The 144179-nt window shown below is 36.6% G+C and overlaps 6 protein-coding genes across 12 annotated transcripts in view; 2 read left to right on the top strand and 4 right to left on the bottom strand.

Annotated features, from left to right (window-relative positions):
• The window catches only part of clec16a (C-type lectin domain containing 16A), a 65509-nt gene extending 49901 nt beyond the window's left edge, over positions 1-15608 (bottom strand). For 3 of the 4 annotated variants that reach the window (XM_073841235.1, XM_073841252.1, XM_073841262.1), the window contains exons 1-9: positions 15428-15608; positions 14728-14856; positions 14492-14625; positions 14252-14400; positions 11183-11288; positions 6922-7045; positions 6581-6755; positions 2595-2645; positions 2368-2481 (exon numbers count right to left, since the gene is read on the bottom strand). In XM_073841235.1, the coding sequence (XP_073697336.1) occupies positions 2368-2481; positions 2595-2645; positions 6581-6755; positions 6922-7045; positions 11183-11288; positions 14252-14400; positions 14492-14625; positions 14728-14856; positions 15428-15501 (1056 nt within the window). In that variant the 5' untranslated portion in view covers positions 15502-15608. The remainder of the gene's footprint in view (positions 1-2367; positions 2482-2594; positions 2646-6580; positions 6756-6921; positions 7046-11182; positions 11289-14251; positions 14401-14491; positions 14626-14727; positions 14857-15427) is intronic. The other variant, XM_073841244.1, reaches the window with a different exon arrangement.
• Positions 15609-15768: 160 nt separating this feature from the next.
• Positions 15769-17124, top strand: dexi (Dexi homolog (mouse)). The gene is made up of 2 exons (XM_073833222.1): positions 15769-16572; positions 16661-17124. Exon 1 carries the CDS (start codon positions 16135-16137, stop codon positions 16402-16404), a length of 270 nt encoding a protein of 89 aa, XP_073689323.1. The 5' UTR covers positions 15769-16134; the 3' UTR covers positions 16405-16572; positions 16661-17124.
• Positions 17125-25240: 8116 nt separating this feature from the next.
• Positions 25241-37366, bottom strand: ciita (class II, major histocompatibility complex, transactivator). Of its 2 annotated transcripts, none has more exons than XM_073833220.1 (20): positions 37236-37366; positions 36843-36893; positions 36694-36747; positions 36574-36600; positions 36358-36435; positions 36232-36273; positions 35856-35993; positions 35676-35768; positions 35531-35581; positions 35332-35451; positions 33047-33094; positions 31291-32965; positions 27514-27693; positions 27361-27426; positions 27157-27237; positions 26978-27061; positions 26594-26677; positions 26423-26506; positions 26147-26230; positions 25241-25570 (listed from the first exon to the last, which is right to left on the bottom strand). In XM_073833220.1, the coding sequence occupies exons 1-20, from the start codon at positions 37255-37257 to the stop codon at positions 25495-25497; spliced, it is 3138 nt and encodes a 1045-aa protein (XP_073689321.1). In that variant the 5' UTR covers positions 37258-37366; the 3' UTR covers positions 25241-25494. The 2 variants fall into 2 exon arrangements, with proteins under 2 accessions (XP_073689321.1, XP_073689322.1); XM_073833221.1 differs by having other exon boundaries at positions 36232-36270.
• A 7422-nt stretch (positions 37367-44788) lies between these two features.
• nubp1 (nucleotide binding protein 1 (MinD homolog, E. coli)) lies at positions 44789-80958 on the bottom strand. Its single transcript, XM_073841225.1, has 11 exons — positions 80884-80958; positions 80293-80397; positions 79924-80057; positions 63921-63989; positions 63779-63811; positions 63600-63690; positions 54657-54811; positions 52923-53033; positions 50400-50502; positions 49990-50073; positions 44789-45369 (listed from the first exon to the last, which is right to left on the bottom strand). Exons 1-11 carry the CDS (start codon positions 80912-80914, stop codon positions 45320-45322), a joined length of 966 nt encoding a protein of 321 aa, XP_073697326.1. The 5' UTR covers positions 80915-80958; the 3' UTR covers positions 44789-45319.
• Positions 80959-106134: 25176 nt separating this feature from the next.
• Positions 106135-131909, top strand: emp2 (epithelial membrane protein 2). The gene is made up of 5 exons (XM_073833213.1): positions 106135-106272; positions 125430-125544; positions 126657-126753; positions 127012-127152; positions 130616-131909. Exons 2-5 carry the CDS (start codon positions 125467-125469, stop codon positions 130783-130785), a joined length of 486 nt encoding a protein of 161 aa, XP_073689314.1. The 5' UTR covers positions 106135-106272; positions 125430-125466; the 3' UTR covers positions 130786-131909.
• Positions 131910-135681: 3772 nt separating this feature from the next.
• atf7ip2 (activating transcription factor 7 interacting protein 2) overlaps positions 135682-144179 on the bottom strand; it is a 12736-nt gene continuing 4238 nt past the window's right edge. For 2 of the 3 annotated variants that reach the window (XM_073833211.1, XM_073833210.1), the window contains exons 6-12: positions 139573-139625; positions 139417-139472; positions 136993-137035; positions 136850-136896; positions 136708-136768; positions 136547-136602; positions 135682-136457 (exon numbers count right to left, since the gene is read on the bottom strand). In XM_073833211.1, coding sequence (XP_073689312.1) covers positions 136065-136457; positions 136547-136602; positions 136708-136768; positions 136850-136896; positions 136993-137035; positions 139417-139472; positions 139573-139625 — 709 coding nt within the window. In that variant the 3' untranslated portion in view covers positions 135682-136064. The remainder of the gene's footprint in view (positions 136458-136546; positions 136603-136707; positions 136769-136849; positions 136897-136992; positions 137036-139416; positions 139473-139572; positions 139626-144179) is intronic. The other variant, XM_073833212.1, reaches the window with a different exon arrangement.

The raw sequence follows: 144179 nt of genomic DNA, 5'->3' as shown, positions 1-144179 counted from the left end.
TTATCTTTTAGCTCAAGGTGCGCACCTAAACGGTCAAATACACGCAAACATATTTCAAAATGAGGGGCTTGGTGATTATTCATGTAAACTCTTGTCAGTTATGTCTTAAATGAACATAAACAGTTGAGAATGAAAATCCGTGCGTAACAGTATAATGGGTCCGTGTGGTTAAAGCGGCAACACATAATATTCCTTTTGGCGTCTCTGTGCCTAATATGAATAAAACGTAAAAATACGTTTTATACGAGAAACATCACTCACTGCTCTTGAATGAAGGACGTTTTTAGTTTTAATAAGAAACAAAGCATGTTTAACTATTAGAGTGAAGACATTTTATTTTACATTCAAATTCAATTTCTGTAGTATTGTTAGACTACTTTAGACTTCCATAAAAGTATTCAGTATTTTTAAAGCACTGTTTTTTTTTTTTATTTGTATGTTTCTCGCTGTATTGCTATCTTTAAATTAATCACTATGTAAAGTTTTGGAGCCTGTCATAATCGTTTAAATAATCGTGATTACAATATTGACCAAAATAATCGTGATTATGATTTTTGCCAAAATCGAGCATATTTGACTGAGATACATCTATTTGAAATCAGAAATCTGAGGATGCAAAAAAATCAAAAAGACTGAGAAAATCACCTTTAAAGTTGTCCAAATTAGGTTCTTAACAATGCATATTACAAATCAAAAATTACATTTTGATATGTTTACAGTAGGAATTTTACAAAAAATCTTCATGGAACATGAACTTTACTTAATTTCTTAATGATTTTTGGCATAAAAGAAAAATCAAAAATTTTGACCCATGCAATGTATTTTTGGCTATTGCTACAAATATACCCCAGCGACTTAAGACTGGTTTTGTGGTCCAGGGTCACATATATTATGTTGGGTTTTGATTTATTTTAACTCAAAAACTGTTGCTCCATAAATTCAGTACAAACATATATATTTTTCTGCAACCATACACTCTGGGCACAGTGAAAAGTAAAAAAAATTCTTAGGGTGTGCCTTTAGCCCCGTTGTACCCTATATATAATTTTTTAGTTTTTATATATTTTATTATTTTTTTAACTCTACATACCTGTGTGTGTGTATGTATATTTATATCTTTTTTTCAAGTTTTCATAACTAACTGAGTTGCCACTCACATGATAACAGTCTCAAAAAGTAAAAACCTACATTTTAAGCAAGCATGACATTCTCCTCTCTCAGAAACAAATCTGACATTTATGAGATTGTTTTTGCCAGGTGCAAGCTAACGCCTCAAACAGCCAAACATTCGGGACGCTTTCATTGCAAATATTTGCATATGTGCACATGCATGGCCTGGCCCGGATTCTGATATCCAGACAATAAGAAAAAAGCAAAAACAAGTTAAGCGCTACAGGCTGCGCTGCACTACACAATCAGTCTCACATCCACCTACATGCTGCAGTGATGTCTGCTGTGGAGAAGACATCAAAGCAGCCCATTAACACCACTGATATCACAGCGCTGTTATCTGTCTGCCTTACCTCAGTGTAAATACCCTCATGAAAATAACAAGGGCAGAGGCAAACCACAAAGAAGAATTCTCTTCTCCTCTTCAACCATCTCATCCACAGAGTGGAGCAGTGGCGTTTCGTAACTACCTGTTTTCTGAGAAGTTTATTTGTGGCCGATACGCATCTTATATTAAAAAAAGGGCACGGTGAGACTAGCACTCGACTGACATCTTTCAGGTGATCAACAGAAGCGATAACATTTAGCAAGCTAATTGCACATGTGCGTCACTGTAAAACTGACACATTGATTGAATTTTCCTTGAAGTAGAGGAAAGTTTGATGTAACAATTACTTATCTGACACTAAGTAAATATCAAATAGAGGCCGAAAAGCCTCAAACAGAAAGAGAAAGAGATCTACCAAGTGTGTGCAACTGTGGAACAGAAATAAATGCCCTTTAAACTAAATGTCTTTCACATGACTCTAAATGATCTTTCACATAAGGACATTTGACCTCGACATTAAAAGAGTGAAAGCCTGCACCCCGATGTGTATACTGTCCACCCTAAATGTGATAGTAGTAATGTGCAAAACCATTTAGGACAGATAGGGTGAATAGTGCACATTGGAAAGTGTTTTTACAAGCCTGCAAGTACAAAAGAAAACTGAAAGTGTGATAATTATTGGTAAAAATAGCAACTCCAATAGTGTGACGCCACTCAAGGTTATGTGAACGGGCTTTTAGAACCACATTTTTATTGACTAGTAGTCACTTAGCACATAAAGCCTACTTGGTGGGAACCAATCAAGCATCATTCTGGTTAGCTCTTGCATGCACACGCAAATGAAGATGCCAATTGGCAAATGTACTCACTGAAGTCTTGTGAGCGCTCTGCTCGGTCTGCATGGTGAACACTGACAGGTCTCCATTCAGAATGACATCAGCCAGGGAGTGGACAAGCGGCTGGTAGTGGATGATTAGGAACACCTAGAGAGAATGGGACATCATATGTTGTTGCTTGACCACATGCGTGCAGCTTACATTGTAACAACGGTTCTACTCATTGCAAGTCTTGACAAATGCAAAGTATGTTTCTGTACCTGTGACAGCAGGTAGAGAGACACCTGAGGGTTGATCTTGCGCTCTTCAGACTGGAAAAAAAACAGACTGTTATTATGTGGCATGAAAACTAGATAGTTACATGGGGTGAAAATGACATGATAATCATGCTTGGATCACTAGTATATACATTCACTACCATTAAAAGGTTTGTGGTCAGTAAGACTCTTTTAATATTATGAAATTATAATTTTACCAAGCAAAGGTGATCAGAAGTCACAGTAAAGAATTTACATTAATGAATCTTGAAAAAAAATGTTTCATGGTTTCCACAAAAAAAAAGCAAATCAGCATATTAGAATGACTTCTAAAAAATCATGTGACGCTTAAGACTGCTGTAATCTGTGTGCAGAAAGTTATATTACACATCAAGATCGTTTTTACCAACACTTTCGAATTAGAAAGAGAAAGTTTATTTTTCCATTCAACACACTTTGGAAGCCAATTAACTTGTGGTTTAAACAGAGTCATACATGCACAACAGAAGAAAGCAAAAAAATAACTTATATAGTGAATATAGTTTCGCAATAACATAGGGCCATAACATAACATAACATATGGGTTTTCTTTAGGGATGTTACTGTATCAAAAGCTTACAATATGATATTTATTACAATATAAAAAACAAAAAAACAAGACAAATTAAGAAATGTTGTACATTTTAAAGTTAAATTATTCTATCTAATGCACTTTGAGAGTTGAAAAGAGTTCCAAACCATGTTCTTAACTAAGAAAACTCAAGAAAAAAGTCAGTGAATTGACATGTACCTGAACTTTAAAAGGGGGCTCAATCTTATTTTTATTTGTGATATACTGTCTTAAATTACATTCACACTGGTGTTTTAGGAAGCCAAAGAAATTACATTATAATAACAACAATTTTATATTATTGTTATTCCCATGACAGTAATACCCTTATATTGTAAAACAACTACATTGCAAGCAAAATAAATGAAAATTAACATTTCATAGGTATATTATTGCTGCAGTAGGGAAATTACAATAATTCTTACCTAATTTCTACACTTGAAAGAGATATTTTGAATTTGGACTGCAGTAACGTTATCCATTTACACTGCTAGCTGTTAGCCATTCATACAGCACTTTTTAAAGCATTTATTTTGACGGAAAAAGCAGTAGAGCTTTTATTTTGATGGAGAACTTCAGCGAAAACAAATGTGTCTCACTACAAATCTAGTGAAATGCTGTAATCCGCTGCCACGAAAATAAAGCATAACTGATGGCTGTTGTGTACCTAAACGTGTGCCAAACTCACAGCACATGCAGTGCATTCACTGTGAAGTGAGCCAAGGCACGGAAAACACCAGACCATGAGCTGATCACCTGAACAAAGTGCGCACTTTGCTTTGAAAAGCACAGCAAAAACAGACTTGATGAATTTAATAATTTATTTAATTATCTATGTACTAAATTCCTTATTCGTTTTGTAAGGGTAGGCTAGTCTTGTTAATTGACGTGGTTCCAGTTTACTTTCAGTTTCATTCTCTGCTACCCACTATCTTCAATAAGTGGTTAATGTGCATCCATGAATTTAAGTTTTTTTTCTTTACCCGTCATATTGCGATAATGTTACCAATGCATATCTGATTGTTATCATCAGTCCATGTTGTAGTTCAGTTCATACAGAATGTGGAGAAGTGATGTGCGTGTAATTCACGTGCGTATGTTTAGCTTCACAGATGTTAGTGAGTTTATGCTTAGTACTATATACAGATAGATTCTATAGAATCGGCACAACCCTAGTGACCACAATGATATCAAGACAGTTTTTCTATCGCGATACCACGATACTGATAATACTGTTATATCCCTTCTCTGTTTTGTTAAAATGGTTCCTTATACACCTAGCCACATAAATGTGTCTCTGGATATAAATCATAATTCCCACACTATACGCAAATTTATCTGAGATAATGTCAACGAAAGCGACAGATATGCACTTTGTTTTACTCATCATAAGCTAATACTGTGCTAATTTTAATATTAAAGAGGATATACGCAGAGGATAACGTTACCTTCGTTTTTAAAAGGAAAGCGCCAATCCTGATCTACATATGCGTCTATGTTCTATGAATTGTTCCTAATGCAGCTTTACACACCAGGGTTGGGGTCAATTCAGGAATGAACTCAACAATTCCAATTCAAAGAAGGAAATGGAATTGGAATTGGAATTCAACAACAATTACAGGAAACAGAGTTGGAATTGAATTGGAATTACAGGAAGTGGAATTCAATTCAGGGAAATTATACTGAATTCCGTTTATTGCTGTTTCTGAGCATTTATTTGTGATTGCATTTAGAGACATACATTTGAACTTTATTTATGATGCTTTACAAATACCAAGTATTGTATGAAATAGAGTCGATCAAATGCAAGTAAATAAAAATTAGAACTGTACATTATGAATTAATAATTGAATGACAGTGGTGATAAGTTTCTGGATGTACTATACATTCAATATATGATTACCACATAATATGTCTCAACTCACAAAAAAATGAATCATGTTCATTCATGTATTTCATTCACTTGCATCGAATTATCATAATTTCCTGAAATTTGGCATGTGAAATAATCATGCTTAACATACTAAACATACAGTACTTTGTATTTCTTTTATATGTTTGTTGTTTATGTGATTTACAATATTTAATGTACTATAAACTATTAAGCAAATCAAGTCAAATTATTTTATTTAGCAACTCAAGTGGAAATTAGTGGAATTTATTTGATTTCAATTCTGTTTCCTGACATTCCAATTCAATTCCAATTCCATTTCCTGTCAGCTGCATGCAATTCCAATTCCAATTCCAGGAAGTGAACTGGAATTTACCATTCATTCTCAATTCAATTCATGAATGGCCCCAACCCTGTTACACACATCAGAAGTGAGTATAAGGGTTTTTTATGCGTCTTTCTTAATAATATGTTTGTTGGCGAGTTTCGCCACTAAACATGGCTAAATGCGGCTAAAGTAAACATTACGGCTCATAATCCCACACCAGAGAGGGGCAGGGCGAGCAGAGCTCATTTGCATTTAAAGGGACCATGCAATAAAATGAGTTGACCTTTGCAGCGCTGATTTAAACAAGGTAAAAGGGTGTTTTTTACACTACTATTGAGAATTTTTAACCAAAGTATATTATAGACTTTTCATTAAGACCCTAAAGAATTATATGAATTTGTGGAAAATGGGCATCCAATGACCCCTTTAAAATGGTTCCTACACAAATATGTCTCTGGATATAAATCGGACATATTTTCCACGCTATATGCAAATTTAAATGAGATCATGTCAATGAAAGCGACAGATATGTACAGCGTTTTACTCATAATAAGCTAATTTTAATAGCAAAGAGCGGAATAGGAGAGAGAAAGTGGCATCACCACTGTAAAGATAATTTAGTTTTACTATTTTTATTGAAGATAATTGTGTGTTAAGCATCTGCGACTTACTTTTAGTTTCATGTATGGCAGTTTGCATGTGGGTTTGCTGAAGAGATACTCAGCTCTAAGGCAATGCGTGTTGCATTATCGCTGTCGTATCTAACTATAACATGTCATATAGCCTATGAAACACTTGCACACGTTTATACTTTCAATACTTTGAAAGGAGTCAAATTTACATATGTGCTTTCAGCAACCAGACACATTTACTCTTGTCCAGTTTCGTCTGGAATGCGTCCCAGACCACCTCCTGAATTGCTGATTTAAATCTGTCTTGAAAGCATTTCGGAGGTCATTTACACCTGGTCTTTCACAATCAGATAGCTATCCGTTCAGAGAAAAGCACGAAGTCACCAGGTGTAAACAGGCCTATAGTGTAAAGATTTTATTATCTCACTTCCAGTGGTTATGTAGTTGTAGTCTGGTAGGGAATGTAGAGACATTCCCTACCAGACGTATGCTTGCTGTTTTTCCTGACATGTGTAGCTGTGTCCTCACCTGCTCTTGACTAACCAGAGAGAACACGTATAGTGGAAGGAAGAGCCGGTTGAGCAGGTGGTCGGTCAGCACGTCATTGAGAAACTCACAGTTGATGATGAGGATGTCGTTCAAATAGTGAATATGGTCCAGGTGCTCAGCTACCAGGTCACTGAGTTTTCCTCTGTTTTTATGTCTGATGAGAATGGGTGGAGATGGGAAAAAGTGCAAAATAATTAAATCATACACATTGATGAGCAGACTTGATTTCAGGTAAAATTTCACAGTGATCAACTGTGGTCTGCAGTGACACCTAGTGGTGTGGAGGTGAACTGCACATAAAGGTGTTACAAAAACCTTACTCCTCATCAGTCTGCACACACTTGTCCAGCTCGATGACATGGCTGCCTATGAACCAGACCAAATTGGAGAAGTACGGCACGGCCGTTTTGTCCCGGATGTAGTGTAGCATGTGCTGGTTGTCCACTGCAGGGCAGAACCAAAAGTAAACACGGTTACTCACAAACAGACAGAGAGACAGGAAGCAGCCACAGTGATGTGAGAAAGAAACTGGTAGGTTTATTATAACTAATTATTATTATAACAGCGCCAGACATACTGACGGTAAGTGGTCTTTAAAAAGCAACAGAGGTTAATTACAGAGCAATGTGCAATGTGACTGATCAGATGTTGGAGGGTTATATTAAATGACATTCCCTAAGCAGAGTCGCATTTGATCCTAAGCAATAAACATGTTCTGTACGAAGCATGCTGAGATTATTAGATGTTGTGAAATGTATCTAAGCTTTTACAAGCTAACTGTGCAATAAATAGTAACTAAAAGTGGTCAAAAGAGCTTCACATGCACCACTAAATATGAATAAAAAAGGGCCTGTTTATGTTTGTCTTTGTCAGGTAAGGAATGATTTGTGATCTGTATGTAGGATTATGGATGTCATTATGATTAGCCGCTCAATGAACCTCCGTCATCTTTTTAAAAATAGAAATTCAAATAAAACACATCCAACTGATACTGCCAAAAACACCATTGAAGCCAAACAATACTAATGTGTGACAGTGCAAAAAACTATTATCAGTATGTAAATTGTAAACCTGTGTATACACAGACAAAAGAAGCAACTGTTTAAAAAAATAGTAATTTCAAGAGAACATGCAATACAAGTGGCACAAGAAAGTTCTGAATTTGACCAACTTACATGACACTGGAATAAGGCACACAGGAGTCACCATAGAGGGAGAGGGGAAGAACAGACAAAGGGTTAAACAGGATGAAGGGACTGGGCTAGTGGAGCTCTGGGCCTTAGAAGCCAAAAAATGAAACCATCACACCACCTAGTGGCTGGTGCTAAACCTGCACAAGAGAGCATCTGGAACCAAGAACAGCCTAAAAACACCAAACATATCGACCAGATCCAAGAAGCTGCCAGGACATGCTAAAAAGCAAAGCATACCACCCAACTGCTTATTCTGATAATCAAGGATTGTAACTGCATTTTTGCAGTGAATATAGTAATTAGGCATGTGATCTGCCATAACGAGAAAGCCACACATAGTACTTGAACATTTAAGCAACACTTAAAAATGTATGAATGTTATTGCATTACATAAAATCTTAGTCACAAAGGTATCGGCAGACACATGGGAGTTGTTGATGTTATGGGTATTGATCCAATAAATAAATTGAGGCTAATGTTTAAAGGGATAGTTCAACCAAATTAAAATTGTCATTAAATTACTTGCCCTCATGTCGCTCCAAATCCATAAGATTTTCATTCATCTTCAGAACACGAGAAAATTAAGATATTTTTGATGAAATCCGAAAACTTTCTGACACTGTATAAACAGCAATGCAACTACAACGTTCAGTACTAATAGTTGTGTTGCTCTCTATGTAGTGTAAGAAAGCTTTCGGATTTTATCAAAAATATCTTAATTTGCCTTTTGAAGACGAACAAAGGTCTTCTGGGTTTTAAACGACATGAGGGTGAGTAATTAATGACAGAATTTTCATTTTTGGGTGAACTATCCCTTTAATAAAATAAATTACAGACGTGATCATGGATGAACCATGTTATTTCTTTTTGGCCTAAAGACTGTTAAAAATATATATAATATATAAATTAAAGTAAACTGTTTGGATGTTACTTTAAGATTTATTTATTTGTCGTTATTAATGGAACAGAGACATTTTTTATTTATTGTTCTCTTTTCTATTTTTTAATCTTAAATATTATTATTTATTTATCTTTATTGTAGAAGTTATATTTTCCTTTTAACGTAAAAAAAATTAAACGGGCAATAACTAAACACCATTTAATTGTGTTTCTGTGAATTTATGTAACTTTCTATTGGGCTGTGCGATAAAGCCAAAATTTTGTCGACAACTATAATTAGATATTTTGCTGAGCTTGGCAGGTTTGATGACTCCCAAAACTGATATTCCTAATATTCAGTGCAGTGGTTTGTTTGCAGCAGTAACAGAAATTAACTTTTCCAATATGTTTAATTAGATTTTTACATTTTATGGGCATTTAGACTTTATAAGGCCTGTTTTTCTAACCTAATTAAAAGTATGCATCATCTTTTGTGTAAAATTCTTAAATTGAATCAATAAATTGAAATATTAAGACACTATAGTGCTGTTACCAATCAAATGAAATCAGTATCAACAAAGTTTGTGTTTGCAATGCAGATGTTGCACAGAATCTGCATGTGAAGTGGCATTTAGATGTATTCACACAGGCTGTTAAACTGCAATTACATGTGCATAAAATGTTTTGATATTTAAAAAAAATGTTGAATATTGATATTTGAAATAATTTGGGTGGAAAAATGGAAAATATACTTTAAAAATAACCTAAAATTGCCAGTAGGTGGTGGCAAATCACTGCAAAGTGAGTCATTGAGTCATTTGTTCAACCGATTTATTTAAATGGCTGATTGATTCAGTGACGAAACACAGTTGTGTGTTTCGGAGACACAGAACAGTTCTGCTGTGGAATTGGTTAAAACTATTTTCGTTGTCAAAATACAGCAAAAACAAGAACTGTTGTGTCTAAAACGTAAGTCACTTAATATTAACCTTTTGTTTACTGAATTGTTCATTAGATCAATATCACATGCACTTCTACATATATTTGGAAAAAACATCACTCTTCATGTAATATTAATTATATCAGATGATATAAACTTCAAAGACATAAGTCATACAGAGTCACATTTGCCCAATTATCTTGAATTTTGGGGGGAATTCTGAATCTATTTTAATAGACTAAATCACTTAGTGAAAGTGTGAACTCTAAATGCGACACAGTAGTCTAATATACATTATGCAATGAGTGTGTGCACTCTCTTGGTGTGTTTTTTTATAATATACTCAATAATGTCAAATTCACTGCACATGGTTTTTGGTGTCATTTGAATCACACAAGAGATATGAACTTTCAAGTGTGTTTTTGTAATCAGTCTGATAAAATGAAGATGGATATCTAATAATAGCCAATATATTGGTTATCAGCTTAAAAACAAGATTATATTTTTATATTTAGACAATATCCATGTAGTACATCCCTCCCTATAAAATATCACACCAACTAGCTTTTATTTTTAATAAAGACTTGCAAAAGTTTGTTTATTCAATGCAATAACATTTTTACACTTTTAAGTGTTGTTTACATCTCCAAATATTATTCACGACCACTGCACATTAAAGCAACACTAAGTAACTTTTCCCTCAACGCTCCCTCTACAGGTTGGAAGCGGAATTGTCCATTACCGCTGTCGTAAATAATTTAGCCTACCGTCGCGTCACATGCACGTTATTTGTTTGGAGGCTATCAGGACCGGCTTTGGAAATAACCATGTCCAGTGACAAGGTAGAGTATGTTGTATGACTTTATAAAAGTATGAAAACCTTTTGTGAAGCCTGCCGTAAAGCAAGTCGCATTTGTAGTCTCATTTGAACTACAAAACCGCGACCCGACGACCCAAACTTACATAGTGCTGTTATGGCCGATCGAGGGTCGCAAAGCGAATACGAAAGTGCCGTTTCACCCTGTTATGAGTTGATGAACCACTGACACGAGTTCGGAAACATTATTTTAAGGTAAAAACAACTCTTTGGTGTTGACAATTCCGCTTCCAACCTGTAGAGGGAGCGTTGAGGGAAAAGTTACTTAGTGTTGCTTTAACGTCAGTAACATGCACCGATGGCAGTTTGACCTAAACTACAACAACCTCCATAGGGATCCATTGATTAGCTGTGAGACGAACCACAGTTCAAGGGGCGAGTGCCAAGCAGATAGTAAGAAAATGTTAAGTCAGTTATTCAAGAAGAGAAGAAAGATTTCTATACAAGCTCAAGCCAGAGAAACAGACCAGAGAAAGCCCTTTTGTCTTCAGCACGTGACCATACCTAAGTAAAACCCCAGTGTGCATGTGTGTAGAGTCAGCAGCGATCTCTAAATGTAAATGTGTGTTACTCACGCATGGCAGAGAGCAGCATCAGCATGCCCATGCATCAGAGGCATGACAGAGTGATTGACAGAAGAGAGGAGGATCAGGCGGCAACAGCAGCAGCAGCTGAGTCAGGGCTCTACTCACCTTTGTACACATTGAGTGTGATAGTCCTGACCGCGATCCTGACCATGCTCTCTGGGTGGTTGAAAAACTTAATGGCCTCCGTGTACAGGGCAAAATCATTAGTGTGCTAGAAGCATGGGAGACACAGAGTGAGGCCGTCAGCGAGGAGGATTAGCTCAGAGAGAGGAGAGCTGCAACTGGTGACGTTAAACAAAACCTCTACTTTTATTCGCTTATGTGAACCCAGGATGTCTAGAGAGCAGAAGAAATAGGCACATAACGTCACTGACACTGAAAAGATAATATCAATGTATTAAATTGGTTTTAAAATGTGTCTAATTAAAATTCTTGTGATATATAAGTCATACACATTCGCACCTCAATAAGGTTGCCCGACCTCTCCTCTTCATTTCTGTGCTGAAAGTTTTATGCATTTACATTTTACAGTATAGTACTGTTCAAAAGTTTGGAGTAGGTAAGGTTTTTTTTTTTTAATATTTAAAAAAAAAGTCTCTTTTGCTCACCAAGACTGTATTTGAGGCTGTATTTGATCAAAAAGACAGTAAAACAGTAATATTGTGAAATATTATTGTAATATATTTTAAAATGTAATTCATTCCTGTGACAGCTGCAAAGCTACATTTTTAACATCATTACTCTAGTCTTCAGTATCACATGATCCTTCAGAAATCATTCTCATATGTTGATTTGCTGCTCAATGAACATTTCTTACTATCATCAAGAAATATTTTTGTGGAAACGATGATCTTATTTCCCTCAGGATTCTTTGATGAATAGAAAGCTGTAATGGTAAAGTCTTCACTGTCACTTTTGATCAAGTTAATGCATTCTTAATTAACAAAAGATTTAATTTATTTAAAAAATTAACCACATATATTATATATTTTGTTACTAAACTGTGATAAACATATTTAAAAACATGAGTGTTATTTAACTATTTCATAACTATGGGCTCCTTGTGTTATTTAAACAGAAGAATGAAGAAGAAATATGGAGTAATCTGAAAATATAGACAAAATATAAACTACCCATAAAGCGGTATTATTATTATTATTATTATTATTTGTCCTTGAAAACCAATTTACGATGTATCTCATTGAATAAGAATTTGGAGTTGGAAATATTTGTATAATATTTAAATATTATTGTATAATGTTTACTGCTTTTAACTTAAGTGTTACATAATGTGTAGCTACACTGCTGTTCGAAAGCTTGAGATCTATAAGAAGCTTTTTAAAGACGTTTCTTATACTCATCAAGGCTGCATTTATTTGATAAATATAGAACAAATGTAATATTGTGAAACATTATTACAATGTAAAATTAAATTTTTCTATGTTAATATACATTAAAATCTAATTTATTCCTGTGATCAAAGCTGAATTTTCAAGATCATTACTCCATTATTCAGTGTCACATGATCCTTCAGAAATCATTCTAATATGCAGATGAGATTAATGCTGCTTAATATTTCTTTTCTGGAACCTGTGACTTCTTTTTGGATTTTTTAATAAATAAAATGTTAAAATAAACAGCATTTATTTAAAATATATTTTTCTAGCAATATACACTACTGTTCAAAAGTTTGGGGTCTGTAAATTTTTATTATTTCATTTTTTGAAAGAAATTAATACTTTTATTCAGCAAGGATGTGTTAAACTGATGAATAAAAGTGACAGCAAAAACATTGCACTGTTGCAAAGAATCCTAAAAAAAAGTATCACAGGTTCCAAAAACATATTTTGCAGCACAACTGCAAATATAATATAAATCAGCATCACAGGAATAAATTACATTTTAAAGTATATTAAAAAAGGAAAGTTTTATTATTTTATATTGTAATAACATTTCTGTATTTTGATCAAATAAAGGCAGCCTTGATGAGCATAACAGAATTCTTAAAAAAAAAAAAAATTACAAGTCTTACTGATACCAATCTTTACTGCAGTGTATTTTAACAATGATGTCAGACTTTTTATGCATTTCAACCTGTCATTTAGTGATGTAAAATTAATTTATGCTCTGTGAAGATTTAGATCATTCATTTACTAATTATATGTCTACATTTGCTAATATTAGCTTGGTTCACAATATTAGTTAAACGCCTACAGTGTTTTTTGTTTATCACAAGATGCCAAAAAGTTGCTATGGTTAACACTATAACTACCAAAATGAATTAACAGAGACTCGCGTGACTCCTCAAGCAATGCTGTTGTCACTCACAAAACATATTTGTAGCAATAGCCAAAAATACATTGTATGGGTCATGAATAATTTTCCATGAAGATATTTTGTCAATTTCCTACTGTAAATATATCACAACTTAATTTTTGATTAGTAATATGCTTTGCGAAGAACTTCATTTGGACAACTTTTTCTCAGTATTTTAATTTTTTGCACCCTCAGATTCCAAATACCGTCCTATCCTAACAAACCATACATCAATGGAAAGCTTATTTATTCACCTTTCAGATAATGTACAAATCTTAATTTTGAAAAATTGACACTTATGACTGGTTTTGTGGTCCAGGGTCACATATGTCTTTAACAGATTAAACATTAGTTTTAAGTATAATTCTTGTCTTAATATGCACTGGTTTCCATTTTACATTAAAACAACGTCAATCAGTGGAGCATCAGATCTCTCATAGAGCAAATCCTGCCATGCAGGCTCTCTCTATTCCTGACACCAATGATTAAAATCATCAAAGGTGCCACAGAATAAAGAACACATGACGGTTAAGCACAACCATTTACAGTACACCAATAACTTCCCCCTATACAAAGGAGCCCCCAAAAATTTCCATCACCTTCCAATCCACATAAAACAGTTGTAAACTTACAGCTGGGCTACACTTGTCTAAAATGAAAGAAAACTGTTCGAGTTGCATCAACACACAGGAAACACAGTTTTACAAAGTCACAGTGAGCTGTTAGCTCTTCCTGGAAGTGCACTATGATCTGTTACATGCCGAATGCATGCAAGCCCACAAATAAAAGCCCCCTTCTGCTTTCAGTCTATAACCTGTCATTTGAAAAATGACAGTTGCCCCAGCAAAAGCACCTTACCTCGTTGTAGAAGAAGTGCACTGTGTGGTTGTTGAGCTTCAGTGACAAAGTTTTCAAAAAGGAGATATAGTAGGCCATAATTTCCTCATCAGAGAAGTCAAATTTATGCACGATGATGGAATTAACATGATTATTGGACAGCAAGTAATCTAGAAAAGGAAAGAAACAACATATTATATGTTAAGGACATAAATATATAATAAAACATAACACTTGAACTCTGTCCAGGGATTTACTCACAGAGAGAAGTCTCATGACTGATGTTCTCGAAAAGGATGTTGAGCGTTTGCAGAAGCTGGACACACACATACCGTCCGGATTTCTGCCGTAGTATGTTGAGGAAGAATGCAAACATGTTCTTCTCCAAAAAGAAGCTACAAAGACAGAATGATGTTTTCAGACATTAAAAACATGGTTTGGCCACTTCATTGCACATCTAAGATGTGGAAACTGTCTAAATAGAAGGTGAAACTCACTCAAAGACGGAACTGTCATTCTGATCACCCCAGATGAGAATCTCAGTAATGGAGCGGATCGTTTCCACCAGCAGATTTCTGTTGTGATCAGTCACTGTTGTGTTCTTTGTTAGTACATGGTACATGTACCTAAATAAATATGCAATACATTTTACGTTATGAGCACAACGTATATATTTATATTTATTTGAGATCATAAAGATGCTTTCTGCATATTAAAAACTAATTAAGTGACATATTTAATAAGACAGACCATAACTGCTTTCTGCATATTAAAAATAAAGAATGTAATACATTTAATAAGACAGATACTTTTGCTGATTTTAAGATACTAACCGAGCATTTCTTACAACCGTATGGTAACGTTATGGTAATGGCTCAAAACATAGCGAGCTTCCTACCTAGGCGTCAATTTTGTACATCATATGTCTGAATGTCACAAAAATGCTGTCTGGGTAGGCAGCTTACTAAGTTTTGACACCCAGCCTAATCCTTCACATACAGCTCCGCTCTTATGTTCTCGGTTTTAAATCGCAAATAAATCCCGCCGTGAGTAATATAAATGTTTACATTTCTAAACTGCCTATTAGTGACTTTCCACATTAATGACAAACACAGACTGAATTTAAAAATCTTGAACTGCCCGAGCTGAGCTCGCTAGCGTATTAGCTGCAAAAGGTCTAACGTTGTAAAGGCTTACTTCAAATGGTCCAAAGAATGAATGTTTTTGGACTTCCCCTGCCCTCCGACCCAGCTCCTTGAACGGCCGAACATCTTGCAGGTGTTCTATGTCGCAATATGTATGTTTTAACACAATTTGCTAGGCGAATGAATCCATATCCGCCGCAGTGAAGGCCCAGAATCCTCACATGAAAACATACCTGTCGTCCTATCGCTCATGACAGCCCAAACCTCAGTTTTGAGCCACTGTGGGATTTGTAGTTTATTCTGGAAGTTCCTATAGTGAGTTCGAATGGTTCACCAGTCCATTACGGACTCGATTTCCCAGAGTTCCGTGCGAATGCAACGGTTTTGGTGAAGTCATGAGAACGCGCCGTTTGTTTTTGTTTTTCACGCGTTATAAAGCTCCGCCGAGCGTTTAGATGATTTTTATATATGCGTTTTCTACACTACCAGCATTTTAAGAGAGAACCGGGATAACCCTAATGTTAATGAGCAGCCGGTGGCTTTGGAACATTCAAACATGCTTTTCTTCACTTACTTCTTTGCTGTGTAGTGGAACGGATTGCAGGGGAAATACTGCTGAAACGGAGTTGCATCACTGCCTGTTTGACTGAAATGGATGGATTCACACTTTTAAACTGACCTGTTTGATATAAAGTGTGATTAAATGCTTTTAATTCGTTCGGTCTGCTCAATGAGACTGCAACATATGTTTTGGAGTCTATGACACACTCAATTTACTCTCGGTTAGATTCAGTGGAATCGCTAATCAACGAGCTTCCCTATATGTTTTATCTCGGCCTGTTTTTTGTCAATGTTTTAATTCTCTACTATGCATTTTTAATGGAATACATAGTCCTTAATGTAGGGATAGTATTCTTGCCGGAGGACATGGACCAGGCACTGGTGGATTTGGGTGTGCTTTCTGACCCAGCTTCTATTCCCTATGACACAGACACTGAGCTGGATGTTTTTGATGGATATCTGGAATAAACAAACCATGATTGGCACGTCCAGTCGAAGCTTTTCTGGGGAAGATGTCATTTGGCTGATTCATTTGTTTACTGGAGAACCGCTATCAAAGGGAACTACATATGATCTCTGCAGACATAAAAAGATGCTACAGTGGTCAGCTTATAAAAAAATGACTTTCATGCATAGGTAAGTAGTAGTATTTTTTTTTAAGTTATGATTCACACGCAAAGAAAAACTTAAAAATTAATGTGCATTAAGTGTCATGTCTTCACAGGCTGTCCAGGTTCAGAGGACTGACCTGCAAGCAAGCTATCATGCCACATGGAATATTTAACTGGAAGAGATAAGCCGAACAAACTGGTTTTCCATGGAACAGCCAGCCAGTGTCTCTTCAGAGATCAAATTCGGGCACTAACCACTACTGTGGATATAAATATTACATTAGCCTATTTATTTTTAGTTTGCCGTTCAGCACTCATGCAGGATTCTGTGTCAGCCCTGCAAGGGCTTGTTATTACTCTGTAGGCAGAGCCCTTCAGCCTCTGCATGTTTCTGTTCCCTTTAATACTATTTAAATGAGCAATACGTCATGAGACAAACAGGGTGTCTGAATCGTTGGTCTGAGTTTTTTTTGGTAAAGAATCTTAGGAACAGTATATTTGTGACAGCCTGAGAATGATATATTTGATTGAGGTTCATTTATCCACTCAATATATATTTAATAAATGATTACTTTCACTTTGTGTTGCTGTGGTGTCATATTTGACTTTCAAATATCTGGTGTCCTATTTCAGGAACTTCCTGTGTAACATCTGACTTCTCTGGTCTAAATGAAATCACACTTGTTTTCTAAAAAGATAAAGGTCATTGGTCTAGTTTAAAACCTGTGATTTTCTGTTCTATTTATGATTTTGTTAGTTTCATGTGGTTTTGAAAACCTTTATGCTATTTTTCCGAAAGGTTTTAGTTTAGTGAATCATGTGGCATGTTCTTCAAGTAAAAAATAGTAATGCACATACATTAACACATTACATTTAATTGCTTATTTTATGAATATTATTTGTTGGAGGGGAGTTGCTCCACATGAAATATATGTATATATAGAGTGAGAGAAAAAAATATTTGATCCCCTGCTGATTTTGTACGTTTGCCCACTGATAAAGAAATGTATTTTACAAAGCATTTTAGCGCTAATACTAGCTCCTAAATCTTTTGTTACAATCTCTTTTCCAAATCGCAACAAAATAAGGGAGTCACCACACACCACAGCCAGTTATTACTTGAATTTATTCTGATATAAAGTATATCAATATAAAAAGTGAGTATGAATAGTAATCAGCCTATCGGCTGGTAAACGTGTAACAATTATGACAACAGTCCAACCAAACACGGTCTGTAAAATCACCAGAAGCGACAGCCCCGGCAGAGGAAGCTGGCCCAACGGCGGCGGTGATCTCCCAAATTCCTCACATCTCGGTCGTTCTCCGGTAGCCTCGAGTACTCCAGAGCAGCCAACGACGACCAAAGCTCAGCTAACGCTCTCTCTTCGCCATCTCCGTCCCAGTCTTTTCAAAGTGCTCTGATTGGATTCAGGTGTGTACCCGCTCCCGTCAGCCAATCACCTGCAACTCCGAAATCACCAGTTATTCACTGGAACCGTCACACACCCCCCTTTGAAAGAGATCCGTTCCAAACCGGATCAAAAACAAAGCACAAAAAAAATACCTCCACCAACACTACATTAGAAATCATACATCTATACACGTCATTACACAACATCTGACTAGAGTACCACATGATGTTCACAATTCTCTCCATTCTGCCCACCTTGCCACCAGCAATCTGGATCCTGAAAGTAAATTAAGGTGACAAAAAAGAACAGAAAATAGAAAACAACTGTACAACCGTTGTACTTAGTTGGTCAGATCAGGAACACGAGACAACGCATCTGCCACTACGTTGTCTGACCCTTTAATGTGTTTAATAATCAAATTATAAGGCTGTAGAAAGAGAATCCAACGCATTAAGCGCTGACTTGGTGACTGTAAAGAATGCAAAAAAGTTAGAGGATTGTGATCAGAATACACCTCTACGTTCATTCCTCCCCCCACATACACATCAAAAAACTGAAGTGCCCAAATTAAAGATAGAGCCTCTTTCTCAATTACCAAATAATTTCTCTGGTAAGTATTGAACTTACGAGAAAAGAAACTTACTGGGTAGTCCAGTCCATCCTCCCCTGTCTGTAACAAAACAGCTCCAGCACCGACCTGGCTAGCATCCACTTGTAATTTAAATGGCATATCCAGTCTCGGTGCAGCTAGAACAGGAGCAGTCATCAACAACAGTTTAACATTTTCAAAGGCTCTCTGACAATTTTCACTCCAATAAAATTTTACTGAGCTCTTAAGCAAATCGGTCAACGGGGAAACCACAGTCGAGAAATTAGAGCAGAAACCCCGATAATAACCAACCATCCCCAGAAAGCGCATAAGTTCTTTCTTGGTAGATGGGGAAGGAAACTGCTGAATGGCTAATACTTTGGCCTGAACTGGACGCACTTTACCTTGGCCAACCACTTTTCCCAAATAGCTTACGGTAGCCTTAGCAAACTCGCACTTTGCCAAGTTAACAGTAAGACAGGCCTCTGCCAAGCGAGTTAATAGAGCTCGTAGACGAACTAAATGTTGTTCCCAGGTTTCACTAAAAACAATAACGTCATCCAAATACACTACACACCCCTCCAGCCCAAATACCACTCGGTTCATCAATCTCTGGAAGGTGGCAGGAGCGTTTCGTAAACCGAAACACATAACGGAGTACGAGTATAATCCAGATGATGTGATGAATGAGGTTACTTCTCTTGCTCCAGGCGTTAATGGCACTTGCCAATATCCCTTAAGAAGGTCTATCTTAGTCACAAAATTAGCCGTACCCACCTGATCTACACAGTCCTCCACTCGAGGAAGTGGAAAAGCATCGGGCTTAGTGATGGCGTTTAGCTTGCGATAGTCAGTGCAAAAATCTATAAGTTGAATCCGATTTCCTTACTAACAAGCAAGGTGAAGCCCAACTTGAGCACGACGGCACAGCGATTCCATTCTCAAGCATATATTGAATTTCAGATTCCAACACTTTCCTCTTACTGACTGGTGCCCTATAAAACCGTTGACGAATAGGTTGTGCATCTCCCACGTCAACATCATGCTGCATCAGGTGAGTATGTGTGGGTGCATCTGAAAACAAGCCCAGAAACTCCATTAACAAAGTCTTTGTTTTGCATCCAACTTCTGAAGAGTCTCTGAATTCTTTAATCGAGGAAGCAACACACAATCTTCAGGAACAACTATGTCCTCATTAACAACCATATCCTCCCGTCCCCCCACAGAAAATTGATGAGACTCAAAAGCAGCAGCAGCAACCGGGAAAACTGACTGACCTTCCGAATTTCAAGAATGATAAGCTTTAAGCAAATTCACATGGAAACACTGCTTAGATTTTTGCCGACCTGGGGTCGCAACTTGATAATTTTCATCAGGCAACTTCCGAAGAACGGTATAGGGCCCAGTAAACTTAGCACAGAACGAAGATCCAGAGGACGGTAACAAAATCAACACCTGATCACCTGGTGTAAAGATACGATTCTCAGCATGCTTATCAAAGTTTTTCTTCATCTTCTCTTGTGCAACAGCGAGATTTTTCTGTGCACTCAGTCCAGCCAACAATAAACGTCTACGAAAACCATTCACGTAATCTACCAAATTACGCGGAGGATCTCCCTCCCCTAATCCCTCACGCAAAACAGAAAGAGGTCCACGTACACGATGACCGAAAACTAAGTCATTTGGGCTAAACCCCAAACTCTCTTGCTGTACTCCCCTAGCAGCAAGTAACAGCCAGGGTAAACTCTCCTCCCAGTCACGGTTTAGTTCCACACAGTAAGCACGCAAAAGTGACTTCAAAGTCTGGTGAAAGCGCTCAAGCAATCCCTGACTTTGAGGATGGTAAACGGACGACTGATTATGTTGCACTTTAAGCACCTTCAAAATCTCAGCAAACATGTGTGATGAGAAGTTAGTACCATTGTCACTCTGGATAATTTTAGGTATCCCAAAAATAGATATAAACTGAGTTAAAGCTTTTACAACCGCTTTCGTAGTAATTTTGCGAATGGCATAGGCTGCTGGATAGCGAGTTGCCTGGCACATTATGGTCAACAAATATACACTCCCCGATTTAGATGGAGGCAAAGGTCCCACACAATCAATTATCAGATGTTCAAACGGTTTGCTTGTAACAGCTATTGGATTCAGAGGCACTGGTTTCAATGACTGATTCGGCTTTCCAGTTACCTGGCAAATGTGACACGTTCTAATAAAAGCTGAAATATCCTTTTTCAAACGGGGCCAATAAAATTGCCGTAAAATTTGATCATAGGTCTTCTTTACTCCAAAATGTCCAGCAATTTGACCATGTGCCTGGTGCAGTACTACGTCTCGGAATTGTTTCGGCACCACTACTTGAATTATACACTCATCCAACAAATCCTTCTTACAGGGAACATACTTCCTTAGAAGCATCCCATCCTGGATGAAACATCCACTAACAGCACTTCTTACCTCCTGAGAAGAAATAGCAGTATCAAACAACTTCTGCAACTCAGGGTCTTTCTGTTGCGCATCTACCAACTCCCTATAAGAAACGGGTGAAAAGGTAGACAAACCAGGCACAACATATTTTGACATCTCTTTTTCCTCAGATGACATCTCCCGACTTCTTGCACGTGTCACAGCACAAGCTGTAAAAACTTCAGGAAAATTTTTATGCAGAATGTCAGAGTTCTCAGTGACTGGAATAATCACTACCTCAGGAGGTGGAATCACATCTCGCCATACCCTACCTCCAGCCAAGTTATTGCCCAAGAGAACATCAACCCCATCAACTGGCAAGGATGGACGAACTCCCATGGATACTTCTCCACAGATCTAATCAGAAGTCAGATGTACCCTATGCAGGGGAACAGAAAGAGTATTTAATCCAATTCCTCTAATCAGAACCTTCCTTCCTTCACTTGTCACTTCAGAAAAAGGCAAAACAGATTCAAGAATGAAGGTTTCTGATGAGCCGGTATCTCTCAAGATTTTAACTGATATTTTACTCTCAGAGTTTGGTAAAGACACACAGCCTTCTGTAATAAATGGTACAAAGTTCCTCATGGTTACCACTTTGGACTCACTCACTTCACCTTCAACCTCGATGGGAGTACCATGATCAAGGGCATTGGAAATTTCAGTAACATTAGTCACTAATACAGGTTTAACATCATTAGTTTGTGATCTCCTTTTTCCAGACTTACATTTTTCTGCTAGAACAGGACACTTATTTTTCCGATGTCCTAGATTAAAACAGTAATTGCGCACCAAGTCTCTGTCAGCCTTCCCCCGACCAATGTAGTCTGCTTTTGAAAAAGTTTGTTCAAATTTCCTTGCCCCCCCCCCCCCCCCCTGCTTTCATTAAAACTGCCACTTTGTTGACCTGGGGCCGTATGTATAAAGCTTCTCAGAGTCAAATTTTAGTCTTAAGTGTTTCAAAATTCTAAGAGTGACGTAATTTTACTCCTATTTCTGGACTTAAGATAAAGAGTGATTCATAAAAGTTCTTAAGTGTTAAGACTAGGTCTCAGCTCCTAAATTATTTAAGAGAGTTGGAGAGGTCTCCTAACCTAGTTAGGAGTAACACAATGGCAGCAAAAAGGAGGAAACACACACTTTACAATACACATATGACATATTGGAGTTATATGATGATATGGAGTTGATAAAATGATACAATCGTGACCATCAAGCATTCTTTAATGTATTTATTTTTGTAATTGACCAAGTAATAAGCATAATAACTTAATCCACTCTACAAATCAATGCTCTAGCTGCAATAATATGTTTGTTTGTTTATTTATTTTCACTGGAAAATTCGAAAGATTGTAAAAATGCAGCAAAGCACTGGTGATGACACAGTAAGAAGGGTCTTAAATATTGTGACACTAACCTCACCAAACACATCAGTGACCAAAAGTGATGTGTGGAGGGTTTTAATGACCTCACATTTCACTTAAACCATCAAAATATGAAAAAAACACTGATCAATGTTGCTAACTGCTATCAATTGAAAGTAGTTAAAACAGTCACACAATGTAGCTGATGAGGATGAGGACATAATGGTGAGTTCACTGATCTATATAATATAAATATATCAGTGGGAGAGTGTTGTAATCTAAATAAGGTTTAGTCTCAAAGTCTCAAAAGGGGGAAGGACGTCAACAAATCTAGTGACAAAATCACTATACTGTCAACATTGACATTGAATACAACATAATCAGTTATTAATTTTGTGTTGGTCCTCTCTTGTTTTTGCATGTGTTCATAATTTCTTTGTAGGACAGCAATGCCAAAAAATATGACACATTTTACTGCATTATTATCAAAAAAATAAATAAAAGTAAAACAATTGACTCCAAGCAAATATGCAATATGCTTACAAAATCAGTAACACTTTTTTCTCTCTCTTGGCCACAACTTAAAGGCAGTTTATTGACTTTCCAACTGACCGTCAAACCATGCTGCAAAACAAGAAACTTTTAAGTTTGTGGGCTTTCTTTGAGTTCTTGGAGCTGTTCACATCATTGCTCCAACTGTAAATGAGGAGACATGGATTTCAAAACATCAATAATAATTTGTGATAATTTTCCACAATGCAAACCATTTGTTTAAATACACTGAAATATTAAATAGTGTCTTAATTAAATGATTGTTTTGTAGTTCCATCAAATAATTGACTCACATGAGCAGGCTCACTATTGGCTGATTCAGAGGTCAAGGGCGGCCATTTTGTGTTTCAATCATTGTAGTCCTTAATTTACAACACTTAAGTCAGAACTTAAGAATCAGTCTCAAACTTTACTGAAAGTTGCTTTTAGATTCTTTATAAAAGTCTCCTACTCTTAAAAAAGTCCTACTTCTTACTAAGAATTTTTTGACACTTAAGTCAAAGTTTAAGACTACTCTTAAGAGCATTTCTTAGAAGTTTTATACACACGGCCCCTGATCTATCTTCTCTGTACATCTTTTTATGTGTTAATACATAGTCATCTGCCAAAACTGCAGCTTCCACGGCATCTTTTGGCTTTTTCTCGTTTATATATGTAGCAATGTATTCGGGCACAATATTTTTAAATTGTTCTAAGATGATGAGATCACGTAATTTTTCAAAATCATCTACAGCAGACGCAACGCACCAACGATCAAAATAAGAAACCAGGGCCTGTATTCACAAAACATCTTAAGGCTAAAAGTAGCTCCTAACTTGCCGATTTAGGAGAAAATCTTAAAAATAATGGGTGTGTCAACCCTAAATTTAGTACTCCAAAATTTCTGCTCTAAGAGTATTTCACAAAGCATTTTAGCGCTAAAACTAGCTCCTAAATCTGTGAAACATTAGGAGTAGTGAGGAGGACTCCTAAGTCATAGACTTCTAGACCAAATCCCAACTATTCTAAAATGGCTCTTGCTGGCAATCTGCCTTAGAGCTTAAACTTTTTTAGAAACACTCATTTATTTGCACACGTTTTCCCACACAACTTTGTTGGTTTTGGAGTTTATCCCAACCAGATTTTCCTTTGATTATATCCTTGTTTTCATTAACAAATTGGACAGGAAGTAACAGCTGTTCTTGCGTCCAGTTTGGTTTTCTTCTACATTGGCATATCTTACTATCAGCAATGATTTTTCTATTCTGTTAATAAAAAGGCTGTTTATATGCATTATCAGCTAATTGTTTATGACAAGCACACATGTAAAAGGCTGACAATCAGCTGAACATATACTTGTTTAATTAGTGACACTTAGCCTGCATTTTAAAATCTTTATTTGAATGTGGCAACATTTAAAAAAAATTTATTTGAATATGCCAACATAATATCACGCTCTACAACATTTCTATGAACAAATCTCTGACAGAGACTCCTCCCCTATCAGCCAATCACTGTGTGCATAATTAGTAAGCATGCTGACATCATCCATAGCAACAAGGTCAATCCCGCCTTTACTCTTAGCTTAAGACTTCTCTCTATTGCTTAGTAAAAGTTTGTCTTAGCAGCTTTGTGAATAGGTTTTAAGAGAAAACTTTTAGCTAAAATGTTTACTGCTATTTAGGAGAACTCTTAGTGGTAAGATAAAGAAGGCCCAGAACTATAAGCTATTGTTTGGTTTTACTCCTAGTAATGAATGATTAGGGAAATTTTCCCATTGTGTTCCTCATATTTATAATCCTGTGGAACAGGAAGTCATAGCTCCCATTTCATGCTCCTGGTCACCCTGGTGTACCAAAAAAGAAAAACAATTGAATGGAAATATACTTGAGATATTTTTCTAGGGGTGCCAATAATTGTGGCCAACATGCATTGGAGAAAAAACATTTATTTCATAATGAGTTTTCCCCCCTTCTTTAAATCGTTTCACTTAAATGAAAGGTTAGAATTTAGTGAATTTTTGGAATGAAAGATCAAAAGGATAAACAATGCAGCTTTTTTCCACAGCCGCCTTTGCTCTTATTTACCGAGGGTGCCAATATTAGTGGAGGGCACTGTATATATCAAGAAATTTAAAACATGCTTATTGTAGAAGATTTAAGAGGTGTATACAAGTCATTGTATGTATGCTTTTCATTTTATTGCACATATTTATTCAGCCTCTGAAAACTGCAACTGAGCAGAGAATCAAAGCAGCAGTTTTACCTAATGTTTGTCAAATTATGAATTATAGAAGCACCTAATCGTTTGATGTATCTGACATCTGAAATTGTCACAATCAAAAGCAGACTCAGAGAACTTGTTTATTGGTAAAAAAATACAGTATATAAAAAAAGTACTTTTAGTGCTGAGGAACAATATATTTACAAAGTGTCAGAAAGTGCAAGTCAGTCATAATTTCAGTCACATGCAATGTGATGAGAAACTGAAACAGCATTTTAAAGCAGTTTAGTGTCTTTGTTGACAAACGTTGATGAAATATGTTTTTGTAACAGTATCCAATCCATGAATTTTTAAAATGTGCATTAAAGTGATCTTATCCGTGAATCTTGAAGACGAAGGTGCTCAAAAACTCCATATGGAATGCAGTCATTCCACAGCCTAATGAAAGGGAAAGAAAACAAGAAAATTTGCATATCAAGAAATGTTAAGTTATAGCCACTTGACTGTAGATTTGCAAGATCTCTTATTTTCTGTGGTTAAACTAGCTCAGATGTGACCCTGGACCACAAAACCAGTCTTGAGCAGCATGGGTAAATTTGTAGCAATAGCGAAAACATACATTGTATTGGTCAAAATGACCGATTTTTCTTTTATGCCAAAAATCATTAGGATATTAAGTAAAGATCCTATCATAAATATATCAAAACTTAATTTTTGATTAGTAATATGCATTGCTAAGAGCTTCATTTGAAAACTTTAAAGGCGATTTTCTCAATATTTAGATTTTTTGCACCCTCAGATTCTAAGAATATTGTCCTATTCTAACAAACTATACATCAATGGAAAGCTTATTTATTCAGCTTTCTTAATGTTTAATGATGCTCAGTTTTGAGATGCTAATATCTGATACCTAATTACAAGAAAAAGTTATCCAAGTAAAAGCTAATGTGCAGGCCTATCCGACCACAAATCCGAAAGAACGGTAGATGTAAAGTTTTTAAAAATGAGACTCACTCCAGAGACTTCATTCCTGTGCAGTTTTTCAGAGCAGCGCTGAGCTTTGTAGCTCCAATGTCTGTGAACTTGTTAAACTTCACACTGAAAGTAAATAAGAAGAAAGGCACAGATATAATACAACACATTTCTTGCATTTTTAAAACATTCATTAAAAAAAGAACAGAACAAAAACTTAGTCAAAATGACTAAGATACTTACTTTTGAAAATGAAACTAAATTATTGTTGTATAAATCTTTTTAGAAAGCTTTAACATGATTTGAATAAATACTTACTCCAGATCCTGCAGGAAGTTCATGTCTGGTAAAACCAAGGCCAGATTTTCAGCTCCACTGTCAGCAATTGCATTTCCATAAAGGCTAGAAGTGAGTAAAGTGAAATCATTTTAACAGTGAGGTCTTATAAACACTTAGTCTTGGTAAATATATTTCCGAGGGTGTCTGTACCTGAGGCTCTGTAGAGAAGGAACTGATGGCAAAGCTTTAGCAAGTTTTTCCACTCCGGCATCTCCAATGTGATTTTGAGACAGACTGTATGGTGGGAACATTCAACAGTTTAGTTGTGACACAGTTGTTCCTTTACTAGTCGTAATTTCTTTGGAAAACTGTTTTTTCTTAGACTATTAAGAACCCATGTGTAATATTTAAGCTCTTAAGGGCCAGTGCAAACTGCCCTTTGGCATTGAAATAGTACTGTCAGGATTTACTAAAGACGTGCAGTGAAGAACTAGCGCCGAAAAGGCGTGGACACAGTTATTTTTTGTGACCTTACTGAATATGCATTTGTAGGAGTTGGAGTAGGAGTAGGAGTCTAAATGTTTCAAAACTTACTTTAGCAATTTCAGACATTCCAAGAAATGTACAACGCCAGCTAGCTTCTCAGCTCCAGAGTCTCCTATTTGGTTTTTCTCAAGGCTGAAAGACAAACAAAGAATCAAGAAAATTATAAATTGATTATATTACTTTTAATAGTCTTGAAACCGATATCCACAACTGAACAGCATACTCACTCCAGATGTTGGAGAGACTGCAGAGAAGGCAGGACCTCTATGAGCTTAGGGAAAAGTTCAGGACCATTCTGCACTCCAAGCCTGCGATGCAGAACACAACCACATATTATAAAAAACAACAACGAGTGGATACAAGCATACACAGGAAAGGAAAACAGGAACTAGCAACAATAGCAGAAGAAGATAAGAGTGAGGTTTACTTACTCAAATTCCAGTCTCTGAAGATGCCGGAGGGCTGGTACACCTTCATCCAGTGCAGACACAAATTCACTGGAAATACAAACATGCTCTTATCAACATTATTGATTATTTTTATAGTCATCAGATGCACTATCAAACACGAATTTGATGCTGAACCTCATTGGTAGCTTCTTCTCTCTGTGAATTTGGACGAGGACAGGCAGGCTTTCTATGTGATACCCTTGTGTTGCCTTGAGTGGGTGCAAGGTGAATTTCTCAATGGCACTTTTCAAGTTCAGTTCATCATTGCTTTGATGCAACTCTTCCCATAAGCCAATGGTGTCTGCTGTATGCGCCCTAATAGGAAAACAAACAATAATATAGTAAACAAACATCATAAAAAAATAAATGAAAACCGTATGCTTAAAACAATTATGTCGCGAAACACAAAAACAGCAAAGTTTTCCATGCTTATTTTCATGCAGTTACAATTCATTTCAAAAAGGGTTTCTAAAAGGACACAAGTTGTCAAACTTGTGCCCAACTTTCCAAAATCATCATTATTCCTTTGTCGTTATTCACTGACAGTCTTTATATGCATTCTAGCTTTGATTTCCATGTTCATGAAAAAAAGAAGTGAACTAGTGAATCTAATTAGTCTTCCTGTTTTGCGAATCAGAATAAATGTCTCAAAACAGCTCCATATAGTTCGCTTTTTTGCATGGTCGAAAGCTCAGCTGGCACGAACTTGGACCTATACAGATTGTACGAATCCTGTGAAAAATGTGACTCAAGATGAAAGAGCTGAAAGATGAGAGATTGAAAAACAAGCTAAAGCAGGGCATACACTGTGCAATTTTCGTCCAATTTTTGTGCGATTTCCACCAGGTACTATCTCAAACTGTACGAGAAGATTGCATTCCTGTTGAAAAAAACAGCATATGTTGGTTAGGTAGGTTTTGATGCTGGGATGCTGGTCCTTTGCTGGTTAATGCTGGTCCTTAGCTGGTTTATGTTGGTCCTTAGGTCGGTTTTGATGCTGTATGCTGGTTTATGATGGTCCTTAGCTGGTCATGAATCAGCTAAGGACCAGCATAAACCAGCTAGGGACCAGCATTAACCAGCTAAAACCAGCATCCCAGCATTAAAACCTACCCAACCTTTCAACAGGGATGCGATGCAAAGCCAAAGCACACGATTTATATGCTCACACTACGGTCCGATTGACAAGCTGCGACTTGACTGCTCACACTATAGACCTTTTTTCTGAGTAAACGATGAGCGCCAGCTTTACGAATTCTAACGTCAGATTGGATGCTCTTCTGTTCCGGTCTCCATTCAAATAGCATCTATCCGTTTTTAATGTAGCTAACGTCGGCAGCTTTGTGTCATTTACACACTCATTAAACTTAGAGGAGTAAAGCACTGACAAATGACGGTCATTGCTACAATGCAAAGTGATGGCGCCATAAAGCCATGTGCTTTTTAAAAACATTTTAATAGTTTTACCATTAGACTAACAGCTCGGAATATACTCTACTTTGACTAGAAACACTGGAGACTGGAAATGCAAAGCATTTTTCAGGTTAAGAGTCAGGCTTGAATTCCACATTCAGGAAAAACATCTATACGTGTAAAATCAACACGTCATGTCCATAGACTGTAAAAAAAAAATATGGAGGTAGTGTCCGTGATGTCACCCGTAGGTTTCTGAAGAGCGTTTTTGAAGCTCATAGTGGGAGGGAGTCGGCTGTCACCGTCTTGGAATCGCGTCACTCTCGGATAATCGAAAATGGGCAATAAGGCGGGAAGTGGGCGGAGCTGGTTGATGAAAAACACACCCGCGCGACAGCGGTGACAGCAGCGGCAATCCACCTGTCACTCAAGTGGCCACGCCCTTAATTATGCAGAAATGTATAGCTTAATATAACCTAAACGGGAGAGTTATAAAAAAAATCACCCCCTCACAGTTGACATGAAGGGCAAGATTAACTTTATAAACCAAAACCCCTTCTTGTACCAGGCTGTAAACATTTTTTTTTTCTGCTGTAAAGTTGGCCATTTTAACATGGGGAGTCAATGGGATTGACTCCCTTTTGCAGCCAGTCTCTAGCGGCCAGTCGATTTGCAGTCTAAGTTACTTCCGTGTTGGTTTCAATAGAGCGAGAGAGAATTTACCGCTTGGTCACACGCCCTGAACCCGGAAGTGTGGCTGTTTCAGAAAAATAAACATGTTACCAAAGGAGAAACATGATATGTGGACAGTGACACATTAAAAAGGCTTGTGTGTTGTTGCCATAACTCAAGTTTAGCCTCCACCAGTTCGTTCCACACCACAGGCCATGTCGCCATGGTTTCATTTCTGCTTTTGTGCAGGCCCGTTAAGCACAGAAACACTGAGTTCAGGGCAATCGCTTCGTAGCTCTGCTTCAACTTCGGACATGTCAGAAATTCATACGATTGCCAGTCAGGAGAGGTTCATCACTTCTCGTTTTCCACTGCACACTGCACGACAAACAACGCGTGATTCAAAAAAAGAGTCACACGAGTGAGAATTCGGCTCAAAAACAGACGCAAATTGCACAGTGTATGCCCGGCTTAAAAGTTTTACGCCACATTCGTTGTTCATACTATCGGGTAGGTTTAGGTGTAGTGCAGATGGTATGTTGTTTTAAAACATTAGGAATCTTTAGAGTTATAGCACCACTCAACGGATATTTCAAGTCAGAACTGCAGTGGCACATAAAAAAAAACCAGGATCACATAAAACGTACCATATGTGTATTCATCTGTTCCGGGGGGAAAAAAAACACTTTTTTATCGCCACCCAGTGGACATTTCACATTGAAACGTACATGCAGCTACCTTTTTTTTCATCTTGCGAAACAGTTTTCACAGATACGTTTTCGTTATGAGATCAGGTTGTTACTTTAAGTTATTTGATCTTGTTCATTAGTGAATCAGCCTTTTGATCTTTTAAATGAATGAATCGTTTGTTCAGTGAATAACTTTACAATTTTCATTGGATCATCACACAGTGACCGCTTTTATGGTACTTTTATGATGCCTAAAAGGGTTAGTTCACCCAAAAAATTCATTAATTACTCACCCTCTTGTTGTTCCAAACCTGTAAGGCCTTAGTTCATCTTCAGAACACAGATTAAGATATTTTTGATTAAATCCAAGAGGTCTCGGATCCTCCATAGACAGCAAGGGTACTTCCCCGTTCAAGGCCCAAAAAAGGTATCGAGAACATCGACAAAATAGTCCATGTGACATCTGTGGTTCAATCGTAATTTCATGAAGCTATGAGAAGCCATTTTGGAGAGTATCACGATGCATGCGCACACTTTTCTCTAGACATAAACAAAGCGTGGCACACTTGTGTTGTACATCAGCAGCATGTGAGAAACACATATGAGAAAAGCACGTGCATGCATCAGGATAATCCCCAAAACGGCGCTAGGTGGACACAGAGAAGAATTGTTGAATAAAGTTGTTATTTTTGTTTTCTTTGAACACAAAATGTATTCTTGTAGCTTCATAAAATTACGATGAAACCACTAATGTCACATGGACTATTTTGTTGACGTTCTTAGTTCTTAAACGTGGTAGTACCCTTGCTGTCTATGGAGGGTAAGAGAGCTCTTGTATTTCATCAAAACGAACAAAGTCCTTATGGGTTTGGAACAACACGAGGGCGAGTAATTAATGACAGAATTTTCATTTTTAAGTGAACTAACCCTTTAACATTTTTTGAAGCTCAAGATCTTCATTTTCCCTTCCCTGTAATTGCATGGGAATTTTAGTCTTAAAATATCCAATTTTTGTATTTCACAGAAAAAGTTAATTCATAAAGGTTATGTAGTCGATGTTAGGGTGCTTAAATGATGACAGAATTTTCATTCTTAGGTGAACTATTCTTAAAAGCAATGCATTTTGACAGCTTCTCACCAGAATGATTTGATACATTTGAGTCCCACAAGCTCTTTCAGGCCACTGATGGGAATGCATGTATCTTGCAGGTTGATGGAGAAGGTCCGCTTCAAACTGCTGGCATGTTGGAGAAGATGGCATATAACGTACACATCCGACGGGCAAAGCTGCGTTCCATAGAACGACAGATTGTCAGGCAGGTTCTTTAACAGCAGTTTGGCAAATTTGGCGCTGCAGGTCTCATACACACAATGAAAAAGTTCTAGCAACCTGGCAGGAACCAAATCATTAGGCTTCATGCTCTCCAGATGAGTTTCGACAGCCTTTTTTTTGGCTTTTATGTTGACGCTGCTGTCGAGAATGCTGACTCCATCAGGAGGCTTCTGGAAGATCAAGCCCGTGACAAACCTCTGAAGCACGTCCTGAGACTCTCCCTGAACCTTTCGTTTCTTCTGATGGACTACGCTGTTTGCCACCACCATTTTTTCGTTCACCTGTTTCGACTGTACCAGGTGCACAGCACTCAGGAGGTTCTGAGTGAAAAGGTCTGCAAAGTGGTTTTCCTGACGCTCAGACGTTTTGTACGACGTAAGTATGCCACTTTTAAGACCACAGTCCAGCAGCTCTGTAGAACTGACAGGGTTTACACATGTATCGTGATTCTTGAATCCCTCCCATGCAATTTTGCATAGTTGTGGGATGTCCAGCTGTTTGCTATTTTTATTTCCAAAGCTAGCCTCTTGCAGATGCTTGGAGGTCACTCTTTGGTACAAGTCCGTGAGGGTTGATGGCAAATCATCATTGCTGCTTACGTCTTGCTGCTCGAGCAGGAAGCAGGTAGTCCAGCAAAGCAGAGGGTTAGAGCATAAACTGGAAATGTATCTGTGATTCCTAATCTGTTTTAGTGCATTTTCTTGGAGGGAAGCATCTTCGAAATATTTTGACGTATACAACTCAATGTCCTCAGGAGAGAATCCACAAAGCTCCAAAAGGCTGTCCATTTTTCGCAGCACCTGATTTAAAACGTCTTTAGGCCTTGTGGCGATGAGAAGCGTGCAGCCTGAGAAGATTTCCTTTTGGAACAAACCTGAAAATAGCTGTTTGATGGTGTATTTAGTGTTTGTGTGTGATTTAGCAGGGGCCTGGAGAAGCCCCTCAAAGTCTTTAATGTGATCAAAGCTGTCAAAGATAATGAGAACTTCTTCAGGACAGGACAGAATGTGTTTGAACACGGAGTCTGAGTCCTCGCAGCGAGGAGACATTGACAAATCGAACAGTAAGGCTTTCAAGCTGTAGTTAGATTGTGTGAGGTCTAAGATTTTACAGTTCAACAAAAAAACAAACTGAAATTGAGGCAGGCTGTCGCTCGCCCAGTCCAAACATAAGCGCTGAATGAACGTGGTTTTCCCCACTCCGGCTTTTCCAAGGAGAGCCACTGACTGTTTTGGTTTGGAATCACTGTTATGAAACAACTGACTTCTGTTCAGCTTCGCTTTCTTTCGCTCTGAATCACTAAGGACAACCAGTTCCTTCTCCAGACACTTGTTTGCATTCTTGCCAGATTTGATAAGGAGTTTCCTTTGAACCAGATGCATGTCCACATAGTGTGACTCCATTTCCATTCCCTCACGCATAGAGCAGCAGACATCTCTCATGTGGGATTTTATTTGATGAATGTAGTCCTTAACGCATTCTGTAAAACAAACATTTCTCATAATTCACATAGTCTAATATAATCACTCAAGCTTAAACAATGACTAAATTGGTTTCTTACCCGGTGCTTCTGGGCGGATGTTCCTGTCTTTTTTTTGTGGGTTTCCTTCTGTAATTTGCAAAAACAAAACAAACTATTAATTTGTGTTCAGAATAGCTAGTCCATGCACAGAACTACCATAAAAAGGTTACATGATAACCTCCTATCCAACTATCCTAACTGTAAAATGCCACAGTTTCTCTGTTTACAAAGAATATAAATTTTCTTAAATAAAAAATAAATAAATCAATAAAAAAATCCCAGATTGAAAATGTACTCCTGAAAGGTTCATCATTCTCTCTTATATAAGAGTAACTGATATACCAGTCATTTGGTCGATTATTAGGCTGATAGCCCTTTTTATTTGCATTTAGCTGAAGAAAATGATCACCTATCCAACTTTTGATGTCTCTGACACAAGCTAGCAAATCAGATAAGGACTTTGACCCAGGTTTTATTGGCATCATGTATAATTTGGTTTCGTCTGGATAAATGTGAAATGTGAAAAAAAATTAGCGGATAGGCGGGCATGGTATAAGGCAGATAAAATCCGTCCCAAAATGGAGCCCTGCGGCACCCCATACTTAACAGAAACAGGCGATAAATGATGAACTGAGGACAACTGAGAATCTCAACTAAAGCTCCAGAAGGAAATACGATGCATTAAGAGCCAGGGTGTGAAAACTTTTGAACAGAATGCTGATTTGTACATTTTACGTACTTTGCCTAAATGTCTTTTTTTTCATTTAGTACTGCCCTTCAGAAGCTACAGAAGATACTTATATGTTTCCCAGAAGAAAAAATAAGATTCCAAAAGTTTTCACCCCCAGCTCTTAATGCATAGCTTTTCCTTCTAAAGCATCAGTGAGTGTTTGAACCTTCTGTAATAGTTGCACATGAGTCCCTCAGTTGTCCGTAGTGTAAAAAGATGGATCTCAAAATCATACAGTCATTGTTGGAAAGAGTTCAAATACACAAATATCCTAAAAAAAAAATAAAGAATTTGTGGGACCTGAAGGATTTTCCTTAAGAACAGCGGTCAGTTTAACTGCTCATGACAAACAAGGGACTCATGAACAACTATCACTAAACAAAAAACAGCTGTGGATCATTCACATAATAATTCACATGCAAACTTTTGAACGGGGTCATTTTTTATACAAAATGAATTCTTTTAAATTATTTTCTCGTGGACTATATGTAAATGTATTTTATGGGAAATATCTTATTCATGTCAGTACTATATATAAAATAACATGCATTTTGTATGATCCCTCTTAATTTGGTAATATAATTACATTTTGAAGTTTCTGCAAGGTGAATGTAAAATTGGCTTCAACTGTATGTGTTTTAAATGAATATATTTAAAGCCTGAAATGTTGTGTTTATCACTATTTATGAGAGTTTTTCTTTTGTGAAAAGCTTTATCTGAACTGTAAATCATGTCACTTTATGGTTTAATATGTTACCATAGACATTGCCCTACCCTGCTCATACTGGGTTAAACATTTTATTTGTGCAGCTATTCAAAAGGTTCATGAAAGCCTTAAATTGATTGAAATTAAAAAAATTTTTTACAGATACCCTGTAAATAGTCAAATAAAATCTCTTCCTTGATGTTTGTTGATATTTGTGTTTTGAAAATGTTTTTCACTGACATTTCGACTCCTATCCAATTGATCATGTCTTTTTATTTGGACTAGTTTTATTTATTTTGGGCTACCAAATTTAAAGAGTGCCTGCCCGAAGGGCTACCAAGGATTTTTGCAAGCGCTGACCTACTTTCTTTCTAGATGCTACATTCTGAACAACCTCTAAACTAAAAGCATTTCTTGCACAGTCCTGTTTGTATGTGTGTAATCCTATGGAAGAATGATTAAAAGGTGATGTGTGTCATTTTTTCTTTCTCTGTTTCATAAGTAATCCATTTATAGAATGATTACCCCCCCCCCCCCTCCATAGAGCCCCTTTGCATTGAACTTGCACTTCCCCATAGAAACTCTATTTCTTGCAAAACTAAACACAAAGCTTCTCAGGGGGAACGCAATAGTTTTGCGAGAAAACGCAAATGATTTGCAAGCTAACCCAAAAGCACTGAAATATAAATAGAATTTATCACAAATATAATTTCTCCCATCTCATACTCTTGTCTCCTTAGGGGCTGCCTTTATTTTTACTATTCCATCTGAATTACATATTTTAACAATAGAGGCACTGAAAATTATTTGAACAGATTCTAAAGTTTGCAGACCTTGTGATACACTTGGATAAAACACATAATTGCTTTCATCCAACCCTGAGCTCACCTTTTGTAGGGGAGGGAGTGTCGACAGATACTGGTGGCAAACCCTGCCATGCGCTGTCTGAGGATGAGCCAACTGGAAGCATGGAACCAGTGAGCTCTGACGGGGCGACTGTGCCATCGGCTGAAAGAGGATGATTTCAGTTAGTACTGCTAACCCAAAAAGCACAACTATTCACGAGACCATCTTTTGTTTAACTTACCAGGTGAAAGAGGAATTATCTGAGTGCCTGGACTCACACACTGGGGTGACACTGCAGATATTAAAAGTGAAAATAGAGATACAGTATATTAAAAGAACATGCAGGCACAAGCAAATATCTAATGATGCTTTTACAGTTGACTCACCAATTACATATGTAGGCCCTGTTGGAACCATAGTGCCAATTAGAGGCGGCGTAAGAGGGCTGATCGTCTGGATGATTTGTAGAGGTGAACCACCTAAGATATCCAAAGACTCACAATCAAACTCAAAGCCAAGGCTTTGTTTCTTGAAAACGCAAGTACAGTATGAAAACAGCTACTCACCACTAGGGGGCAGAGTAAGGGGGCTGAAGGGAAAGTGCAGTACATGCTGGAATTGGTTTGAGCTTAGATGGAAACTACTCTCAGGGGTAATGGTGGGCAATCTTACGTTTGAGGGACTTTCTGGGTATGGTGGTGCTGCTGCAATACAGACATCAGACTTTCTGTTAGCAACACCTCGTTTTGTGGTTTATTAAACTGAAATAAATATAGGTTTCCTTCCTTTTTTTAATTAAGTAGGTAGTTCTAAGAAAATGTTAGTTACTTAAAAACAGAAGTAAAAAAAATAGCTTGTTTAAAACTACTTTTTAAAAGAGTGCAATAATTAACAGTGGTACTTCTGGTTCTCACTACTACTACATTGTGATGTTTGATTTACCCCGTTTGCGTTTCGGCCTTCTGGGTTTGTCTGGATCAGCTACTGACAGAGAGAAAACACACCTCTTACTGACTGAATTCAATGCAGATCTTTTATCAGAGAACATCTAAGAGAAATTAGCATTACCTTTTCGCTTTTTGTTTTTCACTTCATCTGGGAAAAAAACACTTTCTGGTAGTGGAGTGCAGGTTGTGTCTGCATCAACTGTTTGCAAAGCAGATTTGAAAGACTTAGACCTTCTACTAAATTTATTTTTGAAAAAAAAAAAAAAATCTAAATCAAATGAACTATCAAACATGTGATTAAAGAAATTATTCTATTCAAATTATATTCTTGTCTTACCTGGAAATTTATCGAAGATGTTGGGATCTGCCAAGACACAATGAAAGTATTAATAGCATTCATGTCAATTACATACTATTATGCAATACATTTCATCATAGAGCAATAAGTGAAACTGACCGAATTCTTCTTCAAAAGACTCAAGTGACGAGATATATTCTAAGAGAACGTTGTCTGTAAAAACAGTAAGAAAAGATGAATATTCCCATTTGAAAACGTACAGAGCTACATTTGTTTACCACGTTAAAACAAACACTGCATCTACTTACCAGGTAAAAGTTCAGACATTGGATCTTGGACAACATCTTGCGATTCAGCATCTGTTGTAACATAGTATTGCATTATTTAAGACATAAATGTGCCACAGGGAAAACTTACTGATAGTAGCATTAATAGTAACCGCTTATGGCGTAGACGCGCAAGATGCTGTGGAGCGCGCGCGCGCGCCCTTCCTTTGAGAAAATAAAAGAACGCGAGGGAAAAAAAAAAGTCTGTTTATAAAATAGAAACATTTGTCTGACTATTGATATTATAATTTTGTTTTGCACATTTTATATAAATGACTGCTTTATGCACCGTCAAAGTAAAATAAGTTTGGCTACGACACAACAACGCATTCCAAATATAACTGTCTAATAAATTTAAATATCTTTGTACATTACCTGTTTCACAGCGAGGTTCCATGGTTGCTGAAGAATTATTAATCCATTACGTTAAAGTTGTGAAGCAAAAAAAAAAGATTTACACTGTAATAAACGCTCGACGTCCTCAGATTACCCAGGCTTATGCATTGTCTGGCAAACGCCAAAACTGGTTACACCTTCACTGCTTGCTTTTACTTTCACTATGAGTAGGGAGTTGGTTTGGCTCGGCAAACACCAGACTTACCCAGACTCGGTCGTTTAGCAAATCTGATCTCTCACAAGCGACATGCATTCTGTGTCGTGTTGATCATTTTGATTTTTTTTTTACTGAGATGATGGAGATAAGGCACTAAGGACCCGACACAGTTCCTATATGCAAATAATATAGTTTTATTTATTTATTTATTTTTATTATAATCTTTTTAGGTCAAGGTCTGTTCCACCTATAGTCTTATTTAAATGCTGCTTGCTAAAGTAGCCTATTTCAAAAGAGACATGCATTTTTACAGTAAATTAGTGTAAATAAAATGCTCATTTTTAATTTTCATGCAACTGTTAAGTCATCATGTGACCTTACATTTAAGCAACTGTTAATATTAATACATTTTACAATAACAAACAGATTGATATATTGATATATAATTTCAAAGTAAGGATTTTTTCTAATTTAATAAAAAAAATAAAAAATCTTAAGAAGCTGTTAAAAAGCAATTTATGTTGACCCTTTTTTTCTAAGCTTGGCACACCTATGCAGAAATGCATAACTCAGGAGTGGCAGGTATTTTCCATTTTCTATTGTGCTTGTTTTTCTTTTCTTTTCTTTCCTTTTTGTAACAGGCTGGTTTTATATAATTCACTGGTTTTGCTTTCATAATTTAAATGATTACTTGACTTTTTTTCCTAAACCAACCTGCCAAAAAGAAAAAAAAAAAACTTTGCAAATGCCAAAACAACTTATTTACAAATGTTTCCCAGCTCCAGATTGACTGGTATGACAAGTACTTTGTTTACTTTGAGTTTTGTATTAACACTGCCCATACCATAAATTTTCCTGCCAACCGGCCTGGTTTGCTGGTGACAACACATTTGGCCTAATTTAACATTCAGTATCTCAGCTGTTATACCAAGGAAGGGTGTCTACCATTAAAAGTTTTAGTGGCTCCTTTTGAGTTTCACCCTGACATTTTGCCTTTTGATCAGCAGTCCCCATGGAAGAAAAAAAACAACAACTTCAGAGTCTATGCCGCACAGCGTGCTTAGAAAGCAACTCTAGTGTCTGAGAGATCTAATTACAGGTGCATCCTGCAGGCAGCGATACTGCCTTCTGGGTTGAAAGCGGCAACGCATAGGAATATTAAGCATGTAATGTAAATGTAGACAGTATTTACATGTTTGTGTAAAATGCTGCAGTGTTGTTTTAAACATTATTTCACAACTCTTCGTTGCATTGCTACTGCAGTGACGTCATTCTTTGTGCACTGGGTTAAAGGAATAGCCCACCTAAAATGAAGCAAATAGCTGCTTGTTCTTAATAAGCAAATCTATAATTAAAATGCTTTTGACTAAAAACATTGCTACTAGCTAAAATAGAAAAAAAGAGTCCTCCGTTCATTATATTGTCTCTATAGTGAAAAAGTAATCTCGTCTGAATCAGGAAAGAAATGTGATCAGATCAAGCACTATTTACAAGTAAAAACAGTTCAAAACCTAAACAAATACGAGGTGGATTTTGATGTGAGAGGACAAAAGAATGGTTGTTATTATGGACTGGTATTTTGGCCAAAAGCAATGGTTTAAAGTTAGCTGCCTTCACTCTTAAAAATAAAAGTGCTTCACAATGCTAACCTTTTTTTGTTTAAATGGTTCCATAGACAACCTTTAACATCTAAAGAACTTTTCTGTTTTACAAAAGGTTCTTTGTGGCGAAAGAAGGTTCTTCAGATTATAAAAAGGTAAAAAAGAAATGGTTCTTTAAAGAACCTTTGACTGAGTGGTTCTTTGTGGAACCAAAACTTATTCTCAGGCCATCCAAAATGTTGACGAGTTTGTTTCTTCATCTGAACAGATTTCGAGAAATAGCTCATTAATGAATCCTCTGCAGTGAATGGGTGCCGTCAGAATAATCCACAAGTAACCCACACGACTTCAGTCCGTCAATAAACTTACTGTGAACTGAAAAGCTCCATGTTTGTAAGAAACAAATCCATTAACACTCCTAAAAATGAAGGCGCTTTAAAAGGTTCTTTACAGCGATGCCATAGAATAACCAGTAAATAAAGCATTTTTCTCCTGAAGTTCTTTTGATGAAGACATTTGTTGCATTTGATCTAGACTTTGCATAAGCAGAAATGGCACTGAAGTTGTGAATCTGTGCTGGGACTAGGGTAAGATGTGTTACCCCCTTTAGTCAACGAAACTGCACTTCTTTGGGCAGTATTCTGACAAATAGAGCCCATCATATAGAGCAAGGGTGGCGAATTCCGGTCCCGGAGAGCCTCAGTCTTGCAGAGTTCAGCTCCAACCTTAATAAAAACTCACCTTGCTGAAGGTTTCTAGTAACCCTTTAGACCTTGATTAGCTTGTTCAGGTGTGTTTCATTAGGGTTAAAGCAAAACTCTGCAGAGCTGCGGCTCTCCCGGATCGACGTTAACCACCTCTTCTATAACGTTTAACTGTCTGTGAGAATGAACATCTTGAATAATGAGAATAATGTGAAATAGACCTGCAAGCAGCAATTAAGGGGCCAAGCACAACAGAGGTAAAATGAAGAGCTAAGGAACTGTCTTTAATTACTCATTAAAGTCCAGAGTTCTCCAACCTCGTTTCATGAGAGCAATCCTCCTGCGGACTTATGCCGCGTTCCAGACAACCCGTAACCCGTGTTTTTCCGACCTTCTACCAGTGAAAGTGCACTGGAATGGCAGTCAAATCCGTGACTTCCCACTCGTGAACTCGTACTAGATCGATGTACTCCCAGTTACGAGTTCTGACGTAACATAACCCGCGAAACAACAAAAGTCAGCCCTAATGCGTGCGGTGTTTATGCAAGTGGCACACGGTGGAAAAATAGAGCTTAGGACAATATAACGTTGCAATCAAATTAATAATAATATAAAAATAATAGTAATTCATAAATGTGCCCAGGCAGTTTGGCGTGACTTGCCTGGAACGCTACAAAGTCGTGAGTCGTGGTTTGAAGTGGTGATTTACCAGTTAAAAAACCTGCCTGGAACGCAGCATTAAGTTCCAACCCTGCTTCAAAACACCTGTCTGTAATTAAGTAGCCATGAACACCTTGATTAGCTGGTCCAAGTGTGTTGGAATAGGGTTGAAGCTGAACTCAGCAGTGTGGTAGCTCTCTAGGAGCAGGGTTCAAGACCCCTGTTAAAGTAGGGTGACCAAACTTCAGGGGACACGTTCTGGCCAGGATTTCTATATTGCCTGAAATAACCAGGTTTTGGCTGTTTGCGCTGTGCAGATCGTTTGTCAAGCCAAAACATGGATATTTTAGGCAATATAGAAATCCTGGGCAGAACATGTCCTCAGAAAATGGCACGTCTGGGGGCCTAATGGTTAGAGAGTTGGACTTGTAATCCAAAGTTTGCGTGTTCGAGTCTGGAGTCTGCTGAAACTATTTATGTGCCCCCAGGTAATGCTTGTGATAACACATACCATTTGTTTAGAATCTGCTAAAGCGCAGTGGAGATATAGCCTCAAGTAGATATTTTGGAAAATTCAGATTCAAAGAAATTAAAAAAAAAAAACTGACTTTCCAATTCAAAAGTTATTAGCAGAAACAGCAAATTTGGTTTGTTAGTGGCACTAGAGAGTTTGAGTTAGAGACTGTGGTTAATGAGGAGACTGTCCTCTATCCATGGGCCTAATTTCGTAACTTTCTCGCAAACGATTCTATAAGATTCCTAACAATATGTTAAAGCATTTGAAAAAATATTTTACTACAAAATTCAAAATGGTCCATGCTCAAAATGACTGACATAGAAATTACTGAAAATTTGGTATTGTTTGATTTGGTATGCTACTCTGAATCTAACAAGATCACTCTAATGATTTTTTGGTCAAACTGTTCTGAAAATATAAACAAAAATGTCAAATTTGTGTATCTTTTGACTGGAATCTGCTAAAGCGTTGTGGAAATATAGCCTCATGTCAATTTTTGTGAAAATTGTGTCAAATTTGTTAATGCGCTTAACAAAAACTTTGGTATCCACCTTTTTCCCGAGTAATTGAAAAGAGCCGTGATGGATTCTAACTTCCGTTTGAGTGCTCTCGTCTCCTTTAGAAATCAATGTCAAAATGTGAAAAAAAAAGGTTGAGTGAATTAAACAAACTTTTTCAATAGAACTAAATGTAAAAATGTTTTTTATATAGCTTGGCTGCCAGAGTAGCAGCAATAAGCTTACTGTAAAGTATTTATTTTGTGTACGAGTAAATCTGTCCATGTCCAGAACTGTATGTAAGAAAACAAGCCTGGCTTAAAGAGCTCAAGTTAAAATACTGTGTGTGAAATAATAAAAAAAAAAGTCATAAAATAATATGCACTCTTATCATTTTGTGGATAAAATCCCATGGACTTCGTCCCGTTCGGGAGCTGTGTATATGTGCCCTCATCTGTTTTCAATACAGCCAACCTCTTATCGCTTCATGCCCCACTAATTAAACCATGCCAAGTTTGTTACTGCAAAAAAGATGGTCATTGCGACACTGTAAAGTGATTTAATCAGGTTTATTGTTTTATTATCAGCTTGGAAAATATGTTAATTTGACTAGAAACACTAGAGAGTGGAATTATAAAGCAGCGTTCCAATCAGGCAACACTTCTACATTCAGGAAAAAGGTGGATATTAAAAAACTTTTTGCCAGCATTGTCTGAAGATGATCTGATCTTTTGGTGAAAATCGGACAAACCGTCTAGGACGAGTTCGAAAAAATAGATTTAATCTTTGGTGTGCATTTGACTTGGCATGAGCTAAGGAACCTTTCTCCAAGACCTCATTGGTTGAAAAGTTATTAGCAGAAATATAAGTGCAAATTTGGCCTATTGGTGGCGCTAGAGAGTTTGAGTTAGAGACTCCAAATGTGCTATGGTTAATATTGAGACTGTCCTCTATCTGTGTGCCAAATTTTATATCTTTCCCGCAAACGGTTCTATGGGCTGCCATAGACTCCCAACGGAAGAAGACTAAAAACTAAAAAGAAAAAAAAACCTACATTTAAAATGGCCAATGAGACAATGACCACATTTACACTACACAATATAATACACATTAAAAATACATATTATACATGCTGTAAAAAAAAAAATCAAGAAAAAAACCCAAATGTACTGGTATTTGCAATGCAAATTCAAAATACAGGAAAACACATGTAAAAAAAACAATATGCAAAAATCCTTCATATAAAAATGGCACACTGCAGTCTATTATTTTTTTTTTTTAGTGCATGTTGGCAAATTGTTAATTTATAAAGCCATGTAATTTTTGATTTTATTAAATTTATCTTTTTCACCCAAAACGGCAGATGTGGAGTAAACTATTTTAAACAATTCAGGATAAGCTGTGAATAATTTGCTGATATTACTCGCACAAAATAAGTCTCTAAAAAGCATTATCTATCTTTCTATCTATATAAACAACTAATTTATGGTCATACTGGTTTTTGAAAAGCAAAACGTTCATGTGTTTATCAGTTACGCAGCATTGTTGTACACTGCCACTTAACAACTTTTTTTTTTATTATTATTTAATCATTCTATGGCCAACTTATAAAAGCAATCCTCTAATTATAAAATAATACAATTAAGGCGCTTTTCTCCTTGCCAAAAATAACGTTTTGTGCCAAAGTCGGTTTTGCCAGCGACGCCATGGAAGAACGTTTTTTGGTTCGGCGAAGAACCTTTCAGTGAACAGTACTTAAAAGAACCATGTTTCTTATGGTGAAGAAGATTTGAATAATCTAAAGAACCTTTTTCCACTACGTTTTGTGGAACGAAAAGCTTCCATGGATTGACTAATGTTCTTCACAAAGCAATAAAAAAACCTTTATTTAAACAAAGCACTGCAAAATATAAATACAAAAAAGTGTAAATAAAAATATTTAGAGATGATATTCAACTCACCAGAAGGAACCAAATCCTCCTCTTTGGAGAGTGCCAAATCCAGGATGCCTTGACAGACGTCCCAGTTTTGCCAGATCGGCAAAGAGAGTCTTCTGGCCAGATCTTCTCCATCATTATAAAAGACTTCACACAAACTCTGCTCTTCAATTTCACCATCCTTGTAGAGAGACTGGTAGTACTGGGTAGAGAAGACACTGGCCTCGTGCAGCTCTCTGAGAAGCTCGTGCAGCAAGATAGGGTTGACCTGTAAAGCTTTTCTCACCTGAAACAGTACCTCCTCAAATGGAACCATGACTGCACAGCAGCCGCGACACTCGCTCATTTCAATGCTTTATTTCCTCCTTGTCATACTAAAGCCAATTATCTGCGCCTTTGTTCCTGAATAAAAAAATCCCCACGGCAGATTCCATTTGTTGGTTTTATGCTACACTGTTTATTGACAGCCTGTTTTAGCCAGGTTAGGTGAGGACAGTTTCACATGTGCTTTTCCAAAAGAATACTAATGGCACTAATGTGCTGTGCATGGACAAATCAACAGACCACATCTCCATCTCACTTCTCCTTTGTTACTAGGAATTAATAATGGAAGAGATTATATTTATACACCATTAACAGATCCCAAACCCTACCACTAATAATACCTGCTACCAAATACTGAGCACAATGTTTTAAAACTAAATATATATTTTGATACGTATCTGAAAAAAACAAACACTGTTTTTGCAAGGCAGGTTAGAAGACACCAAGACCAAATACACCAAAACCAAAACCAAATACAATATTTGCGCAACAACTGTCTACTGAGGTCAGATAATGAAGGCAGCATACGGTAAATGTTTTTTTTCCACTACCTATGACACCCCACATTCCTGTGTGTACAGTTCTTAAGTTGGTGTAAACAGCACAAATGGCATGTTATGAAGCAGATGAAAAGAGTATTTCATTTATAAATGTCAATTATTTCATCCAAAACGGCATCTATGAGGTACAGTGTTTGCCGATGCTTCGGAGTAAGCTGTGCAAATGGCTTGACTGATAGTGAAAGTAAGTTTGCAGCCAAATTAAAACTGCAACACTGAAGGCAGCTGTCTTGGCTTCTGGATGCAGCCCAAAAAAATTATTTGGTCCTGTATAAAGACCCTTAAATACCGTACAGTGACTCACAGTGACTCAACATTCCTCAGGCAGACTACGCCTTCCTAAACCGAAAATGGAAATCCCCTGACATTTTGATTAAGTACTTACAGTAGCAATATGAATATTAAATGAAGAATTATATAAGTATATCAGAAAGGATGACGCATTTGTTGGTTTGACTTACAATATGACACAAAACGATACAAAAAAGGTTCAAGTGTGTCCGTGTGCTATGACAGGTGTTTTTGCTTGTGTTATTAATCAAAAAAACATAAAAAATAAAGACATTAGGTGCAGATTGGATTTAGAAATTATTATATTATGAAATGTTTTTGCAAAATCAAACATTACAGCCATTTAATCACACTTACTGAAAGTCAAAGTGAAAAGCCACTTCTTGACCCACATTCTACTGTTTCTGATAATAAAATACAATATAATTTCTCCTGGCCTGCCGAAACATGCCCATCATCAAAGTAATTATCATATTTTTCAAAATATTGTTTCACTTTCATCATTTATAATTTACAAATTACTTCTAATTTATAACATGAATTAATTTTTAGATATGTTTTAGAAATTACAAACTTCATGATACTTTCAAAAATCTGTCATTTGAAAGTAGACTGTGAATTTAGAGTTAAAAGGCTATGTTTTCTATTTGCCTTTTAAATCAGTTTTGTAAATGATAATGGTGACCAAGAGTTTTAAGCAGAAAGGACAATTCATCATGACCTTTCTTTTGCGACTGATTAATCATGTGACAGTGTTGGCGGAATTCACAGGACATCCCAGCTGGCTGGACAAAGATCTGTTGTACATTTCTGCATCAACAAGGCTCATCTGAAGTAGAATTGGAAGAACAGTAATCTCTGATTTCTGTGAAAAGAAAAAAATATATTTTTGTTATTGTCAGCACAAATCAAGGCCACATTCTACTGGATGTAACAACATTGAGTCAAAATAACAAGATACCCGGATTCTCAAGAATACTCACTTCTGTAATCAGCTTCCACTTAAAAAAGGGGGAAAAAAATCCCCATTCTCATAAGCTAAACATTATATCATTGAGAAGCGTACAGTTGAAGTCAAAAGTTTACATACACCTTGCAGAATCTGCAAAATGTTAATTATTTTACCAAAATAAGAGGGATCATACAAAATGCGTGTTATTTTTTTATTTAGTACTGAACTTAATATGATTTTTCACATAAAAGACATTTACATATAGTAAATATAATATATTACATTAGTATAGTATGATATAGTAATATAGTATAGATCTCAAAATCATACAGTCATTGTTGGAAAGGGTCCAAATACACAAAAATACTGAAAAAACTAAGAATTTGTGAATTTTATGAAAAACAGCAGGCAGCCGAGGCCTAATGGTGAGAGAGTTGGGCTTGTAACCCAAAGGTTGCCGGTTCGATTCCCACACCGGCAGGAACTGAAGTGGGGATTGTGAATGTGCGGTGCTCTTTCTACCTTCAATACCATGACTGAAGTGCCCTGGAGCAAGGCACTGAACCCCCAGTTGCTCCCCGGGCGCTGGAGCAATGGCTGCCCACTGCTCCGGTGTGTGTTCACAGTGTTTGTTCACTTCTCACTGCTGTGTGTGCACTTGGATGGGTTACCTCACGCCTTTCAACTTTCACTTTATTAAGAATCAAGTGTATGTAAATGTTTTATTCAGGTCAGTACTAAATAAAAATAACATGCATTTTGTATGATCCCTCTTATTTTGTAAAAATAATTAACATTTTGCAGATTCTGTGTAAACATTTGACTTCAACTGTATTTTTGTGAACTTAGCATATTGTCTATATTTTAACAATTGTTCTCTAATGAGATATACACTTAGTGGCTTAGTTGAAGGATGTGTTAAATTTGTCCGTGAAGAAATCAGCATGTAGTTCTGCACACATTTAGCAGGATTCTTCTCACATCATCTCACAGTTACTGATAGCACCTGGTCACCCAGCAAAATCTGGTCAGACTGAATATTAATTAAAATGAACCGAGCATGAAAGGGCTATTTAGTAAATCGACATCAATGCAAAATTAAACTGGTAATTTTTTAAAACCAATTTATTGCATTCTTTAAATTCAACAACAAACAAATATTCGTATAGGAAAAACAGATCAGGGTTTTTAAAACCGTTATGGAATTTTAATTCCAAGGTTGACAATTAACTAGTGCTGTCAAAATTAGTGCGTTAACACTGGCAACTAATTTTAAACGGCGGTTAAAATATTTAACGCAGGGGCGGGGCAAGGGTTGGCCACTCCACTCACAACTGGTGCTTCTGTCTCTTTTTTTCGTGTCAAGAAGTGCGATTATTAAAGGAACACTCCACTTTTTTTGGAAATAGGCTCATTCTCCAACTCCCCCCCGAGTTAATAAGTTGATTTTTACCGTTTTGAAATCCATTCAGCCGTTCTCCTGTTCTGGCGATATCACTTTTAGCATAGCTTAGCATAAATCATTGAATCCTATTAGACCAGTAGCATCGCGTTCAAAAATGACCAACGAGTTTCGATATTTGTCCTATTTAAAACTTGACTCTTCTGTAGTTATATCGTGTACTAAGAACAGCGGAAATGTAAAGCTGCGGTTTTCTAGGCCGATAAGATTAGGAACTACACTCCCATTCCGGCGTAATAGTCAAGGAAACACCGTTAGAATCGATCAAGAAATGGCGTGTTTGCTCCGAGCATTTTGAACCAGATGACTATTTGGATAGTTTTACCGGTACTACAGCACGTCGTCTAAAGGACACGGCGATCCCAACAATCTTCAAACTAACGTTACAGACAGGACAACGAGGAGCATCGCCCATGGCTGTAAGTGTAACATGATTAATTGCTATTGTTGGCTAACGTTGCCTGTGAAATGCAACCCCTGAAGAGTAGTTTTGGGCGAACAGTTGGCCTAGTATTTGCTATGACCAAATTCCATGTGTGATTGCAAAAGAAAGTTATTGCGAACAGTCGGTAGTCTTTTAAAGTCAGTTTTGAGTAAAAGTGTACATCATGAATATAAGCCTGAAAATGCAAACTGACAGTATGCATTTAAAATCTTTATATTATATATTGTAGTGGTTGCAGGAATAACTTACTCTTGCGATAGCTGGCCATTATGTCCACTCGGCGTGTGATGTTTTTTCTAGTTTATTTTGTCAAACCGGAAAAAAAAATCTACTACTGCAGGATGCAGCTCTGCAGTTCAGACACACTTTCTTGTCTTTCGCGTTCCAAAACCTTAGCTTCAGTGAATTCTGGTTCAAATTGATACGGTTCAGGATCTGCACCAAAGTAAATATCTTCTAAATCGTCTCTCACAAATGTCTCCATGGCGAGGAACGCTGCCTGTGCTGTGCATGCACGTTGGATATGTTGACGGAAGTAAACATTTGCACATGTGCTGTGTGATATTACTGCTCCTGCTTCGGCCTTATTACAGCAGCAAACTTCCTTGACTATTACGCCGGAATGGGAGTGTAGTTCCTAATCTTATCGGCCTAGAAAACCGCAGCTTTACATTTCCGCTGGTCTTAGTACACGATATAACTACAGAAGAGTCAAGTTTTAAATAGGACAAATTTCGAAACTCGTTGGTCATTTTTGAACGCGATGCTATTGGTCTAATAGGATTCAATGATCTATGCTAAGCTACGCTAAAAGTGATATCGCCAGAACAGGAGAACGGCTGAATGGATTTCAAAACGGTAAAAATCAACTTATTAACTCGGGGGGAGTTGGAGAATGAGCCTATTTCCAAAAAAAGTGGAGTGTTCCTTTAAGACGCAGAATGTCTTTATGACCACATCAAATGGGAGACTTTTCAGTTGTGCACACCAACTTTATTTCAGCACCAGGCACTAGTCAAACAAGCATGAGAAAGGTACAGGTGACGAGGGAGCTTTAGTAGAACAACAGTGAACTGTGGTCGGATGAGATGTTGTCGGCCATATGTCAGTAAAAACCAATTTACCCGTCCTGTCTGCCGTTAAACTGTGCTCGCAGCATGCACGCTTCTATTGCACACACAAATGCAACAATGTGCACTGTAGCCTGTGCCATTTCATATTAAAGCGCAATAGAAACTACAAGTATGCCTGTCAAATCAAACTCATGTTCATCAGTGGCAGCTCCTAAAGTAATAGCAGCCAAATAAGCTAATAACCCAGCTGCTATGATGTCTGTTAATCAAAGAACAAAAAAAAAAAAAAGAGGAAATCACTTTTGTTGCTTTAAGGATTCATCTATACTTGATTTAGTATTTAGTGTTTGATAATTTTATTCAATTGCTGTATATTTCCTACTTGCTGAAAGGCACAGGTAGATAATGGGTTTATGTGAAGATTGTTTAAAGTTTACTTAAATTAGAAGTTGTTATTTTTTAAAGTTTAATAAAAGTTAAAATTGATAGCTCTCAATTTTACTGTTATGTTGAGTGGCTATAGTTAATGGTTTAATATAAGAGAAAAAATAATTTCAAAGAGATTTCAGTAATATTCATATCAACGATACTCATTAAAAATATACTGTCTTTATGTTGTTTCTACATTAATTTGAAGATTGAATATAAATATAAAAGTGTATTTAAAAACTTTAATGTTAAGTCTGATGAATCACGATTAATCGTGATTGATTTTAGAAAAATTGTGTAATTAGGTATTTTTTTAATCGATTGACAGCACTACACGCAACATTTTGACAATCAATTTTCTGAAAAGCGCAAAAACATAAACTGTTGGAATTAATTTCATTCAAACATTTTCATGATAATACATTTGTAATAAATTTTTATTCATTTTAAATGTTTTTATTTTATTTTTGCAATCTCTGTAAATTCTGAACTACAGTTCAGATGTTTCAGAAAAGCTCCAATCACTGCTTTATCCATAATCCCTTAGATGACACTTTTTCTCCATTCTGATTTTTGATTTCTACATGTATGAACTTTTATGAGTTTCTACCACATCTTCTGAAGATGTCATTATACAAACAAGTATACCTAGTGGTAGATAAGTGTATATGGATAAAGTTAAAATATACCAAGTGCAACGTCCTTAAGGAACAAAAAGGGGGAAGGGGAAGACAAGATCAGAATACACTAGTTCTCAGAAAGCTATTTTGGGTATTCTTGGCACCCAAGTCAAGATTAAATATCTTATGGCCAATGAGTTTCTTGATTCACTGAAAAAAACTGGTTCTTCATAAAAGGAATGGGGAAATCAATGACCTCAATCAATGTTAACATATTTACTGTGTTTATATTTTAGTCTTTGTAGCTGTTGCCTTCAATGTAAGGTGTAACCTAACCTTTTTTTAGTTCACCCTGTTTTTTCACCTCAGGCAAAGGTTGAAATTCTTGGTTTGTCATTACCAGTACTGTTAGGTAACGCGCCAAAGCAGCTTTACCAGAATGGTTAGTACTGACAGTTTATTAGCTTTCGTGTGAGGCAGGTTTGTAAAGAGATGCTTGCTTACTCTGGACAATATTCTGATAGGCCACAGCAGCAGGAGAGTCTGGAACCTCAGTCAGGAAAGACTTTCCTTCGTCACAGCTTTTCCCTTGAAAAGCAAAAAGCAGAAGTGCATTTAGAGAACTAAAAACTGCTGGCTGTTGACTTGTCTTCAGACGCTTTATAAGAACCACCACGGGGAGTTTTTTGATACACGATTCACTGACTACACGCTGTAAATATAAAAACAAGGAAATACTCTCACAAAATAAAGAAATGGATTGCACCGCAGAGCTATGGCCCAAACTGTTAAACTTCCTCATGTACTCACCACTTAATGCGGAACAAATGGAGAATATTTCATCACTCTTGTATTTAATCTGATTTTAAACTTTCCCTTCCTTGTGAATGGTAAAAGATTAAAGCTTTTTGTACCTATTCGTGGATCCAGGGGTACTCTGCCCAAAAGACGGAGGTTTAGTTCTTCACACATTCTCTGTGCTCCTCCTGTGGTTGGAGGAAATATCTGTGATGTGTTCTGTTAACAGAAAGAAACTGGGTATCAAAAACAATATATAATGCAGCAGGTCATTCCACAATGCTGCATTTTATTTAGTCACCCTTGTGTCGTTCCAAACACTAATGAATTTTGTCTTCTATAGAACATGTTACTAAATTGCTATTTGAATGGAAGTACAATAGAACTCAATAGAAAAGGGATCATCAAAGTAGTCCACACAAGTCTACTTAGGTTGTACATAGAATTCAAGCTGTTATTCCCTGATAATCTTCCTTTCCATTGGCTGTTGGCAACTGTGACTGTCAAAAGTCAAAACGGATCAGTAACTTGTGAATTCATTATTCTGAGTATTTTTATGAGCTGGATAAACAGAAAAAAGTAATTAAGAAGATATAGAGTGAAATTAGAAAAACTATACTATACGATTTTTTTTTGAAGAAATATCAGCTGAAGGTATACCATTGCTCTACTAGCATGTTTGACAAAATATCCAAGGCATTTCAACAAAAACCTTTATTTTGTGGAAATCACAGTGATCAAAATTAGAGAACAGCAATCACTGTAGCATGAAAGAAGATTACAACTAAAACTTTGGAGGGTTACAGCTGTCAGAAATTATTTGGAAGTGTAGAAGCCTTTGGTGTGATCTGTGGCCGCAGGACATCACTTCTTCCACTCTCTTGAATAGTGTAGTAAGCTTCTTCACCAAGATTTTCAGGTTTAGATCAGGACTGTGGCCCAGCCATTTCATTATTTCAGTGTTCTTAGCTTCAAAGAAAATTGCAAGATTGCGAGGGAGATGCTTGCAGAGAAGGTACTGCATATTGCCGAAGGAGGTTCTGATAAACAATTTGCATTCACCCTGCCATATAGCTGTAAAAGAGGGCCAACTAAGGCTGCAAAAACATCCCCCAAACCATGACACTTCCCCCTCCACCTTTCACTGACTTCTTTACGCAATTGCGCTTCATTTGACGCCAAATAAAATGTTTCCCATCAGACCCAAATGAATTAAACTTGCTTTCATCACTTAAGTGAACTTTGGGCCAGTTCTCCTTTCTCCATAAAACATGCTCCTCAGCAAAGATGAGCCTAGTCTTTTGATTCTCTTTGCTGATAAGAGGTTTGGTCACTGCAGGATGCACTTTCAGTCTAACTTCTCTTAAACATCCTGAGACATATCCAGACCCTGTTCAGCACTGAACTGGCCAGCAATTCCAGCTGCAGTGTTGAACCGATTCCACACTGGCAGTCTCTGCATTATCCTAAATCCTATTTCTAAATGTAGTTTTCGAAAGCAGTCTCTTATGCTCACCAAGGCTCAATTAATTAAATAAATCCTTGATTAATTAATGTATTAATTGTTTTCAATTAAATAGCTTACAAACTGCAAACAGTAGTGTAAAATCAGTCACAAATCATCATATGATCAATCGACTTGAATTGACTTCCCTCCTGATACATAATGGTGCTTTCGCATCCTCTTTAGTACCAATTAATTGTAAAAAAACAGGACACTCTTTAAAGGTCCCCTGAAGTGCTTTAAATCATGCAGTGTTGTTCTATGTGTTGACGTAATTTAAACTATAACAGGAAAACAGGGCAGGGCATATCAAGCAGCCCCACCCACTTTTTAAAGTAGCCAATAGCGTTTAGTTAAAATAGCCAATAAGCCGCATTTGACAGCTTATGACAGCCACAATCTCATCCATATCGCTATAAAATACCATTCTATGTAGAATCCAAATGAGCTTAATATGTTTTAAAGCCTGCGTCGATTCACGTATATGATCCGCTCCATGCTATCGAATCTCTAGACCTGAGCAGACTGTGCATGCTGCGGTGGTTCATGTGAAACAATGCAAAACCATACTTCTTTCCCCCCAATGGAAAGCATATTTACACTGTCTGAATTATTCCCTGTTCCCTATATAGTACACTACGTGCCTTTCACCATACAGAAAATTCTAATTCTATGAACAAGTGACCGATTTCAGCCGCAGCTTCAGTTTCCATTTATAGTGTAGGGGGCGGAATGCTTCGGATTCTAGAGAGCATTTGATTGGACAGAATGTTTAATGAGAAGCTGAAGTGCAGGGTGATGTCATCAAAATAGTTGATCCGTATTGGTGGAAGTTAGAGGCTGTACGTTTTGAATGTGTATATCTTGTAAATGCGACATACTCATGGTAAAAGCCAAAAAACTTCCATTTTGATTTCACGGGGACTTAAATTTTTCTTTTCTTTTGCGTTAAGAAAAGGAAGCCATACAGGTTGAAATGACATAGGGGTGAGAAAATAATCTCAAAAAAAAAAATAAAACAAAAACAAGACAATCTCAAACTTAATTACACAAAAAAATACTACGTCAAGAATACGTCAAGGGTGATGTGTGCTGTGTTTTGCTGTAAGATACTGCGTTTAAGCACATACTATACCTTGCATTTTGGACAAACAAAGCCACTCATGTTTTCAATCACACCTATGATGGGTAATTTGACCTTTTTACAGAATCGGATCTCTTTTCTCACATCCTGCAAAGAGACTTCCTTTTTGAGAAGGGAACAATGAAAAATACAATAAAAAAATTATACAGCAGACAAAACATATGGTTACATATTAATAACAGGGTTCCTACACATTTTCCATTTCAAACTTCCAGACTTTTCCAGACTTAAATTACCAAACTTCCCAGTAGATTTTCAGATCATATTTAACATAAATGGAGCATTATTTTCAGCTTTATATTTGGTATATAGTACAATCATCTGTATTTTTTATTTTTTTATCAAGAATTTTTTAATTGATTTTCTCACTAAAATAAAATACATAAATAAATAAAAAAATACAGACTTCTACATGCCTGGATACACAAGAATTAACAGAGATCTAGTTGTTCCAAATTAGGCTTTTCTTATGGTAGTACTTCTAATATGATAACATCAAGGCATAATGTCCAATCTTACATATCCTCTGTGGCGGGAGAGAAACCATGGCACAAAATGGGCTAATGGCATAAAACCTGCCAAGTTCAAGGCTCTATAAAAAAAGACTACTGTAAAAAAAAAAAAGGTGTTTAAAATTTGGCTTTCATGAGAGCAGTATGCCATATTTCACGGTCTTAGGTCTCTTTAACACAAGTCTTTGGCGGACAAAAAAACCACACCTGGAAATGGGCTGAATGCACAATAGGTGGATCAGTGTGCATTGTCCTATATGCTACGTTTAATGGTTTCTTGTGCACATAAAAGTCTATATTTTTTACTTTTGCAAAGGTCCTTAAGGGTATTTAATACAGTGCTAAGAATATAGTGAGAAGAAACCCAAAATGCTTATAACCTGCATTTTGCATAATGAAAAAGTGCACCTTGAATTCATTCAGTCTTATTTGACAATCACTAAAGAATCACTAAACAACATAATACATTTATTTTCATTAATTCTTAATTTTCTATTATAAAATCTAAATGGGTCAACTTATTACTGTAATAAGGATTATTACATATTATTCCTATAAACGCTTTACAAACGCAACAAAATAGTTTATGTTGGCGGATACTTTTCTTCTTATGTGCAGAGGGGGCAGCGAAGTGCCACAACAAGAGTGACCCTAACACCTAAAAAGCAATCATTCAACCTGAAGTGTATTTTAAAAACACTACAGTTTACCCCCCTAAAAAAAACAATGACCTTTGGCAATTTTTTAAGGAAGTGTAAAAGTGCATTTGTGTGTCCTATCACGGAGTTGCAGTGAAAGTCTCTCTAAACGTTAATCATGTTTGATTGATAATTAACTGCATAGCTCAAATTCCTAGTTCTGAGTAATGTTGTTGAGGGCTTTAAGCATGTGTGCAATTAAAAAGTTCAACTTGCTGAAGACATAAAGAACTTTTTTCTTGTCTTATAAGTCGTTCACACCACTGAGTTCCACTTCACTGTTAGCATGCAGGAAATAAACAATTTTTTTAACCTTCAGTTAAGTGTGAAAACCTCATGTTCATCACACTTCAAAACATTTGAACTACATTTTGCACTGTTTTTGTCCAATGCAAATATTTAAATTTGAATCTTTTTTTAATATTTATTTTTATTATGCAAACTAGATCATGAGAAGCAAAAGCAAATTCCTGGAACATGCACAGCGTTTTACGTGTCTGAGTGTTGCTGTTCACCTGCGGGGTGGTGATGATGACGGCTCCATCTATGCCAGCGCCGCTGAGATACTGCACAATGGATAAATGCTCATCAGATGTTCCTGGAGGTGTGTCTACGATCAGATAGTCCACTTCTCCCCAGTCCACATCTCTCAGAAACTGTTTTATCATCCCTAAACATGAGAAAAACATCATAAGAAACATGTCAATGACTTTTCACAACGCATACCGTTTCAAAGGAAATGAATGTTCTATAGTACACACATTTACAAATGGGGGCAGTCCTGGCCTAAAGGTTAGAGAGTCAGAACTGTAACCCTAAGGTCGCGGGTTTGAGTCTCAGTATTCCCCTGGGTACTGCCGCAAATGGCTACCCACTGCGGGTGTGTGCACTTGGATGAGTTAAAGGAGATTTTATATATGATTTCCTCACCCCTTTGTCATCCAAGATGTTCATGTCTTGCTTTCTTCAGTCATAAAGAAATTTTTTGAGGAAAACATTTCAGGATTTCTCTCCATATAGTGGACTTCTATGGTGCCCCCGAGTTTGAACTTCGAAAATGCAGTTTAAATGCAGCTTCAATAGGCTCTAAATGATCCTAGCCGAGGAAGAACAGTCTTATCTAGCGAAATGACTGATTATTTTCTTTAAGAAATTACAATTTATATACTTTTTAACCTCAAACGCTTGTCTTGTCTAGCTCTGTGTGAACTTGCGGTATGTTGAAAAACATCTCATTTTCTCCTCCAACTTCAAAATCGTCCTACATCGCAGCAGAAGTACAGACCCAGTGTTTACAAAGTGAACATGCAGAGAAGATCAAAGCGATGTAGGACAATTTTGAAGACTGTCATGAACCGAAATACACAGAATTCACGCAGAGCTATACAAGATGAGTGTTTGAGGTTTAAAAGTATATAAATTGAATTTTTGTTTTTTAGAAAATAACCAATCGTTTTGCTAGATAAGACCCTTGTTCCTTGGCTGGGGTCATTTAGAGCCCTTTAAAGCTGCATTTAAACTGCATTTTGGAAGTTCAAACTCAGGGGCACCATTGAAGCCTAATATAGGGAGAGAAATACTCAAATAACATTTTTTTACGACTGAAGAAAGAAAGTCATGAACATCTTGGATGACAAGGCAGTAAGAAAATTATCTGTACATTTTTGTTCTGAAAGTGAACTTTACATGCAGTGCACAAATTCAGAGTATGGGACACTATACTGCCCTCCAAAGGCAAAGCGCAGTAACTACACATTTGGTCAAAATTGAGTTAAGGCTTAAAATGGACTTTGTGACAATGGTTTTGTCTTGTGGCAAAGTCTCCTGGTTCAATTTTGTCCCGTTTTAGAGAAACGAGATAGGAATGAGAGTGTCAACATGTTCGACTAGTTGGCGAAAAAACTTTAAAGGCATTTTTCTCAGTTTCAGTGTTGGCGTAGTTACTGCACTTTGCCTTGGGAGGGCAGTATACTTGGCAGCATACCACACGTCACGTCATCTGTCATTTGAGTGATCGATATCATGTTGCAAAAAACAGCACTGTTTAGCACTCCAGTCTTATCTTGCGTGAGACACAATCTCAGTGAAAATCAGAAAAGCAAACAGCTTGGTCGCTCAAGAAAATGCAAAATCCTTCTTTTTGTTGTGTTTTGATGCTTGATGTGCACCACAAAGAAACCTGATTCAATGTGTTTGCATTAGTTTGTATCTGAGATGTCAAAACGGTCTACATGGATAAATGCTCATCAGATGCAGCCTTAGTACACCCTTAGTCATTTACTTCCTCATTTTCTAGCAAGCCAAAGGACTTTGTTGACACATTTCTGAAGTGTTTGACAAAGATTGTCATTGAGAACTGCTTCAGGTTATTGAGTACACAGCATGTTACATAAGTTTCTAACTCACCCACTGCAACATGCTGTAATACATAGTTTAATATATACAGTAAACTATGATGCAGTTTTTCTACTGGTGATTTAGTCTAAATTAGTTCCAATCTGATTTAGTTTAGTTTGTGCCGTATGTATGTCATTGCCTATTTGGGGAGGAAAGAAAAAAAAAGAAAAAAAAAAAGAAGTAAAATGCTGGTTGTTTGGAGTTGGGTATGGTTCCTGAATGCCAATCACAAAATGTCCCTTAATTCAGCAATACAACCTCAAAAGTGCCCATAAAGGTAGTAAGGATATCATTAAAATAGACCATGTGACATCAGTGGTTCAACCGTAATGTTGTGAAGCTATGAGAATACATTTTGTGCCCAAGGAAAACAAAAATGACTTTATTCAACAATTTCTTCTCTTCTGTGTTAGTCGTTAACATGCGTCAAGTACTCTTCATTAAATTTCTGTTGAACCAATGATGTCACATGGACTATTTTAACTATGTCTTTACTCCCTTTTTGTGCCTTGAACATGTCAGTTGTGTTGCAGGGTCAAAAAGCTCTTGGATTTTATCAAAAGTATTTTAATTTGTGTTCCAAAGACGAACAAAGGTCTTACGGGTTTGGAACGACATGAGGGTGAGTAATCAATGACAGAAATTTCACTTTTGGGTGAACTATCTCTTTAAATAACAACCAATTTTATTTTATTATTTTAAAAACACCCAACTTCTGAATGTTTTAATATTAATACCAAATACTTATAAAACAGGAGTAAAAATTTCTAATCACAATTATAGTGACCAATATGATCACGGTTATTAGTATTATCGGGGGTATTGTTACGTTTTATATTTAAAATCAACAAAAAACTAATTAAATGACTTTTTGTTTGCATAAACACTGAAACAATAACAGTACCAATGATGTCCGGATTTTAAATGACAACATGACTGACAACAGTTTATCTAATAACATGTACAAGATGTTCAATAAAACTCTGAAAAGGTTTCAGTCAATCACATTTCAGCCTTTAAATAAAGAAAATGGTTAAATAAAAATGATAACTGATTAATAAATGATTATGTGTTTTATTTGCTCTATAAATAATTCTAGACACCTTATCCAAATTGTTTAAATGTGTAGAATCGACTTAAGCTTGTTTTTCATCAACCAGTCAAAATTTACAGCAGGGCATGCAAATTCAGTCAATTTTTCGGCCAGACAAAAACTACACAGGCTGAATGTAAATGTAACTCTCCGTAAATCCACTCTCTGACACTAGGTGGTGATTATGGAACAGCAGAATTAGAGCAGTTTCCCATATCCTCCGTGGTCAAAGCAGCATTGCTATTAAGAACACTGCTTTGGAGCAAAGATGAAAACAAAATGCCATCAAATCTTTTCTGAAGACAGTCAGAACCTTTAGAGCTACATTCATTTAATTAATTCATATATTAATTTAAATAATTTCCTTAGTACTCCCCTTATGAAAATAAACCATGGTTTTACCACAAATTAAACCTAAAAAAATATGATTACTATAGTTAAACCATAGTAACCACAAATGAACCATTGTTTTGCTACACTAACCATGGTATTTGTAATTAAAAATGTGGTTATACAAATAGTAAACAATACTTCAAAACACTGTGGTTACTACACTTTTACTGCAATAAAAGCATGGTTCATTTTCGTAAGGGTCTTTTAAAACCTCAGATTTACGCCATGTTTTTCTACACACATGAGACTGATACTTTAGTCTACTTTGCTTTATGCTGGATAGTAGTTTTTATTCTGAGTTGTTCAAATTGTGGTAATCGATTACGGTTTTAATGATCAGTGTTGTGGGTAACACATTACAAGCAACAAGTTATTACTTCTAAATTTGCTTGTTAATTTTTCAAATTAGTAAAACAAGTTACTTTGCTTTCCTATTTATTCACTGACAGAGGCTTTTGGTGTAAAAGAGCCTTCGCAGTTGCCAAAAATGTAACTTTTTTGTTATTAAAAATAAATAAACAAGCTCAGCTCAATGACAAAAAAGTATCACAAAAGTAATGAGTTTAAAGTAAGTTACTTTTTAATAGATTAACGCAATATTGTAATGCATTACTTTCAAACGTAACTTTCCCCAACACTGTTAATAATAATTAAAATATAAAACTGTAGTACTAACCATGGAAAAATTTTATCATGATTTATTGTCAAACCGGTAATTATTTCATCCCTAATAATAAATTTAGAATCGGACATAACTAAAAAAAGGTTGGTGACGTATTCAGAATGATTCACTGACTGAATGAGCCAGATTATTTCCATTACTTCACTAGTGAGGCAATTGCATGAATCTTTTGGCTGACACATTAAAAAAAGTACCTGTCCACAAGAGTCAATTGTTCGTGAATTGAACATCATGGCCCGTGTTGTTTGTTGTTATGTGAATGAAACAGTGCCATTTTTTTCATACATTTCAGTCATGGTCTAGAGCTATGGAGTATAATCCTGTTTGCCTATTCCAGCCACACAAGGCCTTACAGTTTACAGTAAGGCTTTCTCACAACTCTCAAGTAAATAAAAAACACTTAGACAACACTAGAGTGGTTGACACAAACATATATACACAGACAACAGAGTAAAAACTAATATGTAATACATTTGATATGACTCCAAACCAAACACTTTAAACAAAGGCATCCATGCTTCATCATAATCTGTCATGCAAAAACATCCACCCATATTAAATGACCAGCATTGCTACAGTATAAAAAAAATTCTTGGGCCAAAAATAGGGGGAATAAATGTCCTTTAACTTTCTGTCCAGGTTTGTGTTCACGTGCAACCCCAAAACAACAAAAAGAGAGCTGTGCACAGACATCACGTCAACTTCCCCTGAATCACACAATGTTACTTCCTGCAATAAAAAACAACAACATAAACAACAGATGAATGTGCTTGAAAACTGTGAAGGCATGCCATATATGCCATGTATATTTCTACATACATGAAATTCAACGTCAAGAGTCATTCAGCTTCCACATATGTATATCCAAGGAGCTACTTAACACCTTGTCCATTACTGTATCTCAACTCTAAAGGAAGCTACATTCAATGCACCTGTGAAACACACAGTAAAGGAAACAGTCTTCATCACAGATGAGACTGCTAGATAGCAGTGGTTAAAATGCAGAGCGTAAGGAAGTGAAACCCATCCGGCCTAAACTTAACTTAGCGCTTCAGATAAACAGAGCCACGTGTTCTCATCAGCTTTTCTGAGCGTCTAATCTTTGAATATGACAACCGTCTTTCTGTTCCTTTGTAAGATAAAGTATAAAACACATGTAAACGATAATACTTCCAGGTATGGTGCACAACGAAAGATGAATGTCACATAACGCATTCGTTTTTTATAACATAATGCATTTGATCCAAGTTCCGCTATTTGTCATACGTGTATTGTGTTGTCCAGTCAGAACGGAACCCTTTTTTTAATTCTGAAAGCAGTACTTCTGCTTCATACAGTTTTGTTGCGGCAGGAAGCTAATGCTGCCCTTGTTTCACAAATCATTGATTTAATTACACTGAAGTTAGTCATGATGTGCTTTTTAAGAAGTACCAGTTATTGTACACTAGTTAGCAGAGATTAACACAAAAAACTGTTTCCTGAAATGAAAACTCCAGATTAACCAAGTGGAAACATGTCATTTAAAAAACAGCTGCATGAAACCAAACATGCGTTACCAAGCTATACTTAACCATCAGACCAACAATCACATGATTGCTGCCCACAATAAAATACCACATGTACATGCACCCACTAGCTGTCGTCTTTTACACTGGGGATGAGATTAAACCTGATCTGGAAAAGAAGACAACATTTAAGACGTCGTACAGGACTTTTTTATATGAATTATAAAACACCACCCCCACCACTTCAGTTTGGACTGAAATTCAAACCTAGTTTCAGCATGACTTTTGTTGACTTCCAGAGCCATGTCATTGCTGTTTAGACTTTTAACAAGTACCTATTCATCAGGTGTCTGAATTCCCCTAGAACTCTGAAGCAGAGCGTTCTGGGTAGAGTTCAAACAGGTCGTTTGGTTTTGTGGCCTTGTGTGTTTTGACCTGCACCAGATCAGTGGTATTGTGCAAATAAACAGGTTCAAAAATAGCACATATTACCACACTTTTGCCATGTTTGGGTTCCAATACAACTCACAGCTAAATAAGACAGTATGACTTTAAGGAAGCTAGGTGTGCTATTTGACAGCAATCGTTTCTTTGAAAACCATGTTTCTAGCATTTGTAAAACCACATTTTTCTATCCTAAAGGATACCTATAATGTCCCTCTTTACAATATGCAATATAAGGGTGTGTTCACACTTTTCATGTTTGGTTCGATAAATAAGAACTCTGGTGCGATTGCCCTGTTAGTGCAGTTCATCTGAGTGTGAACGAGCGGACCAAGACTGCTAAAAAGATGGGTCTAGGTCCACTTCCAAACAGGGCTAAAAATGGAAAAAAATCCATTCTGTTCACTCTTCACGTTTCTGTTCTTGCTGCCCGTCGGGCTCGGGCTGGAATGCAGGGCTTGTTTTAAGTTTGTGTCTATTTTTTTCGTTCGTGTCAGTTTTAAATATAATTTAAAAGGCCGTTTTAAATAAAATTTAAATTATAGGCTACTTCTGTTAAATATGGTTTGTAGGCTACCAGAGCTGCTTTTCTTTAAAAAGAAAAAAGACACAATTTCTTCATTAAGTAACTTTTACGTCACGAATATTGATTATTTTCTTAGCACCCCCACATTTGGACTAGCCCCCGGTTAGAGAAAATAATCTGGCGCCTGTCTGTAGATTAGAAACGACGACGGCGAAGGCGGCGACACACTTTTAGGGAGCTCAGGAAACTGGACTTTGCGCGATATGAACATAATGCAATTCATTGACGGACAATAGGAATAATAGGAATAATGGAAATTCCATGTAAACCGGAGTGAAGAAATTTGCTCTTGACATGTAAACATCATAATGCGATTAAGTCCTTACTCTGATTATTGGAAATAATCGCATTATTCGTGCCCATGTAAACGTAGTCAATGTCAATGTAATGTTGTGTCATTAATCGATCTATGTACTATAACATGTAAAACGGGAACATGAAAGGAATATTGTAAATGCTAAGCGGACTATGACCAAATGTATAATTTTCCTTTTTGGACCAGACCAAATTAACCAAATGAACCGAACAAGAAGTGTGAACACACCCTAACTCTCAGGTGTCCCTAGAATGGGTCTGTGAAGTTTCAGCTCAAAATACCCCAAGATCATTTATTATATCATTTGGAAAATGCCTATTTTGAGTGAAAGCTGAAACACATGCATTTTCCGTGCATGTCACTTACAAACACAAATGAGCTGCTGCTCCCCACCCCCTTTTCCAGAATAGAGCTGTGCCTTTACAGCTCGTACATCAGATACTCTACTAAAAAACATGTTTGGTTTTGATTATCATGTCTATTGCACTGAAATCATGCATTTTGAAGTCATATCAGTTTAAACATCTGATACACTGCTGTCTGAACGCATACATTCGAAGCATGTGCACTAAAAGCAGCTGTCGCACGGCAAGTAGGTACTAAACTAGTTATCTTTCATGTCTTATTGCGCAAAACTGTCAAATATGCACAAAAACACAAAAGAGTTACAAAAACAGTTGGTTATGTCTGTGAAGAGCTGGGAAAGAAATGTTTACATTATATTGTATAGGTTTATATTAGATCTGTGTGGCAGCAGTGTAATAAACACTGAATAAATCAATAAATCCACTGCTTTCTTGTCTCCTCTGAGGCTGGGACTCTAAGGACGCATGATGACCAATTCCGATTTCGTGACTATATCCTATTTTCTAAATGATGTGCTTACATTTCTTTTAAAATTGCACTTACACCACACTTGGTGAAACAAACCAGAAATAGCATGACATCTTCAACAGTACACTGAGTTTAATTTATTGACATGGAATTTATATAGAAATGTTTTTAATGCAACAGGACAGTCATTATGTACGCAGCTCTGCTGAAAGCTTGCGAGTGGAATAATCAGGTGGTAGTTATTTGTTAAGCATGTCACATCTTCTGGGTTTTATTACTCATTAAAACCAAATGTGTTCATCAGTGACTGTATATCAAGAGCAGGGACATGTTTGTGTGCATTTTATATTGTGGTTTCAATTGAACGAATGCTCTGAAGCGCTTGTCTGTGCATGAGATGCCGTCACTGACAACAGCAGCAACGAGCACATTTCAGCGTCAGATCGCCTTTTAACACAAACAAAATGAATTAATACTCTCTACTCAACTAGAGATGTTTCATTTGTAACTTTTCATTACTTTTCTATGCAGTCGCATTTACTGGGGAATATCCAATCTGTCCAATTACACAAATGCACAAATCCGATTCGTATCTGGTTTATTTCCACATATGAATGAGACCTGAAATCGATCAGAGAATATTGGAATTCATGTGACTTTTTTCCTGCTTACACGGCCATGGGCTACATCCGATCTGTGCCACATGAGAGGAAAAAAACCCACCGAATTGGGTCACTTGAACCATGCAATGTAAATAGTGTTCTGTCTACGCTAAATAGTGTTCTGTGCTCGTCTGTGCAGCCAACAACAGAACAGTTAGCATGCTTTGCTCGAACGTTTGCCATGGGATTAGAACTGGTACACAGTTGTCACTTGCAAAAACACAATGGCAGCACCATGGGTGAAAACCTGCAGATTTAGGGGCTGGTAATATTATAAAAAGATTCCTTTACCACGTCACGGTGGGAGCGAAATCAGAGTAGCTTGTCTTTTCACAAGCTTGCAGAGAAAGGCTTACCAAAAAAAATTACTGGGTTCTTTTTCACATTTTCTAGGTAGGTAGATTATACCAGGGACCCGATTATAGCACTTAAACGTGGAAAAAGTCAGATTTTCATGACATATCACCTTTTAACTTTTTAATAAAAAGAAACAATTAATATTCCTGGTGTTTACAACTAAAGAAAGGGCTAAAGTAAAGTACCAACCATTCTTTTTGGGGCCTCTCCAGATAACAGCATCATCTGGACTACTCAAAAGGAAGCCAATGGACATGACGGCCAAGTTGTCCTCAACATACTAGACAGAGAGAATTTACCCGTATGTAAGAAGAAAGACAAATGTTTGCAAATGCAAATCAAAAGAACAAAGATTTAAAAGATCTCACCACTGGGGACCAGCCTGAGCCGCTCTGATGAACCTACAGAAAAACAAGCAGAGAATGAGATTTCCTATCTATAAATCAGTCAGATATCTCAGCATTCTGACTCTAATAAGAAGAACAATGAAGCCAGAGATATACGACATACCTGCTCCCCCTCTAACCCCATTATTTTTGGTATAGATGGCCCACAGATGTCCACATCTAGCAGTGCAACCTGGAAAAGGAAAGAGAGAAAAAAATCAACCACAAAAACTGGCATAAGGCTATTTAACAAGTATATGAATAAAGTCATTATTTTAGTTTTCTGTCTGCAAAAGTATTCTCGTAGCTCGTAGAACCACTGATGTCACATGGACTATTTCATCAATGTCCTTACTACCTTTCTGGGCCTTGAGCGTGTCAGCTGTCTATGCAGGATCAGTAAGCTCTTGGATTATATCAAAAATATCTTAGTTTGTGTTCTGAAGATGCTTACATATTTGATGCGACATGAGAGTGAGTAATAAATGACAGAACTTTTTTTTTTTGGGGTGAACTTTAGGTTCCTTTAGAATTCCTTTAGGCACTTTGCTCAAATTATTCACTTCATTAAACAAAAACAAAACAAAATGGCTACAATTTAAGCCCAGGTTTCCCAATGACAAATGAAAATTGCTACATCGCAATACAATGAAGCAAACACAAGATGTCAGCGTGGCATAGCTTCGTGAGTCAGCAACTCATACAGACGCATTCATATAGCTTCAGTCTGACCAGCACTGACTCAGTCATTACATAATGCCATCACTTCAGTTCCAGCTCTATACACATAACCACCTCCAATACATGTTTAGGCTATTTAAACTTATCTCTGAATGCCACTTCCACCCTGCTGTGACTGGAAAACATAACCTTTCCATTGCCTATATGGTATGAATGACAGCATCAGGTCTGTGGTCTCATGTCTGCGTGTACAGACTTGATTTGGTGTGGGTTGAGTGTATACAAGACCTAATAGTTATATTCAAACTATGAGCCAGATGTGCAGCAGAGCTGTGAGATAAGAACAGGTGCTCAGTGTGAGACTGTGCGTGACAACAGATCCAAAACATTTCAACAAATACAGCCAAACTACAGTGCAAGCAATAGAATTACATGTATTTGAATTTCAAACTGTTCATTAAAAATAATTATACAGCAAACACAATCATCTGAGTTTGCCAACAGACAATATCGCAATGCATTAGTAATGAAAAGAAAAATTACAAATGTTCTATCTATCTATAGTTGAAGTCAAATGTTTACATACACCTTGCAGAACCTGCTAAATGGTAATTATTTGACCAAAATACGAGGGATGCATATTATTTTTTATTTAGTACTGATCTGAATGATATATTTGATATAAAAGACATTTACATATAGTCCACAAGAGAAAATAATAGCTGAATTTATAAAAATGACTCTGTTCAAAAGTTTACATCCACTTGATTCGTAATACAGTGTTGTTACCTGAATGATCCACAGCTGTTTTGTTTTGTAATAGTTGTTCATGAGTCCCTTATTTGTCCTGAACAGATAAACCAGAAAAATCCTTTGGGTCCCACCAATTCTTTTGTTTCTCAGCGCTTTTGTGTATTTGAACCCTTTCCAACAATGACTGTATGATTTTAAGATCCATTTTTTCACACTGAGGACAACTGAGAGACTCATATGCAAGTATTACAGAAGGTTCAAACACTCACTGATGCTCCAGAAGGAAAAAACAAAGCATTAAAAGCTGGGGGTGAAAACATTTGAAAAGAATGAAGATGTGTACATTTCTTTTATTTGCCTAAATATAATATTATTTTCAATTAGTACTGGCCTTCAGAAGCTACAGAAGATATTTACATGTTTCCCAGAAGACAAAATAACTTAAATTTACCCTGATCTTCAAATTCAAAAAGTTTTCACCCCCTGGCTCTTAATTCATTGTGTCTCCATCTGAAGCATCAGTGAGTGTTTGAATCTTCTGTAAGAGTTGCATGTGAGTGCCTCAGCTGTGGATCATTCAGGTAACAACACAGTTTTAAGAATCAAGTGTATGTAAACTTTTGTACAGAGTAATTTAAAAAAATTCAACTATCATTTTCTCTTGTGGACTATTATATGTAAACGTCTTTTATGTGAAATACCTTATTCAGGTTGGTACCAAATAAAAAAATAACATGCATTTTGTATGATCACTCTTATTTTGGTAAAATAATTCACATTTTGCAGATTCTGCAATGTGTATGTAAATTTTTGACTTCCACTGTATCTATGTATATATCTATCATTACTGCAAACACCTCAACAGGGCCTCACAGAAACAGATGCAAATGTCATTAGCCATGAGGGGGAAAAAACACTGGGAATCTTCTAGAGGGATGATATTCCTGGCTTTTGTAAAGAAGACTATCAAGACTCCTTTTCATCTCTTACAATAGACCCCCCGAGAGCTGCGGCATCATACCACAGCATATGTTTAGATGATCACACCAGAGCAACCCTCCCGCTATGAGTTAAGTTTGTGCGTGTGACTGATCTGTGGACATAATAGGAACTGATAAAAATTCCAGATGTGCAGATGATTTGTCTTTTTGCATCCATGACAGCCTTTCTTAAATGGATCAGAAATATCACCAATGATGTTACAAGCATTTGTTTAAAATGTAAAATTCATTTTGTTTAAAAATAAATACGGAGTCGAATTAAACATGACCTTTTTGCTCATGGCTTGTGTTAAATGTTATTTGTAGAAGACCGAATTAAGCAGCACGCCCTTAAAACACACCCTCGGTAGGGTCACACTCTGTTTATTTCTCCCTTCCTTGTTCTTCTGCTTCCTGAAGGAAATTTACTGAAAGCAAGCTTTGCAGTGAAAGCAGCGAATGAGGAGGAGCACAGAACCCCACATAAAACTCCCACGGGAAGCCAAGCAGGTTCCTTTCTCCCTTTTGCTCTCTCTCTCAGGAAATGGACGCTTGGTGAGCAGGGTTGTAGGAAGGCTAAGACCATAGTGGCAAAAGTCAGGGATTCTTCCACCGAGCTAAAGGGGAAGTCACACCACTTCCTCCCAGAGTCTGAATACTTTTCTTCTGGCAACCGCTCTTCTTTTCCAGTACTTCCCTCTTTCTTGGGCTAGAAACACAAATGTATTTGCTCCTGTGTCATATCTGGCCTTCTTAAATCAATGTCTGAAACCCTCAGGGCTCATCAAATATATGGTGAGCGAGGAGTGGAAAAGCACATCTTAACCTTACAAAAATGCTAAGAATCCCACAGACCTCTTGAGAGAATATGGAACATCCACAAACGGCCCTGTTTGGGACCAGATGCAGATTTTTAGCTTATATGCTTCTCCTAAAAAAGTAAAGACATTAGCTTTGCTTTCATCCAAATTGTGAATTTAATTTATGCAAAACAAATCAAAATGATCAATTATCACCAATATTTAAAACAGCTTACAGTTTTAAAACAGAGTACATTTTTTTCAAGATTCTTTGATGAATAGAATGATCAAAAGATTAGCATTTATCTGAAATAATAGGGTTTTTTAACATTATACACTATACCATTCAAAAGCTTGGAGTCAGTATATATTTGGGGAGTAAAAAAAAATGTATACTTTTATTTAGCAAGGATTCTTTAAATTAATCAAAAGTGATATAAAAAACTAGCAATGCTATCAATCTATTTCAGCTGTTGTTCATCATAGAAACCTGAAAAAATTCTACTGTTTTTAACATAATAATAATGTTTTTTGAGAAGCAAATCAGAATATAAGAATGATCATTTGACCGGAGTAATGATGCAAAAAATTCAGCTTTGAAATCACAGGAATAAATTACATTTTAAACTAAATTCAAATCGAAAACAGTTATTTTAAACAGTAAAAATATTTCAAAATCTTACTGTTTTTGCTATACTTTGGATCAAATAAAAGCAGGTTTGTTGAGTAGAAGAGACTTCTTAAAAAAAAAAAAAAAAAACATTTAAAATCTCACTGTTCAAAAACTTTTTCCAGAATTTCAAAACAAATGTATATGTTTTTAATACTTGACTATGCATAAAAAAGGAGCAAAAATGCTTACAAAAGTACAATGTTTATCACCAATAAAGGATACCCCAAATATCTTTGTTTACTTTTGGGGTTACTGGACTGGTAAACCAAAGGTTGTTGATTCGAGAACCAAAAGGAGTGATTCCCAAACCATATTCACAGAGCTTCTGGTGACTGCCACATCGCCATAAATGAACGCCTTAAGACTGATTAAATTTGCTTTCCAATTAAGTTGGAAAGCACACACACACACACACACACACACACACACACACACACACACACACACACACAAACACATTCAAAACAACAACAATACTGTTGAAGAACTGGCTTTTAAACCACCCAGCTGCAGGCAATTATTCTTAACCATAAAAACTAGTGGCTGCTATATTCATCAAGATTCAGCAGACAGCTACTAAACCACCAGCATTTCCTTAGAAAGCATCTTGGGACAGACAAGAAATAGGAGAAAAAGTTTAAGATAGGCACAGCTCTCTCATAAAGGGTATTTATCATCTGTTAAACAGGAGGTGGAGAAAGAGGAGGAGGACAGAGTTCATCCAAAGGGAAATTCTTTCTTATATCTTATTTCTTCACACATCTAGAGGCAAGTTATTAATATATGTCACTGTCTCTCTACAGACCAACAGAAAGAGATTTAACAGAAATGTCTGAGAAAACAGCCAGAGATTTTAAAGGAAAAAAAGTGTGGCTTCTACTTTGAGAATGGAGAACCAAAAAAGGGTGTTTGCAACAGCCTAAAGCACTTAAAATGGCAGAAGAACAAGACATTCTTGGGTCAAACACAAGTCTCTTCCCAGTTTCAGCTGGGCGGAGTATTCCCTGTAATCCAAAGTATGAGACAGACTCCATATGGAAACAAAAAAAAACACTCACAATTGTTAAAAAAAGCACATTTGTCACAGCCTTTGTTTTTTGGTACAAACTTGTTCTAGTATACAGTAATTTGATATTAAAATTAAGTTGCATCACAATTTAAATGAGTTTCGGCTTTAAGTAAACATAAAACTAAACAGTTTATTTCAGCAAAATATGTGAACTGGATTTGATTACTACTGTACATTACAGCAGGTTTATCCAGTTATCACCATTAGCACACAAACTTTCTCATTAACAGCTACATAAGGCTTTTCATTATGCTGTAGTGATGACCTCATTCCCTTACTGCTCCAGTTACGGTGAGTGAATGCCACACCTATAAATTACTCCACTTTTCTAACTCGCATGCACCTTTAGTCAAAGCCTGAAGCACTTAACCTACATTAAAATGTAAATTGACTAAATTCATTACAGAAATGTGTCTTAGGGCAAACTAAATGTTTACCATGATAATCAACACTGGGAAGCATTTTTGTAATTCATGATGGCAGTTTACAAGTTTAACAGCATGACCTTACTGTAGAAAACCAAAATTACATGAGTAGGTGGGTTGGGTATGCTGAAGTACTCACACCAGAGGTCATGCTAAAAAACAGTGGGGACAAACATAGTAAACACAATTAAAGCTGCAAGCAGCGATGAAAGGGCCCTCGCACCCGGGCTCACCGCCGACCGGTGGCTTTAGGTAAACAGCGAACTGTGGGTAGTATGCTTTTAACATAGTAAATATAGAAGGAATGTCATTTAAATGTGCCAAACTTCTTGCTGCCAGCTGGTGGCGCTATGCCTATAACTGATTATTGGCACGTAGATGTATTCAGGCCAGCACTTTTATCAAACATATGTTTGAGTTTGGTGCAGATTGAACTTGGTATGTTTGAGTTAGTCTAAGATATGATATATCCTGCTGCCAACAGGTGGCGCTATGATAATATCTGAATATTGGCCTTTAGGTGTCTTCAGGCCAGTACTCTTACCAAACCTGTGAAGTTTGTTGCAGATTGGACATTGCATGTTTTAATTAGTTTAAAACAAGTTATTTTCTGTTGCCAACAGGTGGCGCTATGATTATGAGAGAATATTGGCCTTTAGATGTGTTCAGGTAAGGACTCTTATTGAACATGTGAAGTTTGTGGCAGATTGGGCATTGTATGCCTGAGTTATAACAACTTCTATTTCCATGGCAAAACATCAAACTTTGTGCACTTTAACGAAAACTCAAGATTTTCGCAATTTAACATCACAAAGGTCTTAAGATTATTAGACTGACTAAATATAATGTTGATAATATTAAATCTATAGGAGGAGTTTGTTACAGCATAAAACATTACACTTCCTGTTGCCAGCAGGTGGAGCTATGACTGTAACTGAATATGGGCATGTAGATGTCATCAGGTCAGGAGTGTTATCACACATGCAAAGTTTGGGGCAGATCGGGCATTGCATGCCTGAGTTATAACAACTTCCTGTTTCATGGCAAAACATTGAAATTTGTCAGGCCGCCACGAACACACCCTCCAACAAAAACTCTAGATACAGAAAAACTACAGAGATGCTTCTAAGAACCCTTCCACAGGAAGTCAGAATGTGCCACTTCAAACTGATTCATCTGATTTCTGCTTAAAGCTGAAAGCTGGCATGTTGTATGATTGGCATCAGTTCTTTTAATCCACTGATGCAGTGTGTAGCTTTTTATTTCTCAAGCAACCACGTTGGAATAGGTATCCATGTACGTATTCCAGGAAGACAATACCAAGATTCCAATACCATCAGACTCAAAGAGTGATTCAGTGAGCATGAGGAATCATTTTCACAAATGCATTGGCCACCACAGAGTCATGGTCTTAACCCCAACAAAAGTCTTTAAGATGTGCTGGAGTCGACTTAACAGTGTGGTTCAATTCTCCCATTGTCAAGCCAAAAATTAATGCAACTCTTGATGGATATAAGTGTTGTTACATTGTCAAAACAATGCCACAACGAACACACAATGTTATCAAAGCCAAAGGCGATCCAACAAAATATTACAGTGTGTGACTTTTTTGGACAGGCAGTGTAAAGTTGACTCCAACACATCCCAAATATTTTAAATGGGCTTGGCCAGTTTTTCACAATTCGAGCCTGATGAATCTTGCCACTGTTATTTTGGAATAAGGACATGGGTATGTGTTCTGACATGGTTGCTTGAGAAATAAAAAGCTAAAATAAAATGCATCACTTAGAGTTGTTTAGAATCAATTTACACTTCATACACTATAATGGTAAAGCAAAACACAGGTTTTTGACATTTTTGCAAATGTATTAGAATTTAAAACCCTAAATGATTCAGTGGCACAAGTACTTGTACCCTTATCTGGAACAGTTTTCTGGAACAGAAATTTAGCTCAGGAGCATTCATTTTACTTGTAGACATTACTACATTTTGACTGAAGTTAACCTGTGGCAAATTCAATTGAATGGGTATGATTTGGAAAGGCACACACACATCTTAATAAAGATCTAACAGCTTGAAATGCATATCAGAGCAAAAACCAAGCCCTGAGGTAAAAAAAAAAAAAAACTGCCTATGGAGCTCAGAGACAGGATTAGATCAAGCCACACATCTGTGGAAGAGTTTAAAAAAAAAACTGCTGCATTGAAGGTTCACAGAAGCATGTAGCCTTAATTACCCTTAATGGAAGAAGTTTGAAACAACCATGACTTTTCCTAGAGCTGGCCTCCTGGACAAAATGAGCAACTGATGGAGAAGGACCTTGGCTAGAGTGGTGACCAAGAAACCGAAAGTCATTCTAGTTGAGCTCCTTGATCATATATGCAGATGAACTTACAGAAGAACAAACATCACTGCAACACTCCACTAATCTGGGCTTTAAGGTGGTGTGGCAAGACTCAATCCTCTCCTCAGTAAAGACACATTAAAACACACTTGGAATTTGCAAAAAAGCACCTAAAGGACCCTCAGACTATTAGAAACAAGATTCTCTGGTCTAATGAACCTCAATTCCAAGCATCATCAAAGTGTGCTAGTAGCAGCCTCATGCTGTGGGGCTGTTTTTCAACAGCAGGGACTGAGGGACTCGTCACAGTAGAAGAAAAGCTCAATGCACCAAAATATAGAGACAGCCTTAATAAAAACCCAGTTCAGAGCATTCAGAACCTTAGACTGGACAGAAAGTTCATCTTCCAACAGGACAATGTCCCAGTAAGCACACAGCAAGAGTGGCTTATAGATAACTTCCTTGAGTGGCCCAGCCACAGCCTGGACTTGAACCCAATCAAACATTTCTGGAGAAACCTGAAAATGCCTGCTAGACTCTATCCAAGTTGACAGAGCTTGAGAGGTAAAGAGGTGAGGAGAAGAATATTTGTTGATATGCAAATCTTGTTGCATCATACCCAAAAAGACTTGAGGCTGTAAAGGTGCTTCAGCTAAGTACTGAGTTAAGGGTATGAATACTTATGCATTCAGGTTTTTTTTTTTTTTTTACAAATTTATGAATTTTGTGACAATTCTGTTTTTGCTTTGTCATTATGGAGCATGGAGTGTAGATTGGTGTGGGGAAAAAAGTAATTTAAATGTTCCATATCTAGTTCCTTCCAAGTGAAATCAACGCCTTATGATCGACCATGCATGTGCGTTGGAGTGGATGACTCTGCTCTTATCTGCTAAAGGTTGCACTAGAGGAGCCTCTCAACACTTTTCCTCACTCTTCAGTTTTCAGGAAGTGTGAACACAACGCAAGGCATACAACAGGATGTTCCCACTCAAGCTCTCAGCCCTTCCGGAATCAGAAGAGGGACTTTTGACACAGCAGATAAGAGCGAGCTATCAGCACACAGGCCTGAGTGAAAGGTGCTGTTTGGAGATCATACTGACACGCACACAGGGTTTCAACTGTCAACAGCATCAGACAGTTTTACCATATTCTCACTTTCAGCCAAGATGAGCACAAAAAAAAGAGACCACTTCAGTTTTATTCTGCAGGCTACAGCATCCCATTACTACATACACCATGTGCATGAGAAATAATAACAGTCCCTAGGAAAAAAGAAAAAAATCAATAAAGAGAAAAACACACAAGCTGCCATCTAACAATGGAAAGAGAGTGAGATATAAAAGAGAAAAAAAAGACATGACCCATAATTCCACAGTGAGGCCTTTTAAAGACACTTCTGAATACTGGAAGCAGAGAGCATGGGGCTCGATTCCTCTCTGCTTTTTTGTTGTCTGCCAACAATGGAGAACTTCACATTGTGGAAGTCCCCAAGCTGTGCGATTTAAATTGTTTGAGGGATTGAAGATTATTTCAGTCAGTGAGCTGCCAAAGGGTAAACAGTGGCCGCAGTCTGCACGCTGACTGCACCATTGTGGCCGCAGTTTGCTGAGACGAGATCAATACGGCTCTCCCCAGTGCACTGGCTCAGAAAGAGTCCCAGTCAGAGCTGTGCTCTTCTCAATTAACCCAGTAAACACAGCTCTTTCTGCCACAGAGCTCTACAACGCGCTAAAAATAGCCAGCAGTCTCAGTGGAGAAAAATTATTGTGAAGCGCTTGGCTCGGATGCTGATACACAAACAGAAGCTTTTCCTGTTCGTTGCTCTCGTGTAGTGATTCATCCGAGTTTGAAAGCATAGTGTTACGCTTTCCCTCAGCGGTTGGCTGTTTTTATTCTATTCTGATTAATACGCTAATGTTTTGCTAAAGGCGCCGCACTTAAAATGTCTGATTTGATATCAGAATAGTTTCAGAGGAAGTTCGGAAATGTGATTTAACATTCCTAGTGCTGTAAGGCAAAAACAGTCCACTTGAACAATAAGCTACAATGAAAATTAATCAAAATGAAATGCTTTCTATTACTAAAACAATAAATAAAAAAAATCAATATGAGCCAGGCTTGCAGCACATCTAAATTAGTTGTGACATTTCATATTCCAATAAGTGCAAAAAAAAAAGAAAAAAAGTCATAATTGAGTTTTTGATAGAAAAAGATTCACTGGTATCACATTAGTAGAGAGACAAATATTGAATAAAACAATAGCTGTCTGAAATCTAATGCTAACTTTTCAGGCAGTACACAGAGGAAGGATGACATTAATGTATGCCAGTTAATAGTTAATAGTTATCATTGTAAGACAGTGTGTCTGCGAGCAAAACACAGTGGTGATTCTGACTAAATGAGTCTGCATTCTGAATGAATCGTGTGAACCAATGATGCAATTGCCCCTTCATAAAGAGAGCCTGAGACTTAACTCCTTAGTGAATCAGCCTTTTCAACAAATCAAATGAATAAATGGTTGTTTCTTTTTTATAGTTTCATTTTTTTGTGTGTGTGATTTTTGCAACTGAGTTGAACTTGTGAACTTGTGCCAAAAAAGCACACATGGACTTACAATATGATCATATTTATTAAATACCAATAAATTAACTAAAGTGGCATTTTAAAAAAAGGCATTTCAATAACTGAATAACAACCTTCATTGCCATTAAAGTGAACCTGAACATAGGAGCCTGATTAAAAAAAAGGTCATTTAAAAGAAAAATGTCAGAAGGAATTGGAGGTTTTTGCATCTCAAGTCTTCACATACACACACACAAATCACCCCCTGCTGATTTTGTACGTTTGACCACTGACAAAGAAATGATCAGTCTATAATCTTAATGATAGGTTTATTTCAACAGTGAGAGAATGAATAACCACAAAAAATACATAAAAACGCATTTCAAAAAAGTTATAAATTGATTTGCATTTTAATGAGTGAAATAAGTATTTGATCCCCTATCAATCAGCAAGATGTCTGGCTCCCATGTGTCTTATATACAGGTGACGAGCTGAGAGTAGGAGCACTCTCTTAAAGGGGTCATCGGATCCCCATTTTGCACAAGTTGATATGATTCTATAGGGTCTTGATGAGAAGTCTATCACATACTTTAGTTAAAATTTCTCAATGGTACTGTAAAAAACACTCTTTTTATCTTGTCAAAATCAGCCCTTTTTAGAGCTCGCCCCGCCCCTCTCTGCCATGGGATGATGAGCTGTAATGTTTACTTTAGCTGCAAAATTTACTAACAAGCACATTATTAAGAAAGGCCATTTGCAAAGATGCATAAAATACCCTTATACTCACTTCTGCATCACAAATGATACGTTAATCCTCTGCATCTTTAGTGGCTCAGATGTTGGGAGTAAATGACGACTGCTGTGTTCATTATTACACCCAAAAACAGAACACCTCAATCGCTCAATCAGAGACATTCTTGTCTGCACTTGAGTCACACAATGGCGAACGGAGTCAGACTGTTTCAGCTCGGTGAGGGCGGGTCTAAGGTAAGGCGATCATGTCAGTTAACTATTGTGGGAGCGGCCTCTGTTGGTGTGTCATCACACTGAAAAGAAACTGAGAATGACCTGATTTTAAAAAGGGGATATTACTTTAAAAGATTAAAAAAATACCACTGGGTGATTGTGTACACAAACTGCCAACACACATTAATGTTCAAACAACATGTAAAAGTGAGTTTTGCATCCGATGACCCCTTTAAAGGGAGTGTTCCTAATCTCAGCTTGTTACCTGTATAAAAGACACCTGTCCACAGAACCAATCAATCAATCAATCAATCAGATTCCAAACTCTCCACCATGGCCAAGACCAAATAGATGTCCAAGGATGTCAGGGACAAGATTGTAGACCTACACAAGGCTGGAATGGGCTACAAGACCATCGCCAAGCAGCTTGGTGAAAAGGTGACAACAGTTGGTGTGATTATTCGCAAATGGAAGAAACACAAAATAAATATCTCCCTCGGTCTGGGGCTCCATGCAAGATTTCACCTCGTGGAGTTTCAATGATTATGAGAACGGTGAGGAATCATCCTAGAACTACACGGGAGGATCTTGTCCCTGATTTTAAGTCAGCAGGGAGCATAGACACCAAGAAAACAATTGGTAACACACTACACTGTGAAGGACTGAAATCCTGCAACACCTGCAAGGTCCCCCTGCCCAAGAAAGTACATGTACAGGCCCGTCTGAAGTTTGCCAAAGAACATCTGAATGATTCAGAGGAGAACTGGTAAAAAGTGTTGTGGCCAGATGAGACCAAAATCAAGCTCTGTGGCATCAACTCTCCGTGTTTGGAGGAGGAATGCTGCATATGACACCAAGAACACCATCCTCACCGTCAAACATGGAATTGGAAACATTATGCTTTGGGGGTGTTTTTCTGCTAAGAGGACAGGACAACTACACCGCAACAAGGGGTTGATGGATAGGGCCATGTACTGTCAGGGCCAGGACATTGAAGCCAGCCAGGGCATTAAAATGGCTTGTGGATGGGTATGACCCAAGGCAACAAAGGAGTGGCTCAAGAAGAAGCACATTAAGGTCCTGGAGTGGCCTAGCCAGTCTCCAGACCTTAATCCCATAAAAAAATCTGTGGAGGGAGCTGAAGGTTCCAGTTGCCAAAGGTCAGACTCAAAACCTTAATGATTTGGAGAGGATCTGCAAAGAAGAGTGGGACAAAACCCTCCTGAGATGTGTGCAAACCTGGTGGCCAACTACAAGAAACAGACTGGTCATTTCTTTGTCAGTGGGCAAACCTACTAAATCAGCAGGGGATCAAATATTTATATTTATATATACATATAATATGTGTGCTACCCAAATAATGACTAAAAGTAAGTCTTTGAGAACGGGTTTTTCAAGCCAGGTGGCGATTTGACCAGGGGCTCATCTCCTGTTTCCAAAATTCATCACAAACTGCTTGACAACTGCATTTACAACACAATTAACTATACAAACTAGTGTAACCAACTATTCCTACACTGCATGTACTTCTGCGTAAAAGGCTGCGCGACGTGCGCATTGCAGTTAAATACACAGACGCGCACAGGCATGGATATTCAATTCAATTCAATTCAAGTTTATTTGTATAGCGCTTTTCACAATACAAATCGTTGCAAAGCAGCTGTACAAGCAGCTGTAGGCTACTACAATATATTTAGTAGCTTATTAGTGGTGACTACTGTATGTTAAGTCGATGTACATATGGTATAAATATTTAAAAAAATATTAAAAAAATAAAAAAATAAATTGGTGCAAAAAAGGCTGAGCTTATGAGCAGAAGAATACCATCTCCATCGTCAAACTTTGAGGTGGACCAGTCCTGTTCGAGGGGTGTTTTATTGTAGCAGGAAGTGGAAATCATGACCGTATGAAGGACATCATGGATTCTTTGAAGTATCAGGCCATTTTGGCAAGAATTGTGATGCCTTTGGTGCAAAGACTGAAGCTGATGATCAGTGGAATTTCCTGAAGGACCATCATCCCAAAGTATACATCCAAAACTTTATGCTTGGTTCAAGGATCAGACATTGAATGAACTTGAGTGGCCTGTTCAGTCTCCAGATTTAATTCTCGTTGAAAATATTTGGTTGAATTTGAAGAAAGAAGTGGCAAAGTTAAAACCAAAGATTATCAGTGATCTCAAAGCTTTTTCAGGCGAGGAATGGCCCAAGATTGCAGTAGAGAGGTGACAGAAGCTTCAAAGCACTTACAGGCAGCGTTTATTGGTGGTTTTAAAGAATCAAAGATTCTGCACAAAATTTGACTTTTAGGGGTTGCATAATTTTGAACACGAACATTTAGAGCCAATTTGATTTTTTTTTTTATTCATCAGCTTCCGTTTTCAGAATGACTCAAATGTGTATTAATACATTTCTCTACTAGTGTACTGAATCTGATGCCTTTGTTGAGTTGCTTTTACAAAATTGTGTTCTCTACAGCAAAATGTCTTGCAGGTCAAGGGGGTTGAATAATTTCGATTGCAACTGTATATATACAGGGCTCGAAATTAACTTTTTTACTTGGTAGCACTGGTGCTCCCAACTTTAAAAAGTTAGGAGCATCCCAAAAAATTTAGGAGCACCCAATTTCTTTTTAGTTATGCGCCGATTATGATTCTTCATGGCCGATTCTGATTAACAGATTTTGATAGCCCAAAAATTAATTTAACTACCCCAAATTAAAAAAAAAAATTAAAAAATAAATATAGAAAATCAGATAGGAGTCTAAATGTCAATCAAAAATGTTTTCAATACACAAATATCAAGGAAGGAATTTTATTTCACCATTTAGTGTCGCTGCAGCATTTTAAAATATCAATTTAAGGCAATTTATGACCCTTTTTTTTAAAGAGCTGGGGTTGGACAATGTACGGTAGAATATTAAGCCATAAAATTACATGATTTATAATTCAGATACAGACACAAAAACAAAATATCTAATACAATGGCATTTCAACCTTTATACCATTAAAAGGGATAAATCAAGTATATAATTTGTTATATTTATATAAGATATATAACATTAGTATTACTTAATTGTTTAGATTTTTAAAAGGCACATTAAATTCGTTCACATTTACACATGGATCTATAATTGCAATAATTTGACCATAAACAGTTGAAAAAATGTATTAGAAATAAAAATTAATGTTTGTCAAGAGGGGGCGCTTTAAGAGCGCTGAAATAATACGGTTTCCATAGTAACGGCTGTACACAAATCAGCACTAACGTTTTATCAGACATGAATTGACAATGCAAACGACACGTTTCTGAGGACAGTCGGTTCCCTTCAGATACATTCATATGAAGACATCCGTGCCGCGTTTTGACTTTCAAACGTACATCTTGCATATTTATTCAATGACATCATTGCCTTTTTGAAGATTTATCCAAACCTATCGCGATCGACTTTCCGTCTCTTAAACTTATACGTTAATCAAGACTTTTCTTATACCATTTTACATGTTTATAACTTTTTATGGACTTGCATTTGATACAAATAAATTGAGGAGTTTTAAGGACCTGCAGAAGTCCTTCTGCTTCACGATAGTACGTCTGACAGTCCGGTGAAACATTCTGGTAGCCCGACTGGAAACACAAGAGCCCAGGGACGTCGGGCTAGCGATTTTACGAGCCCTGCCGGCTAATATCTCAAATCTGCATTTAAGGTAATAATGTGAAGATTAACTTATATAGTTATGTAATGTTGGAGACATCGGCGAACCTGTCACTGTATCAGCTCACAGAGTCTGTGCACTGCAGTAGTTAGGATAGCGACAGTTTTGAAATCGAGTCGCACCACACTCATTTCTTTCACTCGCACAAATGCTTCCAAATATAATTTGAGGTCGCACAGGTTAATTTTTGGTCGCATATGCGACCAAAATGGTCGCAATTTCGAGCCCTGATATATATATATATATATATACACACACACAATACATTTATATGTATTTTTTTTTCCTGATATAAAATGTGAAAATGCAGTAAAAAAAAATGTAATAATGAGATTTTTTTATTCACTTCGCTTAATACTGTACATAATGTATAATGTATAACAATACTTACAATGTACATAATGTAAATGACTAAATGAAGGTACATATTTTTAATTAATATAATATAACTTATTTTTATTTCTTCTTTTGTTTGTTTATGTCTGCCTCTGTTTTTCCCCCTAAAATATTAAAGCCTGTTTGAACTATTTTACTATTTTAGATGCATTTATAATAATAAACTATAAATTTAATTCCAGGTACTGAAAAAAAACATTTGAATAATTTTCACATAAAAATTTTAATTTTGTATGGGTTTTTAAAATAGTATTATTCAATTTTTGAGTAAAATATATGAGTAATAATGTTTTATGAAGATGTTTTGCTCTACGTAAATACAGTAATATCTCAACCATGAATTTAGTAACTTTTTAACAAGTTGTTACATAAAGCCTACAGTGGTTGTCTTATCAAACTGAACATTTATAGTCCTTAGGAAGTAGTTAGCAACTTAAAAAATGAAAATAAAAATAAATACAATTTAATTATAAATATTACATTGCCTATATATAATATTTTTGTTAAATAATACAAAAATATTATTTTAAAAATATGAATAATAAAATAAAAGAATAGAGCAGCTTTAAAACTCATGTTCAAAGTATGATTGTGTGTAATTTATGGTTTATATTTTTTTTTTCCTCATTCAAAGAAACTAAACTAAAGATAATAACATCATAAATATCAAAATGTAAATAAACTAATCTGACAAACTAAACTGTCAAAATTAGAAATAAATCCAAATCTGTACTAACTGTCAAGTCAACATTTAATCTCTTACCTCTTTGGAGTCATCACTAGCTAATGCGTGAGACAAATGTGCGCTGAACGTGCTCTTCCCAACACCCCCTTTTCCAGACAAAACCAGAATCTTGTGCTTCACAGAGGTCATTTTCTGTCTGATTTCCTCTATGGCTGCAATGAGAGAAAACAAAGTCACACACTTCAGATTTTAATTATTTAGATCATTAGCTATTATAATAAAAAGAACATTGATGTTGATGTTGTACATGATCATCTGTTAACAAATCTGAAGGATAAGAGTATTGCACTTTCTTTATTAACATTCAAGGCATCGTGGAGGAAAGTGCTCATACAAAGCTGACAAATCTAAGCCACTATACATATATATATATATATAAATGAATACCTGGATCAGGAGCTTTGGCAGCACCAGATGCACATGTGTTTTGGTTGGGGCATCCTTGACATGCTGATGATTTACCAGCCTGGTCACTGCTTGTGCCAGGACAGTCTAGAAAGAACGACAACAGGTTTAAGCAATTAATAAACATAAATGTATAGTGAGTATCCAAACAGACGGCCCCTGTAAGTTTAACCCTCTCTTTTCTGTCTCTAACTGCAATTATTAATATACACAATGACAGATGGACTCAGGCATGACTCCCACTATGCCATTCAAAGAAAAACCAGAACAAAGTTTCCACTTTAGTTTGACAGCATGTTGTAACTGTAACTGTATTTATGGATGTTAAAGTAAACAGTAATGTAAAGATTTAGGCAGCTGACACAGGCACCTGTTGTGACAGACTATCTCTGACATGACAGTCACATGTCAGTTTCCAAGACATAATTAAACATCAATGAGGCACAGCGAAACCTGTCTAATATGTTGGCATTTGGCGAAAGCGTGATTTAAACTGTAAACAGATGGCATTTTAAGAAACTGTGGATTCTATGTGCTTAATGTGAAAATGTATCAATATTTCTTTGAACTTACGTTCTGGTGCATCACTAGGAACGTCCGCCATCTTTCAAAACATGCGCACTTCCCGACACTGGTGCAATGACAATGGACTTCCCCGGATAATGCGGTGTATCGAAGGTTCCGCACGGTCACTGCTAAGTGCATTGCGGCAAATTTGGTTTGGTGCGTAATAACCTGGTAATAACTAATACTCAACCATTTTACACACAGTGGGGCTGTGGTTTGTGTTGCGGTCAAAGTAAATGTGAAAATATTTGTTTTGTTTTGTCTTTTTAAGTGGAGACACTGCAGGCAAAAACGCTGTTTTTTCATGAACCTGTCAATTTTGTGATTTTTGTGTTTTTTTCAGACTAGTGGAAAGAAAACATCCAAAAGACATTGTCAAGTGTTTAATAGCACATTTTCTATTTGTGTCAATAGATTTCAATTACAATCCATATTTTTAAGGCAGTTTTCTCAAAATGAGTTTTTTCTCCTACACTGAGCCATAAATCTGAACTTCAGTGGCACTTACAAGCACCAAACTTTACATTTTTATTCCAGTCTATATCCTGAAGGTTTTTACATAGGGATTTGCTCATATATAATTTGCTTGATTTTATACAACATTTTATTCCCCCAAAAATTGTAAAAAAATAAAATAAAATAAAAATAATAATAATAATAATATATATATATATTTTTGACTGTGTGTTCTCAGGTGAAACTGCAGGCCACTTTACGCCATATAATTTTCACACAAAATAATACATATATGAGTAATAAGACTTTCATGTCTTGCTCATAAATACATAAATACAGTAATACCTCAGCCATGAATTTAGCAACTTTTTAACAAGTTACATAAAACCTACAGTGGTTGTCTGATTCATCTTAAATTTATAGTCCTTAGCAAGTAGTTAGACACTTTAAAAAATAGATAATAATAATAATAATATAGCCTATATATAATAAACAATAAAAAATAGTATAATAATACAAATATAATAATCTTAAAAAGAAATAATAACGTTAAAATTAAAATGTCATGTTTTGTGTAATTTATGATTTAGAAAAGTGTGAACACATTTTGAATAAAGTCATTGAATGATATAATTGCAGGATTATTTATTTAGGAATTCCTAAGCTCTTTCCCTGACAGGTAGCTCTGGAATGCCTTTTACGAGGAAGAACTTTCTCTCCGCATTAGCCAGGCTAACAAGTTCTTTCAGATATGTTACAAAATGAACATATGTAACTCTTATACTTAAAAAATAACTTTTTTGGGGATGTGGCACATTTAGTGGTCACATTTTTGGTGTCATACAAAATGGCAAACAAATGGTTTTGGAAGTTGTGAAAAAAGTGACCTTCTGCCTACTTGGGCAAATTGTATGAGAGGTCAGTTGTAATAACTCTTGTGCAAATGAAAAGGAGTGTCACTCCGTGGCTACAAATTCCAAACATATTACCCTAGCCACAAGTTCTAAACTGAGATCTTCACACTCACTCAGCTGTGTTTAGTTAAACAATGATTAAAATGCAGCTGTGCTTCTCACACACCAAAGGGTTAACTCAAGTGCTTGTACAGGGCTTTTGAGGAAGCAGAAATGACTTTCTGGCAACATTGGAGTTAGTTTCCTAGACCCTCCCAAGGGCCATGTCACTGTATACAGGATGGCTTTGTGCTTGAATTGCCCAGTTACGGATGTTTCTTTTTAAATGCCAGAGAGCAACATGAAAGGCAAAAGGTGATTGGCTGACTTCTGGCCATTTGTCATCCACAACTCTTACAAAGCTTTTGAGACAGACTCTTTTAACTTTTAAGGCTCAGCTCAGCTTTTGCTATATATATGTTGTAGGGGAAAAGGTGGCAAAGTAAACCTCAAACTACTTAAACAAGAGCTATGATGGATTTTCTGTCACGTATGTTCATTTATCCATGAGAAAACCATTTTATTAGGACTTTTTCTGGGGTTGTTTCATGACGGTTGTAGCTCCAGGTGATACGTTTTTTAACATCTAAATTTCTCACCCATGAGTTTTCCATGGACAGGGACTGTAATATGAGACATCCTTTGTTTTTTACACCCTTCACAAATGCTTATGGAGTGCAGCCAGCCATGAAAAGACACGCCCATGGACAGGCATTATGGGAGGAAAGCTCTTGTCCCCCCTCATCCCACATTCATATAAAACTACTTTAAGAATGCCCCATGTGCTGGGGAATTTTCTCTTTTGCTGAGATGATCAGAAAACGTTCTGTTTGTGCAAAAGCTATTTTCTCTGAAAAACAATACATAAAATACATTTTAGTGACAGAAAAGAGTACAATGTGGAGCATTTCAAAAAGTTACTTTAGTGCATGCAGATACTGGTGCAATACTTTATTCTGTTCTGTAGGGGGTGACAAAAGAATCACTAAAGAAACGGGGATGCGGCAAGACTGAATTTCTTTTTTACGTTTTTAATTCATTTAATTTTTAATGTTGTTTTAAATTTCAACGAATTCAATTATGTATTACTTATACTATAAGATATAAAAGAAATATCTATTACCTCAAACTTGATTTTAATCAAAAATACTAACACAAAGCAGCAACCCTTTAAATAACAAGCACATTATTGTGATTGGTGATCACCTCAGTCACATGATCTATTCTTAATTCTACTCAATTCTCAATTTTACCAATAAATGGTAGAAAGTCACTGTCTGCCCATAAAGGTGTCTCTGTAAGCTCAAATACCCCAGGGCAAGTGCACAAATGTCAGTTTGTTACCAAGGAAACTATTCCACCTGGCTAGCTACACTACACTCAGTCGCCAGTCGTTGTCCGCTGGAAATTGTGTATGAGAGTTTGTTTTTGTCTGATTGTACTCCAGAGACCAAGAAGAACAGTGTGTATTTATATTTCCTCATCTATCTTATTGTTATCATGTTTTCGTTGGAGTCAGAGACCAGAAATGGGTTTTAAAACAACTATGTTATGAATTTGGAAGGACAGGGAGTTTGCGCTTTGAGTGTTAAAGGCATAATATAGATAACATCTTGTAGATGCACATTTGACGGATCAAGTGTTTTTGTCTTGTGCATCACCCTTATCTTGTGTCAGGTTATGTGAATCAATGGAATGAATCATCTTCTTGAACTAAAAAACCCTATTCTTGTTTATCATGAATCATACACAGCAGGCCTATCTCAAGGGTGAATGATAATGAACGAAGAACGGCTGCATCTTAACTGATTGGAGATGTCAAATATGTCTGTTTTTTGGATTTGAGCAGAGCCCAGATATACGTCTGTTAAGTTTTCAAAGGACAACTTAGATCCTAGTATTTGTTGATTAATCTAGTTGAGAAGCACACCTGCATTTGAAAAACAACATTTAATTAGCATTTACAATTAGCAACCACAGAAGTCAATGAGGCTTGTATCTCAACTGATCGAGAAAGGCTGATTTCATGGCGGCCTGACCAAGTTTCAAAGTTCAAAGACACATATTTGGACATAATTACACTGCTTCTCAGGTAAGAATTATTAATTCATTAATGTTTTCATGCATCCATCCATCCATCCATCCATTCATTCATGCAACTATTCATGCATTAATTTATTATTTAATTCATGAAATTATTCATGCATTCATTAATTTGTTCATTCATGCATTCATTCATTTATATATTCATTCATTCACTTATGAAATAATTTGTACATTCATTAATGCGGTCGTCCATGCATTTATTAATTTATGCATTAATTAATTAATGCAATCATTCATGCATTCATTTTATAATTCATGCAAGCATTCATGCATTCATTCATTCATTTATATATTCATTTATTGACTTATATAGTCATTCATACATTCATTCATGTATTTGTTCATTCATACATTCGTTCATTCACTTATGCAGTTATTCATGCATGCATTCATTCATGCGACCAACCATGCATTTATTCATTTATGCATTTTTTTCATGCATTCATTCATTTATGCATTAATTAATGAATGCATTCATGCATGCATTAATTAATGCATAAATGAATGAATGCATGAAAATTCATTCATTCATTTATGCATTAATTTATGCATTCATTTATTCATTCTTTAATTCATGCAATCATTCATTCATTTATGCATTAATGAATAAGTTAATGCAATCATTTACACATCCATTAATTTGTGCATTAATTAATTAGTTAATGCAATCATTCATGCAATCATTCAGGCATGCATTCATTAATTTATTTATTCTTTCATGCAATCATTCGGGCATTCTTTCATTCATTCATTCATGCATTCATTCATCATTCATTCCTGCATTTATTCATTAATTAATTCATGCATTAATTCATTCATACATTTATTCATTAATTCATGCATTAATAATTAATTCATTCATTCATTTATTCATTCATTAATTCATGCATTAATTAATTAATTAATGCAATCATTCATTCATTTATTCACTCACTCATGCAATCATTCTTCATTTATGCATGCTTTCATTCATGCATTAATTTATTCATTATTTAATTAATGCAAACATTTATGCATGCATTTATGCATTCATTTCTTAATTCATTCATTTATGTGTTCATTCATGCATGCATGCATGCATTCATTCATTCATTCATTCATTTCTACATTAATTAATTCATGCATACATTCATTCATGCAAACATTCATTCATATATTCATTCATTCACTTTTAGCACAACACACTTTTCACCCAAACCCTTTAAGAAGTCAATGAGGCTTAAATCTCAATTCCTTGAGAAAAGGTGACTTCATGGCCACCTGACCAAGAGTTCAAAGACACACACTTTTCACCCAAACCCTTTGAAAAGTCAAGGAGGCTTCTATCTCAACTGGTTACTGAGAATAAGTGACTTCATGGTTGCCTGACCAAGTCAAAAAAAGTATACATTTTAATATTCTTATTAATCATTATTACAAACAAGTAGAATTTAATTATTTAACTATTATTATTACTTTTTTTTAACAGAGTTCACTTTTATTCTATGGACAAGAGATACTTTTCTTCAACTCAAACCCTTTGAGAAGGAGGCTCTATGATTCTTGAAGAAACTGAGCTAAGCCCCCATGTGATAGGTCTTTCTTCCAGACCTCAAGGACAAAGACTTAAATCTGCTCCACTTCCCTCAGGCCTGCTCGCTCTCCTGCACAGATTAGCCTCCAAGGCTAGTGCGAGCAGTCATGTCTACGGGATTAGATTTTGCTCTTCGAAGCTTGGTTATAGCCTATACTTAAAGGCCGGGACAAAAGACAGTAGAGCGCACTTCAATCATGAGGCCGATCGGTGAGCACTCCAGGAGAGTGAAGAATGTGCAACCAATATCCATGGAAGCACTCGCCCTGAAGGGCCAGAGACATGTTCAACACTTATTAACAAGTGTTCTCTTGTGACAACCCTGTGGATCATCGAGAGTTGATCTCCTGTATATTTAGCGATACGAACTGTGGTGGATTTTCATCATACACAGCCCTCACTTGTTATAGTAGAACAACATGACTTCTGTTCAATGAAGTGTCTTGATGATTTCAAGTGGAACAGTGGATGTGTCACGGATGATCCAGGATTTCTGCCAAGACTTCATTTAATCCAATATATTTAGGAGGAATGCTTGAGAGAGCCCAGTCTTTGCTGCCTATAATTCATCTAATGTAAATTCAGTGCTTAGTGGGCCGTTAAGTGCGGCTGCTCATTTTTCTTTGGAAGTTAATTACGGTACTCACCATACTGGGATAGATAGAATACACACTGTAGTATTATTCTGACCTCACATTCCTCCCAACAAAGTATGTATGTAAACATCCAGTAAAAACAGCCATCGCTGGTAGAAAAACAACAACTATACTTTAATAACCTAGCCAAGAAGATGCTAAATGAACCAGATAAGATTGCATTCTGGCTGCATTTCGCTCTGTGCAAAGAAAGATGAACAAGATTAAACAAATCTTGAGCCCTCTGATGTGTGAGTGAAAAGTGCTGGCAAAGCAAAGAGAGCAGCGAGAATGCAAATGTGCATTGTTGCACTGACTCAGAGAGCCAATGTGCTGCCCATGGGGAGTGGCTCACTGGCATCGCCAGCCATCACAATGATTGGATTCACTCACTATAAATGTGCTAATCTTGCCATTTCTTATTTGTCTCCATGGTGCTGTAAAGGAAATAAAAGAGTCAGACAGAAACATCAGCACACATAGTCAGACTGGAGCATTTGAGTCACACTAAAACACTGGAGTGTCAGAATATGACAGCATACCCGCCACAATTTGTTCTCGTGCTCCGTCCGCAGACCCTGCAGAAGATTTGTTAGATTGAGAGGACTGCCAGTGAGCTGGAACCGGCCATCGCTTGAAAAAAAAAAAAAACCTGAAAGCAGTACAATACAGACTAGAGCAGTTTTGCAAAACCACCCACTATGAAATAAAATATAAAAAGTGTGTTTGTGTGGGTATAACAAAACAACTTTTCTTTGTGTTTTCTGCTCACCAAGCTTGCATTTATTTGATTCCAAATACAGCAAAAGCAGTAATATTGTGAAATATTTATACTATTTAAAATAACTGCTTTGTATTTAAATATATTTTAACATTTTTTATTCCTGTGATCAAAGATACATTTTCAGCATCATTACTCCAGTCACATGACCACTCGGAAATCATTGTAATATGCTGATTTTCTGTTCAATAAACATTTATTTTTAATATTATTATCAAATTTTCAGGATTCTTTGATGAATAGAAAGATCCAGAGATCAGCATTTATCATAAAAAAAGCTTTTGTAACATTATACACAATTACTTAAAAACTCTTTTTATAGAAATGACTACTTTTATTTAGCAAGGACGCTTTAAATTGATCGAAAGTGATGATAAAGACATTAAGAATGTTACAAAAGATTTCTATTTCAGATAAATGCTGTTCTTCTGCACTTCCTTCCTTCTGTTCTTCCTCAAAATAAAACTGAACAAAATTCTATTCAGCTGTTTTCAACATAATATCAAAATATTAGAATGATTTCTGAGGGATTGTGTGACTGGAGTAATGATGCTAAACATTTTAGCTTTGAAATCACAGAAATAAACTACATTTTAAAATATATATTTTAATAGAAATCAGTTCTCTTAAAATTGTTTTTGCTGTACTTTGGATCAAATAAATGCAGTGTTGGTGAGCAGAAGAGACTTTAGAAAACATTGCTGTTCAAAAACTTTTGACTGGTAGTGTACAGGTATGTGCCAAAAAATTAGAATATCGAGGGAAAGTCCATTTATTTCAATCATTTGTTTCAAATAGTGAAACTTGTATATTATATTAGTTCACTACACACAAAGTGAAATATTTTAACTTTTCAAGCCGTTATTTGTTTCAATTTTGATGATTATGGATTAAAGACAAAAAACAAAACAAAAAACAAATCCAGTATTTTGCAAAATTTGAATATTTTATGTGATCAATAAAAAAGGATCTTAAACACATGTTGGCCTTCTGTCCTCAGTACTTTGTTGGGGCTCTTTTTGCACTAATTCCAGCATCAAGGCAGCGTGGCATGGAGGCGATCAGCCTTTGACACAGTTGAGGTGTTATGGTAGCCCAAGTTGCTTTGATATTGGCCTTCAGCTCGTCTGCATTTCGGGGTCTCTGTTCCCTCATCTTCCTTTTGACAATACCCCATAGATTTTGAATGGGGTTTAAGTCAGGCGAGTTTGCTGGCCAATCAAGTACAGTTATTCCATGGCTATTAAACCAGGTACTGGTAGTTTTGGCTTTGTGGGCAGGTGCCAAATCCTGCTGGAAAATAAAATCATCATCTCCAAAAAGCTTGTCGGCAGCAGGAAGCATGAAGTGCTCTAAAATTTCCTGGTAGACAGCTGCGTTGACTGTGGACTTGATAAAAGACAATGGACCCACACCAGCAGATGACATCCAAACCATCACTGACTGTGGAAACTTCACACTGGACTTTAAGCAGCTTGACTTTTGTGCCTCTCCGGTCTTCCTCCAGACTCTGGGACCTTGATTTCCAAATGAAATGCAAAATTTGCTTTCATCTGAAAACAGGACTTGGGACCACTGGGCAACAGACCAGTATTTTTTCTCCTTAGCCCAGCACAGACGCTTCTGACGTTGTTTTTGGTTCAGGAGTGGCTTGACGCATGTAATTCTCCAGCTGTAGCCGCTGTCATGCAGACGTCTGTATGTGGTGGTTCTTGAAGCACTGACACCAGCCTCAGTCCACTCCTTATGAAGCTCCCCCAGATTTCTGAACCGCTCTTGCTTGACAATCCTCTCAAGGCTACGGTCATCCCTGTCTTGTGCACCTTTTCCAGCCACATTTTTCCCTTCCTCTTAACACTCTGTTAATATACTTCGATACTGCGCTCTGTGAGCATCCAGCTTCTTTTGCAATTGCCTTTTGAGACTTTTCCTCCTTATGGAGGGTGTTAATGATGGTCTTCTGCACAACCGTCAAGTCAGCAGTCTTCCCCATGATTCGGAAGCCTACTAAGCCAGACTAAGACAATTTAAAGGCTGAGGAAACCTTTGCAGGTGTTTTGCGTCAATTAGCTGACTAGATTGGGACACAGGGAGCCTACAATGTTGAACTTTGTCATGATATTCTAATTTAGTGAAATACTGGATTTTTTTTATCTTTAATCCATAATCATTAAAATTTAAACAAATAAAGGCTTGACATATTTCACTTTGTGTGTAGTGAACTAATATAACATAGGCCTACAAATGGACTTTCCCTCGATATATTTTTTTTTTTTGGCACATGTATATATTAAATACATAGCTAGCTTGTCATCATATGAACTAGCCTACTAATGAGTAACGTTAATGATACTGATTTTAATACCCTATATGTCACTAAAAGTTGTGATAGCTTCTTGTTCAGTAAGTGAATCAGTTGATAAATCACTCAACACTATTGATTCATTCAGTTAATTGAAGAGTTCGTCAGACTGGTGAGTTCTTCCATCTTTTTCGAACGATTCATTACAAGAACCGGTTCATAAGAGTCATGTTCGTGAATCAAACGGAACTGCGCGGTATGTTGCCGATTCACTAACAAATCCGGAACCGGATCACTAACAAATCCGGAACCGGATCATGCTCGTTAGTTGTTACTACTTCGTGAATAGAAAAGTCCGTTTGTTTTGGCTTTCCCTCGATGACAGAAATACGTGTTTCCGCGCCATTATATCACATTAAATTTGACTGCAGTGTCAGATACATTTATTCTGCCGTCGACGCTGGAGATTACGTCAGACATTATTTAACATTTTATCTATCTTTTGTGTTTGGCAACTTTTTATTGAGAACTCGACCTGTTTCTCCAACAAAAACATCGATTCAGTGCAGAGGTACGCTATGATACTTTGGTTTCCTTTGTAAAACTCGACAGACATGTTGCTATAAATTGTTCATTTTTTTTCTTTTGAGTGTCTAGAAAAAGTACCAGCATACAGATACAGACAACCATACAGGTGAGTAAATGAAATCACTTTTCAGTTTGAGTTTGAACAGTTGTTTCTAACAAAAATGTCCCAAACATTTAGCACAACTCATTTTTTCAGCTTTTGTCTTGTTATAGGCTACCTGTTTGTTATTGTTTTAAAGTGAAATTTTAGATTATTGTGTTGATAATAATTTAGACTTCTGGCACTGACCTTTTTGTTTTGTAGTATTGCTCTTTACAAATCCCTCAGTTCAGTCCCATACTCAGCTGTCATTATCTTTAAATACTCACATTCCTTCCAGTCGATTATTGTTTGGCCCATATCTCACCCTTTGTTTATACTGTCTGCTCTTTGTTATGAAATCTTTCAGCTGTGTCAGAGCCCTGTGTTTGCCTCCCTCTCATGGTAATATTACAGTTCTCACTGCTCACGTTTTATTTTGTCAGACAGGAGCCTGCAACTGATCTGTGCCAGCTTGGAGGTTTGTCCTTGTGCATCATGAGAAACTGACATGTCTGTAAAGATAGAACGAGTAGAGCCTGTGGCACAACAATTGGATGTAATTTTAGATCTCTCTGATATAGTATGATCTCTGTGTGTGGCACTGAGGGCTGGGATATCCATGAGACAATGAACATGCTGGAGCAGTGCCTCGGTGATGCACGTGACACAATGCGGCAGCTGGCTGTCTGACTTCAAGGCCACACTAGAGCGGGAGGCCAATTCATTGTTTATAGTCCTGGAGCGCTGCACAGGCTTGCAGAAGAGTTTTCCCTGTGCTCCCCACCCGGTGTAAGTCTCATTCAAATTTCTTAGCACAATAGACGTATATGCAAAGTAGGTTTGGTCTGAACACTGGGAGAATTGAAGAGGAAACTATTTAAGTGGGGTCCCGGGTAATTCTCCCTTGTTTAACTGGTTACCCTAAAATGAAAATTCTGTCATTAATTACTCACCCTCATGTCGTTTCAAACCTGTTAGACCTTTGTTTATCTTCTGTTCACAATTTAAGATTTTTGATGAAATCCAAGCAACGCAACTGACATGTTCAAGGCCCTGAAAGGTACTAAGGACATAGTTAAAATAGTCCATGTGACATCAGTGGTTCAAGAGTAATTTTATAAAGCAACAAGAATACTTTTCATGCACAAAGAGAACAAAAATAACGGCTTAATTCAACAATTTCTTCTATTTTGTGCCAATTGCCATCAAATTTAAATTTTTGTGTAAACTATTCCTTTAATAACACAACTGCAGTTAAGTAATAGTTAACATTTATTTGTTTGCATTAAAAAAATCTGAGGTGTTTTGTATTATTTAAACATCTGGAACCTTATCGGTCAAAGTTAGTTTGAAGTGCCATCAAACAAATTTTACAATTTTTACAAAATTGACCCCAGTAACATTTAATATGATAAATTATAGGGTGGTCATGAGTAATTTAGCCCTCTTATTCATGTCCTTTTAGTTTTTTAGATTATGTGACTGTTTCATGTTTATATATATATAATATATATATATCAGTCATGTTGTGCAGATAAATGTTCCTAGTGGCACATTTCAGACACGTTCTTCTGCTCACCAAGCCTGCATTTATTTGATCCAAAGTACAGCAAAAACATTAAAATATACTTTTTAAAAATATTCCAGTGATTTCAAAGCTGAATTTTTAGCATCATTACTCTAGTCTTCAGTGTCATGTGATCTTTCAGAAATCATCCAAATATGCTGATTTGCTGCTCAAAAAACATTTATTATTATTATGTTGAAAACAGCTGAGTAGAATTTTTTAAAATTAAGCAGAAAATTTTATTTAAGTTTCTTTGATGAACAGAAAGTTCAGAAGAACAGCATTTATCTGAAATAGAAATCGTTTGTAACATTACAAATGTCTTTTATCATCACGTTTGATCAATTTAAAGTATCCTTGCTAAATAAAAATTAAGTTACAAAAGGGGCAGCCATGGCCTAATGGTGAGAGAGTTGGGCTTGTAACCCAAAGGTTGCCGGTTCAATTCCCACACCGGCAGGAATTGAAGGTGGGGGTTGTAAATGAACAGCGCTCTTTCCACCTTCAATACCATGACTGAAGTGCCCTTGAGAAAGGTACTGAACCCCGGGCGCTGGAGCAATGGCTGCCCACTGCGTGCGTGCGTGTACTTGGATGGGTTAAATGCAGAGGACCAATTTCGAGTATGGGTCACCATACTTGACAATACGTCACAACGACTTTTAGAAAAGCTTTTTATTTTTTAGATAAATGCTGATCTTTGGATCTTTCTATTCATCAAAGAATCCTGAAAGAATTTACTCATCTGTTTTAAATATTGATTAAAAAATGTTTCTTGAACAGCAAATCCGCATATCAGAATGATTTCTGAAGGATTTCATGTGACACTGAAAACTGGAGTAATGATGCTGAAAATTTAGCTTTGATCACAGGAATAAATCACATTTTAAAAAATATATTCAAAACAGTTATGTTATTTAAATAGTAAAAATATTTCAAAACTTTACAGTTTTTGCCTGGTAGTCTATATAAATAATTAATAGTTCTACATTTCTGATAACCATGGTACAAATGTGGGGTTGTAGTTACTAGATTTGCTAGGCTTCATTTTCTTTCTTGTGTTGGCTCAGATGTATACATTACTTCACCCAAAAATGTATATTTTTAAGTCTTTACTCCAAAGTAATGACAAAGTCAAACTTGTATGAATTGTTTTCTTCTAGTTGTTTGCACAATAAATTAAAATGTAGTTTTACAGTGAGGATATTTCAGCAAAGCCTGCCTGTGCCTGTCCATATGGATTCCTTTTTTTCCACATCTGTCAGGGTGTCTCAGGCAGTTTCCCTTTTATGAAGGTGATAGGTTTTTTCAAACATTGATGCATGACCCGTTTCCAACGGCGATACAAAGCAGCACATGCGTGACATGCAAACCACCACTAAAGAGTGCCAGCTCTTCACAACCATTTCACATCTCGTGCATGCAAATTCTGCCCTGCTTTGAAACATCAAAGGCATTACTTGTCATTTATTTCCCTGTCTTCACCTTGCTGCAGCATTTGTTATTGAGTGGATTTAGTGTCAATGGCACTCAGTTTGTTGAGCACTCGCACTCCTTCAAAGCAAAGTTGTCATGAATGATTAGAGTGAATAGACTGCGACTGTTCCCGGCCTTTTTTTGTTTTTAGCAGCAGTGGTCCTTGAGGTATTTTCCTTTGTTTTCTCCATAGAAATGATCATGTATTTTTTTTACTAAAAATGTCACATTTTATGCAATAAAATAATAAGAAGATATAAAGTCAGAAGTTTTGCACAGAATTAAATTTTTTTTTCTTTAATGTGATGTACACTACCAGTCAAAAGTTTTTGACCAGTAAGATTTTAAATGTTAAAGAAGTCTCTTCTGCTCTTTTTTTACTTTAATATATTTTAAAATGTAATTTATTCCTCAAAGTAAAGTAACTTTCTATTCATCAAAGAAAACTAAAAAAAAATTCTACTCAATGTTTTTTGAGCAGCAAATCAGAATATTACAATAATTTCTGAAGGATCATGGGGCTGGATTAATGATGCTTAAAATTACAGAAATAAATTACATTTTACAATATATTCAAATAGAAACAGTTATTTTAAATGGTAAAAATATAGTAAAGTTTTACTGTTTTTGCTGGACTTTGGTTAACATAAATGCAAGTTTGGTAAGCAGGAAAAAAAATCTTAATGTTCAAAAACGTTTGACTGGTAGTGTATTTCCAAAAGAAAATGGAAATTCAATGACAAAAAAAAAAAAGCAAAGTACTTTATTTTATTCATCTGGAATTGATTACATCTTGGAAAATGGGAGTTGCTCACCAGAATAAAGCTAGACTTGAATTTGAGGTTAACACTGTCTAAATATTGTTTTGACCTATTGGTTAACATTATCTAATAGTCTATGCGGCCTAAGTGACATCAGTGGAAAAGTTGTTTCGGAGGAAGTGCAAGTTAGTACATTTTGATTAAAGATGACAACTACTAGTTCACAATATGACCATAAACTTGCAGGGAAATAAATAGGTAACTTTTGTCTCAAGGTGAATTAAGGAACCTTTTTTTTTTTCTTTTTTTAATTGATCATCCTACTACTGTTTTTTTACGACTTGTTTTATTTGGCAGCATATACTTGGGCTAAGCTAGTTTGTATTTGGAGAAGATAAATGTGTTTTCATTCAGTTTGTTTGCACAGCACGGAGCTGTCCATTGAATCTTGTCCTGAGAGCTCCATCACTAGCAAGGTGATATTCAATCGTGGTTTTCAGAAAGAAAACTACACCAATTTGATTGAGTTCTGGATTTTGTTTTGAACATGTTACAAAAATAGCTTGTTTCTAAATATTACACAGTTGGTGGAATCCATGAAATTACAAGATGTATTATGAGGCTGAACCAAATTTGGCATGTAGGAATGTGTGGCTGCCAGGATGGAAAATGCTGTGTATGTGATCCCTAACACTTTAGTCCCTCCCACATATGTAAATAACATGGTTAGACCAAATTTAACCCGGTAAACCCTACAGGTCAGGTGTCTGAGGTCAAACTATCAGCTATGTATGGCAAGTCACCACAGCCAACAAGCCAATTGGCCTTGTGACATCGCAACCGCCATTTATGACACGGTTGCTCCAGGAAAACACTCCAGGAAGGAAGAAAGCTTTCTATTTTGGGTTGCAATCCGACCAGTATAAATTTGTTCCATTTCTAAGGAAAGATCCAGACATGCATTTCCTTACAATACCAGCTACACGTGTTTTCCCTCTGAGAATATCGCAGCACTAGCAGGGAGTCTTGTAGGATGTTAGGGTGTGTATACTGGGCCACTAGATCATCAGTCATATTGAAGGAGGCAGCGGTAGATGTTCGTCTCGGGGGAGGATTGCCTGCAATGACCTCAAACAGCTGTGCAAACACACTCCCATCTTACAAATCACATCCACAGCCATAGACCTCTGCTGATGGATTTTTATTGTGACACATGAAGAGTGTGAAAGACATTCTTCACAAAGTCAATGGTAGCTGAATGCTGATTAAATGATGGTGTGTTTGAAGTTTCCTTGCAGTGTAATTCAGTCCTGGACCCCTGTCAGAGGTAATGAGAAGATAAAGAGATTCTGTAGCTTCTTGTCATTTGTTATACAAGTCAATTAGGAATCTGTGCAGTTCACCTTTTAAATTCAAGTTAGTTGCAGAATTTTAAATCATTGTAGCGAGCAAACAAGATGTAAATTCAAGAATTTAATGGCCACATACACAGTGCAAGTTTCAGCAGTGACAACTGCATTTAAATGCATTTTACCAGTGAGTCCCATAAATTATCATTCCATCCGTCAATACACGAACATTGGCGTGCTTCTCGTGAAATCATCAAGGACTAGTTGTTCAGTTTGGTTCTGTACACACTGCATAGAATTTCTGTAAATGCAGTTGTCACTACCATTGTGTACATGGCCAATAAAACTTTAATTTAAAATTTAGAGACTCTAACAGTTCTTCAGAATTATTTTCTCTCTCTCTTTTTTTTATCTGTTAAGTATATCTGTGCATGAACCTTAACAGCCTTAACAAACATAGTTACAAACTAGCCATTTTTAATAAGTTCAGAAGAAAACATTTGAACCTTGTAAACAATAAAATAGATTTTGCTACACTGATATCCTGTTGGTCGGTTAATGAAAAATGTTTGGGCCTAAACAGGCTAAAATAAGCGAAGTGATACAAAATTGTAAAAGGGCTTCCTGTAGTGATACCAGACAGTACAATATAATTTAAGTCTGTTTTTATTGCCAAATTCAGATTCATTTTTTTCCATATTCCGTTTTTTTCCGTTTAAATTTTTCTGGATTGTTTGTTTTATTTTTTTGCATATTAATTTTTTCTAGACTGTTTTAATGGTTAAATTAAATATTATTAATCAAAAAGAATGTCTAATTAATTAAAGTCACGGAACAGCAATTTTTTTAAAGTTTAAGAAAGATTAAATTAAGGCCCCATGAGATGTTCCTTTTTTTTTTTCTCAAATTTAGTTTTATTTTTTACCTGTTATAATTTCCTGTTTTTGATATTAATGGTTTCATTAATGGTTTTAATGATAAAAAGCATCTCCATGTAATTTTGTAAAAAATATTTTTTTATAAGAAAATAATGAAAATACCAACATAGAAATAATGTGTTGGGTATTTCCTTTTTTTTTTTTTTTTTTTTTTTAGTAAATATTCCTTAATGTTTTAATAATAATTTTAGTATTAGTAGTAATATTACATTAAGTCATATTTCTGTCACAGTTTATTCAAGTTAAGCTGAACCTTTATTTTGATGGGTTGCTGTGAAGACCTTTAAGTTTCTGTATGAAAATTATATGATGGTAGATTTGGTGTGTCTGCGCCATTCATTCACACAGAGACACAGGATTCATATTTAATTTGTATTTTTGCAGTGTAATATTTACAGACACTAGTCCATATCGTGCTTTAATTTAAGTGTATTATTCATCTGTTATTGTAATAAGGTGACGTGCTGGACGGACGAGACGAGAAACAAGATTACAATAAACACTATCTTTTAATATATACTTAGAATCACAGGCAGGAACATCCACACACGAACACATAGAACGATTAAAGACCGACATTGAACTCAAGAACCAAACAGACTTATAAAGACAGACTAATTACTAAACACAGGTGACGGTGATGACACAGATGATGGGGCTAAACCAAAAAGACACAGATCCACAGGGGGAGACAATGGGAGAAACCAAAGACATAAACTGACATAACTATGACATTACGCCCCCCTCCGCAAAGGCGCGTCCTCGCGCCGTACAAAACAGAAACAAAAAACAGACTAGAGGGGCAGCAAAACTGAAAAACAGAGTCCATGGAGGAGGCTTAGGTGGAGGACGCAACCCCGGGAGGGGGACCAAAACAAGAGTCCAAGGGTAAGACAAGACAGTCCAGAGGGGCGACGACGGAGGGAGGAGCCAGGGAGGACATGGGTGGGGCATAAGGCAGGAGGAACCGACCCAGACCGCAGCCATGATGACGGCCCACTGTGGAGCCGACGGAGGGAGGAACCATGGTGGACGAAGGCGTGCCGACTCCATGGGGCCGACCGACAGAGGCGGAGCAGATGGATAAGGAGCCCGAGGCGAAGATGGAGAGCCGATGATCCGGGGTGACGCCGAGGATCCGGAGGGCCAAGGTGGAGCAGGCTCTGGCGCCCGAGGCGGAGGCGGAGTCCCGGAGATCCGCGGCGGAGCCGGAGCGACAGAGGATGGAGGCTGTGCCCGCAGGAAGGAGGAGTCCCAAGGAGCCGGTGGGACGGCGCGACGAGGCACAGCCGGAGGAGCAGAGTCCTGAGGAGCCGATGGGGTGACGACTGACCAGGGCGGAGCCGGAAAGACGATGGAGCCCGGTGGAGCTGGTGGATCGATGGGCGACGGTGAAGAGGAGGGCGTCGAGAGCCATGGTGGAACCGCGGGGTCGAAGGGCCGAGGCGGAGTCCAGGACTCGGAGGCTGGAGGCGGAGCTGAGGAATCCTCCAGCCGAGACGCCGATGGAAGCTGGCAGTCCCGCGGCGAGCCCACTGCACAGGTGGTGGGCTGAGGGTGAGCTGGGGGACTGACTGCTGACCTGGGAGACTTAGGGCGGCTGGGCGGAACCAGCGTGGACTCAGGACGACTGGGCGGAACCAGCGGGAACTCAGGACGGCTGGGCGGAACCAGCGGGGACCAGGCAGATTCAGACAGACGAGGGCGGGTGGGAGGGAAGTCTATGCAGGTCAGTGGCTCAGAGAAAAAGTCAATTAAGTCATATGAGTTGTCTTGGGCAAGATCCGAGAAGAAGTCTATTAAATCCCCAGAATTGGATCCAAGCTCACCCTCAGCGGTGGTGCAGTGGGCAGGGCTCTCTGTAGCCCTCTCTTGCTCCACGTCATACTCCACCGTCGCGGATGTTGATGCCGGCTCTCGCACCTGGTCAGATGGGTCAGGCTCTGTCGCTCTCGGCTCTGGCACTCCATCTGCGGTGGGCTCAGGCTGTAACTCCGCATGTCGGGGTGATGTTTGGCTGGGTTCTGGGTCGTGAGTGGGGTTGACGTCCTCCTCGATGACGCCGACAGTCCAGGAAGAGTGGCAGGACGCCAACACCCACTCGATGTAGTCCGGCAGGCTCTCTTGAGGACCCTCCCCAGATAGCAGCGCCTTGGTGGTGGAATTCAGTCCTACGTGATAGTAGATGCATAGGCTGCTATCCGGGAAGTGGGAATGTTCTGCCAGGGAGATGAACTCACGTGTATGGTCCTCAAGAGAGCGTTCCTCCTGCCTCAGGAGGATGAGACGAACAGTAGGGTCCATAATAAAAAACTAAAAAACAAAACACTGAGGAAAAAAGACGGAAAATAAACGCAGGGGAAAGTGCCGGGTAAACTTTTTCGGTCGGTCTTTCTGTAATAAGGTGACGTGCTGGACGGACGAGACGAGAAACAAGATTACAATAAACACTATCTTTTAATATATACTTAGAATCACAGGCAGGAACAAGCAGGAACATCCACACACGAACACATAGAACGATTAAAGACCGACATTGAACTCAAGAACCAAACAGACTTATAAAGACAGACTAATTACTAAACACAGGTGACGGTGATGACACAGATGATGGGGCTAAACCAAAAAGACACAGATCCACAGGGGGAGACAATGGGAGAAACCAAAGACATAAACTGACATAACTATGACAGTTATGCAGTAAATTCCATTTTTATCCTTGATTTCTATCAGTGTTTTTCACATCACTGAAATCATAGAGCCCTATAGTTGTTATTGTGCTTTTGTTATAGATGTATAACACAAAAAATACAATGATTTTGTATTTTTGGTTGTAGGACAGAATTTACAAAAGGTGGTTTTGAACTAGATGTCTAAACTACTACTAGTGAAAATACATTTGTGTAATTGGATGGAATTTATTCATTGTTCCATTTAATAAATTAGCTGTTGTTGTATGGACGATTGAAAAAGAATTTGATAGAATTTACTCTCTTTTAGATTTTAAATGGAGCCAAACAAGCAGGATTACAAAAGAATAGGCATTCTTGCCCATTTTGTTCTTGTGTTGGACTATTGAAGTTCCCCCATTGTGTGACAGTTTAATTTGTTTGAATTGCAATTCATTAAATTCCTCAATTAAACTGAATGTTGCTCAACCCAGGATGTCATCCATCTGAAATCGGACAAAGTTTACTCCAGTTCACTATTGGTTTATTGATCTACAATATTTTTAGTTATTTAACAATGTTTCCGAGGTCTGTTGATTCAAAAGGTGTGGTCTCACGTCAATGGCCAGAAGCCCACAGCATCAGATAAGCTGGCATAAGGAAAACCGCTCCAACAACAGACAGGAACAGACTCTGTCGAGAAGCTTGAGCACAAGATCTTTATAAACCTTTCATTCATATTCATCAGAAAGGCCACTTTTGTCTTAATTTTCTCCCACTTCCGCAGGGCTACGAGAGCACTTGAGCTTAATCAGAACAGGGGGAAAGCAATTCATTCTACTTATGTCAGTGTGAAAGAGGAGCCTCTGTCATGAGGTTGGGAGCTCTTGACTCCTCTGCTCAAATGCTCTCCTGTGGGTCACACATTTTAAACAAATTAACGAAAGATGAAATGCAAATTGTATGGAAACTGTGTGCTGCAGAATAGATGTTGTGCTGTTCACAGCTATTGATGGGAATGGGAAGAGTGTGGGAGTGTTAGAACTGGTTTTACTGCTAACATAATGGAGTTTTATGGTAACCCCCCATTTTCCCCTGAGCAAATGGGCAGTGTCTCCATGCTTAGAGTTTAAGACCAGCTCAGGTTCTCAGCATCTCAAAACTTTAAAGGCTTTAATTGCAACACTTTCTTTTTGATATTTTCATTTAGTTGTTTGAATATGAAAAAAAAGGAAACTGTGGATATTTATTATCAAATAAACTATTCTAAATTACTATTAAAAAGTGTTTTAAAACAGAGTTTATAGGAATTATGCTATATTGTTTTTTGCTATCTAAAATGAGTGGCAGCACATGCCTGCACAAAGTTTTTGGTTGGTTGTGATATGGAGATTTGCATATATGGTAAATTAGGTGAACTTGTCTACACATAAGGCAACGGGCTCTTTATCAAGGAAACAAATGGGCAAAGTTCAGATATATGGAAGTCCAACCTACTTCAGCCCCCCAGGGTTTTACTACCGTACTTCTCCACCTGTGATCTGGTCATCACCCGCAGCATTCTTCCCAAAACAGCCTGCAGCTTTTGACCTTCCTCCTCTGCACTTTTTCACCCCGGCTGTTTAAGAATCCTGATCATTCAGGCCATTTAGTTTGTTCACACCCATCTAAGAACACACGGATGTGGTCTTCATTAGAGCTGTTTAAGGGCGAATGATCGCTTAAGTTTTAGGTAATCAATTTTAAAGCTAATTTTCCCCAAAAACTAAAGGGAAGCTTAGGTATTAAGACATGTATGGCTTAATATAACGTAAATGATTTCTCTACCTGAAATATCCACTTTGCTTTATACATATTTTGGATTATGGGGGGTACGCCATTTCAGTGACATCAAATGGTTGCACTTGGTGAGCTACTGGTGCTACTTGTTGCTATTTTCACCTAAATAAAATACTGATATGATGTCCACAGCTACTGTAATAGCTTACAGGTGGTGAAGATTTTAAGTGTAGGCTTAAACCAAATGCTGTACCATCGAGTCTAAATGCCCATGATATCAAGTGAAATTCGTGCTGAGAAACTCCTTCAGTGGCTGCGGCATCATGACAAGCATTGACACGTTTACATCCTGCCATGGCATCTAGCATTTCTTGTCTCTGCCGTTTGTAAGCTCTTTCAGTAGTTGTGGTCTACTAAAAGCCTCAAAGGCATCAGGGCTAAAGTGGAGAGAACAAAGACGTGGGTCTTTAGGAAGTTTTATTTGTCCACAGGCATCTTCCCATTCATTTCTTCTCCTCTTATCGCTAAGAAAGCAGTGAAGACTTACATCACTTCTCTCGTTGCCCTTCGACTAAAAATTACAACCAAAAGCTGCACAATGTGGAATCGCATCAGTATTTTATTTTACAAATTGTACTGTGATTTAAAAAATGGCAACAGGTAGCGCCAGTAGCTCACAGAGTGGCACCCTCCATAGTCCAAAATATGTGTAAAACAATGTGGATTTTTTTTTTTTAAATAACACAAATCTTAAGAGACATCATTTACATTATATGAAGCCATAATAGTCTTAATACACTGGGTTCCCTTTAACACATTCTGGCACTATTTAAACATTTCAACCAGATTAACATAGCAATACTGGTTTAACGGAGTCATTCACTTCCAGAACAAAAACTTATAGATAATGTACTCACCCCGTTGTCATCCAAGATGTTGATGTCTTTCTTTCTTCAGTCGTGAAAAAATGTTTTTGCTTTGTAGCTGCATTTTGGAAGTTAAAATTTGCTGGCACCATAGAAGTCCACTATATGGGGATAGTTCCTGAAAAGTTTTCCTCAAATTTCTTTACGACTGAAGAAAGAAAGACATCAACGTCTTGGATTACAGTGGGTTGAGTACATTATCTGTAAATTTTTGCTCTGGACGTGAACTACTTCTAACCAATGGTATCATGCTGTGGAAAGGACTGTTTGAATGACCAATGAGAGATGGGGCAGAGCGTTTAGAAACCTGATAACTTGGAGACTGCTTGTTGTTCCATTGAATCATCAAAAACTGTATTTGCGAGTAGTGATAAGCCAGGAAGAGCCTGTGACCTGGAAGTACATAATTCCATATACTAGACTGCATAAATGCGCACCACATTCCCAATGCATGACGTGGAATACTTGTTAAATTTTTCCTGTCTCATTAGGCAGAGATCTAAAGCACAATGTTAGACTGGTGCGGAGGGTGTAGAGAGGCCACGGTGGGGCCTCCCCAGTTTTTGGCTCCACCTTATTCTGCGCTGTTTGGCAGTCGGCCTGCTGTTTCACAGCTGTCTGGATCTCCAGAGTTTCCACATCACTGCACCGACTGAGCCAGAAGCATCCAGGCATCTAGCAAAAAGTCTGAGCACATAAACCTGCTGTGTCTGATCCAAACCAGAACCTTTTTTATATGTAAACAAAGCATAGCGGTGATGGGTGTAACTTTTAGTTAAGCCATTGATGGGTTGATTCGCTAAAAAAACGCAACATTGGCTTTATTAGTGTTGTGATTTTGGGGGAAGGTTTTAGTAGGCTTGGCTTGGATTTCATGATGCTAGTTGTGCAGAAATTACACACTTCATTTTTAATACACAGCAGTACTATTTTGCTTATTATTATTGAAGTATTTTATGGCATTTATGGAGCCTAGCAGGAACTTTTCCTCCAAACATTTTGCTGTTTAGCAGTTTTTTTAAAGGTCTGATGATAAATACACATTTTACTGCATTAAATTGTGTATTACATCCCTCTGTGCTCGAATAATTTTGTCAACAAAAGCACAGCTTAAATGTGCAAAGCAGGCAAAAAAGAACCAGTTTTCATCTGTGTGATATGATCAGGTATAGGGATGGTTTGTTTTTGTATGTTTTAAGCTGCATTAATGTGGGCTGTGGGTAAGAACGTCTCCTAGGATTTTCTCTTGGCAACGCTTTCGAAAGGTTATTAGTTGCGTTTCTGCTTTCTTTAACTAAACAATGGCACTTCATAAGCCACTGTGGATGTAAATATAGCATGAGCAAAGTTTGCCCGCTCTGTAATCACTGCCGAATACACAAAATGACAGCTGAGCGACAAAAGAGGAATGCATTGACTCGAGCGAAAGAGTTTGCGTGCTTGGAAACTCCTCTTTCTAGAATGGTTAGTTATGATTCCATTGGTTAGTTACGATTTCAAGAATTTTGGCACCAGGCTAACTATAAAAAACAAAACAAAACAAAACATGCCTGATGCTTGAAGTTATAAATGAGTAGAATCACTGATTGAGACTGTGACGTGTGACAGGATTTGTTTTCCCATGACAAATCCTATACAGTACTTTGGACAGGCATCCAAGGAATTTTCTGAAACCCCCCATGGATGATAAAGGCATGTCAGGGGTTGCTATAAATGTTAACTTGAGTTGTTAGAATGTACTTTGAGTACTTTAATTGCAAAAACAGAAATGAAGAAAGTGTAAAGAAAGTTAGTGCTGCATATTTGTGTAAATGGCTTAAACAAAAAGTACAGAATCTTTAAATGTTTCTTCTTTAATTTGCATGTTAAATTCTTTTTAAAATGTTCCAAATTCCGAAAACTATTTCTAATGTGGTATTTTACTGTACATTTTTAAGGACGTAATGGTACTGATAAAATTTTCTTATAAGTTAGGGTTAATTGATTAAAAATTTACTGTAGTTTGAAATGTCATATGTATTTGGCCCTTTTTTTAAAGGATAAGTCTTCCTGATAATTTACTCACCCCTGTATCACTCAAGATGTTCATGTCTTTCTTTCTTTCTCCATTCGAAAAGAAATGAAGGTTTTGAGTAAAATATTTCAGAATTTTTCTCCGTATTGTAGACTTCAATGGGGATCAATGGGTTAAAAGTCCAAATTGCAGTTTTAATGCAGCTTCAAAGGGCTCTACACGATCCCTAGTCTCAGCCTCAGACGTCACGCCCACGGAACGTTGGCTAAACGTCTGATGCAAATGGTACGCTTAACTGGAAACACTTCAGGAATGTCAAAGTCGTCATCTGATTAGTTGAATTTGACCGGAATTCCGGGAGACGCGAGTGTCGCGTTTATTTTCGAGCCGCCGGGAAACAAAGCGCAGACTGATTTACTCGGCGTTTTGCTAAAATGTGCTTATGCAGACGCCATTGTTGTTATACACATATGCGACGTTCGCGAACAAATTACTAACTTACTGCTTTTTCTCCCTCTTCTTCGTTATCTTTCAATGCTGGTTATTTCAATGACTGACTTGTTGCACGCCAGTCTATTGTTGTGGGGGCATTTCCATGCACAGAAACGTGACGCTGTACGAAACGAACTGTGATTGGTTGTTTGACATGTCGATCAAACGGTCTTATGGGCGGGACTTGGCCAATGAAAGCTGCCATGAGTTCCAGACCTTCAGCCGTCAGTCTGAAGGTCTGGCTACGCGAGACTACACGATACCAGTCTTATCTAGCGAAACGATTGGTCATTTTCCAAAATAACCCTACAATTTATGTACTATTCAACCTTAAATGCTTGTGTTGCACTAGCTCGACTTATGCATTACGTAATCATGTTGGAAAGGTCACGCGTGACATCGGTGGAAGTACCGACCCAGTGTTTACAAGCAAATGTACAAAGAAAGTAAAAAAAAAAAGATAAAACAACAATGTCAGATGATTTTGTAGTTGGAGGAGAAAATGAGATGGAGTTTTTCACCCTACCCTACCCTACCTTTTTGAACCGAAGTACACAGACAAAGAACAAGCCAGACGTCACTTTTCCAGCGTGTTTACGTAATGCATGCGCATCGCAGAGCTAGTACAATACGAGCATTTGTGGTTAAAATGTATATACTTTTAATGTTGTTGTTTTTTTTTTGAAAATGACCAATTGTTTTGCTAGATAAGACCTTAATTCGTCATCTGGGATTGTGTAGAGCCCTTTCAAGTGGCCCTGAAACTGCAATTTTGACCTTCAACCCATTGATCTCCATTAAAGACCACTGTGGAATCCTGGAATGTTTTCCTCAAAGACCTTAATTTCTTCTCAACTGAATGGATGACATCGGGGTTAGAAAAATATCAGGAATTAATCCTTAAAAATAAGATGTAGCATTTTTTTTTCAAGTTCTTTTTTTAAAGCACTTTTGTCCTATTAGAGAGAAAGTCTTCGTCTTAGACTGGATCAGAGTCAGTCAACCCAAAAGTCAACTAACTTAGATCTCATATATACTCTCACACACATTCAGGAAACCCAGGGAGCCAGAATCCTGGGGATGTAATGCAAAAGGGAGGAGCACGCAGGAAATGAATAGACAAATATTTGCAGATGGCTGCAGATGGCATAAAACAATGGTGTATATCAATATAGCTCTGTTGCATAATAAATATGCGCAGTGGAACTACAAATATACATGGCTACCCTGTGCTTATCTATCCATGTATATACTTTAAATATTGCAGATATTTTATTTTTTTGTATTGGATAGCCGTCTGGGGGTTCACAGAAGCAGCTGTTTAGAAAAACAAGGGAGAGGTAGCTGAGCATTCAGTGGCTGAATTCGGGGGGCGAAGTCGTTTCCTTTGCGAGTAAATCTCCCTGCTCCACTTTTCCTGCCGCTGGCCTCATTCTCAGTTCCCGCCAGGAGCAGGCTAAGACTTTCCCCTGCACTCTTGGTCCTCTTCAACACCACAGAGAACCACATATAGACACACACAAACCACCAACCAAATCTGTAACACTCTCCTTCGAAAGTCACATGAGAACATGTAATAAATGAATGCGTGAGACAGCCGTTTTGGCACTAAATGACATGCGACGTTGACTTGTGAAGTGTAAACCTTGTCCAGATTCAAAAGAAAGCATTCCACAATGAATTCTGTACATACTGTCAACACCTAATGCTTCCAGAAAGCTTCCCCTCCCTCCCTTCCTCGGCAGAGCACGTATTGAGTTCCAGACCACACCCAAACAGAGTTCTGGGCTGTTCAGGATTTTGGAGAGGAGGAGTGCGCACTTATTCCTCATTTCACTACTACTACGTTTACCCTGCAGTCACGCTCACGCTTGCATCACTTCGTCTCCACGTCTGCCTGCCCTCTCCAAACTATACAATAATTGATCCTTTAGGCTTCTGTACAGAGGTGAGTGTGAACTATAAGTAACTTTTTTTTTGTTGTTGTTGTTGTATGTGCATGCAAACAGGTTTTAAGTGAGTCATAAAACACTTTGAGAGGATCACAGCATCTTTGATGTCTTGAAAAGACAGACTAGACTAAGTAGGCAACTGATTTATTGCTGTCTAAAAGGCTTTATTTATGTGCTTGAGAGCCTTGAAATGTAAACTGAAGGGAGTTTGTGAAGAAAGGGGCGTTGGCGGTGATGCTTCACTCATGAATCACCAGCTTATACTTATTACTAGACTTAGCGTAATATTCCTGGATGCTTTGTTTACTTGTTGCCTTTTCAATTCTATTTGAAAGCAAGTGGGGGAAAATAGTTTGAATTCAGATTTTAGATTAGAAAAGAGCATTGTTTTAAAGGAACACAATAGACTTGTGTCTCTTTAGTATATGTTCTCAAGTTTGGCGGTTGTGTGTTTTAAAGTCATTTAAATTGAACTACCACCAACTTCGTCTCCCATATCGCCCCCTGGTGAAAGCATTTCATCTGTCAGTACAGGCTATAGTGTTTTCATACGTTTTCATCAGACCTTATATGATTCAATATTTATAAAATGTATTTTCATATCTATAACTGTATATAAGAGTAAAAAGTAGTGTAATTTATGTAAAATGTTTTAACATATTAAAATAAACAGTTTATGTATTTCCAACTTTCCAAACATTTGTTGAAAATTATGAAAACATAATTTTTTAGTAAACAGTCAAGCTCCAGTTATTAGGTGTTATATTAAAAAAAAAAACATATTAGATGTGGAGGGTGTGATCTTTTGCACTTTACAAGGCCAAGCTTTGTTCCCAATGCGGTTCTATGATTCGTTTTGCATGTTTGAGTAATTTTGCATGTGTGGCGTTTTAATCTCGTTCAGTTGAGTGTGTGTGTGTTTGTGTGTGAGGCAGATAGTCGCAGTGTTTTTTCAGTGGCACATTCCAGCGTGTTGCTCGTGGGACAGTTTTGGGGGTGGGGAGTGTGAAGTGTGTTCATGAGGTGCAGCCGTTTTCACTGGACTGGATTTCCGGACGGCCGTCTGCTCTGCTACTACAACACAAACACAGCCGCAGTCAGTGCCATAACTCAAACCGACCTATCAAAAACCAAACCGCTCTAGGAAAGGATCTATGCACGAGCCTTTAAAACACAGTGTGATGTATAGTCCAGCCACCGTGAAAACTCATATCCACCGTTATTTGAAACATATTTATCATCCTACTTACAGTTTGTGTAGTAGTCTAACCTATCCATACATCACCCATGCCCATGGCCATTTCGCACCAACTCCCTTGTTGAGAGTCTGTGTTGGATGCTTTGGACGAAGTGATGGCTGCTTTTCCATGTATTAGTTTTCCCATGCTGCAAAAGTGAGGTTTTTCCAGTTGCTTATTGACCAAGTTGTTTCCAACCACAGTTTCTCTCTTTCTCTCTCTTTTGTTTTGGGTCGCTGATTGATCTAGCAGAACTGATGCAACACTGAAATGCTGCTTACAGGGCTTTACAGAGAATGGGTGGTGGGTTTTATTTGCGGATGGGTTGTTTCGTTAGAATCTATGCTGTCAACGTTTGGATCAGGAAATGCCTCTCCCTTTGGCTGAGCCAAAGCTCTGGACACTTTTTTTTTCTTGGCTCCGAGTGACCAAGCTACAGAAGGGGGCGTGTGTCCTTCCCTCAATGTTTGGAAGAGACTCAAATGTTAAATTCTTTATCTCCCTATTTTTTTTAATCAAAAAATGCCAGTATGAAATGCCAGTAAATTAAGTTTTGGGGTGAATCAGTAACTAAATGACGTAGAACAGCATGTGAATGAACATCTGCCTGATATTTGCAATATTGCAAAACAAGATAACTTTTTTTTTTTTAACTATTGGAATGAGTGTCCATGCATGTTTTTCTGATTTGATTCAGTTTGGATCCCCTTTGATTTGATTCTGAATAAGCTGGGTAGATTTTAGTTATTATTTCTAGTTTGTTTGCTTATATGGAAGACATTCTTGCTCTACTAATGCTATAAATTAGATTAAAGTTTCAGATTGTGTCAAATTGATAACTTGTCTTTGTAAACTGATTGAGAGAGAAAAAATAGATATTCCTTTTTTGGGAATTATGGTACATTGGTCACTCTTACTAAATAGAACTACTGTATTTACTAAAAATAACTGTCTCATATGAATCATTTGTTGTTGAATCATGCAAAATTGGCCAATTTGTATGGTTTTGATTTGCTTAAAAGTGCCGTCTCTTAGGAGTTATTTGTTCATTCATAATCAAAAACATTGGTCAAGTTGAATGTAGTCTTTTTTTGTGTGCATAAAAATACTTCTTTTTTTCCACCATAGGGGCCTATGAAATCCGTTATTGTTTTTCCCCAAATTTCCCATTTATTTATTTATTCAAATTATGTTTTTTTTTTCTGTTTTAATTTTTCTAGTTTTTATGTTTTGTTTTAATTTTTATAGACTATTTAATGGTCTAGAAAATGGCTTTAATGATTAAATAAAAATAAATAAATAAATAACAAAAAGCATGTCTAAATTGAAATCATGAAATCTAACAGCAATTTATTACAAGTTTAATAAAAATTTAATTAAATTAAATTAGCTGCATTTCATAAAGCCTTAAGTATTTTTTTAAAATTCAGTTTTATTTTGACCAAAATCTCTGTTTTCCATTCATTTTCTGGTTTCATTAAATTTTAATAATAAAAAGTATCGCTAATTAATTGATTTTATTTTAAAAAATACCCCCCCCCCCCAGAAATACTATATATTGCATTTTCCTGGTAAATTCTAGTAAATATTTTCTTTTGGGAATTATCCCTTAAAAATAATGTTTAAATAATATTTTTTATTATTAGTAGTGCTAGTGTCATTACATTAAGTAATACATTTCTGTCACAGTTTCTTCAAGTTAAACCAAACTTTTATTTTGACAGGCTGCAGTGAAGACATTTCAGTTTCTGTTTGTATATGATATAGGAGTTCTAGAGACAATGTTCATGTGTTCATGTACTCATATATTGAGGCAGCAAAGGCTGAAAACACAGTGAGCGTCACGTATTCAGACAGAGAACATGCATAACATGCAGGATTCATATATAAATTGTGTTTTGTGGCTTAATATTCAGACACTAGTCTGTATCACAGTTTAATTTGTGTACTGACCTACTTTTTATTCATCCAAAATTTGGTGAATTCTGTGACATTCCGTGTTAAAGTGCAAATTGTGACACCCAGTCTTTTTATTGCATTATATTCAATAGAGACTGCAAACTTATTCGGAACATGGATGAAATGTGTTGTACACATCCACATGCAAACAAGATGACCATTAGACCTCTTTAAGGTATCTTTAAGGTCATCATTTTATGTTCAAATGAAACATACACCACTAGATTCTGAACTTTAGTTAAAGCCGGTAATGGACAGGGGGCTGTTTCCAAACTCTATTATTGCTTTGAGCAAAACTGTGACAAAGAATTTCAGATACTTTCATCTTGCCATGAACTACTAATGTGAGCATTCAAAAGATAGTGTCAGGTTATTGGAGTGTTCTCAGCAACATAATTCTGTGAAATAAGAAAGACAAATGAAGCAGTGCACTAAAGATATTTCCATTGACTTGAGGCTTGGTAATCTTTATTTGTTTTCACCAATTACAGAAGGAATAGCACTGAAACTCATTCATCTTCAGTGATCTCCAGTGGAATCCAGGGTCACTGTTGTGTCATAGACACAGCGGCTTGGAAAATGTGTGAATCGTAAAACCAGTCTGAGTCTTTGAGTCTGGGACACTATGATGTGTTTGCATGTTTTTGGGATTGAGACAATGAATTGCACATGTGTTGCTGTGGATTTTGCTAGCCAAGTGTGCACAGGGGTGACATTGCTGATGCTTAAAGCCTTCTTAGCATATGAAAAACTCTAAGAGGAGGTCTTACTTGAGATACCAGTCTTACCAGAGACCCACACCAGCTTCAAACACAAGGACAACTCCATGTTTAGCAATAAACAGTCACATTCCGTACTAATATAAGAGAAGAGAGGACAACAACAGCGTCTCCTTGACAGACATGCACTTAGCGGGGAGGGGGATGTGCTTGTGGGTGTGTGTCTGTATTTTCATGCCTTCAGGTGGTGTTTAAACAGTCCATTTTCAATCATAAACTGCATTTAATAGTCATTTGGAGAATCAGCGAGAGGGTACTTGAGTAAAGCGATTATTTTCACATTAATGCCGTTTACCGATAATCTATACTAATGCATACTATTTAGTCTAAAGAAACACTAAAGTCACTAAAGTTTTGTGAATTTAAGTATTGAAAAGTGTAGTGTTTGTTATTAATAACTTAATTTTTAGATATAAAGAAAAATCTTAAAAAACAGGAGGGACTAATAGTGAAAATAGTGATCTAGAAATAGTGTAGAATCTTAAATATTTCTTATTCGTTATTGCTGTAATGTTTCTTCATTTAAAATCATAATATTAACTAATATTTTCCTCAAGGTTGTTGAAAATAATTTTATTTAGCAACAATACATTCAGCTGATCAAAAGTCACAGTAAAGACATTTATTGTTACGTTTATTTCAAATAAATGTTCTTTTGAAATTTCTATTCGTCAAAGAATTCTGAAAGAAAAAAGATCACAGACTCAAGAAAACTATTAAGCAGCACAACTGTTCTACAACTCTTTCTACATTTATGATAACTTCTTGGGTTTCTTGAGCACAAAATCGGCATATTAGAATGATTTCTGAAGGATTATAAGACCCTGAAATATATATTGAAATAGAAAATATTTATTTTAAATTGTACTAATTTTACAATAGTAATGGTTTTTTTTCTGTATTTTTGATCAAAGAAATCCAGCTTCCTTCAATAAATAAATAAATGAATGAATAAATATATATATAAGGTAAAATCATTAAAATACAGACCCAAGACCCCAAAGTTTTGAACAGTACAGTTTATGACCTTAGTCAGTCTGACTTTTACTGTTTGAGAGCCTCAAAATTCTTCTCTTGTCTGTGGCTTTAGCGCACTTAATATTTAAAGCTTACTGCTAAGTGCACTGGACGCAACAAGAAACTCCTTGGGAGTAACAAGAGTTCTCTCTTCATCCCTGCTGAAAGATCAAAGGAGTTATACTGAGAATCCGGACAGTGTGTGAATGCATTAAACACAGCCGTCCTGATTCTCAGCGAGAGGGGTTGTTTGGATGTGGCCGCAGGGGTTCAGCAGCGTGTCTTTTGACAGATCCATGTGGGAGCCGTTACTCATGCTGGCGGCGTGTCATCAGTGGAATGCGATGTGAAAACAGGGCCTGAGGCACCTGAGCATGGTCGCGCTGCGGTAGAGCCATAGCAATGAGATGATCAGCACCCAGTGCAGACTTTCAACCCAGCAGGCCATGCCGAGAGCCAAGCAGGACCCTACTGTGTGTGAATGAGGCTCCTCTTGAGATCAGCTGCAGCAGAAACACATGTGCCTTGCCAAAATACACTTCTTTTACAAAATGGGGAGTCCCTTGTGCCAAAACTGCCCAGTATGGTGTTGAAATATCTGTGGAGAACCTCAGGGTTGTGTAATAGGAACCTTAAGTTTTTTTGTTCAAGTAGCATTCACACTGTACACGTCATTCTTGCTGGGAGTTTGTTTGCTTTTTCTTTTCCTTTTTTTGCGTCCAAGAGTACTTTACTGGGTGGGTCTTGTAGATGATGCCTAAAAGCAAGGTTTGTTTGTTCTGTACATTAAACTTCATTTTAGGTGGCCTGCCAAAGGCAGCAATTCTGGCTTTTCTGTTTTCTCCAAAAATAAGCCTTGTGCCTCCATTGTAGTTCACAAGCACCAGTGGTACTGCAGGGGCTGAACAGTGAGGAAAAGATAATCAGAGATGTCAGAAACTGATCTGATTGTCAGCGTGTGTTCAGAGCTGTATAATTTAATTTCCTGTGACACTGTAAGTGTAAGGTGCAGTTGTTAATTTGAAGAGCTATTTCTATCCCAATTGACTCATAAATGACTCACCGGTGTAAGCAAGTTTGAATTAGACGTATTAAATAATATTCTTGATCATTCATTTTAATCAAATTTTCATAAAATCTCCCAGTGAATTTACTTCTCTCTGGTGATGTGTGTTGAACTTCTCCAAACATTTAGTTTGAATACAATCTGCATCCTTTTTTTTTTTTTAAATTGTCACAATATGCTGCGTCCATGCAACTTGGCATGGCAGTAACTGGCAAAAAAATATCCACACATATTAATATGGCTTGTATTTTGTCAAAAAATTAGTAGGGTTGGGGAAAAATATTCACCAATGCATGGATTCTTCCCCAAATGATCCTAAATGCAACACACCAAAGATTTAGCATTGTAGGGGTCAGCTGATTAACAGCCTGGCTGTTTATCGGCTCCAGTATTTTCAAAACCGTTTTGCAGATTAAATAATTGAAAAGCATATAAAGAAGTTTTTGTTATTCTGAATTTTGACATTAATTTATATTTTTACACCATATATATCGGTTAAAAAGATAAATTATTGGTCTACTTGATCTATAGTAACTAGTATCGGGATTAGCCATGAAAAATACATATTGGTTGACCCCTGTTTAAGAGATCTAGGTTTTATCAACAGTTTTGTGACAATTCCAATTTCAGATACATTTTTGCTAAACTGGACAACTGGTCAACCGATTATCGGCACATTTTTATGGTCATTGGTATCGGTTGTTTTCAAAACTGATTTGCAGATTAAATAATTTAAAAGCATTTGAAAAGTTTTTGTCAGAGCCCTTGTTATTCTTAATTTTGACATCAATTAAAATTTTTACACCAGATATATTGGTTCAAATATCGGTTATCTGTCTGCTTGATCTATAGTAACTGGTATTGAGATTGGCCCTGAAAAACACATATCGGTCAACACCTAATAAAAGAGATCTAGGTTTCATCATCAGTTTTGTGACAATTCATAAATGTATTTTTATTTTTATTTTTTACTTTTTGTTAACCTGGAATTCATATGAATTTGTTGTAGGGGCTGAATGATTATCAGCCTGGCTGGTTAATCGGTGCTAATATTAAGCATTTTTATTATTTGTCAGTATCGGTCATTTTCAAAACCGATTTGCCGATAAAATAATTTAAAGCATTTAAAGAGTTTTTGTCAGTGCCCTTGTTATTTTTAATTTTCACACCAGATAACTGGTTCAAAATATCAATTATCAGTCTACTTGATCTGTAGTCATTGTATCGGGATTGGCCCTGGAAAAACACATATCGGTCGAGCCCTAATAAAAGAGATCTAGGTAGGGCTGGGCTATATGGCCTAAAAATAAAATCCCCGATTTTTTCACAAAAAATCCGATTTACGATTTAAATCGATTTCCCCCCCCTACTTCTTTTAGCATGTAAAGAACCCCAGCTTTTCCACAATATATATGGGCACCTTTTATTTTGCAATATACATTGCAACTGCATCAGTGATCGCTTTCCACCAGGCCCCTTTCTTATCATACCAGACACAGTAAATGTTTGTAAGACAAATAAATATGAGATGGGAGGAAAATATATATTTCCATGCTTTTCTCTTGCACTTATATCGTATACAAAAATATAAAATTTTGAACGCAGAAATATTAAATGATTTAAAAAACTGAAACGATCTGCCAGCAGGTGGTGGTAAGACACTGATTTAATGACTGAATCATATCATTCATTTGATTCGTTCGAACGGATGGTTCATTCAAGAATAAAGCAAGTGACTCTTTATGAATGGGAAATTTAATCATTTCACTAGTTTCGTTTAAAAACGCACGTTCATTCATAAACGAATCACCGCTGTGTTTGAGTGGAGATGCGCAGCGGCTCAGCTGTGACTTGTTTCAGATTACTTTTGACGACGAAATAGAGCAAAATCAGGCAATAGTGTTATAGTCAGACAATGTAAGTCACTTAATAATAACTTCTTGTTTATTTAACTGTTGTAATAAATCAATATCTCGTTTACAAACTCCCTTAAAAATGATTAAAAGCTGTCACTCATCTTAGTTCGCAATCTCACAAAGCTCTATTGTAATAAACGAAGCTACTGCCCATTCAGTCTCTTATTTACACTCTCTACACTTGAGATACATTTTGTCAACGTGCAAAACACATAGAAACTTTTGAAGCTCCACTCAGCGCAAATACAAATATGCTGGTCGGGTCAGTCGCACATGGTGCTCCTAGATATTTTTTCATAGTCGCACGCAGTATTTTTTATTTTTTTTTGCCCTTGAACTGCTGGTCGCACCGGTGCGACCTAAGATTCTTTTTAGTCGCACCGTTGAGAAATTAGGTCGCACTCTAGAGCCCTGATATGCAAATAATTCGCCATTGTCTTCAATCATCTCTCTACTCTGTTTATGTGGTAAGTGAAATTGTATGGACTGTAATGTAACAGGCTAACTTGCTAGCAAGCAGCTAATCATGTCCCCTTAGTGACTCGCGTTATTTTACCAGAACGCGTTGTTTTCCGTTCTGAATATATACACACACACACACACACACACACACACACATATATATATATATATATATATATATATATATATATATATATATATAAATATAAATATAAATCGCGATACCTCGATTTAATAAAAAATTAAATCGTCTTAAAACGAAAATTCGAAAGAATCGCCCAGCCCTAGATCTAGGTTTCATCATCAGTTTTGTGACAATTTATAACTATTTCACATTTTCCTAAACTGGAATTCATATTCATGTGTACTAGGTGACTGATTATCGACCTGGCTGATTATTGGCGCAGATATTTTTATGGTTATTGGTATTGTCATTTTCAAAAACGATTTGCCAATTAAATTAACTTAAAAGCATTTAAAGTTTTTGTCAGAGCCCTTGCTATTCTTAATTTTGCCATTAATTTTCATTTTTTTTTTACACCATACATACATATTGGTTCAAAATATCGGCTATCGGTCTACTAGATCTGTAATAATCGGCATCTGCCCTGAAAAACACACATTGGTCAACCCCTATAACATTGTGTGTAAAGTGTGTAATATAAAATATTCTTGGGGAAAAAAAACAAAGGGTGACCAGTATTGTGATCACATAAATGAAGCACCACAGATGTACCAAAGATATGTGGCAGAGGTCTTTACATGTTTATTTGACTTCAAAATGATCCTTGTAGCGATTTGCAACACATAGCCCAGATTACAGATCGTAGCTACAGATTACCCAAGATGCCCCTGACAAATATGCTGTATGGCAGGATGTGTGAAAATGCTTATCACGATTGTCTTTGTGTAAGCTTCAGCCTATTAGGAAATCAGTTCGATGGTACCCAGCAGGCACATTTCAGTGCTTAATTTGAACTTTATTGAGCAAGAACAGGGCTGCTTTTAATTTATGACTGTATTATAGAACAAACGCCTGTCCCTGATAGGATAAACATGAGTGCTTCAATGGAAATGAGTCTGTGAGAATACATTGATCTTTATTTAATCGTTGTTTATAGCTTTAAGAAAGCCTAGCACTGCTTTATCCGTGGCTGTTAACCTTCACGGCTTCACAACCATTTCGGAGAACGGTTCTTTTTAGCCCTTTCCTTTCATCCTGGCAGTGAAGGACGTCTGGAATAAAAGGCGCGCATGGGTTGTCTCCACACTATACTCCGTGCATCATCATTTCTTTCCGTTTCTGATCCATTGCACGATTTTCTTCCCTTTTATCTGCATTCTCTCAGATCTCCGAGTGCGAGTTGGTCTCAGGACTGCGAAACAACCCATGAACGTTTGTTACCTTTGGGCTGACATTTCAAACCACAGGTTGTGTCAAACGTACACACTAAAACATTCCCCCTCATATCCCTCGTTTACTTTGAGGTTTTCCCTCTAGCTCAGCATTGGTAGCTAGGGTCAGGTTAGGTCAAACCGGGCGGGAATGTGTTCTGCAGTTCCCATTCGAATGTTTTTGTGATCATTTATTGATTTATTTAGCAACTGTTATATTATCTGGATTTCATGAGCAAAATATTTGCACCAGACATAATTCATAAAACACTTTATCCTTTGGATTTCGCTCAATGATCTGTTTCCTGAGCAGAGTTATGGATGCCTGACTGCGTCACGTTGCTGAGGAACATTCCTTTCCGTGAGTTCACGCTGCTTCTGTTTAAATGCTGTAGGAGAAACAATGACGCACAATGAAACGGGAGTAATTGTTGGGTTGTCAGTGCGGTATCTGCTGTCTTTGACGTCACAGCTCAGAATAGTCAATAGTGAAGCCCTTTGTGATTATTTTTTTGTGGTCAGGTGGCAGTTCAGAGGATTTGGGACTCTGGATCACCAAAAAATGTATTTTCAGTCAAAACTTAAGGTTTTTGAGGAAAACATTCCAGGATTTTTCTCCATATAGTGGACTTCAATGGAGATCAGTGGGTTAAAGGTCCAAATTGCAGTTTCATTAATGCATTAATCCAATCACATTATGTATTTTAGCAGTTTTGATAAATAACCATATGATTACTTCCTTCTGATACTTTATTTGAATTAATTATTATTTCCTCATTGCTGTTATATGTGTTTTAAGTCATTTTAAAGGCTAAAAAAAGTGAATTATAAATATCTAATTACTCGATTAATCGTCAGAATAATCGACAGTTTACTTGATTACCAAAAAAATCATTAGTGACAGCCCTAGACAAAATCATTGAAATATTCTTGGAAAGGGTTTGAAACTACATCAGGGTTAGTAAAATGTGAAATTTTTGGGTAAACTATCCCTTTATGGCAATTATTTAATAATTGAAACAGATCTGTGTACACTGTTACCGAAAGGATTCCCAAATGAATCAGCTTCTAATTAAATCAGAATGAAAACAAATCTGTGAATCATTTTTGATATCCAGCCCTGTGCACATGCCCTGGATTAACGCCGCAAAGCTTTGCTGGGTGGCATTGAAGCTTTCCTTCTCATCTCAATCATTTGTTCCATGACAGCAGTTTCTGTTTTCAGCAGTGGCCGACTTGGAAGTCTGCTGGAGACTGCGGCTTTTATGAAAAAATGACATTAAAAGTGAAACTCAAGTCAGCGTTTTCCACCAAGCTTAGGGGAAATGAGCAGGGGCTCCTTAGCGTTTACACACAGACCAATATGCAGACATTCCCCAATGCAGAAATAAGTCGACATGGCTTATCTGCTACCTTTAAAAGTGCTGACTCTCAATTAATTTACTAATGATGGTTTGTAAAATCTCTGGAAACCTTTAGACTTGGGAGGTATGGCTGTCATTATCATCCCGCAGGATCGTACATGGCAAAGTATAACTCCACAGCCAGTTTCCAAGACAAACGCTCATAGGTTTTCATGTCTCAGCCTATATAAACTTTAACGGGCCCTCAGGCCCTAACTCTACGTAAGGGATAATGTACAGGCAGCCGGTAGTTATCGCAGAAATAAGCCTCGACAGTGTGATCAGGACCCGACGCGAAGCGGAGGGTCTTGTATCACACTGAAGGGGCTTATTTCGCGATAACTACCGGCTGCCTGTACATTATCCCGCTTATTACACGGCTACTTGCCACATAAGGAAAAAACTGGACATGAATATGAATTTGAAACCTTTTATTGGCATATTTGTTTTAAATTAACATTTTTATCCTTCCGCGAAACGATATAGTACCACGTGACTAACATTCAAACTATGTACGTTAGTAAGACAATTTAAATAGATTAATGTCGAAATTTTCCATTGTTAATTGTGGTTGTCCAGTGTTTGTCACAAGATGGCGGCAAACAGTAATCTTTGTTGGCACAGAGGGATTTTAAACATACAAGTAGTACCGGCTATGCGTTATTACTTTGGAGCGGTGATTATTTGAAAAGAACGAACCTGCAAATGTCTCAACTGACCAATCAGAATCAAGCATTCCAAAGAGCCGTGTAATAATATGAGTTAAATGCTGATTTATTTATTTTTCTCTTTGTCTTGTGCAGCTGTGGTACAGATGTCTGTGATTTGGGAATTGACTTGAGCCTGACTGTTTGATCTAATGTACAGACAGAACTGACATATTTATTGATTAGAATGGTTAGCCACACTTAAAGGCCACACAAGGTGTCTAGATTGTATGTAATCACAGTTGTTGCAGTTCTTTCTGCCCACACTTGTTTCATTTATATACCTGTAGACATAATCCATATCTATCATTTAACGGAATATACCAGATTTTTGGAAGCCTGTTTCCATCACTGAATAAAAACTTAAAGGTAATTGCAACTCTTTATCTAACAATTCTGACTTTTCTTCTTGCAGTTGCGAGCTTACATCGCACAATTCTGGCTTTTTTCGTAGAATTTTGAGATACAAACTTGTTATAAAGTCAGTTATACTTGTATTACATTTAATTTAATCTATAAACTTGCAATTGCGAGTTATAAAGTGAACGTTTCAAGAAATAAACACAGTTTTGGCATATAAACTCTAAATACTTATTTTTTCCCTGCAGAATTACGAGTTTATATCTTGCAAATATAATTTTTTTTTAGAATTGCAGGTTTATATCTTGTTAGTTATAAAGTCAGAATTGTGATTTAAAAACTCATATCAGTCTTATTTGCTATCAGAACTGGACTTTATAACTTGCATTTGTGGGTTTATATTCCACAATTCTGAGAAAAAAAATCAGAATTTCGACATTCAAGCTTGCATTTGCGAGAAAAGTGATAATTGCAAGTTTTTATTTTCTCACTTTATAACTTGTAATTGTGAGTATATATCTCAGAATTGCGAGAAAGTCACTATCTTTTTAATTAATTTTTTAAAAATAGTATTATTCAGTGTTGGAAATGGGCTTCCATACAGATTCAATTCAAGTTCAGCAGTATTATTTATTTATTTATTATAGTAGTTTTTGTTAATATTTTAATTAGCTTTTATTTTTATGTTTTCAGTTTTATTTTGATCTTAGTTTTAGTTTAGTTTAGTGGTGGGCCGTTATCGGCGTTAACGTGCTGCGTTAACGTGAAACTCTTATCGCGCGATAAAAAAAATATCGCCGTTAATCTATTCTCAAATTTGGGTTGGGAGCTGGGTCTAAACTACGCAAGCTATAATGACTTTCACCTTGATAGTTTAACGCGGATGTATACCGAAGACTGTAGAATATGGTCGCGCGTTTACGTCTCCTCCGCCAAAACACAGACGGGATCGCGTCGTCCTCCATTCATAAAAACAGAATCTACTATAGCGCGAAATGCCACTTAAATTCGTCGTTTTTTGGATTCATAAATCAAATGTTGGTCAGTCACTTAATTCAAATCGCGATATGGATAGTGTATGTGAAAACTGAAATCCAAAAAGACCGTTTTAATATGAATCGTTCCGTTTGCCTAGCTGTATGTATGCATTGCGGAGACGAGCTTTTACTACACGCATACTGAAACACACGTGACGCTCCCGGTAATTTTTGGCATTTTCATCTCACATGAACAGATAAACTCAATCTCCCAAACTGCTGTGAGTGTCACTTTTACCGTTTCATTTGAGAAAACTAGCATCATATCATACTGTATGACACAGAAACTTCTCGGCAACCTGTCAAAATAAAAGTACGGTGTAACATGTAATGGGCTGGGTAGGTGTTGACGTTAAAAAAAAAAACACAATCTAATAGGTAGAAAAAATAATTTCATTGTTAGTTAGTTAGTAAACACAAGTACATCTAATTGAACATAATTTATTTTCATCAACAAATTATCATAGAACAGCTTTATGAGCTTTATGATCCATTCTCAAAGACTTTAAGTCTGCTGAAGGCATTCAGAATATATGTACACATTCTGAATGCCTTCAGCAGAATTGAAATTAGCCATTTTAATCTAGATTAATCTAGATTAATTCCAAGATTTAATCTAGATTAATCTAGATTAAAAAAATTAATCTATGCCCACCCCTAGTTTAGTTTTATTATAGTAGCTAATTATAGTAGCTTTAGTCATTTGTAATATTACTATTTAGGTTACATTTTATTTTTAGTTTAGTTCAGTGTTATTCTTGAGGTAACATTTCTAATTTTCACCTAGTTTAGTTTTTCATCTTATATTTATACATTTCATTTCATTTATACATTTTTTTCAAAAATATTTGAAATTCATAAATGTTTGAATGCAGAAATGTGGGGCTTATTTTATAAAAGCACTTACATTAATTGTTTTGTTAAAGCTTGTGCAGTAACTAAGCTGTAAAGCATACACTTTTTTTTTTTACGTTACCTTTAACATTTTAGGCTTTATGTTGTCATAATTACACGTTTGGGAATGTAAAATTAAAATTTGACTATAAATTGCACAGAAAAGGTTGGTAAGCAAATTATGTTTGTTAAAGAGTTTAAACAAGCATATTGTTGTGTCTTGTGGTATATTGAGTATTTTAACATACAATAAGTGCCTCACTGTTACACAAAATGTATGGTAATCAACATGCTGTCGATAGAGCTTAAATTGTCCTGGACCTGTAGTATTCCTTTAAGACCCATGTGGTCATGGTATCGCCTCTTTACATGATTACAGGTACATGGTTCCTGTGAAGGCTGAAGTGAATCACCCGTGAAGCTGATTCCACGCTTGCCGTTGGCCTCGCTGAACCTTTACAGTAGATCTTTTGTTCCTGAAAGGCCTGAAGGGACTGTTCACAGACGATTATCCCTCTGTGTAGCCAACATACAATTTTCAGTATGTTCTTCCTCATGTATTCAGTGTTTGGTGGGCCTCTGTCTAGTCAAAGGGTTTCATTTTACTCACTTCTTAACCATCTAGAGGAATTTTCTTCCTCAATTTCCCACCATTCACAGAGCGGCAAATAACATAAACAACAAAACACTGGTTCTCTGTGTGTTAAATGCCACATTTGCACCATTATGTATCTCAGCAAATTAACAGGCGCCTCCCAGCAGCTCTTGGAAATGATCCTAACAGATTGGTAGTCTTAGATAAAAAATGTTACTGCATTAAGACCTTTATTAAGTAAGTTATTTAGATTATTTTTGTTGTTGTTTGTGTATTAATAAACATACATTTTTAAAGGATTAGTTCATTCCCGAATTAAAATTTCTTGATAATTTCCAGGATTTTTCTCCATATAGTGGACTTCAATGGGGATCAATGGTTGAAGGTCCAAATTGCAGTTTCAGTGCAGCTTCAAAAAGCAATACACAATCCCAGCCGATGAATAAGGAGTCTTGACTAGCAAAATGATTGGTCAGTTTCTAAAAAATATATAAAAATTATATACTTATATAATGCATTGAAACTCGAATGTGGATCTTCAACCCGTTGATGTCCATTGAAGTCCACTATATGAAAAAAAAAAAAAAATCTTGGATGACTTGGGGGTGAGTGAGTAAATTATCAGGAAATTTTTATTGAGGACTGAACTAATGAAGTAACTTTTATTTTAATGTCAGAATTGCAAGTTTGTCATGCAATTCTGACTTTATAACACAACTGCAAGTTTATATCATGCAATTTTGAGAAAAATGTCAGAGTTCCACATTTATATCATGCAATTCTGACTTTATAACACACAACTGCAAGTTTATATCACACACTTTTGAGAAAAATGTCAGAATTGCAAGTTTATATCATGCAATTTTGAGAAAAATGTCAGAGTTCCACATTTATATCATGCAATTCTGACTTTATAACACACAACTGCAAGTTTATATCACACACTTTTGAGAAAAATGTCAGAATTGCAAGTTTATATCATGCAATTTTGAGAAAAATGTCAGAGTTCCACATTTATATCATGCAATTCTGACTTTATAACACACAACTGCAAGTTTATATCACACACTTTTGAGAAAAATGTCAGAATTGCAAGTTTATATCATGCAATTTTGAGAAAAATGTCAGAGTTCCACATTTATATCATGCAATTCTGACTTTATAACACACAACTGCAAGTTTATATCACACACTTTTGAGAAAAATGTCAGAATTGCAAGTTTATATCATGCAATTTTGAGAAAAATGTCAGAGTTCCACATTTATATCATGCAATTCTGACTTTATAACACACAACTGCAAGTTTATATCACACACTTTTGAGAAAAATGTCAGAATTGCAAGTTTATATCATGCAATTTTGAGAAAAATGTCAGAGTTCCACATATCATGCAATTCTGACTTTATAACACACAACTGCAAGTTTATATCACACACTTTTGAGAAAAATGTCAGAATTGCAAGTTTATATCATGCAATTTTGAGAAAAATGTCAGAGTTCCATATTTATATCACGCAATTCTGACTTTATAACACACAACTGTAAATTGAAAAATGTCAGAATTACAAGTTTATATAACTTAATACAGAATAGCGAATATTTTTTGTAGTTTACATCACAATTCTGTGAAAAAGTGTCAACTCAAAAAATTTTGTATTCAGTGGCGGAAACAGGTTTTCTATAGATGGGTGTAAAATGCTTTCAGGAAAATAAATCATAGTTTACTAATAAAATATCTTTACCTTTTTGATATACTGTAGCGTTGGCAAAAAGGTTCATGCTGCTTAGCGTAGATGTGACAGGTATTCAAGATTGTGGGGACCAAATGTTAAGGTTGAAGAACTGTTTATTTAAAAAATCCATAGTAACCAAAATGTATATTTTTATTATAATATATTTTTTAAATTTCATTTGTTTATTTTGTACGTCGCTGACTTTTGTAAGTTGTTATACATTGCACTAACATTTATACTTATAACATTACAACTGCTGTTTACTGTACACTATGTACCTATGTTTAAGGAGACCTAGTGAAAGCCGTTAGTGTTTTGTGAGCAAAATTCACTTGTGCAAGAAGAGAGGTGAATAGCCAAAACCTGCTAGCTTCCAAAAAGATTGGAGAAGATTTTTTTTGCCCACTTTAAAAATCATAAAATAATAAAATTATTATATTAATGCTCTCATGGCATTCCAAATGCATAAAAAAATCATGCAGTTTGCGCTATTACCTCAGAATCATCTGCTCAACACATTTCCTACTTCAGCTCACAGATTTTTGGACAGCATGTTTTGAGTTTTTGGTCCCACGTTCCTCCTCCCCTGGCTCCTCCCCTTCTACGCCCCTCAGTACAACACAGGAAGGCAGCTGAAGAGAAAATTAAGACCATGTGTGGACCTGAGACCACGATACACTACGATTTAATGAGACCAGCCTCCCACTTTACACTCTACAAAGACAGACAGCTAATGTACAGCCTGCGGGGATGAAGGTCTCCAGAGGATTTCCACTACAGCCTCTGAATAAATGACCAACATTCTCAGACTTTATTAATGCCTACGCTTAATTTTCTTCCCAGTACCTTCCCTGACCTTCACAGACGAAACTGTGAAAGTTATAAAAGAGGATTTTCAGGCCTGTGTGTCATAGAGACTGCTCTGAAAAACGTCTACTAGACGAGCGTCATCCTGTAGCCTCCCTCGTGTACTGAGGTTGGCTTCCTGTTCCGACTCAGGTTTTTTTTTTATAAGACCCTGTTGGCTGTGTCTTTCTCTCTCGGTTGTGAAGTGTAATTGGGTAAGTTTCTTTGCTTTTTTAAGCTGAGCTTAAACAGGAACCCTCCATTCTTTAACCATTTTCCCGCCTAAACTCTGTATGGCTTAAATGCCACACCCTGTTTCCCACATCGCTCTTAAAGAAGAATGGCATTATAAGCTTCCACGTTGTTCCAAACCTGTGTGACTTTCCGTCTTTGACACCAAATGGGAAGTTGAGCAGGATGTCCAGGTTTTTTTCTACACACGTTGTTTTTCTACACTTGATGCTTCTTGATAATTGTGAAGTTGTGTCACAACTTGGCTCAATGGTGCCACCTCAGGTCAGATTCATACACCTGGAGCAAAACCGCTTCATCTTACTTAAGATAGAAGTTGTTAATCTGGATGTGAAACAGATTAAAAGAGAGACTTTAAAGGAGGAGAACATCATCTTTGATACTCAACTCAACATGCTTCTTATACGAATCATTGTTTTTCTTTCACTATGTATGTTCCCTGCTGAAAAAACCAGCATATGCTGGTTTTTTCAGCAGGGTTTACCTCCTTTTTATTACCAAGAGAGACTTTTGCTACCCTTTCTGGACACTAAATCTGTTAAATCCTTTTGTCATACGTTTGTTCCTGCTGCACTAAGCCTTGTGTAAACTAGTCTTGTATTTCAGAGTTTGCAGTTCTGCTTGTGTGTATTATTAACATTGCCAAGTGTCTCAAACAAAATCATATAACCGTAAAGGATTTCGTATCCTACTGCTAAAACACACTTCACTATGGTTTTGGTGAAGGCGATCTGGACATGTATTTCACAGACAGTGCTGAGGTGATATAGTTCTTTAGGGTGTCTTTTTTTTTATTTATTGTATCCTCAAGTACTGAGCATTAAAGCACTTCAAGTGAGAAAAATGGGTTTCTTACCTCCAGTATAAACTTACACTCGCTATACAAGGTGAAGGGGGAAAAAAAGCCATTCATAAATTGCTCGGAGCGGCTGTGGTGCAGGCTGAGATGTATAGGCTGTCTGTATGTGGTCGTAGTGCAGTGAATCATGGGAAGCTAAATTAGCAGCCGACTCACGTGTGTGACGCAAGCAGAAGCGATACCTTTGTAAGGTTTTAGACTTGGCTCCTATCTACTTGAATAAACAACAAAATCTGACAAAAATGGTATTATAATAGCTTATTAACTCGAATCAGGCCAAAACATTTTATTAAATTATATAAAATGCTTTGGTTGTGTATTGTTTTGCATGTTTAAATCTGTATGACACTTGTTTCTGATTTTGATTTGATTTGATTTTAACTGTTAACAAATGTAACCTTAAGTGTTGCCTGAAAATTGCCTTAAAAATAGTTTGATATTGGTGTAAAAATACAAATACTTCTGGATAAGTCTTCCAAGGTCAAAGTACAGAATAAGAGTAGGTTGTCTGAACGGGCACATGGCGATTTTCCCACCAAATCTAGAGACGCAGAAACCAACAGTTCCAGTTCTCCGTTTCAGCTTTGTATTTTTGAAGTTTTTTAATATATTCGTGTATCTTTTTTCTTCCTAGGTTCTCCTGCTTGTGATTTTCTGTTTCACCATCAGCCATGTTGATTATTTTGGCCTTCATCATCCTCTTCCACATCACCTCAGCAATACTACTCTTCATAGCAAGCATCAAAAATGTAAGTTGATCTTTTATTAGTCTGCTTTAATCATTGTTATTGTTAGGGATTTCAGCACAAAACCCCAGCTTAACTCACATACTGCTATAACAGTTGTATTAGTTTTATTTAAGAAATTCACTTTTCTATGTATGTACACTACCAGTCAAAAGTTTTTGAACAGTAAGAATTTTTAATGGCTTTTTAAGAATTCTCTTCTGTGCACCAAGCATGTATTTATTTAATTCAAAACACAGCAAAAGTAATTTATTTTTAAAATAAATTTACAGTACTTTATTTCTATAATCAAAGCTATATTTATATTTTCAGCATCAGTGTCACGTGATCCTTCAGAAATCATTCTAATATGCTGATTTGCTGTTCAAGAAACATTTTCTATTATTATTATCAATATTTAAAAAAATATTTTTTTTGCCGGATTCTTTGATGAATAGAAAGATTCAAAGATCAGCATTTATCTAAAATAAAAAGCCTTAGGGAAGAAATTAATACTTTTTATTTAGCAAGGATGCTTTAAATTGATTAGAAAGTGATGATAAAGACATTTATAATGTTACAAAAGATTTCTATTTCAGATAAATGCTGTTCTTCTGAACATTTTTTCATCAAAGAAACCTGAAGAAATTCTACTCAAGTGTTTTCAACAACAATAATATTAATAATAAATGTTTTTTGAGCAGCAAGTCAGAATATTAAAATTATTTTTGAAGGATTATGTGGGAGGGGTAATGATGCTAAAAAATTCAGCTTTGAAATCAGGAATAAATGGCATTTAAAATGTATTCAAATAGAAAATGGCTATTTTAAATCATAAAAAAATATTTCGAAATGTTACTGTTTTGCTGGGCTTTGTATCACATAAATGCAGGCTTGGTGAGCAGAAGAGACTTATTTGCAGCTGTCCTTCCTGTTTCAGTGTTGTGCTGTGCATTTGCAATAATTGTTTATGGTTCTTTAAACAAGCACGAAATCTTTTTTCAAACACTGTCTAATAAAGATCTGCAAAGGACAGTATTTGGATTTTACAAAATGAACGGTATCCTGAAAAAGGGACTTTTCTTTTTTTCCTCTGAGTTTATATTCTGTCACTATATATTTTCCATCTTTTCAAGGTATGGTGGGTTTGGAAAGATAACACCATTGATCTCTGGTATCACTGCAATAAAACAGACTGTTATGATATACCAAACAGTGCAACCTCTAATGCAGGTAAGCCTTGGTTATCAAAAAATCTTTTACTTTTGTATAGTTTACTTTGGTTAGAGCTAAATATTGTACAGTATGACTGCTTGTGTTAAAGTTGGTTATTGGTAAAACCTGGCCAGAAGAAGACCCTTATTGCTGCTTGATTGCAGTGTAAATGAGTACAAGACCAAGGGTGGATTTGGATGTGTTCAATACAGGAAAATACTTTAGGACTCCAGCCATTTCAAATTATTCTTGTCATATTCTCTACCTCTTTTTCAGCCTATCTTCAGACTGTCCAGGCCGCCATTATACTGGCCACTATATTGTGCTGTGTGGGTTTCTTTGTCTTTATCCTTCAGCTCTTCCGTCTGAAGCAGGGCGAGAGATTTGTCTTCACGGCCATCATCCAGCTCTTGTCTGGTGAGTTCATGCCCAGGGTGTATATTTTAAATCATTGCTGAACAGTTGCGCAAACTTGCAAAGAAAATGTACAATCTCAGGTCAAAGAGGGGTATTGGATCACCTTGAAGTATTTGTTCTGTCATCTTCTAGTCTGTAAATTGCCCTAGCTTTGAAGGGCTCATTTGGTAAGATAGACGTTGGAAAAGTTTTACAATTTTTATCACAAGTACATTTAAAGAAATTGTTCACCCAAAACTGCAAGTCAGATCATCCAAGATGTAGATAATTTTGTTTCTTCTTGACAGTGTTGTTTTTGACAACCATCTTAGATTTAGTCTTAGTCTTTTGGACTAAAATGCTTCTTAGTTTTAGTCAAATTTTAGTCACTTCTATATGTGATAGTTTTAGTCCAGTTTTAGTCGGCGAAAAGTCAAAAAGGTTTTAGTCTAGTTTTAGTCGACGAAAAGTCAAAAAGGTTTTAGTCTAGTTTTAGTCAAAAAAAGGGAAAAAGGTAGTCTTTTAACAAATTAATGTAGGTCAGTAAGTATTTTGCTGTTGGGTAGTGTCACTTATAAATTCTGAAAATAGCAGATCTATAGTTCAACACAATGTGAGCTTCCGGATCGACTATTTTCACCAATAATTACAATAATGAAGGTATGTTTTAGAATATAAAAGACAAACAAGGATGGAATGCTAAAACGGCTTGCCATACTAGTATAGCAAAGAGTATTTAATGCTAAAACGGCTTGCCATAGCGTCAGATACTTTTTACGTTTTAATTGGCATGCACAATAAGCGGAAATGTCATGCATTTTAAACGTCTGACGGACCACCCACTAACATTTTCGTCTATTCTCGTCTCGTCAACGAAAACTCACACACGTCTCGTCATGTTTTAGTCATCAACGAGCCATTTTTATCTCGTCATCGTCTCGTTATCGTCATGAAAAAAAGTGGCGTCAACGAAATGATTTCGTCATCGTCATCGTTGACGAAAACAACACTGCTTCTTGAGCTCAAATTTTTAGAAATGTAGCAGCATTACATAACCTGCTCACCAGTGGATCCTCTGCAGTGAATTGGTGCCCTCAGAATGAGAGTCCAAAGAGCTGATAAAAACATCACAGTAATCCATAAGTAATTCACACAACTCCAGTCCTTAATAACTAAATGATGGAATTGTTTCTTACAAACATGCAGGGTTTCACTTGACAAGAAGTTTTTAACTTTAAACCATTGCTTCCGACTAAAACACGAGTCCTCTATTCTGGATATCTAGAACCGGTTACAAACTTCCAATAACCGGGTATTTGATAAGACAAATTTCGATTCCGCTTTACGTTTAGTTTTTTTTTCCATATTTGTTCAGTTTTTTTCACTTTTGTTCAGTTTTATTTATTTATGCTATTGCTAATTGATTTGTTTGTTCCTATTTTATTACTTGTCTTCAACAATTTATTGTTTGAAATTTTATATTAGTCTAGTTATTTTTTTCCGAGGCATATTTTTGGTAAAGCCATAGGCAAAAGACAGAATGAATATGTTTGACATCTAAATGTTTGACTTAAAACTTTGTCATGGATTTTTTATTATCTTATTGGAATCGGAATTAGGAATTGCTAAGATTCAAAATCGATAAGCAGAATTGAAACCGGAACCGGAAACAATAAAATTGAAATGATACCCAACCCTATCTATTCATAACGGTTTTAAACAAATCAATAGATGGACTATAATGTTGGAGAACAACAGGGGTCTTTCACTTGTGGAAAGGTTAAAATGGATTAAGTTAAACCACCTTGATTTTTTTTTTTTCCTCAATGCATTATTTAAAAAAATAAGTTTTTTTTTTTCAGCTATTTGGAATACTATTTTAACGGCACCCATTCATTGTAGAGGATCCATTGACGAGCAAGTGATGTAATGATATGTTTCTCCACGTTTGTTCCAATAAAGAAACTCATCTACGTCTAGGATGGCCTCAGATTTTTATTTTGGGTGAACTGTTTCTTTAAAACATCTTTTGTTATTTACAAAAAGTTGGATTTTACAATTATAATGTTAAATGCTGGTGAACCTTAAAAATTGAAAATTGTCATTAATTACTCACCCTCCAAACCGCTAAGACCTTCGTCCATCTTTGAAACACAAATTAAGATATTTCAATGAAATGCGAGAGTTTTCTGACCCTGCATAGACCGCAACGCAACTGACACATTCAAGACTCAGAAAGGTAGCCAGAACAATGCTGAAATAGTCCATGAGATGACAGTGGTTCAACCGTAGTGTTACAAAGCTGTCAAAATACTTTTTGTGCGCAATGTAAACAAATAGTAACTTGATTCAAAAATTTCTTCTCTTCCTTGTCAGTCTGACACGATAACAAGAGTAAAATGATGCAAGCATGTGGTGCTGCTGACACAGGGGCCAACGTGAACGCATTAATTTTTTTTTTTGGTTTGCACACATACATACAATGTTTACTTTCTCTGGTTTAAGAAGCGGTCTTTTGCATTACCTGAATTTGAAAACCAAAACAGGCTCTGTTTTGGCTCCGAAACGCTCACACTGAAATCGTTGCAACGCAAATCGAGGAATGATTCCGCATCTATTCCAAGATTTCCGAACACATTGCGATTCTTTCTCAAATTGATTCTGAGCTTAGTTTTGAACAGCATATGGCACTGCTTGCTTTAGAAAAAGCCGTGCTCTGCTTGTTTTCAAATCCTTACTCGCACTTGAACCTAAAATAACCATTCATACAATCTGAAAAAGTTGAAGCGAATTACAAGGGTGTTCACAGTGGGCTGCGTTTACATTGATCTCGCGTCATAAAAGCATTCTGAGCCAAGGTGAAATTGCACGACTCTCAACGCCGAACGCACAAGTGCTCTTCAACACTCTTTTCCATGAGCGTTTGAGCGTGCGGATAAAAACTAGATTAGAGCACCATCAGCTGTTAAAACTCAGAATCTATTCCAAAGAGAAACGCGATGCATTCGGAAGATCTCAGAATCGATCCATGAATCGATTTATCGTCCCATCCCTACTCTTTTCACGTGATCAGTGAAATCTAACCCCTGCTACAATGTGCTGCAGCTCTGCAAAGCACGTATGGGACAGACGCTTTGGAGCAGCGCGGACCATGTACTCGCACAAATGCGACCACGTCAAATTTTGACTCGCACATTGCAAATGCGACCATTTTGGTCACAGTCTAGAGCCCTGCACTGATGCCGCATGGACCATTTTAATGATGTCCTTACTACTTTTCTTGGCCTTGAATGTGTCAGTTGCGTTGCTGTCTATGCAGGGTCAGAAAGCTCTCGGATTTTATTAAAAGTAGCTTAATTTGTGTTGAAGATGAAAGAACGTCTTATGGGTTTGGAGCAAGATGAGGGCGAGTAATTAATAACAGAATTAATATCATTGTAACACAACCAACCGACAGTAAATAGCTTTTTTTCTTCTTTCGCAGCTTTCTGTGTGATGACTGGCGCATCCATCTACACAGCAGAGCACTTAAGCTTCAAAGATCCGACTTATGAGAATGGAGAGTTTGGGTACGCCTTCGTCGTGGCCTGGGTGGCGTTCCCCATGACACTGCTGAGCGGCTTGATGTATCTAGTGCTAAGAAAACGCAAATAAAGCACAACACACCACCTCACTAGCTGCCACCAGCTACAGCCTTAGCCAAGAGACTTTATTTGTAATGATACTTGTTTTTATATGTAGATTAAATACTTGCCAAAGTTAGAATGAAGTAGATCATCTTAGAATCTTAATCACTGCATACTGGAAACTTAATTAGATTGTATTCATAGTATGTCACATTTTTAAACCATGTTGTGTATAATTTAGCTCTGCCTGCCCATTAAAAAGTGCTGTGATTTAGAGAGGTAAAATAGGGTTTGGAAAAAAAAAATACAGGAGTGGGAGATATAATAGGACGTATTTATAACATGGAACCACTATGGGCTCGACATGTATTCATACACAGTGCATGATGTGAAATTGGCCTTAACACTTAGTGTGTAGTAAATAACATGCTAGTGTGATGTTTCCTGGCCATTGTGTGCGCCTGGAGAAGTCGTTTAAAAAAAAAATCTGAAATATTGTGCTGCCAGTTTGCTAAGCACTATATTATACTTGAAGATGAACAAATTATCGATATTAGTGGCACGATGTGTTCTCGTGTATAGATATATTTCATTTTTTTTTTTTTTTTTTGTAAAATAGTGTTGACTAATTATATTGCATGTTTTTTATTTGTTTGCGGCATTTAATTTGAAATCACTATTAACAAGTACAGATTTGTAGTTCTTTAAGCATTGTGTTTGATTAGGGCACTTGGGATTTCTGTCATATTCATGCCAATAACCTTAAGATGATGGTGTTGGTGAAGCACACCAATGGTTTCAGTTTTCAGTTTTCCCGTCTTATATGTAATCATTTCATCCTCAGTTCTGCTATGGAATTAAAATCAATTAGCTAATATTATTTAGGCGAAAGTGAAGTTAAGCTGTATTTATTAAGACTAACTGCATTGTTGCTGTTAATATTTTTTGTAATGAAGTATTATATCAACAGGCCTGAACGTGTTTAATGCTTAATTTTCAGAAGGTTTTAATGAATACTAGTGAAGGCTTTTGTAATTGGAAACCACAATGGCAGCTTTGTTTTTAAATGTCTGCTGAGTTGTTCAGGTCAGGTCTGTTTCTGGAGACTGATCCCCACCAAGGGCTCAATATTGTTCTTTTTTTAATCAAATAAATGTATTTTACATTAAAAAAAACTGCTTGAGACTCTTTCTGTTCTGATGTACTGCAAATACTGCTGGATCATCATCAAAATATGCCAGTAAATATGACCTGAGACATTTCGTCACTTCTATTACATTTTCAATTATTTATTACTCTCCTTTTTTCCTGGTTAAGCATGAATGTAAGATCTAAAGTGTGCAAAACAAAGTCATTAATAATAATTTAATGGAACATTTTAATGACATTCAGCGTTGGAAATTAGTGTTCTTAAATTAAAACTGATGTAGAGCAATACATTAAAGCTTAATGTGCAGATATATCTCCATTTAAAAACTTTTACATGTTGTGAAGAGTGATCAGATGAATTGCATAGTCCTTCTTTGCCTTCTTTGTCCTTAATCCCGAAAAAAACTTTCCACTGCATTGTTAAGAAGGCTTCAGGGCGTCCAAGTAAGTCCAGCAAGTGCCAGGATCGTCTCCTAAAGAGGATTCAGCTGCGGGATCGGAGTGCCACCAGTGCAGAGCTTGCTCAGGAATGGCAGCAGGCAGGTGTGAGCGCTTCTTCACGCACAGTGAGGCCAAGACTTTTGGAAGATGGCTTAGTGTCAAGAAGGGCAGCAAAGAAGCCACTTCTCTCCAAAAAAAAACCATCAGGGACAGATTGATCTTCTGCAAAAAGTATGGCGAATGGACTGCTGAGGACTGGGGCAAAGTCTCCGATGAAGCCTCTTTCCGATTGTTTGGGGCATCTGGAAAAAGGCTTGTCCGGAGAAGAAAAGGTGAGCGCTACCATCAGTCCTGTGTCATGCCAACAGTAAAGCATCCTGAGACCATTCATGTGTGGGGTTGCTTCTCAACCAAGGGAGTGGGCTCACTCACAATTTTGCCCAAAAACACAGCCATGAATAAAGAATGGGTCCAAAACACCCTCCAACAGCAACTTCTTCCAACAATCCAACAACAGTTTGGTGAAGAACAATGCATTTTCCAGCACGATGGAGCACCGTGCCATAAGGCAAAAGTGATAACTAAGTGGCTCGGGGACCAAAACGTTGAAATTTTGGGTCCATGGCCTGGAAACTCCCCAGATCTTAATCCCATTGAGAACTTGTGGTCAATCCTCAAGAGGCGGGTGGACAAACAAAAACCCACTAATTCTGACAAACTCCAAGAAGTGATTATGAAAGAATGGGTTGCTATCAGTCAGGATTTGGCCCAGAAGTTGATTGAGAGCATGCCCAGTCGAGTTGCAGAGGTCCTGAAAAAGAAGGGCCAACACTGCAAATACTGACTCTTTGCATAAATGTCATGTAATTGTTGATAAAAGCCTTTGAAACGTATGAAGTGCTTGTAATTATATTTCAGTACATCACAGAAACAAAGATCTAAAAGCAGTTGAGCAGCAAACTTTGTGAAAACTAATATTTGTGTCATTCTCAAAACTTTTGGCCACGACTGTACACTATGTGCTATTCACTATACAGAAAATACTAATTCTGTGAACAAGTGACCGATTTCAGCCACAGCTTCAGGGTCTATTATAGTAATAGTCTCTGTTTGAAACCTGCAATTGCAGCTATTTGCGGAATTATCTTCTGTGGGTTGTGCATCGGCTCCTAAGCGTGGATGAATCCCATCTTTTTCGACACTATCTGACTCAATTAAAAAAAAAAAAATTCTTTTCCTCTCTTTCCTGATCTTCCCTTTCTAGCCTGTACTCATCTAACAATGCCTGTCATATGGTATTTTTGAGCACTTCCTATGTTGATCTGCCTCCTTAGGATGAATCACTTGTTGTATTCCCAATTGTAAGTCGCTTTGGATAAAAGCGTCTGCTAAATGAATAAATGTAAATGTAAATGTAATGAATCTAATGTTTTGAAGTGTGTGTGGCTGTCAGCTGTCTGTACTTAGGAATCACAGATTCTACGTCTTTGAAGTATGACCCAAATAAGAATTTTCACTGGAGATTGTCATCTTAACAAGTAAGTAACATGTCTGCCACTTTTGCTCTGACCAACTGAGGTAATAAAACATTACAATAAATCGCACTACCAATGGTGATTAAATCTAACAATCACTTTTAGCGCATACCACATCATACCGTGCAAATTATTATGGTTATACTTTGTTCTCAAATTGTTAATGTTAACAACATCAGCATTGCATGACTACATGTACAGTTGAGGTCAAAAGTTTACATACACCTTGGAGAATTTGCAAAATGTTAATTGTTTTACCAAAATAAGAGGTATCATAGAAAATGCATGTTATTTTATATTTAGTACTGACCTGAATAAGATATTTCACATTAAAGAAGTTTACATACAGTCCAAAAGAGAAAATAATAGTTGAATTAATAAAAATCAAAAGTTTACATACGCTTGATTCTTAATAATGTTGTTACCTGAATGATCCACAGCTGTTTTTTTTGTTTGTTTGTTTAGTGATAGTTGTTCACAAGTCCCTTGTTTGTCCTGAACAGTTAACTGCCCACTGTTCTTCCAAAAAATCCTTCAGATCCCACAAATTTCTTTGGATTTTCAGCATTCAGCATTTTGAACACTTTCCAACATCTTTTCACACTGAGGACAACTGAAGGAATCATCTGCAATTATTACAGAAGGTTCAAACACTCACTGTTGCTCCAGAAGGAAAATCAATGCATTAAGAGCCTGGGGGTTTGCTGTGTAACTTTAGTATGAGTCCCTTAGTTGTCCTCAGTGTGAAAAGATGGGCCTCAAAATCATAGTCATTGTTGGAAAGGGTTCAAAAACACAATATCAAAAAAAAATTGTTGGACCTGAAGAATTTATTCTGAATAACAGCAGGCAATTTAACTGCTCATGACAAAGAAGGGACTCATGAACAACTATCACTAAAAACTAAAACTAAAAAAAAAAAACTAAAATATGTAAACTTTAGTTTTGAACAGGGTCATTTAAATAAATTCAACTATTATTTTCTCTTGTGGATTATATGTAAACGTCTTTTATGTTAAATATTCAGGTCAGTACTAAATAAAAAATACCATGCATTTTATAAAATCTGTCTTATTTTGGTAAAATAATTCACCTTTTGCAGATTCTGAAAGAGGTATGTAAACTATTGACCACAACTTTATGTAGTGTGTATTAGTGCTAGATTTCAATTTCTGTACAATCCAATCTCTAAATGTCATGCCATTCTAATTTCATAAAGAAATGGTTCTTTTAACCCAAATTAAAATTACAAATCTTGTGCATATATCCCACATATCTGTAATTAGATGCATATTTAAAACTGCAATATAATCTAAATTTAGTGTCATATATATGTTTTTTTTATTAAGACAATCCTTTTTGGACTACAATCCGCCATCAAAATGATGAGTTTCATTATTTTCAATATTTTTACAGGCCTGGTTTTACAGACAGGGTTATGACTAAAACAGGATTAGGCCATAGTTTAATAAGGACATTTAAGTATGATTAAAAAAACATTACTGGTGTGCATCTTGAGACTAAAACAAAGGCACTGCTTTATTTTAAGATCAGTCAGTGCAAGCTTCTTTCAGTTGAAACAGCACAGACTTACATTTTAGTGTAGGACTAGGCTTTAGCCACGACAGTGAACCTTGGGGGGGGGGGAGGGTGGGGGAATGGAAATTTGATCCATTTCCATTTAAGTTGAGTGTCATTTCTGCAGCAGCATGAAGTAGAATTCTCAAATGTAGTCAATTTCAGGAACCAAATGTTTTCTTCATTATATGTGTTAATAAAAAAAATAAATAAAAAAAAAGCAGATTTCACTAGTGTTTATTATTGGCTGGTGATTGCTTTGTTGACTCATACAACTGAGGGCCAGAGGCAAATGAAATCAGTTTGTAACTTTATAACCAATAAAAACAATACAAGACAGCAGCTTCTTTCATAATACTTGTGTTAGTGAGATTCATGAGGAAACAAAAAAAAAAAGTCACATTTTCTTCAGAACTAGAAATACAAGAAATTTGACAGCAGCTTTAACTTTATTTGTACACAACTCAACATCTTTTAAGAAATTCAAAGCTTATAAAATTAAATACTCCAAATTTCAGTATCAAGAGTCACAGTCATACTCCTTCGATGATTACTTGAACAAAACTTTCTGAAACACTGGAGAAATGTTGCCAAATTCACATTGTCATGGGGAAACAGTACGTACGTCACTGTACGGCCCGTAACGGCCAAATATGTCCTTCCCCACAACGATAAAGCACAGTCGTTTATCTTCTCTGCATTCTGTCACCTGGCAAGCGATAGGAAGAGGTATGGCTTTGATCTCTCCAAGGCACTTCCATCCTGAGAAAGTGCCATTTTTGTGTTCGTGGGAAACATAAATGTAGTAGCAATCCATCTCTGCTGCGTGGGGATCATTCCGTTCGACGCTCCACCCGATGACTAATTCTTGTGCGCTTCCAATGCAAGCTAGTTTCACCACTGGCTTTGGGGGCAAGTTATAAGAGGCAGCTACAACCGGAAGCTCTTTGGGAAATGGAGTGTCTGGGTATGGCTGGAGTTTGGATTGCCAGTCCTCCTGATATAAAAGAAAGGTAGAAACAGAAAGGTTAGGACTGTTATGATATGAAATTATTGGTGTAGTGAACATACAAAACATTAGAATACCTCCAACTGTACTGAAGAACTGACACGCTCTTCCTCCATAACACTTTGATTTTCTTCTGTATGTTAAAGAAAATTATAGTAACAATAACTCATTTTTTTCAATTTCAGGGGGGAAAAAATAACGAACAAAAATAACCAAGACATATTCAATGGTTTCATACCTTTAATGGCTACAGGGGGTGTGTTTGATGGTTGTTTTGGTTTTAAAGGTGGTTCCAGTTTCTGCAGGGCACAAATGTGCAAACAGAACTACAATGAAACAGTCTGAAAATGAACATCTAGAATGAGAGAATGATAGCATACCTGATCTGACGGTTGGGTAACCAGACTCTCTTCTTTCAGTCGGGCTACTGAACCAGAACAAAAACACATCATGCCCACTATATAGTCAATACAACAGCACATTGTTTATAACATCACTTGAATTTTACTCAAGGATTGAATACCTCTGTCTTCTTCCGTAAGGTCAACAACTGGATTCTTAGACCGCTGAAATGAAAAGAGTTTTCGCATTTTGAAGTAGATACAGTTTTTTAATGTTTTTCAAAGAAGTCTCTTCTGCTCACCAAGCCTGCATTTATTTGATTCAAAGTACAGTAAAAACAGTACAATTTTGTAGTATTTTTTACTATTTAAAATAACTATTTGAATATATTTTAAAATGCAATTCATTCCTGTGATTTCAAAGCTTAATTTTTAGCATCATTACTCCAGTCACATGATCCTTCATGTATTAATCCTAATACAATTATTAATTTCTAGAATACCCTTCCCTCCAAGTTTTGAATGGTATAGTGCAGTGGTTCTCAACCTTTTTTGGGCCAGCGCCTCCCCTACCAATTATTCAGGTCTCTCACCGCCCCCCATCAAATAAATCATAGTCTAACTGTCCTCACTGAATATTTAAGTTTGATTATTATTAGTATTTTGTGTTTATAATAAGGACTGTTATTATATTTATAGTAATTCAAATGTATGGGGTCATTACAATTTTTACCAAATTAATTCAAGGACGCATTGAATTGTTCAAAAAAAGACAGTGATGTACTTTTTTTTTTTTTTTTTTTACAGTAAATTATATTTAAAAAAAAACAGTAATAACATTCATTTACAGAGTTTAAGCAAATTGTTGATTTTCATTGCTACAGCTTCAGTGTTGTTGTGATGCTGATATACTTTATTGCCCCAAATTTAAAAAGACTAAATAAAAATTCCTGTTTAGAACATGGTCATGTGACACTGAAAGCTAGAGTAATGAAGCTTAGCATAAGAGGAAAACACATTTTAAAATATATATTTAATTACAAAGTTTTTTTTAATAGTATTTTTTTTTAAACAAACAAATGCAACCTTTTTTATTCATCCATTAAAAATCGTATTTGCCTTTTTTAATAGTAATGTATAATTTATTTATAATACATAGGCTTATTTTAAAAGCATGTAACCTATCTAAACCCATAACACAGCCCACATTAACCCATACATAATTTTATTTCAAATATGAGTCACACTGAGTCCGAATCTTTCATCCAAATTTTTCGCACGTTCAAAAATAAAAACCTCACGTAATGTTAATCACACTTGCATACTGCCTCCTTAATTTTCGCCCATCATAAAAAAAATTCGGATCGGGTTTGATTTTTTGCGTTTTTCGCATCTGTAACAGTTCAGAGCCACCGTACAAGCGAACGCCAAAATCCAGAATTGTGTCTGTCAGGTTCATTCACTTTGTCCCGTAGCACAAAGCACTGTCATTGTACGCTGAGTTCGCAAAAATTAGTGGTCTTCTTTAATATGTGGCTCCAGTAATGCTAGCAAAGCATTAAAGATTACTGACATCCTGAAATAAACTTTGAATCACCTGGGATAATCCTGCAGTTTATTAATAAGGAGCTGCACCTTAAAAATATTCCCTCATTCCTCTATATCTGTTTCTCTTTTTAAGAAGAGAGCGGACAACAAGATCGTTCTATTTCGTGTTGTTTTGCTTTTTTTTTTTTTTTTACAACAGATGAATTAATACCCATCGGACTTTCCGTGCGTGACGAATTTTTAGGATTATGAATACGAAAAAACGCACACGAAAATTTCGGACTCAGTGTGCAATGCCTTTAACACTGCTATACTGGCCGCGAACGGTGCAACAAGTTGTGCTAAAGCACATAGATCCCGTTATAATCTGTCATTCAGTAACTGACTCAAGCGCTACAGTAAACGCATTCCATGCACTTATGCTGCAGACAAGTTGACAAATATATATAGAAAGTGCGCTTTGATGCATCCAGTGTAGAAATGGCATTAGGAAGTGGCAGACCGTTTTCTTCTGCAAGTTTCAGCTCAAACATATTCGGTTTAAACTCGTCTTAACCAAACGCCCCCCAAAAACACCTCAGTGCCCCCCTTTCAAAATTCTTGCTTTCTGCGCCCCCCGATGCTCTCCCAACGCCCCCTGGGGGGGCGGTACCACCCCCGTTGAGAAACACTGGTATAGTGTATAATGTTACAAAATCGTCTTTGGGTCTTTCCATTCAAAAAATTCTGAAAAAAAAAATAAAAATACTCAACATTTTAAATATTGATAATTAATAATAATGTTTCTTGAACAGCAAATCAGCAAATTACAATGATTTCTGAAGGATCATGTGACACTAAAGAATGAAGTAATGATGCTGAAAATGTAGCTTTGATCACAGGAATAAATTACAATTTAAAATATATTCCAATAGAAAACAGTCATTTTAAATAGTAAAATATTTCTCTTTTTGCTGTACTTTGGATCAAATAAATGTAAGCTTGGTGAGCAGAAAAAGCTTCTTTAAAAAAGCCAATCAAATGACTGAGAATGATAAAACATTGAAAGAAATAGTTACCAAACTCTGCCAGAACCCTTGCTTTGGTCTTCTCAATGTGGTCATCTCATCGTTGTCTATTAGTGAGAAAACAGCCAAAAAACAACCATTGTAATGTTTCATAGTATAAACGTTTGACATCGATGAGGTTAGAATAAATAATGGCAAAAGCAAGACCTGCTGATGACACTGAAGCGTTGTCATTGAAACACCCTCCATTGGCTGAACTTCTGGTAAAAAAAAAAGAAAAAAAAAAGCCTGAAATCAGAATTCTGCACTCCGACAAGACATTTAAATTAAATAATATTAATAACAAAGTAATAATATAAAACCCCTAGTTTTACAATTTGCTTGCTTGCTAACTTAAAGGGATATTTGACCCAAAAATGAAAATTCGGTCATTATTCACTCACCCTCATGTCATTCCAAACCCGCAAGACCTTTGTTCAGCTTCAGAACACAAATATAGATATTTTTGATGAAATCCGAGAGCTTTCTGACCCTGCTTAGACGGTATTTTTGTAGCTTCATAAAATTGGGGTTGAACCACTGATGTGGAAATGGACTACTTCTTACTTTCTGGGCCTTACATGGTAGTTGTGATTGTCTATGATCAGAAAGCTCTGGGATTTAATCACAAATATTTTAATTTGTGTTCCAAAGATGAACAAAGGTCTTACAGGGTTGGAACGACATGAGGGTGAGTAATTAATGACAAAATTTTTTTTTTTTGGTGAACTATGCCTTTAAAATTAATCTTTAAATACACAAATGTAAAACCATTGAGAAGATCCTCTTTAGCAAATCAAAAAAATACATCATCAATTTTTCATATTGTACATAACTACTTTTAGATCTTACAACTAATTTCAGTTTTAAGGTTTTTCATAACAAAGTTTAAATTTTAATATTGGCTTAAAGGGTTAGTTCACCCATAAATGAAAATGTATTTATGAAGCCCATTATTTACTCACCCTCAAGGCATCATATGTCTATTTGACTTCCTTCTTTAAAACTAATGCAATTGGGAGTTACATTAAAATTGTTCTGGCTCCTTCATGCTTTACAATGCCGCGGGCAGGTGTTTCTCTAAATCAGTTCAAAACAAGTCCAATAAAGCGCTTCCATCCATAATAAAAAGTGCCTCACATGACTCAGGGAAGTAAATAAAGGCCTCCTGTAGTGAATCAATGCATTTTTGTAAGATAAATATCAATATTTAAAACGTAATAGCCACCTTTCTCTAGCTTGCGCTAACAGTTGTACATAGAAGCAGCTCCGGGCGGATGATGTAGGACATTGCTGAAGTGACGAACGTCAAAGTCCCTTTAACCCTTTATAGGGCGAGGCACCATATTTGATCACTTAATCGAACATTTTCAATAGCGTCTGCCTCCCTTGTATGAGATCGTGTAAGCACATGGATTTGTCCCAGCCAATCAACAGATGTTAGTCTACGTCACGGATAGCGACACAATGGCATCTGACCAATCGGAAGTTGTCTGGGGCGTTTCAAACTTCAACGTGCTTCCGGAATGAGAAAATGCTGATTTACGCTCCTACTTTGTCCCACAAAAACAGAGAAAGCATCGAAATGCACAATGGTAAGTCAATGAAACTCACACATTATATTGCTGAATAGTTGTGTTATATGGTGATATAGACGTTGTTTGCGTTTGATTTCTAGAAATTAGTGAACGATGTGGTAAAAAAAATGGTGTGATCATATTTGATCATACGCCCGTTTGTGGTAACACAACAGAATGTCCATTTTTAGACATACGCCCGGTTCAGGTAAAAGTAAGGCAAGTGATAGTTTGGCTGTTTTTATGCCTGTTTTTTGTCCACTGAATATTGCAAAGGCTTGTATACCATGATGTAGTAATCCAGTGTCAAACTTAAACCATTTATTGAAATGATCAAGAAATAAACAGTGAAAAATTTGTAATTTTGGTTTTAGTACCAATAGATTGGTGTTTATTATTTCTGCTAAAATAGGTGGTACCACCAGTACTTAATGCTATTTTTTTCAGTTCTTATTATAAATTTACTATTTATGTGAATATTATGTTTTCAGTAGATCTGCACTTTTCTTTTACAAACAAATCAACATGGGCTTGATACTGACTCAGAAACCTTTTCTTTCGCAGCTGTCTACTCAATTCTATGGATAGAAGTCAGTTTTGTTGTGCCAGCTGACCCCATCTAGGGTTCTGACGAGGAAGACAGCAAGATTTTTAATTTCCTAAATAAATATTCTGTTAAGTTTTTGTGTTCATACATATATATATATATATAAATTTTTTGTGTGTGTGTAAATTGTTTCTAAATAAATATTCTATGAATATTATATATGTTTTATGTATTTATTTATGCCTTATATTTAAAATGTATACACATTTTTTGGGGGGGAAAAAGATACCATAGACCGGCAAGTAACTATATATGATCACTTCATTTAACCTAATTTTCAACATAAAAACATAAAAAAAAAAAATTTAAGTCACAAAAGTTTAAAGGTCTTGTAATAACCTCCAATAACACTCTGGGGTTGAATTTTTGAATTTCCAAGTATTTCAATGAGTGCCCTATAAAGGGTTAAGGCACGCTGACTGTTTCTATAGCAGCCGGGACTTCTTACGGCAGGTGCAGTGACACGCTGACTTCACTATAATCAACGATTGGCTCTTTTATTAAGAAGGCAGGGCTTCGTGGCCATAATAAGCATCGCATTTTCCCCATTCAAAACTATACGAGTGAAACTTGTTTCTTGGGTATTCTATAGTCTTTGCAAACGTGGATGCGCAGTGGAGAGATTAAAACAAAACAACAGTCACAAATTAGTACAAAGCAAGGATTTGTAAAGAAATTGTCGGAGGATTTCGATATCAGCCAAAAGGAGATCATCCTATGTCATCCGCCTGGAGCTGCTTCTATGCACAACTGTTAGCGCAAGCTAGATTAAATTGATTATGACGTTTTAATTATGTGTATTTTTTCTTACAAAAACGCATCGATTTGCTACAGGAGGCCTTTATTCACCCCTTGGAGCTTTATGAGACACATTTTATTTTGGATGGATGCACTTTATTGGACTTGTTTTGAACTGATGAAGAAAAACACCTGCCAATTGCATTATAAAGCTTGAAGGTGCTAGAACATTTTTTTTTATATAACTCCAATTGCATTCGTCTGAAAGATAGAAGTCATATACACCTAGGATACCTTGAGGATGAGTAAATAATGGGCTAATTTAAATTTTTGGGTGAACTAACCATTTAATGATACAGGCCATAATTTTAAGGGGCCCTATTAGCTCCCTTTTTTACAAGATGTAATATAAATCTCAGATGTCCCCAGAATATCAACTTCACATCAACTGTCAAAAACATGAAGTTCACATTAACAGACGGTCATGTCTTCAATCATAAACAGCCGCATGTGTATCAGTATATTAGATCTGTGAAACAGCGTCTCTTGGACATGGTGATAACACACTACTAATGCAAATCAACCAGGCCTCGCTTCCTCTTATCTTCTGATGTATGCCTTAGGTAGGAATTATTTAAATGGGTACTGTGACATGTACTTTCCCAGATGAAAACTTGGGACTATAATCAAAGCTTTTAAGGGAGTCATAAGTCCCTTTGCAGATCTTATATATATATATATATAGAGATAGAGAGATAGAGAGAGAGATAGAGAGATAGAGAGATAGAGAGATAGAGAGATAGAGAGATAGAGAGATAGAGATAGAGAGAGAGAGATAGAGAGAGATAGAGAGAGATAGAGAGAGATAGAGAGAGATAGAGAGAGATAGAGAGAGAGATAGAGAGAGAGATAGAGAGATAGAGAGATAGAGATAGAGATAGAGATAGAGATAGAGATAGAGATATTAGGTGTGTCCAAACTTTTGGTCTGTACTGTATATTTTCTGTTTATTAAAGTTTTTACTCTACATTTGTGCAGATTTCAGTGGGTTAGTGATATTTTTTAAATATATATAAATTAATAAATATTTTTTAAATGGGTTTTTATACAAAAAAATCACTTTTTAAAAGACCCACATTTCTAACTTTAATTCATGGGGATAACATGGATAATTTCACATGGTTTAGTGTAAGATTTTGCCCATCTTTTGGAAAATCCAGTTTTAAAAGTTAAAAAAAAATGTAGGTGGCTGCAGAGCTCCACTATTTGCTATTTGCCCACCTGAAAGATATTTTTTCTGTATTTTTTCTATATCATATTAGAACTCCTTTAGATGTTGTTGAATCTCTAGCAGATCAATCAAGCATAAAGGAGCAGATTTTATTTAAAAAAAAATTAATATCTCTTTATTATAATGTGTAAATCCCATATAAGGCAATGCTCTTGTTTTAAGAATTTCTCAAATACATTTAGGGACAGAAAAGCTAAGCACCACCGGTTTCTGTCCATCACACTTGAGTTCTTACATTGAATCATGAATGTGGTAATTCAACAATTAAGCAGATGGCTAGGATAACAAATAGCTGTAATTGTTGGTCTGAATGAGTATGCTTTGGTGGCCTTGGAACACAAACATTCAGCAGCAATGAATGCCTCTTCAGTGAAGCACACTAGTTTATAAGGCTACAACAGCCACGCATGAAAGTAAAGAAATGCGACTGAGTGTACAGCACCTCAGGGAAAGAAAAGAAAGGAAAAGAAATGGAAAGGTGCCAAGACTGCAGCCTTGAATCATTACTGAATTTAAAACAACCCACCAAAAAGAAAAAGAACCACAGGGGACCACTGAGATG

Source organism: Garra rufa, chromosome 1 (genome assembly GCF_049309525.1).
Source record: "Garra rufa chromosome 1, GarRuf1.0, whole genome shotgun sequence".
Classification (NCBI taxonomy): Eukaryota; Metazoa; Chordata; class Actinopteri; order Cypriniformes; family Cyprinidae; genus Garra; species Garra rufa.
This window is presented reverse-complemented; position numbering and strand designations above follow the sequence as displayed.

Coding starts and splice junctions, on each gene's coding strand:
- dexi (XM_073833222.1), top strand. CDS start 16,135: ATGACACACTCAATTTACTCTCGGTTAGATTCAGTGGAATCGCTAATC.
- ciita (XM_073833220.1), bottom strand. CDS start 37,257: ATGGAACCTCGCTGTGAAACAG. Junction 36,601..36,693: donor GTCTTTTGAAGAAGAATTCG/GTCAGTTTCACT, acceptor GTGTCTTGGCAG/ATCCCAACATCTTCGATAAA. Junction 27,694..31,290: donor AAATGTATCAAATCATTCTG/GTGAGAAGCTGT, acceptor TTTTCCTATTAG/GGCGCATACAGCAGACACCA.
- nubp1 (XM_073841225.1), bottom strand. CDS start 80,914: ATGGCGGACGTTCCTAGTGATGCACCAGAAC. Junction 54,812..63,599: donor GAGAGGCCCCAAAAAGAATG/GTTGGTACTTTA, acceptor TCTCATGTTTAG/GGATGATAAAACAGTTTCTG. Junction 50,503..52,922: donor TTGTTTGTCCAAAATGCAAG/GTATAGTATGTG, acceptor TTCTGTTAACAG/AACACATCACAGATATTTCC.
- emp2 (XM_073833213.1), top strand. CDS start 125,467: ATGTTGATTATTTTGGCCTTCATCATCCTCTTCCACATCACCTCAGCA. Junction 125,545..126,656: donor TCATAGCAAGCATCAAAAAT/GTAAGTTGATCT, acceptor CATCTTTTCAAG/GTATGGTGGGTTTGGAAAGA. Junction 127,153..130,615: donor CATCATCCAGCTCTTGTCTG/GTGAGTTCATGC, acceptor CTTCTTTCGCAG/CTTTCTGTGTGATGACTGGC.